General features: G+C 37.8%; 4 protein-coding genes across 4 annotated transcripts; 3 read left to right on the top strand and 1 right to left on the bottom strand.

Annotated features, from left to right (window-relative positions):
• The first annotated feature begins 3,900 nt into the window (after window positions 1–3,900).
• Window positions 3,901–5,103, top strand: LOC140239333 (ubiquitin thioesterase OTU1-like). Its single transcript, XM_072319216.1, has one exon. The coding sequence runs from the start codon at window positions 3,926–3,928 to the stop codon at window positions 4,880–4,882; it is 957 nt and encodes a 318-aa protein (XP_072175317.1). The 5' UTR covers window positions 3,901–3,925; the 3' UTR covers window positions 4,883–5,103.
• Window positions 5,104–17,739: 12,636 nt separating this feature from the next.
• On the bottom strand, window positions 17,740–50,144 carry LOC140238016 (uncharacterized). Its single transcript, XM_072317947.1, has 10 exons — window positions 50,038–50,144; window positions 42,387–42,542; window positions 41,854–41,933; window positions 27,533–27,765; window positions 26,865–27,078; window positions 26,396–26,465; window positions 25,027–25,140; window positions 23,785–23,853; window positions 22,107–22,205; window positions 17,740–18,721 (listed from the first exon to the last, which is right to left on the bottom strand). The coding sequence occupies exons 1-10, from the start codon at window positions 50,122–50,124 to the stop codon at window positions 18,593–18,595; spliced, it is 1,251 nt and encodes a 416-aa protein (XP_072174048.1). The 5' UTR covers window positions 50,125–50,144; the 3' UTR covers window positions 17,740–18,592.
• Window positions 50,145–56,472: 6,328 nt separating this feature from the next.
• Window positions 56,473–78,715, top strand: LOC140239346 (uncharacterized). Its single transcript, XM_072319225.1, has 13 exons — window positions 56,473–56,600; window positions 62,667–62,863; window positions 66,235–66,567; window positions 66,990–67,060; window positions 70,951–71,095; window positions 71,815–71,880; window positions 72,691–72,833; window positions 73,344–73,440; window positions 74,385–74,518; window positions 75,322–75,449; window positions 76,068–76,166; window positions 76,870–76,972; window positions 78,113–78,715. The coding sequence occupies exons 2-12, from the start codon at window positions 62,722–62,724 to the stop codon at window positions 76,952–76,954; spliced, it is 1,443 nt and encodes a 480-aa protein (XP_072175326.1). The 5' UTR covers window positions 56,473–56,600; window positions 62,667–62,721; the 3' UTR covers window positions 76,955–76,972; window positions 78,113–78,715.
• Window positions 64,047–64,808, top strand: LOC140246111 (putative deoxyribonuclease TATDN2). The gene has a single exon (XM_072325554.1). The coding sequence runs from the start codon at window positions 64,047–64,049 to the stop codon at window positions 64,806–64,808; it is 762 nt and encodes a 253-aa protein (XP_072181655.1).
• Window positions 78,716–144,179: the final 65,464 nt, after the last annotated feature.

Raw genomic sequence — 144,179 nt, forward strand, 5'->3', positions numbered from 1 at the left:
TTACATTAATCCTACAGCTTACTCACATCTGACCCATATCAATAGCACATGTGCATCAGTATGTGTGATGTACATTTAGGTGGTTGTTTATGTGAATAGAAAAAAAAGAAAGAAATGTGTGAAACATGCACGAACAAAAATATACAAACAAACATTCATGCAAGAATACATGTATACATAAAAATATGTATCTATGTTTATGTATGTGAATTTATCTACCTATCTCTCAATCTATCAATCAATTTATCTATCAATATATCAATCTATCTGTCTATCATCTATCTATCTATCTATCTATCTATATATATATATATATATATATATATATATATATATATATATATATATATATATTTATCTATCTATCTATTTATCTATCTATTTATCTATCTATCTATCTATCTATCTATCTATCTATCTATCTATCTATCTATCTATCTATCCATCCATCCATTAGTCTATCTTAATATGCATATAGGTGCATGGCATTGTCAAACCTTATAGGAAAATAAAAGGTAGTGGTCTATCCAGAGAACACATATTTATTCATGTTTGTCATGGTGACTGATGCAGATACAAGATGGTTTGATTTTAAAGTAGTAGAGAAAAGTTAACTGGGAATAATGAAAGCTATAAAATGATGTAGGTATGATAATGACATTCTGCAATGTATGGATGTTGTGCAGTAACAGGATATTTATCATTAATGATACAGGAATCAAAAATATCTAATTTCCGTGGAAAGTAAACAGGTTCTACATGTTCAATGAACTATTACGTGTCATGCGGAATCCATTCCTCCTCCTCCTCCTCCTTCTAGATCCTCCTCGCATATTGGCGTCACCTCCTCATCCTCTTCAATGATTTTTCTTTGAACTTCTCATCGTTCTTCTTCTTCTCCTACTCGCTTTCTTTATCTACTCCTCCTCCTCCTCTACTGGTTTCTTTCCTTTTCCCCTCCTCTTCATCTTCCTCTCCTCTTCTTTCTTTTTCTACTCCTCCTTTTCCCTGCCTCCTCATTCCGACGAGACGTCAACGTAACATGATAATTTCACTAGACCTACCGTCTGATCCAAAGACTAAGCAGTAAACAAAGCGACAGAACCAAGAAAAAGTGTATTGACCCTTAGATCTAAGCACAATAGAAAAGTAAAGCAGAAGACTGACAACGGCTACAAAGTAGACCTACTCCCTAGGACCGGATCCTTGCGGTAAATTACGAGGTAAGAGAAACGTGACTGATTCGCCTCCGTGTACATATAGAAGTCATTTTTATTCCCTCAAACAGAATATCTTTTTGTTGCGAGTGAAAAGTCAATCGAGTGATTCGGGGAAAACAGGAGCAGGAATGACTGCTGATTAGTCCCATATGTGGAAATTTGTGTTGGTACCGTTAGGGCGTTATACATTCATGGATGACGTTAGTAAAATAGAATCTTCCGGATCTAGACTTAAAAAAGAAAGGATTCCAGAAATATGAATAAGTTGTTGATAGCACAATACGTAAAAAGCAGGGTAAAAGCAGTTGTAAATGGGAGTAGCTGTCAACTGTACAGTCTTACAGAACCACGAAAGACATGATGATTTAAAAAAAAAAAAAAAAGTTTAAATTACCGGTTTACCAACTGCAACGCATACGCATGAGGGTCATAATATGTCAATATAGCCAGACTAGATCTAGAAATCTGGATCTAACGTTAGACAGAAAAAAATCTGTCTGGAGGAGTTTTTTTACTTTTTTTTTTTTTTTACTTTTAGTTACGGCTCTGCTTCGTTGACAGTCGGAAGCAAATGTTGTAAACATCACTGTAGAGGGACTCTTAACCACTGTCCCTATCGGCTATGGAGGATTGAGTGAGGTAATTTACCATCTAATTCATAGTCCTACGTGTAGATATGCAAATTTGAACTTATGTAGTAAAATCAACATCTCATTAATACAATGCGCTCACAGCTGTTTGAAATATCCTAGATTTGAGTGAAATTTCCATCTAGATTTGAGTGAAATTTTCATGGAAAAAGATGCAACTACTAGTCCAACGATACAGTCATAGCAGCTCTTCAAACTGTTAGCCAATCACATGTGATGTATGTGCAACAGGAATCTAATGGTTCCTCGGCCAATTAGAGCACATCTTATTTACGTACATACAATGGCAACTTACAGCTAGTGAATGGCGATGTTGTGATATCGCCAATATGGAAACAAATTATTGCAATCTAATCTAATACTGAGAGTATTTCGATTGCACAATGTGGGAAAGTTACCCAAAATATTGCAGCATATTACCTACCAATATGTCCTGTCATGTCAAACTTGTTTGAAGGTGAAAAGGCTGTATGAAATGAGGGTTAAGCAACATTTGATCCACACATGACAGCGGGCAGAGCACCCCTACAGGAGCCAGGAGGACAGGCTTCGGTCTGCATTTGAGGGGATTCGTCCTACTCTCTGTGCAATCTTATATACAATCACTCAGAAATATGCTTGCATACACGGAGAGTCAGTTTTTAACATTCTTTGGCTCCAAATAGGCAGTACAGTTGTATATACTTATTTAATGTTGAGCAATATATTGTTATGTTAATAATTTTGTTATAGTAAGAATGTAATAAGATGGTTGCTGGTTGGGTTAATTTCTTTCCGTTTTGGGTGGGGGTATTTATCACTTTCAGTGACAGTTTTAATTTTTGATGAAATTTATGGTTTATTGTTTGGTTATGATAGATACGTAGGCCCACCATGTTATTATTGCTTGTTTGACTAGTAAGCGTGTAATTGTCAGTGTATAGTTATTGTGTGACTGTATGTAGGGGACTCGGTGGAAGAATTGTACTTGTCCACATACAGTGTGTTGTATTTGATGTATATATGTGACCCGCTACAACAAAATGGTCCTAAAGTCGCGCACGGTCGAAGCCGTGAAAATCGAGTTTGAAGTTAGAGCATCAAAATTGGTAAAAACTTACGATTTTCTGAATTTGACATATTATTAGAGGCTGACATGTCTTCTATCATCTATCGAAATTTTGAAGCAAAATGATGAAAGGAAAGACCAAAAAATAGCGTTTTCCTGGGCCATGTTTTTTTGGCGTTTCAACGAAGCAGAAACTGGTTCGAACATTTGGATTGAGCGCCACACATAGACTCCGCCCCTAACAACGACCAGAGTGATCTCATTGGTCAGTTTGCTGCTTGCCGCTAACCGAAGCGTGAAGCTCGCACACTGCCCAGTCGACTGGTGCGTGCGGGCGGGTTGCGCTATGCATAGCCGCTTCTCCTGACATCCTGGTCACTGATTGGTCGGTGAGGAGACCGCCGACGCTGTGTTTGAATGAGCATTTCGGGGGTTGCTAGGGCTTACCTTCTATTGTCCGGAGGTGAATACCGACTTGCGTGTCTCTTGATTGTGATTGCGTCGCAAGGAGAACTTTTAGGGATCTTTTCTCGAAACAGTGATTTCCCAGACGTCTTGACATGCTCTCTTTTAAACATCGATATCTCCGCAGCTGATTATTTTTATAAGACGTGTTATATATCAATTTAAAGCAGAAAGATTAGGGAATTATGTCATGCAATTTTCAAATAATCGACCTCGCCCGACTTTAGGATCATTTTGTTGTAGCGGGTCACATATGTCTTTGTTTTGTCAACTGTAATGTTTGTTTTGCAGGGCCCCCAATAAGAACAGTACCTGCCTACTGATGGGGCTACCCTGTTGAAAAAAGACTGAATAAATAAATAGATAAACAAACTCTATTTATTTTTTCAATGCGCACACTATTTCACAATAGGAAATTGGCACTAAATGCACGGCACTTAAGTTTCATGATGAGTAGGTAGTAGTGACTTCACAAATGCATCAACACTTTTTCTTTAATCTTCAGGATTAATCACAAAGAGAAATCAGGCAGAGCACTTAAGATGAGTTCCCAGTCAATGGCAGTCATGATCAAATCCAGGAATGGACGGAAGAAGCTGGAAGGACTTACGACGGAATCCACGGTCAGCCATCTACTGAACAAGATCTTTGAGTTCACCAGGATACCTGGAAAGTCACAGAAGCTCCTGCACGGGTACCCTCCAAAGCCCTTGGACACTTCCGACGAATCCCTCAAGCTCTCGTCGCTCCCATTTAAGTCGGGAGACATGGTCATTGTGGAGGAAGACTCCACTAAAAAGGAAGCGCTGCCTGCCGGTAGCGACAGCGACAAGAATCGATCAGATAGAATTACAAGTGGGGGTGGGGAACTGAAGAGCAAGCCCCCAAAAGGCATTCTTACTCGTCGAGTTGTGCCTGCCGACAATTCTTGCCTCTTCGTCAGCATAGCGTTGCTGATGGAAGGAGGACACACAGAACGGTCACGAGCGCTGGAACTGCGGAATCTTATCGTGAACGTGGTGAGCAGCAACCCAGAGTTCTACAATGAGGCCTTTCTGGGCAAACCCAACCTAGAATACTGCCAGTGGATCAAAAACTCCGACTCCTGGGGCGGGGCCATTGAGATTTCCATCCTGAGTGAATTCTATGAGACAGAGATGGCCGTCGTCGACACACAGAGCGTGCGCGTGGATAAGTTTGGGGAGAATCGTGGGTACCGACACCGTGTCTATCTCATCTATGATAATGTGCACTACGATCCCCTCGTCCGCGAGCTGGGGGATGATGGGAAGGAAGTGGAGACCGTGTTTCTGGCAGATGATGACGAGGTCCTGTCACAGGCCTTGGAGCTGGCCTCAGAGGCGCAACGCAGCCGGCAGTATACCGACCTCACCGGCTTCACATTACGTTGCCTTGTGTGCAATGACGGACTGCGCGGCCAGAGACAGGCTCAACAGCACGCCATGGCCACTGGACACACAAACTTTGCTGAGTACTAATCTCAACTCGTGACAGGAGTGGTGTGGTCAGCATTCAGTTGCCTTTGTTTGCCATGTTATATATCATCACAACATTTACGTGTGTGCTATTTATATTGTTCAGGGATTTGATTTTTTTTTTTTTTTAATCAACGAACCGAAGCCGTGCATGCTGACAAATTTTAATGATCAAACCTGATGTGTGTATCCAAGCAAATCTTTCCAGTAGAATTCTACGTAAGCTGATCATTTTATATTGTACTGTAATGACTGGTGATTTATAGGACAAGTGAAAAACAGCATTTTACTCAGTCTACATTTGTTCAAGGAAGCGTCTTCTTTGAACTTGTGTTTCTGTCTATTTTCTTTCTTTTTTCATAGGATATCGTTGTATTCATTAATATGCCAAGCATACATGTACATTCACGACAACAACTTTAAGTTTGCGCGCTTATGTGAACTCATTCTAAAGGCACATTATTATCAGTGTTTAGTAAATAAGGTATCTATCTCTACTGAATTTCTTTGAACTTTGCTTTGTAGAGAAATAACATTCTAGAAAGCCCCAGAACCAAAACTTGAGCAAGAGCAAGATGGCTGTAGTTGATAGTCTGCTAACAGTAGACATCAAATCCACACCATTATGGTCTCTCAACATTTCTTATAACACACTGCCATACTCACAGTTGTCTGCCAAGCTTTAGATCTTTCCTGATATTTAGCTCTAGACATAGATGAATAAAAGAGATTATTCAGAGAGGTAAAGATGTGCTGTAACATATTTTTTCCTGTTTCCTCTCCCCCCCCCCCCCCCACCTTTTGTTTTAAATGCCAAAGACATTATGGAACACACAAAAAAGAAAAAAATCTGCTTTCAAAAGCATAATCATTTGAAAATAGTTTCTGTTTTCTTCTTCACTTCTTTTGGTGAATTTAATTTCACTGTACTGTATGGTTCATGTTGGGTTTTGGCCAGCTTAACTAAAGCATCATAAATCAGTTCTACTGGCTTTTGTGGAGCACACAAATTCAACATCGGAATTGGCTAAAGTACAGGAAACTTGGCCCCTGATCAAATCGTGAATTTTGTTCGTTTTACCACAAGCATTAGACATAATTATTGGGACCATGTTCCCTTCCTTGGCTTTGTACTCCTTAGTGGATCCAAAGGTTGCCATCATGATTATTTGAACTTCACAAAAAGGAAAAAAATGAATGCAGAGATTATCTCCTTTCTGTCCAATTTCTTGATACACTTCTGCTTTTGTAAAAAGTCATAACTTAGTAATCTTAAGGACACAGTAGATCACATCCTCAGTCCATGCTATGACATTCAGAAAGCACTTTATTCTGTTCTGCAAAGTGCTTGTGCTGCATATGGTTGTAGATGTGTAAATGCTCGCTATATTTTTGTCTCTCAGTACATAACAATTTCTTTAGTCTGACAAGGTTAATACGGTATATTGTGTTGCGTAACAGCATGAATGTACTGTCAGTAGGACCGGCGTAATTTCCACTTCATCTTTATGAGGTGTAACTCATGAAATTTCAGCAGTGACCAATCAGTACTTGAAATATTTAAGAAAGGCATGATTGTCGCTTCCTTTAGACCTCGCAAAAGATTACGGAGATAGAAGATAGATATCAGATACTGACACCTCAGAATAAACCTTAATGTTTAAGAAAAGAAAAATTACCGTAATGATCTTGTGTTTGCAGTTGTTAAATTGTTGCTTGTCTGGTTTTTCTTTGTTTTGTTTTGTTTTTTGTTTTAAGCCAGCTCGCACGTAATCATGCTTGGCAGCATTATTGTTCTATTTTGCTTGGGTGCCTCCCCACTTTTGAATAGCAGGTTGCATTAATTTCTTATTTGCATGCCAATCTGTCAATAGTTCATTGCCTATCATTACACTTTGTAGTTTGCTATTAACAGATTTCACATGTGTATTTACATGTATGTATATTAGAGTTTATATCAGGAAATACTGTACTGTCATGAGGTGTTGTAGACACACTTTTATTAATTCAAATTTTGTGATTCAAGGGTTGTAGAAGTCAGCATTTATTGCTCTGAATCTTTTGTCTATGCAAAAATATGAATTTTCTGCCAGTAGGTATTGCTGTGTTAGCAAACTATCAAAAGGCCAATAATGTGATGCGTGTGTGGTAGTGACTTCAGACCTTTTCTAAAGGCACACATACCAGGTACACACACACAAAATGGCTAGAGTGTGAATTTGTCACAACTCAGCAATGTTATTACATCGGATGCATGAATCACATTGAAATTGCGTCAACATTTTTGAAACCTTTTTTTCTTTATTATTAATCGTTATTATTATCCATATAACATGACCTGCTTCTACTTAAAAAATACCAGAAGAAATGTGATGATGAATACATACATCTTTGATAACTTACATGAGCACATGAATGTGTATAATATGTAGGTACGTTCATATATATTAATAGCAAATATAAAATGTGCTTGCATACACATAAGAAGATGTCTTTGATATTTCCTTCAAAGAAGAAATAAACTGCTGTCTCTAATTGTATCCTTTGTTTAGTATATATGTAAAATTTTGGTTTGTTTCTAGATTTAAAGTCAAAACATAGTTCTGGTACGCCTGCAGAAGTTGTCAAATTTCATTCCCAAATGTACACGTATGCCTGAGAAATCTGTGGAATAACGCTGTAATAACGATATTTGTTAGGTTACGACGAAAATGCGAAATATTAACCAAAAATGTTTGCATCTCAGAACTTACCCGATCGGGGTCAGGCTAACTCGGACTCTAGGACAACTCGACCTCACTTTGACGGCGAGGCTGAGTTGTCTCTCTGAATTGTACAGTGTTGTACTATTTGTATACAATGGGAGCGCTTCGCGTTCTGGCTTGTTGCAGTTATGGGCCGTGTTGATACAACGCGCGCATCAAAAACCTCTTTGGCGCGCCTACAAAATGAACATGCACCTATGTATAAAATATGGTGATCACGAACTGCGTATAAATTGCCTGAAATAGGGCCGCGTTGTCTCTGTGACCGAGTTAACTCGGATCCTTCTGGGATAAAAGTCGGTATACCGACTTTTATTTTTAATCTCAAAATACTCCAAAACAACTCTCATCCCGGCAAATCGCTTCAGCCAGGTAAGTTTCTTGGTAGCCTCCTTCGATATATTGCAAGCAAATATGAAATGGTGCAAGACGGGTTCTCATGCCCTTACCAGAACTTTGTTTTCACTTTAAGAAAAGAAAAGAAAGGAATGAAAACACTGCAAGTATGGATGCCTGTTTATGCAGTTTAGACCTTTTGTTCCTCGCTTATGCCACCACAGCAATACTCTGTAATGTGTACACTATATGAGTGTGTGTGGGAGTCAATTGAATACTTCATGGGGAAATTCAGGTTGTTTGTGTTTCGTCCCCAAAATGATGTATGATATCCATCATGAACATTCTACAAAGAGACTTGCATGCATATGATACTGTCAACAAAACTGTGATGTATATGTTAAGAATTATTGATGCATGCAATCACATAATTGTGGTATGTTTTTTTGCACTTTGAAATACAGCTGTAGATATGAAAATACAGAAATATAAGCAACTGTAGCAAAAATTAAAGTTGTTTTTTAATCTAATTTATGCATGGTGAAAAAGAGAGATTATATCAGTGTGATATTTATTTTATATTAACAGCAGGTTAAAACAGCTGCTTTGGTTGACAATTCAATCTCAGATCTCATTTGAAAATGTTCCAAATGAATCTATCAATGCCTGCAAAATAATGCCCCATCATTTTTACAGGAATTGTTTGTTTGTTGTATGCTCTGATTACAAATTTGTGATCAAAGGAGAAATCTACTGACTGTACTTCAATGCCCTGTGTTGTGCAGAAACCTCTATGGGCATGGATGACTTACAGAGCCCTCTCTCTAAGTCACCCCATGCCTGTGGAATTCCCATTCCATCATTTGAATGTGACAAACTTAACTGAACACTTCAATCACATCTGAGATCTTTCCCTATGGAGTTCACTTACTTTAATTCAGACTAACCTATCCCAGGTGTAGACTCTACCTGTTATTTTTTATGCCTCCGCCACGAAGTGTGCCGGAGGCATTATGTTTTCGGGTTGTCCGTCCGTCCGTCCTTCCGTCCGTCCGTAATGAATTTTGTGGACAAGGTAACTATCGAAACCTGTTGAGGTATCCTAATGAAACTTGGCATGTATGTGTATTAGGGGGTGAAGTTGTGCCTATCAACTTTTGGGTGCACATGCTCAAGGTCAAAGGTCAAAAGGTCAAGGTCAAATATATAAAATTTCACTATTTCCACCATATCTAGTGAATGCCTGAAGATATTTTCTTGAAACTTAGTGTATACATGTATTACCCAATTAAGATTCTCTGGTGAAAGTTTGGGTCATGAGGTCAAAGGTCAAAGGTCAAAAGGTCAGGGTCAAATACATAAAATTTTACTATTTCCACCATATCTATTGAATGCCTGAAGAGATTTTCTTGAAACTTAGTGTATACATGTATACCCAATTAAGATTCTCTGGTGAAAGTTTGGGTCATGAGGTCAAAGGTCAAAGGTCAAAAGGTCAGGGTCAAATACGTAAAATGTCACTGTTTCCACCATTTATCTATTGAATGCCTGAAGAGATTTTCTTGAAACTTAGTGTATACATGTATTACCCAATTAAGATTCTCTGGTGAAAGTTTGAGTCATGAGGTCAAAGGTCAAAAGGTAAAGTAAAAAATATTAAAACTTCTTTTTTTTCTCCGTACCTTGGAAAATTGTTCAAGGTATCTTCATGGAACATAGTATATACATGTACTGACTGGAAGTGATTATCTAGAGAATGTAGGGTTCATGGGGTCAAAGGTCAGGGGTCAAAGGTCAAGTGCAAGACTTCAAAATTTTACTATTACCCTCATATTTATGCAATGCCAGCAGGGTTATTTTTTTACACTTGGTGTATGCGTGTGTAACCTAATAGAAATTCTCTGGAAAGTTTTTTTTTTTTCTCTCTCTTTTTGCCTCAAAGGTCAAAAGGTCAAAGATCAAGTGAAAGTGCTGAACTAACTTTTTCCTCCATATCTCGGAAGTGGCTCAAGTTACCTTGAAACTTAGTACATATTATGCATGTTCTACCTGAAAATAATTATCTTATGAATTTTAGGGTCAAGGGCCAGATGAAAATGGTAACAATTTACTATTCAATTCAGAAATTGCACTTTTTCTCCACACCTGTACCTTGAAAATTTTTACTCAATGCCTAAATGTATGAATGGGTCAAAGTCAAATTAAAGTCCTTAAATCCCTAGATACATGCTCTCCTATTCATCCAATTAAACCTACGTCAAGGAAGGTGAACATTCAACACATTTGTGACAAACTTGTCATTCCAATATTTTACCAATTTTGTGAAAATGTAATCACACAGTGTCCACATGTACTATCTAGACCTATTGGGAAAATCATGCATTATGGCGGAGGCATACCAGTCGCCAAAGCGACATTTCTAGTTCTTTTTTGTCTTTAATTCTCAAGTGCAAAGGAATGCTACAACCGTGTTTCATACTCTACGAGAATTATCATCACTAGTACAATAGTATACAGGTACTTTCACATGCATACAAAACAATAGGTCAAACTGTAACATACATTTTATATGAACAAACACACATACACATACCACCAAGTCTACCGGTAATATGTGCTATTTCCTGTTGCTTCAGAGGTTTTTTGTGCATTCAGAAAGCATTGGCCAATGGATAGATATCTGTGCAGGGAGTGAGCCCTCCCTAGTCTATGTTATGCACCGTCCGGTCATGTATGTTTTTTGGGGGTTTTTATGCCTCCGCCACGAAGTGGTGCCGGAGGCATTATGTTTTCGGGTTGTCCGTCCGTCCGTACGTACGTCCGTACGTACGTCCGTACGTCCGTACGTCCGTACGTCCGTACGTCCGTACGTCCGTCCGCTTTCGTTTACGCGATAACTTGAGTAATATTTACTGGAATTTTACCAAACTTGGTCCAAGTATGAAGTATGATGGGGCAACGATTTGATAAGATTTTGGGTGAAATCGGCTAAAGGTCAAAGGTCAAAGGTCAAGGTCAAATCATGAAATTGTATCCGTTTACGCGATAACTCAAGACTGTATGGAGCAAATTTCACCAAACTTTGTTGGAGGATGATGTATGATGGGACAATTACTTGATTAGTTTTTCAGTGAAATCGGACAGAGGTCAAAGGTCAAAGATCAAGGTCAAATCCTAAAATTTATCTGTTTATGTGATAACTCAAAACTGGATGAAGCTGCTTTCACCAAACTTGGTCCAAGGATGATGTATGATGGGACAATTAGTTGAGTAGATTCTAGTGACATTGACAAGAGGTCAAAGGTCAAAAGGTCAAGGTCAAATGCTAAAAATGTTCCTATTTCCCCCATATCTATGCAATGCCCGCATTTATTTTCTTGAAACTTAGTGTAGACATGTACTACTGCGTAAGGATTATCCAGAGAGAGTTTCATGTCATAAGGTCAAAGGTCAAAAGGTCAAAGGTTAGGTGAAAATGTTGCAATATCACTTTTCTCGCAAATGGTTCAATGTATCTTCATGGAACATGGTACATATGCATGTACTGACTGGCAGGAATTATCTAGGGAATTTAGGGGTCATGGGTCAATAGTCAGGGGTTCAAAGGTCAAGGTCAACTCCTCAAAATGTTACTACTGTATTTCCCTCATACATGTATACTAGTATAATGCAATGATTGCATTATTAGTTTTAAAAGTGTTTAATATATGTACATGTATTACTTGATGGAGATTCTCTTGGAAATTTCCAGCCAGAAGGTCAAAGGTTAAGGGTCAAAGGTCAGGTTTAAATGAAAAAAAAATATTTTGTACTGTAATTACACTCTTTCTTCATACCTTGAAAATTATACTCAATGCATAAACTTATAATAAGGTCGGTCAGAAGTCAAGTAAAAATTTTCAATTCCCCAAATATGTGTACCTGCACTCTTTAATAGACAATTATAGCAAACCCAGTTCATGGAAAGTGAACATTCAAGATATTTCTGACAAACCTGTTATTTCGATATTTTGCCAGTTATGTGAAACTGTCATCACACATTGTCAAGACATTGTACTATACACCTATTGGGAGAATCATGCATTATGGCGGAGGCATCAGTCGCCGTAGCGACATTTCTAGTTTTCAGTTTATGTCAGTGAAATTTAAAAGAAAAACTTTTACAAAATCACATAGAATATCAAGAGGCGTATACACTCTATTCAGCCCATCTTGGCACGATATCATTTCTTGGACATGTGATTTCCATTACATAAATAACTGAAATGAGAATAACTATGTTGTATAGATAAACAAAACTGTCCATTTCCCCATTTCCCCTTGTAATCTTCGGTTCCTGTATGAGAACATGTTGGAAAACAAAACGGCTAATACGTAGAGGAGTAATAATGATAATGAATAAATAAATAAAAACTACCGGAAGTGGCATTAACATTTTGCTGTCCTAAGTGTGATCAATTTACAGGTTTAATTAATTTATGCACAATTTTGATGTTTTCATCACCGAACAGATTTTTGCAGATAAAAATGTTCTCATTTGTGTTCATGTTCTTTGTGTCATTTTTCTGTAATGCATCGCAATTGGTCATTTCTTGTCATTGAGATGTGTAGATAGTGCAATCTAATTTGAAATTTATGCAAAATGAGCATTTCCGAGATCTGTAGTACCTACGTGTGCAGTACCAGTGTCCAGTGTTCTTACAAGTACTGTATTCTGATATGCATTGTGCCAGTTGCTAACTTGGAATGTAATAAAAACTGCATGGACTGTTTTATTAGCAATAATAAAATGAATGTGTAAAAATATTCTGTGGTTGTTTCATATCAAACAAACACAAAATTTGCTGTGAAATTGATATCTTTATTCCACACATTTCAAAATAAATTGTAGAAACGGCATGGTGGGACTGCCGACTTTTTTTGCCATGGAAAACAATCAGTGTGGAATTTAGCAAACTAGTAAAGGTTAAGAGTCTCGGTAGAGTGACCATGTCAGATCTATTTTCTCTAGAACTGATGAGACGCATATACAATTGTAGTGATGAGTGTGTTACTATGTGTGGTGTTTGGGTAGTGTGTGTAACTGGTGCAAGGGTTTGTCGATGGCACGCATGATGTGTCTTATGTGTAGTGATCCGGCAAATTTATCAGTTGTGCATTGCATGCCACATAGTTAACATTTCTCAACGTACGTCAAACCCTTTGTAGCCTCTCGGCTCCTCACAATTTTATTTTTCAGAATTTGTATTTCCACTCATTTTAAAGACTTTCTGCAGGAAAATATGAAAATAAATAGGGTTTGTCTGAAAAATTACAATGACTTTTTTTTTGGGGGGGGGGGTTAAATGAGTATATTACAATGTACTCATTTAAACCAACAAATGAAAAATCAATAAAGAGATTAATACATAAAATGCATCAATTTGTTGTTCACCCTGTACATCAATTCAGCAGAGTTTTCGACCAAGCAGTATCCAATCATGCAGACTACGGTTCAATTATTTTAACTGAAGTCAACTCAAATTATTCAGTTTTATTTTCTTGTAGGGATATCCATCCTCAAGTCTAAAGAAACCTAAGTTTTTGGACAAAACTAACTACGCACAGCGGGAAAGTAACAACAAGATACATGTAACAGAGTTCCAGATTCTTCAGTGCACAAAGACTGTGACTTTTTTATTTTGTCCTTCATGACACTTGCAATACATACAATGTAGTTGTGATAAGCAAATACAGCTGTAGTTACACACAATAAAAAAAAAAAAGAAGTTATTTCCAAGATTGAACTAGAGTCTTTTCTGTTTTGATATATCATAAGGGGGCACACATGAAGTAGAGAAAAGGGCAAGGTATGTACATGAATCAGCATTTCATAATTCCTATACAAAATTCCTATACATCAACATTTCATGACTGACATAAACATAAAGGACTAACAACAATTATACAAAGTGAGGTACAGTACAACAAATCTATATAGCACTGAGCAATGCATTTATATGAAAAGAAAAAAGTGGGAAAACCATTATTTTAGTCAGCGATTTCCTTTTTCTTGTCATATGAAGAACAGGCATACAAGAAACTGTACACTTCCACAAACAGGAAAAATATCTATGCCTATTTTGCAAGGTCAATAGTTTTTACAACAGAACATAAAAATAGCATGAACACAGCACAGTCTGGTGTTTTTATGTTTCTAAGGGAACTCCCTCTTTTTCATGGAAGTTTAACAACTGTAAACCAATTTGCAGTAAACGCATAACACTTCACGGATAACCAAATTATTATCTAAACCTTATGCAGATACTGAGGAAAAGCAGCTTCCTTTCAGAACATAATCAAGTACAGTGTATGTACAAGTACTAGCTGTACAAAAGCAAAACAATGCACAACCTATCCATAAAAATAGAATCTTTCAAAGCTACTCAACAAAAAGGACGGCATGATGGTTTAAATCAAAGCAAATACACAGTTTCAGCAGGACAGGACTGAAGTAACATTGCTATGACATAATTGGCACCACACTGGACATTATCAATCCAAACAAATCTATTCAACATATGCTTTATAACGATAGTAAATGTAAACAATGTTTACAACAGTGCATAAAATAAAAACAGTTTTTAATTTGAAGTGCTGGGATGTGCTCAATTTACCATGATATTATGACCATCTATCGGAAATGAAATAGATGGGTTGCAAGACTGTGCTGCATAATGATTATTTGCAGTATGTAGAGAGAAAAGAAATATTTTCATAGTGAAAAGGAAAATTCTCTCCAGCAAATGTGCATTGTGTGTTTAAAAAACAAAAACAAAATTGCACATAAAAGCAAAGCACAATCATAAAATATTTTGCAACTTCAAAAAGGCACTCAATTTGGTGTCATTTCTTCTTCACAAGAAACCCTCTCCCATTCCCAGCCTAGATCAATTTCTAAGATCACCTCAGCACATTTTGCCTTGGGAAGAAAGACAAGACAAAACAAAACAAAACAAAACAAAAAATTGGTATCAAACTATTTTGTGCATCAAGTTTGCTGGAACATTTGGCAAATGGGGGATTTGACTCTTGATACAATATGCAAATTTCTGTGTCAACAACAGCTCTGAAATATCCAGCCCTTTAGACTTTTCAAGAATGATCCACCAAATCTGGACATCACATAAAATTTGAAAACTGAACTGTGGATGAAGAAGAAGAAGAAGGAGAAGGAGGAGGAGGAGGAGGAGGAGGAGGAGGAGGAGGAGGAGGAGAGAGAAGAGAAGAAGAAGAAGAAGAAGAAGAAGAAGAAGAAGAAGAAGAAGAAGAAGAAGAAGAAGAAGAGAAGAAGAAGAAGGAGGAGGAGGAGGAGGAGGAGGAGGAGGAGGAGGAGGAGGAGGAGAGGAGGAGGAGGAGAGGAGGAGAGAAAGAAGAAGAAGGAGGGAGGAGGAGGAGAAGAAGAAGAAGAAGAAAAGGAGGAGGAGGGAGGAGGAGAGAAGAAGAAGAAGAAGGAGAAGGAAGAAGAAGAAGAAGAAGAAGAAGAAGAAGAAGGAAAAAGAAGAAGGAGGAGAAGGAGGAGGAGGAGGAGGAGGAGGAGGAGGAGGAGGAGGAGGAGGAGGAGGAGAAGAAGAAGAAGAAGGAGGGAGAAGAAGAAGAAGAAGAGAAGAAGGAGGAGGAGGAGGAGAAGAAGAAGAAGAAGAGAAGAAGAAGAAGAAGAAGAAGAGAAAAGAAGAAGAAGAAAAGGAGGAGGAAAAAGAGAAAGAAAAAACTCACATGGTAATGACTAACAGCAAACTCTAGAGATCATAATAAATAAATACATCGATGAATGTGAATCACTAGTGAATTCAAAAACATTGTTTGATGTCAGCAAAGGCTAAAATTGAAAACGATATTGAAATATAGATATATCACTCTTTGAAAATGGAAGACAAAGTGTTATCAGTGGATTTTGTGCTTTTAGAAGTTGACCTATGAGAGTATAAGCCAGTTCGGGTTCACTTTGCGCATGAGCAGAAACAAGGTCATTCGGACCAACAGGCATGTTGGTTTTTAAATTTACTGGGATAAGCATCTGTCATGTAATGATTATTCATGTAATCCTTACAAATGCCGCTTGCCCAGCACATCCACCTGACAGCAAAAGTGGTATTTGGCAATATCCATAGAAAGAGATTGTCAATACATCCAATGCAAAATAATGAAATGGATGCTTTCTCAAGCTTGAATTGACAGATCATTCTGCTCATCTGGTCTACGCAAGTTTATTCTTTGTTTGAATGGGATTGATGAATCCCATGAATTATTACGTAAAGCTTATGCATTATGTCACTCTGAAAACGAGTGAAGTGCCCCTAACCAACTGAGAAAAAAGAAAGGTCATTTGTACCAATGTGCCCATGAGCTAACTCCGAACTGGCTTATTGTATGATGCACACTGCAATATTATTTTCAGAATAAGAGTAGATGATTCCTAATACTGATGAAGTTGTGGAAATAGCCAGCACATGTGAAATATGAACACATATCGAACACAGATTATAAATAAACAGGTTTTTTTTTTATTTTTTATCCATATGTACATATAATAAGGCAATAATAGCAAGTGCTACATTGTATAACATCTGCATTTTATAAAGGACGCACAATGGTCTTCCTTCAACACACTCACATATAATCCATCCAAAATGTCATAAAGTAGCCAATGTAAGCCACATCTCAGACTGTAACAAAAAGCTTGCATGTGAGTCAAATGATTCAAATTCTTGGAATTATGTCAAGAACAATTGACAGCATTCTATAATGCTCTTTTCATTAAGGGAATTTCTCCTGAAAGAGCATAAATGAGACAAAAATAAATAACACAGCCTCTAGAAATATAGTTTAGTTTTTTGCAAAAAAGAATTTGCTAGTACATAACTGCTCCAGATTGTATTTGATCATGAAAAAAAAAAACTATGCATGTGTACACACAGCTGCATAGAAACGACAGATATTTTGTGATGTCTGATTAAAAGTGAATCACATGGAACATAATGTCAAGCAAATTAACCCATATCGGGCCAACTACAAATGTACGGGATATTCCATAGTTCGTTCAAACGCCACAGGGGCCACATAAGGAATATCCCGTAGGAAATGAGCTGGCATACAGTGTATAAACGACATCATTCCAAAGTTCTTTCACCTTCTAACCTTTGACAACATAACCCAGAATGCTTTGCTACACTGTCTGCGATAATTAAAGAATTTTTTGTCAGTGGAACGCCATCAAAATCGTAAAAATCATCGGAAAAAATGTGTGTTTACATGGAATAATGCGAATAACCACGAACGTCAGTGGGTACTATGTACAGCTGTACGGAGTGCTCGATTTTGGATTTTCTGCAGCAATTTTTGAGGAGGTTTGGACACTTGCAGGGCGATGATTCGACTGTGATAATAGTCCCACATGTACATCCACATGTATGTACAATAATTGTAAAATTCAGTCGAACCTGAAAAGCTGTAGCTGTATCGTGACGAGTTTTGCTTCAACACACTATAGAATGCAAACATTATACTATCGATTTCCCGTGCACTCGCAATGGCTTCATCATCATAAATATAAACATAAACCTGCAATTATTGTATCAATGGTCATGATATTTATATGTCCTGAGAGCTGACCCTCTGATCATTTCATTTCCGGTACTGGATGTGTTAAATTATAACATTTGCTATTTTTAATCCATGAAAGAAAGCAAACAAACAAATTGATTTCGTAATTGATTTTGGATGACTGTACTTCACTTCTGCTGAGTGCTATGACTGCACTGTGCATTGAACGGCAGCATGTCATATATCATTTAAAAGGGAATTTTATCCTTTTTCAAATGATATATAACTTGTCTATGTTTTGTTTACTGTTTGCTAATGAACAGCGATTGTTTGGCGAGTTGTCTGCCTGTCGGTGTGTGTATGCAAACGGTGCTGGGTCACTGCGGTGTTTGTTTACACAAGTGTGTTGGCTCGATATGGGTTAACACTTGATAACCAAAGGCTCCCTAATTCTTCATATCACCAAAGCATCTAAAAGATTCTTGAACTCACAATATCAGTGCATCTAACCAAGGGATGCCAACCTTGTAAACAATATTGTAGTGTTGTGAGGGCTGAAATGGCATATTTTTGGTGGAAAAGAATTTATTTCTACCCTTCCTGCAATACAGACATTATGTGTAGTATTAAATACAATTTGGGGAAAACATTATTATCCATGAAACTTGCAGTATTTTTGGCAATAAAAAACAACAACAAGCACTTATTAAAAACTGCAAAAAAGTAACAGTTGGCATCAGTCTGCTAACCTGACTTTCCTGAAATGCCTATTTTGATTATCATCTTAGGTGTATTACTGATACTCTGGTGAACACATTCAAATTGGTTCTCAACATCAAGAAAGTGGCAAATTTGATAAACTGTAGACAGCGATGTACATTAATCTTGATCTCCTTGTTACGGACATTCTCACATCGCTAACTTCCACGCAAGGGTTACTCTACATGTACAAGCATGTGCCTTAACACAGCAGAGACTGAACGGATACACAGCTGCACGGTAACAGACGAATCATCCACCCCTCTCCCTCTCATACCGCCCTCAGTGGGTTGTCAGATGACCAGCTCTCGACGGGAATGTTCCTAGGTTTGTCCTCATTGGGTTTGATTGGGTGGCTGCGATATCTTGTGCTGGCCGTCAATGTGGACTCTGGATGGACCTGGATCAATTTTTTTTTTTTTTTTTTTTTTTTTTTTTAAGGATAATGCAAACAAACAAAACAAAACAAAACAAAAACATAATGAGAACTTTTCACAGCTTGCAGCAATAGTTAATTCCAACAGGGAGAAAAGTGATTCCCACATCTTTTTTTTCTATTTATTCATTTATTCTATTTTTTTTTTTTTTTACTGAGGCTATGTGGAACCTTTATGGTAGACATTACATTTTATGTGATAATCTCTTTAATCTGCCATAAATGATTTATTATCAAATTAACACAAAATTTACATATTGCAATATTGTCTGGATGAGCAATGTGATAGTAAACTTACAAAAAATTGCTAGAAAATAGCATATCAGGAAATATGTAACTGGGAGATAATTGATATCTAATAATACCTACCTACCAGTAATCAAACTAAACTAACAGGTTGATAATTTACTGATGCAAATGTGTGATCTTGTGAAAAAAAAAAAAAAAAAAAAGATCTCACTGAAATTATGAATGAAATCTTGCGATAATTAGCTAACACATATTACACACTTACGTGTAATATGCTCAGTATTCAATCCTAACATAACACGAGCCAACTTACAGACACAATGAAACATAAACAACCACATTTTCAACTACACAAAAGTGAAAATGCAAATGAAACTATTAGCACATCACATTACGGGGGAAAAAAATGTTCTGTTTTCTTTTGGAAGAGGGACATTGTTTTTGTTTTCCTTTTTTGTTTTTCCTTTTTTTTTGGGGGGGGGGAGGGACATGGTAGTGAGAGATTTAATGAGACAATGTAGATTGTGAATGTCATGTCAGCACAAGCTTCTCACTTTTAGATTAACATAAACAAAACAAAAAAGCATATATTCTGTAAAATAAGCAAGCAAAATCAATGACGGAACATAGAATGCACACCCCAACAATATAAATAAAGGTGATATTACAGATCTCAAATATATAATGGGATGCCATATATGATTGATATGGTGTAAAACAAACAAAAATTAAAAATCTTTACACTGCCATGACTTATAACTCATACAGTCGATGCTGAAATTTTCTGGAAGGGGTGCGGTCACAAGTTTCTTCAATGGATGGACCTTGTGTGCATGTATCTGTTTTTCTTTTATTGCTACATTACTTTTTAGACGGTTTACTTGATTTTCACACGACTCATCTAAGTGCTGACTAAATATTGCAGTTTTTCCCATCCCGACACCCAAAAATAGATATGTGCATCAATATCTATACCGGTATATATATGTGGTGCAAAATATCAACACAGCTACCCACAATGTCAGAATAATTTGTTGCCTCAGGCACAAAATCAACATTTGTTCTTTCAAGACATCAAAATGCATACTCACTCAAGAGTTCTTGATTCTGTCATATTTATATGTCAAATATCACATTTACCCCCTGACAAAGTGCACCCAATGATAAAAAAAAAATAAAGTAAGAATGTCAACAATGGTGATGGATATAATGACAAATGAAAAACTAAAAGTAGGAAATCTCCTTTAGTAATCCAAAAGCAAATAGAAGTTGATGTAATATGATGATAACAAATAAAATAATATTTGTTCCACCAAATTTGATAAATACACATTGTGTCCAGCCCTTCCTTCCAAAATGGTTCTAAATATCACACCCCTGATTGACAGTGACATATCTGAATTATGAAAATACAAAACATTTGTGATAAGCTTTGTCTATAGATGGATGTTTAAGCAAAGTATTCTGTAAAGTCTGGAATATACCTACGCTATTCACTGCAAAAAGCATCCCTTCAAAGAAATAGATACAGAAAAAAAAAAATGAAGTTTACAAAAGACACACAATATTTTCTGATAGGTAAAGCCAAATAGTTCTTTCAGAAAAAAAGCCTGGAAAATATTTTATCAACATGTCTTCTTAGGTTTCTTCTCTTTTTATGAGCATTAAATAATGCTTAATTTAAGCATGATCTGCTTAAATATGACTAAGGCAATAAACTACTTTGAGATCAAATTCCAAAGGCAAATAAAAAGAAATGCCTTACCATTCTAATATTGCATGCTATAACATTCAACCTCTTGGCATCTAATGTCACCGTTTGTCTTGAAATATTTCTGTAATTTGTCAAAACTTCGCCATCCCAACAAATTTAAGTGCAGGCAATTTAAAAACGGCATAAGTTTGTCATAAAACTAGTTTCTATGAGTAAACCTCTACTTGGGTTAATGGGTACAGACAAGATTGGACGTCAACCTGAGAAGTGAGTCAGAAATGGATACAGTGCACTCCCGTTATAACGAACACGGTTATAACGAAGTTCCGGTTACAACGAAGTCAAAATTCAGGTCACAACATTATCCGCTCTATGTATTTCTATTGTTTATTTGTTCGGTTATAACAAAATTTTGATATAACGAAAGAAAACTGCCGGTCCCGAGGACTTCGTTGTAAAGAAAGTCCACTGTAGTTGGAAAATACAGTATGTAGACATTACTCTGTGTAATCAGACAACATATTGCAGCTGCAAGGAAAATACAGAACACACATTCAAAGCAAGCAATTCTAATCGCCATGCAGTTGACTAGTGTGCCTCAACTTCTCTCACAATCGCTGTACATGCTATGTTTGTCTACATGGGCGTCCATCTAAATTCTTATAAAGTTGATTCATCCCGACCACAAATCAAGGAATGACCTTTAACCATTTCTGCATGGAAAGAAATCTTTTCCAATTCATTTGATTTCTAAATACCAAACAACACTACAACTGGATTTAATTCATGACTTCAGATTTGATGGATTGTTCTGGCACATAAAGTGATGAAACTCTCAGTTCAAAAGGTGTTTTTTGATTGAGTATTCAGAAGGGTGAGAACTCTCACTGCACACTAAACAGACTTCTCAGGCTCACAAAGGCATTCCTGTATAATTAGTAATGTGGGATTCTACATCTCATTAAACTGAACAAAGAGTTTAAAAAAAGAGCAGCTTGCTTTTCTATGTTAATTAGCATTGGTCTAGAGGAGAATACAATCTAGACATCACCAAACAGGAACAAAGAAAGCAACAGCAGTACAATCATGCATGCACAATTACAGATTCACTACATCTAGTGTTACTACAAATAAGAGTAAAAGTATGTGTATTCATTAATCAAGACATACGCCTAACACTAACATACAAAACAAAACAACACTGACACGGCTGTTGAGACTAAAGGAGAAAGGCTGAGTGTAAGAGCTGTCAGTAAATGATTGAAATATTGTGACCAGTAAATTCATTGCAGAAACAATCTACAATGAATCTTCAGCATCTCCTCTGATAGCAAAGGAGTTACATTTTGTTTGTTTTACTTTAAAAACATTTTAATGATAATTCACCCTGCTAACTCTGGTGTGGTGGTCGATTTCTTTCACCATCTTCTTTTGCATTATCCAGTCAGACGCTTGCCTCGTCATGGATGATGATAGCTTGCGGTGCTGAAAAAAAAAATACAAAAGTCATACTCTGTTACATGAATAGCTTGATAAACATGCTGGTATGCTTGCAGTAAAGGGTGCTTCTTCTCACTGTGTGTGACTGTTTTGGTATACTGCAAAAGCTGTTATTTTTGTGTACATATATTTTCACGAATGAGGAGGTCAGAGACATTTTCGTGATATGTTGTTTTTCATGATTTCACATGAAGACTTTCGTAGGTGCACCAATGTCTGTTTGTTCATGCTCCAATTTTAATGTATTGTATTAAGGTTTGTTGATAAGGAGGGATTCTTGCAACATTATACATACCAGCAAGCACATAGCCAGCCAGCCATGGCCATAGCTTTACCCCAGCTAGAGAAATAGGCCGCAAAATGAGCATGTTGATATCTATGTGCTGCAAAATTATTGCGATTAAGATCAGGGGACAATATTTTTGTGTGTGGTTGAATTCACAGCCCAGCAGTGATTCATGAAATTCACTAAAATCAAACCCTCACAAAAATAAAGAAAATGAAAACAGTGAAAAAAAAAAAAGAACTAGAGTGTGCTTGCGTGTACTGCATCTAAACCCACATTCAACAGGGAAAAACAAGTACAACTGTAAGTTAATCCATCCATTATTCCCAATGGATATGCTATATTTAGCCATATCTTTACTGCAAACAATGTTAAAGAAATATTCTGCTGGTAGATATCTACTATAGCACACAGTACAGCACCTTGCAGGTATGTTTGTCATCATTGTGTCTTTACAGTATAGACTTCAAATTTTACTAAGAGAAAAAACAGAAAAGCAGTCATGTGGCAGTCATGATTTGTTCTATTACTACATATACCACAAATGAAACTCTAAATTCAAAACAGTATTCAAAATGTCACCCCCAAAACACATTGCAAATTTGTATTCTTGGTCCCAATTACACATACTTACATGTAGATGAATTAATCTAAGAGGCATGAGTTTTAGAAGACACACCCTCAATGATTTATCAGAATTTTCAATGAAAAATTGTTATTCAATCACCTAGCACTGCAAGCTACATGTGCAAGGAATAGAATTGCACATTTCATGCTTTCAATGTATCATGGCGTGTTGCACTCTATCCATCGATTTGTGAGTGATGGTGCGTTTGAGCAAAATACATTGTATGTGAAGTTTGCTAGGCATTTACTGGGTCGGGCATGCCAACGTGGAACACAAAGGACCGAATTCACGAAGGTGGTACAAATGAAACCATGGTTTAAACCATGGACAAAAACCATGGAATGCCAAGTGTCGCATGAGATATTTAGTATTTCGTCGATGAAATGATTATTTTGTAAAGAAATGACAACATTTTGTAACTAAATGAATATTTCGTCCACAAAATGATAATTTCGTTAACGAAACAGTCATTTTGTCAACGAAATGACCAATTTCGTAACGAAATATTCCGTTTGACACTCGGCGCTCCATGGTTTTTGTCCATGGTTTAGACCATGGTTTCGTTTGTACCACCTTCGTGAATTTGGGCCAAAGAGTTAATTATAAGCATAAAACACATGTGAAATCTCTTTGGTGAATTATCTGTTTACCTCATCTTGTTCCTTCCTTAATCTTCTCCTCAATTCCTCTCGCTGGCTAGAACAGGTTGCAACGTGATTCTGAAATGGAACCGGTGCAATGACCATCAGTGACATACAGGGACATATGACATTTTTGTCCTGATATATTCAAGTCGTCAGAGTGTTTGTAGTGGCCACTGCTGCTATCTTTCTTTAAGAGGCAGTGGTGACCAGCATACCCCATTAAAATTGTGACAACTGCAAAGTTCTTATTCTAAAGGTCTCACCAACATTATTATGAGACATTAAAGGCAAAACATAGTTCTGGTATGCCTGCAAAATTGTCAAATTTTGCTCCAAAATGTACACGTATGCCTAAGAAATGTATGGAATAACTCTGTAATAACAAGATATTCGTTGGGTAACAACCAAAATGCAAAATATTAACCAAAAATGTTCGCATCTCAGAACTTACCCGATCAGGGTCAGGCTATTAAACTCGGACTAGGGGACAACTCAGCCTCACTTTGATGGCGGGGCTAAGTTGTCCCTCTGGATTGTACAGTGTTGTACTATGGGAGCGCTTCGCGTTCTGGCTGGTCGCAGTTATGGGCCAAGTTGATACAACGCGCGCATCAAAGAACCTCTTTGGCGTGCCTGCAAAATGAATGTGCGCCTTTGTAGAACGTGGCAATCACGAACTGCATATAAATTGTCTGAAATAGGGCCGAGTTGTCCCTGAGACCGAGTCAACCTGGATCCTTCTGGAATAAAAGTCGGTATACCGACTTTTATTTTTTATCTCAAAATACTCCAATACAACTCATCATCCCGGCATATCACGTCAGCCAGGTAAGTTTCCCGCTAGACTCTTTTGATATATTGCAAGCAAATATGAAATAGCGCAAGACTGATTCTCAAACCATTACCAGAACTATGTTTTCACTTTAACATGCCCTCTGACTCACACACACACACACAAACACATTATTTCCAACCTGACTCTACTCCTTAACTAAGCATAAAATCAGCTGTTCATAAACATAAGGCAAGCACATATAGCAGACTGCGTTTCTCTCAATACAGCATAAAAGCTTTATGAAAATCATTTATGTTAACTGCACTCCAACATTTTTGTACATGACTACCATTTGATGACCAGAAGAAAACAGATAAATGATATATTTGAGGTGAAATGAAAGCATGTAAATGGCACCACTGACATCATACACTTGCACTTGTGAGGATAACAAGATGGTCTATTCAACTCACCTGAATTGTCTCGATATCTCTCTGAGATCGTTTGCTTTTGATCATGAGGTCTGCATTGTCCACTCGTAACCTCTCCACCTCTGCCTTCAGCCTCTTGTTCTCTTCAATGACACTCTGCAAATTCAGAAAAAGATAGTAATAATAAGGTCTTCTTTATCCAGGGTAGCCTCTTCAGTGTTGCCACTGCTCTACAAGCGAGCCCTGTCATTATTATTACCCTGCATTGCCAGGTACACAATTATACACCTGGGTCGAGAGGGACATGGTGGGCAAAAAGGTCTTGTCCAAGGACGCAGGCCTAAGCACTGGGTGGGAATCAGACTCAGGTCCTCCAACTGGGAGTCGATAGTCGTATCCACTATGCCACAGTGCCCTCAAGGATGATGCCCAACAAAAATAATTTCAACAGTTCTCCGGTGCTTTTAAAACATTGCCCCTTAACTCTTAACCCATTCCTCTCACAATTTTCTGAGAGCCCTCCAACGCTCCCAAACAAGATTCTTTATGCAGGTCAACATTGAACAGACAGGTTGCTAATCCAACTGTGTGAAAGCAGTCAAGCGGTACATGCATCTCCTTTCCATGGTCAACTACAGTGTACACGTGTCATCAAACAATGAAAATATTGATTGGGTGTGAGGTATGGAGTAGAGCGTACACTGATGGGCTAACAAACACTTTTGTTATCCACAAAAGAAGCACCTAAATGGGGTCAGTGAAGTCAGAATCTACTGCGCTCAGCCTTGATCACTATATTCATCTTCATGCAAGTTTTATAGCAAATCAAGCGCACTCTTGTACATTGGAAAAAGGGCAAATAATACTGTGATACATGCAGTTTTCATACAGAAAGAAAACAGACAGGCCTATTGATAGAAGAAACTTTAAAATCTTTCTGTCAAAGCCATATTATTTTTCTGGGCAGCATACTATTAAAGTCAAACACAAATAAACATGATTTAGGCCACAAATGCCTGCACTCTTGTCTACATTTTTACCAGGTCCCCATATCAGTTGATGCCACAGGAACCCGGTATATCAGGTTCCTGTAAGGAATGGGTTATCTGACCACTTGAAAGGTACTACTCTAACCTGTAGCAGGTCACAAATCTCTAGTAGAGAAATTATCACAGATTACATCTACAGAATAAGGACATTCCACTTTGTGAATATGTCAGGGCATTCCTAGCAATTTAACAGTTGATACTCTCTTAGAATCTTCTTTCAAGTCAAAAACAACATTATACACAAAATTTCAAATATCACAAAAATAACCGGAGCTGTTTAGGTCATCGTTGTCTTTGATTGTGAGGATGCAATCTTCAGCAATCACAGCAAGTGCACATGAAAGAAGTGCAACATGACTTACCAGATACAAAGGATCAACATTCTGTGGATTGATAGGCGCTGACTTTGCTCTCTTCACTGAAGTCTGGGGCCTATTTGGATCACAAAATAAAAATTGAAACAAAATGAGAAATAAAATGAAGGGTCACATGTTCAATTTCCGATAGGGGAATATGTGATTAATAGGATCACTTTTAACTTTCTTAGACAGGTAAAGGTTGTTCTAATTCAATATCTACACAGGAAAGGCTTCAGTCCTCTGAATGATATAATGATAATGATAATGATAAGACAAGAAAGGGGTGAACAACAACAACAAATCATCAATGATAGCAGAAATCATTGATGGATTTACATATTCCAAAATCCTTTTCATCATCAGTCACCAGAATCACAATCAGCTACAAACCAATGACGTGGTGGAATTCAACACATTATCATCCAAGCTATAGAAGTTCAAGTAATGAATGGTCAGCCTGAGGGATACTAACCTGCTACTGACCAGTACTGGACCCAGTCCTCCATCCTCACTGTCCCCTTCATTGCCCTCCTCTACCAGTGACATTCGTGCCTGCATCCTCTCCTTCTCAGCCCTCTCCCGTCGAAGGTTAGCCTCCTTCTCAGCCTCATACATGGCCTGAAACTTCTGGGCCCGCTCCTGTGTGCCATTCATTGCCACATGCAGCTCACTTATCCTCTTCTCAGCTGTGTGATGTGATTTTCAAGTGTTGGGTGAAAGATGAGAAATGCAATGAGCTCTACTTGAAAATGCTTACAGGAGTTTCATGAACAGAAAATGCATTTTACAAGACTTGATGAATCAAGTATACCCAGTATGTAAATCATGGTAAGGCTTACATATAATGTACTACAACTCGATCATCTGCCACTTACTAGTACAATGATTTGCTGCTCTCACAGCTAAAATCAAGAATACCTGTAGGTCTATTGTCAGTTCAATCAAAACTGTTGCAAAAAACAGAGATTCTGCAGGGTCATCTTTTAGAGAATTTTCAAGGAAACTGAGTTTTCTCCAAAAGCAAGATTCTATCCGACAACCAGATAGCTGATTACAAAGACACTTTCCCCGACCACCTAAATTTTCCTCCCATGTGACCCTTGAACTTTGACACATCAGGTCACAAGACTGACCCCTCACCTTCCAGTGCCTTTCCCTCGAAGAGATCGAGGAGGTCCTTGATCTGCTTCTTGGTCTCCACCAGCTCCTCCTCCAGCTTGTCAGCCTGTCTGCCTGACTCCTTCAGGGTGGTCATGTGCTCCTTCAGCCGTGTCTCTAGCTCTGCCTTCTCCTCGTGGAGCGCCACGTTGTGGTTCAGCTGCGATCGCAGCTGGAACTCCAGTGTGGACTTCTGCTCCGACAGAGAGCTGGACCTGTGGCGGGGGAAAAGGTTGGTTTTTGACATTTAAGGGTCTACATGTACCTCACTCGAGGAGTCCTTCTCTACTACTGTCGGGGCTGATGAGTTGCCGTGACTTGGGAAAAACAAAACAAAACAAGCAAACCTTGTGTTCTCACCGCATAGGCGACTCCAGGGCGACTTTAGAGGCATCTCCAAATGAGCGGCACAGTATTCAAGAGATTCTTGTGATTGCATGAAATATCACCTGTTCATTATCCTCAAACAATAACAAAGTTTGTGTATGGAAACAATCATGGATCTAAGATAACAAACATTTTTTTTATAATCAAAGTTTAGGGTTCATTGTTTGAGTTTTGCTGAAACATGCCTTGACCATATAGACAATTACAATAGCTTAATGGTTTTTGGCATTTTGAGAATGAAAAGCTCTCATCTTAGCAATGGATTCTGTTCCAAGAACTTCTATTGAATTGACTCTTGTGGTAATGCCAAAATCTACTGTAGTTTTTCCTACCAAGTTTCTTTCATCTGGTCAGTGTATATGACAGAAAAGAATAAGAATCTGGTTGGTTCTTGCAAAGTCTGACAGAACAAGTATGAAATATTTCATTTGTTACCAAATCATTTCACTTTATAAGCAATCATATCGAGAAGGCAGAACAATACAAATATGCATTCTTATATTCAAATATGTTGTCAACACATATATGTCAGAATGCAGGCCGAGTTTCAGTGGCTCTTAAATGGGGAATGCATACCATGCCATAACTATGAATACAAGGAAATGGAAGAACAGATATAAAACTCATCTTGAAGGGCACTGGCTCACGTTTCCATCAGAAAATTAATTGTTGCCTTCATTGCTTGTGGAATGGCTTCCAAAGTTCTATCTAGTGCAATGTGGTTAATCTTGTCCAGAACATTATATAACCATATGGGCAGATGACAGGATTGCAAAAGGGGCATTTAAAAATTATAACACCAATTTCTTAGAATGCTTTACAAAAAAAGAATTCAAGCTAAAGCAACATTCTGTCAGCCTCTTGATAACTTACAGTGTATTGTCAGAGACACACATCATACACACACACACATGCACACATATATAATATACTGGTATATAATATATGTGCAATAAATTTTGTGCTGTCACCGTGACGTTTATGTGCACCAAATTCCATAGCAGTCAACCAGCACACTCTTTTGAGAGTGCTGGTAGTACGAGTTGTTTGTCAATGACAAAGACACGAACCCTGATGGGAGATAAACAAATGTCTGGCTGCATAAACCGTGCCTCCTTCACAGAGTGTCATGTTAGTCAGATCCACAACATTGTACACACAAAATAGTGGTCGTTTACAATCCATTTATTTGGTGCTAAATTTCTGTATCATTTCATTTTGTTTTGTTGCTATTTGAAGCAGCTAAGATGAAAAATCTCACATCAACAGATAGCCAAGCTAAATTAGGCCTGCGAAGTAAAATGAGATATTTTGGATAAAACTGAAGGTATGCAGAAGTCAATGTGCGAAGTAAAAGCTTGCTGAAAAGCTGAAATTCTTTCAGGTGTGAAGAGTTGTTTGTTGTGTGACCATAATCACATCACACAAAAAAAAAGAGATTATTGTGCATTTGTATATGAATATTTGAAGACCTGCTTTTCTGCTTTTCAGCTGAATTTTGCTCAAGGGAGTCGATTCTTGTCATCTGCAACCCCCACCCTGGCACTCTTTTGTCCACGTGCAAAAACCACTGGTGTGCACATGAGTAGAGCAGTGAAGAAAGGTACTGAAGTGCAAATGTGAGAACTAAAGTCATGCTACAGGCAAGTATAAAACCAGATGACTGTCGTGCACAATTATCAACAGCAGCTGTGAAAACATGATGTTCTGGTGCGTATTTGAAATGTAACATTGCAGAGGGGAATTATTCAGCTTGTATCAGTGCTGACAAACTTGGCAGCAATTAATTTCATTATTTATTTCTTTTTCCCAACATACATGTATTCAGTGTAGTAGTTTAAACAGATGTGGAAGCTGCTCCAACATATTAAGTTGAAATTAATGGATGATAAAACGAAGTTTAAAAAAAAAAATGGTTTACAATCAAACCTTGATGTTACTCATCAGGCAAACAGTGCTATTTTATTACATGTATCAGATGTAGGTGTGCTTGTTACTGGTTAGTGGTGAAACTGAAAAGGGGCAGATACTTGGTGTGGTGCTGCTTGTTACAGCAAGTGGCTCGATTAACCACAAAAACGAACAAATAAACAAACACAAAAAGGGAATTAGAATGAACAAACCAAAACTCTAGTATGAAAACAACAATACCTGCTTGTTTTTCTGACAACTTTCCTTTGAATGGCAGAATGGAGAGATTTAAGAGCAATTGATTATTATTGTAATTCTTCCATGCTTTTTTACCCTCTGACTGGCAGAAGCAAAAGTTTGAGGTCATATAATGGGCAACTGATCACGAATAAGTCATAAACTGTAGGCACTAAAGATGATGGTCTTGTGGAAAGAAACCTCTACACACTACAGTGAAGCTTCCTGTCTTTTATGAAATGCTCTAAATGATTTGGCCTTACAAACAGTACAACCTGTCAGTATCACATGCAGAGTTGATACTATTGAGCTTATTTCCTGCTCAACACATTGACAACATTTTCAGGTCACCCAAATCAAGGATTTTTGTTTCTTCTCTTTCTTTCTTTTTTTTTTGCATCAAATGAAATATGTGAGAATACAAAGTACTGTACCATCAATGATAAATAACCCTACTCCCTCCATCCCCCCCCCCAAAAAAAAAAGAAAAAGAAAGTGACCTCCTGAATTACACTGGCAATTGCATTAATTTCTATTATTAACAATAACAGATGGCTATAACCTCAGGGCGACCTCAATTCACATACTCAGTAATGGAATTTACTTACTTCACTGCACTCTCGGTATTAAAGGCATGTTTCCAGTTTGGAAAATCTGGGCTGCATGGTCCCAGTATGCAACCAAAGTCTGATATTATGTCATTATCGAGGTCGTTCACAATTATCAACATTTTCACAAGTGTACAAACCATACACTTTTCAAGACCCCCCCCCCCCCCATTAAAGTGTACGAAGAAAAATGTTGATTTTTTTTTTCCGCATTATTTTCACTGTGTTCAGTTCTTGCTTGGTCTGCCTTTTTTCAGTTTGTGTCCCTCCTCATCCTGGTGCTTCAGCAGTCAATACCGAGTGGGATATTTCTGGTCACACACTGGGTACCTATTTGTTGACGGGATTTTTGTGCACAATACACCCTCGCTTAACTGAAAGGAGGAATTTCGTGAGATTTACCGGGTCACTAGAATCTAGTTCTATCGTCCGCCATCTTTGACACTGTTTCCACGTGCTTATTTATGTTCTACTTCTCGCATTGTGGGCGCACGGGCATACTAGTGCACGTGAGCAAGACGAGAGGCCGTGATCAGACGGGATGGGCGCGAGAATATGGATCAACATTTTTCAAAATTGGAAAGCTTACGCCGGATGTTGACCCCCTCCCCCTAGTGTACGGTTTGTACACTTGTGAAAATGTTGATAATTGTGAACGGCCCCTTATACTGAAATGAAGACAGCTGAAAATAAAACTTTACTGTGCTGGCTACATAATAGCTAGCTTTTCTTTGCTTTTTTTTTTCTCTTTTATTGGATTTGAACATCATCTAACATGTAGTCGGCAACATTTGACAACTTCTGAAATTGAATCGTCACAGTGTTTAAAGGGATCGTATAGTTTTGGTTGAGACCTATAATTTCAAGTTTCTAACATTTTCGGTGAGATGATGAGAAACCTCTTATGAAATATGAAAGAGCATGTAATTCCAAGAGGAATTCAATGTTTATTTGATGAAAATTGGTTTTGAAATGGCCGACATATCCAAAACAGAGCGATTCTTCCAATAAAGTGTGGGACTCACCTTTTATTACATTTGATTTGTTTTACTTTGTTTTTGGATGTTTCAGTCATTCCAAACCCGATTTTCATCAAATAAACTTTGAATTCCTCTTAAAATGGTATGCTCTGTACTATTTCATAAGTGTTTTCTTGGTATCTCACAAAAAGTTAAAAGCCCAATTCTCATCTCCACCATTACTGTACCATCCCTTTAACAGTTTGCTTTTAATTCACACTGCACAATGTATGTAAGGAAATACAAAGCATGAAAGAGTTGGGAATCCCATTGTTTTGCTCATTAAAAAAACAAAACAATAAGGGACCACCGTGTTTACTGGTATGTACAATCTGCGTACAATACCTAAATTGTATTTTAGATCCATGGCTCTTTACTTTGCTTGGTATGGCCTTCCTTCTACTAAATGCATGGGTAAGATAGCATAAAATTACAGGTATACACAGTACATTATGTACATGTACGAAATGTCATGCATACAATTTATGCTGTGTCATAGATCTATATAAACTGCCACTGGAAATATACACAGTACATTTACTGTACATGCACTTGCAAATTTCTCATACACTAAGTAGAATTTTGCATTATGTAGGCATCTATGTACATAGTATGTAATTTGGGGTATCATGTAACAAAAACACAGTAATATGTGTCATGAATGGCCAGTTTTATACAAGTTTGCCGTGAATGCACAGGTGCGAGGAAATTTGTACTGTACAATGCAATATTATACAGGATAAAGGACAACCCTGTTGCTAATATGAACACATTTACTATGAAATTTTGTTACAGCATCTATGAAAAAAAAATTCAGGTTCAGTCATTATCTTTACATACTGTATATACAAGAATGTATCATTTTGTTTGACCATAATGAAATTTCAACATAATGAAAGAAAACTGCCAGTCCAGAGGACTTCGTTATAACAGCAGTTGCTTGGATTGCCTTTATAGAGGTGTAATATAACACCTGACAATCCCGCAGGAACTAAATTTTCCCAAAGAGATCATATTTTCTCAAACTGTGCAGTCCCATGGGAAAATATTGTCTTGAGGGGAAAGTATAGCAATCAAGTAAAGTCAATAAAAATAAGTATCCAGAGGCTGTCACATATTATATCAAAATGATAGAAAGGCAACATTTTTTTACATTATATGGTCTACAGAATACACATTATACTTTCATTCTCGTCCTGTCAGCTGTCAGTCAGATTCTGGAATTATATTACGTATTCAAATGTAACATTGCTACTCCCAATGCAACGATTTCAATCCTCACTGCATCAGTCAGGTGACTGCAATACTATAGTGCATTACGACTAATCACGGAGTAGAATTAATGTGGATCAATCAAACTTGATTTCAAACTGCCCGATGACCAGAGGGGGTGTGGATGGGAGGAAAATTTTCAATTTGCATATTTACTAGATTTAAGAAAAAATTGATTACACATTTGCTTCCTTTAAACATCTTATTTCAGAACACAACATACAGCATAATGTTCCATTTCAATGGGCCTCCATTATTTGGACGGCTCAAACAATTAAACGCATACATTGTACCAGCATTATTGCGCAAAAGATAATACATACATTGTACACACACGTACATCCCACTGTACCGGTACCTCTGATGAGTCCCGAGTATACTCGGGCAGGTGTCTATGGGAAATGTGTGTTGTAGCAAAATCAAACCATCATCAACGGGTTAAAAACACTGTTTGTCATCAAACTGTACAACTGTAGTGCCTCAATTCTAGAAATTGTCATGAACTGTCCTGACTCACCTGAGTGATGATAATATGGGAACATGAAACTGTGACACAGAGCTACCCCCTTTAAAACAAAGTCAGTACTCAAATATTTTTTTCTTTTTTTCATGAAAAAGTGTGAGCTACATAAAGTCAGAATTGTGCAGTCACCTTGAAATGACTCAGTCTTCGGGTCCTTCAAATTTCTAGACACTGTCTATAGTGCATGTGTACTGATAACATCTTTACACCATCCACTCACTCATGATACAGTACTTGATTTCTCATCACTGCGCTAATATTACATTAACCCGTTGAAGACCAGTGTAGTTCTGAGTGTACTCCAATAGGTTTCTATGGGAAATGCATGTTAATATAGCCAAATCAGCCTGTCCTCAATGGGTAATACAGTGTGACTCCACAGCAAACCAGGCGTGGAAGGCCCTGACTCACTACTCCAAGGCCAAAAACTCAATTTTTATTTAACATTGAGACTGACATTTACATGCACTCCTGTCTCCCCTAAGCTATGTGTCTAGTCTTGGTGTCTGGTGCAGTAAGGGCACTGCTTTTCCATCTCATGTCAGGAAAGGGTTTAGCCAAGAAATAAAACTAATATTTTCAGAGTTCATCATACTATTTCAGCAAGACCATGTTTCCTTTCTAATGATGACACACAAGGAACAAGGCAAGAGCAATTTCATCACCAGAAACCTCATTCCTGCTGCTACCTCTGCTCAGTCTTTTCACTAAGTTTTATTATTCATTGTTGGTATTCAATAAAATAGAGTTATCGAATCCTTTCTTTTAACTAAGCCTTTTGTTGTTTATACCATCTTGCTTACAGAATCTTCAAAAGCTTAGTTTCTAAGCTATTTTAATGTAGACCTAATTCCTAACGTTGCATCAACTTTTGAATGGAAGTGGAAAGTTCCAATATCAATGATCTCTCTAAAACTGGCATAGTTTGTATAACATTTCTGTCGACTTTGTGTAGGCCTAAAGTTAATGAATTAAGCTAACTGGTACTTCAAACTGGTATCTCTCAATCCTACAATGTGTGTGTAAGATATTGATATGCAGTGAAATTCAGAGGTAGAAATTCATGAGAACATAAAAATTCCTGTGACAGCAATTCCCCCTTGTACACTAAAGATCAACACTGACACCCCCTCTTTGGCGAGCCTCCCTTACCTCGATCAAGTTCAGTATTCTGGCAGTAGCAATTGGTGTCAGACTAGACATGTGTCTATGATTTCAAAACCAAAGAGGTTACAGTGAGGAACAGAACAGGGCCCCATTGCAAGAAAGTTGCAATCAATTGCAAATAATTGCTAATTTTGAAACAACCATTCTGATTGGCTCAGGGTCTGCCCTAGTAAGAAGACATGTATGCAACAATGATTTTGACTGGCCAGTGACAATCAGTTGCAAGTTGCGTTTAAACGCAAAGTTTCTAGCAAAGGGGCCCAGGACCTGGATATAATTTCAGATTCCTACAAGATTTAAAGGACTGCCTTGTACGCCTATTAAAGGAGTCAGATCCTTTGACTGCACCCTTATCAGAGTTGTAGGGATACCACTGGGGTCTCCCTTCAACACGGGGAAGAGCATCCCATAGTATGTCAGCATCTTATTAATATTCAATACATGGTGCAGATTTTTACATAACTCTTGAAATACAAGCTTCAAAATTTACAAACTTGCTAAGGATGTGCACTTCTGTTTCATTTGCTCACATAACTATACAAACGTGTAGGTGTCGTGCAACATTACCGGTATATTGAAACTCTTGCCCCATACACCCGGAATGAATGAGTTTCCAAATGTCAATATTGTTTTCGTATGCAATGTATGAGTTTCGTTACATCTTACAGTACCCCTCTCACACACCCCATATATACTTGTACATTGCAAACATATGTAGGCCTAAAAAAACACACAAGGCATCTATCCTATCCTATCCTATCCTATCCAGTTAGCCTTTTCTGCTGTACATTCGACCCTATTGATTTTGTCCATCCAAGAAAACCTTGTTGTCTCCCCAAACCACGTCATGCTCAATACAGATCAACGACATCTTTGCGAGAATTCTTTTCAAATCTACAGACTGGATATGCATCTTCTTTGATGAAAACTAGGGCACACCTATTGTTTGACTTTGGAAGCTTAATTTCCCCCAACTAAAATCAATACAGCCGAGAAATGGCTTAAGACTAGTGTATTGTAAATGCTCACAAACTGAGCAAAGCTCCCTGAAAACTAATCCCTGGTAAACACACACTCACACACACACACACACACACACACAAAAGAAAACCCAATAAAGTCCACAATGCAGAACTGAATGAATACAATGTATACAAAAACAAAATTTAAGCAAAATAGCACACAGAAAATTAACAATTCATCAACAATGCTTTAAATTCATGAGTTAACCCTAATGCTAGGTAATTGTATAGGCCCAAAACCACTATTTCGGCGCAATTGGTCAAAAATCATGTCGCTTATGTTCCTACTCACCTAGGAGAGATAAAAAGCATTTTCAAAATGCTCCAGTGATTTTATGTGATGCCAAGGGACATATAAACAAAAACTGAAATCATTTCGAAGGCGAGATTATACCAATAAGCCATTGGTGGAGGGTTAAGTTCGGCCAACAGGCTTAAAAGTGCATGTCGCCAACGATGATTCTTTATGTTTTCTCAACTTTGTGGGAAAATAGGAGCATAAAGAAGAAGCTTACTAACAGTTTCAGAAAAGTAGCTTAACGTTCTATGAAAACCTAATACAACTTTATAACTGTAACCATTCTTTAACAACAAAATACCTGATGGAAATGTGTCGCCAGATCTGCTGAAACATACGTTACCATCTTTGTACTGCAAGCTTGGTTATGCTATTACAGTGAGTACTACACAATTGCATTGTTTTTCTGACCAAAAGGGGTCTCGGTTTATGTTAAAAAATATTTTATCACTCAGGCTCAAGAGACATGCGACTGCTGATCTCGCAAATATAGATTTTAAAAAGGTAGATTTAAGAGAAGTAACATACGTTACCATCTTTGTAAAAAGTATGAAGGTGCATGGCTCTGAATGATTGTTCTATGATAGAGTTGAGACTAATGGAGTAGATTGTCCTCATACCCATGGGTGGCAAAAGATTCATTATTATGTTGCTAACTTATACGATTTAATCCACAAGTGTAACATACGTGATGTAACTTACGTTACCACCAAATAACAGAAAGCTTAATTACACCATTAATTACCATCTAAAATGACAATTCTCGAATCTGTACCATCGATTTGAAGTCATGGGATAGCTCAGCAACCTCTTTCACTGGCATCTTGAGCATTGGCAGTGCGAAAAATACCTTTACATGATGTGTTGAAAAATTGAGTAAGTATTTGATTGTTGGAAATGTGTTGTTGTTTTTCTTAGAATCATGCTTTACTTCTGTTTATTGTGTGTTTATTAAGTAAGTATTTCTACCGTAAAAATCCAGTTATTACTTTGTTGTACAGGTATATTCTTTTGAAATAAATCACTCAATTTATCAAGTAACGTATGTTTCAAATTTTGGTAACGTAAGTTTCAAGATGTTGTCATGTTAATTACAGACAATCCACGGAAAAGCCCACTTAATTTGAGACAATTTAATTGTTGGAGTTATGATGTTGATGAGTTTCTCCGTCAAAACATGTCAAATTCATTTACAGCAGTATGCTCTTTTTTGTTTGGAGGATGCAGTAAAAGGGGACATAATCATAGTATCTTTTTAAAAAATCGTTTGGTGGGCATTGATGTTCAACTTGGCTTGAATGATGTCATATTTCAAGTATAAACAATGAATTTAACATTGTTTGAAGAAAATTCAATAAATAGCTAACAAAATTAGAGATTACGCAGATTTCTACTTCAAAACTAGTGGATCAGATCCCTGCATTAATGTAGTAACGTACGTTTCTAGTTTTGGTAACGTAAGTTTCATCAATTCATGTCATTGAAAAAGGATATTTTAGAGAATGTGCCTGGATAAAAATAATATTTAATTGTTTTAGAACTATTGTTGAAGGAATTCTGTAGGGAAATACGTCTTTTCAATTATATTCATCATCGGTAATCATTAACCAATATGGTGACTTACTACCTGACTATTTTAACGGAGAAAATTAACTCAAATTTGTGTCGTAATATCGTTGATGATCTCAAAGTGAAGATAAACACATTTTGAATGAAGAAAAGGCAGCATAAATACAGTGCATCAAAGAAATGTAATTTCAACTGTTATTGTGTATAGCATCATAGATCAGGCCTACATGATAATATTATTAATAATAATAATAATGATAATTATAATAATGTATGTTTCAGTAAGTTATATGTTGAAGACATTAACATTTTTTTTTCTTCCTTCTCGTTGAAGTTAATACAGTTGCAATGGGGAAGAGCAGTGCTGAGATTCAAACCGCATATATAGGGAACATATAAGCTACAATCAGATTGGCGAAAAAGCATATCTCTAGGCAAAGATTCAAGAAAAACAAATGTACCCGTCGCATAGTTGACAAAGAAAAGAAGCAAAGTCTCACTTCATTTTTTTTTTACCCTACCACATCAGGGTAACAGGGTCCCCCGCCCCTCTGCCAGCAGTCAAAATATAAACAAAAAGAAATAAAAAGACAAAAATGAATCACGGAATGCCCCTCCCCTCAACAAACAAACATGAAATTGGGCTTGTACTGGCAGCATAGAATTGAGCTATAGCCCTTTTTTATATTTCTTCAATTTTCTTTTCTTTCTTTCTTTTCTTCTTTCTTGCTTGTCAGCCGATGAAACCCGGCAAAAGAAATGAAACTAACTAAACAAAAAAAATTTTAAAAAATGGCGCGGGAGCTTTTATTTTTCTGCCTGTCAGGTGATTAAACCTGGAAGTGGTCGACTTTTTCTAACTCTGACCCCATCCCCCACCCCATAAAAATCCTACTTACGGGCCTTCCTGTAATCATTATCAGTACCTTTGTTGTGCATGTGTAGCAACTTGTCCTTTCACTTTTCTTTTTAAAGATTCAAAACATTTTTCCAGGAGACAATTTCAAGATATACAGCAAGAATGATTAATGCAAGACTTGTTATTCTTGTTGTCCTTGTGGATTATGATGTTTTATGCATTTAACATAACGAGGACAATCGAGTTGTTAGACATCATTTTACTAATGACAATTTCATTCATCCTACCCAGTATTGTGCTAATGCAACTGTGTAATTTGACGTTATTTCATTGACCTCATTTGCCATAGCCAACTTCGAAAAGTGGTCATTTATTTAATTAACCAAGAACATTTCTTGGTTCTTTCTTTCCCTATCTCTTGTTTACCGAGTTCAGACATTTTAAATACAAGCAATACGGCGTTATTGTTCATTATGAAGCACTTTAACAGAGTAATCATCTCGTTTCTATCGTTTCTTGTTTCATACAAGTGTCAAAAATTGTGTGAATATTATTTTATTGCAACTGCTATTTTCAAACTGTTCCTGCATAGAGTAACTGTTGCGACAGCTGATTAGTCTGCAAAATTATAGATTCGAAACATATCTTTCAACAGCATGAAGATAACAAGTTACAAGATATCAATATAATAAAGATAACAAGCTACAAGACGTCAAGCATACGAAAACTTTCATTATGATAAAATAAAAGTGAAACCTACGTTACCCACCACTCGTTTTATATTACACGTACATCACGACAATATTTTCGTCCGTGAAGGCACGAAGCAGCATGTTCCCAACTCTTATCATTTCAATGCAATAAAATCATTAGTATGAAGCCAATTGTCTTCAAAATATCAACAGTTACGGATTGCTGTTCTACTGCAGAGTTTATACGCGGACATGTTATAAAGTCTTGCAGTTTGACGACTGTTTTAAGTGTAATTTTTGAAGATTATATCGCCATAATATTGCAACATCGTGTTATGATATACGTTCACTTAGAGTTGACGAGAAATTAATGTAAGAATATATACCAAAACCAAAAAGAAAATGTACCAAAAGGAGTTGCACATGTAGTAGTATTATCTTTGTAACATACGTTACATTAACGTGAAACATACGTTACGTGGAATCTAACGAATATGTTTTTGCGCACATAGTTTCACATGTTTCATCGATGATACTCAAGAATTGGCTGGCAATTTGGGACTAATAAACGTTGAAAATATTTTCTGAAGAAAGTCTTACGTCAAATTATCGAGAAAACAAATGAACATTACATGAAATAAGGTTTAACACAATAGGACATGCTGTGTTCTGCATAGCATACAGGTCATTGGCCATCCTTCCCATCTGCAGGTAGCATTTACAAACATGGCAGCCGATGGTATACTTCACATCTGACGCATAATTATTTCAATCATAGACTGTAGTCACCAATTTCAAAGCATTTGAAATAGAGTGACATTGGTAACGTATGTTACATGATGAAATTTACGCCCCATGAACGAAATTATCACACCACAAAAATAAAGCAAAATTATGTGTTCATATTTTTCAACTACAAACTTGAATATTTGTCTCATGGATTGGTATAAAAATGAAACATGTTCTAACAACTTTAATTTTCCCGTTTTGTGATTGTCCAATTGTGCCGAAATAGTGGTTTTGGGCCTATAACAATGTATGTACAGCACTGTCATATTGAGACTTACATTATAAGTCTTTGCTGGACATGATGGTGGTAAAACACGATAAGAATATCACCTAACACCACAATTTTCTTTTCATCCTTTTTCATGAAACTTTTAGCAGTCATGACAAATATACAGGTGTACATGAGAATTCGTTACCAGCTTAACCAGCAATTAAACTTGATGACAAGATATTATCACACCTCATAATAGTCCCTATAACAAAGAGACATGAATTTGCTTGAAATGACCTGCAGTACCCGGCGTTTCTTACAATCAGACATGTTACATGTATACTCATGACTATCTTTACTTCCATTATATTGAGATAGATCATATTCAACAATTTAGGAAGAGGTGACTGAATAAACATGTGAACTCAATCTAACACCAAGGAATTTTAGAGTTGCATGTCCACAAAGTGGACAGCAACACGATCATAATATGAATGAAGAAAGGCATGAGTCGTTCACTCCTCAAGTACCAGAATTGAGAATGTATCAACGAAAGATCACTTAAAACTCAATTCTTGGACGTATGGCATAATCAGGTGTAAAAATGTGCAGCTACAATGTATATAAAGCAACTTTGTAGAGCACTGCAACTGCAATATCAATACATTCATTATCAATACATTACGCTTACAGAAATCTGAGTGAACCTAACTAGACAAGGTGCGATCAGAGGTTTATATTTCTGTTAATACCAGAAATATGTAATGTAGGACCTGCTTTTCATCATAATCATCAAACTCAGAGTTGACGTAATCATTATGATGAAAATCAACATTCTCAGGCTGGTTGGTGTCATAAAGTATTATTAATACCTTATCATCCAAAATACCTGAAAAACATGGGCCCATGAAGACAGTAATTATTTGTCTACCAAAACCTTTTGGGCCACAAAAACTTTTCTACATACAAATTGCATCTGTAAAAGCAATAGGCCGAGAACAGGTAAACTACCCACTGAAAGGAATGTGAGTCCATTTTAATACAGAGTTCTTGTCTGCCTATTTCGCTAGCCAGGGAGCCAGGGCATTGAATCACACGGCACATCAAAATTTGGAGATAAGGGAATCATACTTTGCACCGCTAAAGAATTTCAGGGTCAATAGTCATTGTCATTCCAATTCACACATACCTGTACACAAACAGACTCTGAAAAATCAACTTCCGCAAAGTGACACAGAAACTGTTATTTCTTGTGTATGGACTACAAAAAAGTTTAGCTCTCACAATCCACATCGTGATGTGAAATATCAGTCGGTCTTAATTTTCTTCTTTTTTTTTCTTGGTACCCTCACAATCATTTTCCTTGCATAGTCTGTGTGAAATACAAGTGAGAAAAAAAAAAACTGTCCCACATTGCAACACAGTAGGGTGCTGGGGGTCACACTTGGGTCATTGTTTACGCATTCACAATTCAGAGATTTCAAGTGAATCGCTTGCAAACAAATGGTATTTTTTTCTTTCTTACCATGTGTGAACAATGACAAACAAAATCTAACTTTGCAAAGGCAATCCAAAAGCTGGTAACTCTTACATGTGAATGGGCATACTAAGTACTCTATTGCAACTGATTGACAGTTAGATGCTCCAACCACTGGACCATCTTGCTTATCAGTGAAAATATATTCAGCTGAAACTTCTCAAAAGTTGGTTTTGCCAGAAGGGTGTTTTTTGGTACTCACTGGCTTTCTGCTGTCCTCGTCTCCAGTTCTGTGACAGCCTGGCTCAAAGACTCACACTGCAACCGTATATTTTCCTCCAGCTATGGTGACATAAACAATAATAAAAAAAAAATAATAATAAGTACAGTGAAAATGAGCTGAAATGAACATGGAAAATCTTGTGTGGGCAAATATAAAAGTATGCATAAAAGGCCCTGCTAATTCTCCTACTTTGTAGAAGTTCAGCAGTATGCAACAGAGATATAAAATGTAAAATACACTTTAAATATCCACTCAATTCTATTTATAATGAGATATTAAGTATTTGCTATAAAAAGAATACAAAACTGATTGAACAGAAGAAAAAAAAAACGGTACAGCTGATGAAAAAGTGCAGGTTTGAGGGCATGTGATAACAGAAACTTCTGATATTAAATTTCATTTAACTTTTCAACTATAATTGTTGACTTGAGTATCTCTGACAAATTATTATTAAATAATTTTCGGTTTCATATTTTAACATTAGTTCAGAAGAGTGCATAACTACACTGCACCTTTTTGCTGACTGCTCTCGAGAGCTCCATGTTTTTCTTGAACCGCTCCTTGTCGACAGCAGATCCATTGCTCTCCACAATTTTCTCGGCCTCTTCAAGGTGCTTGAGGACTTCCTCGTTCCTTGTTAAGGTCAAGGAGAGCTGGAGCTGCACCCCCTGCAGAAAGCAGCGCATTATAAAATGGGCTTTAGAATCTCTGCAATCTGATTGGTCAATTGTCATGCATTGATTTATACTGATCCGCACTGAGCCATGCGTCCAGCAAAATCCAAACGCATGGCTCAAGTCTTGTATAGTGTTGTAGGTGTTCCGATCGCATAATGGGAAAAATGGTTGTACATTTGTATTTCATGAATTTACGGGCCCATTTTATAACACAAATGATGCACAGGCCTAATTTGTGGATCTGTGAGAATTGGATGCTCTCATTTAAAGGGACTGTACAGTACTGGTTGAGGAGAGGATTCAGGTTTATACAATGTAACATTTCTAAGTGAGATAATGAGAAACCTCTTATGAAATATGAAAGAGCATGTAATTTTAAGAAGAATTCAATGTTTATTTAATGAAAATTGGTTTTCAAATGGCTGAGATATCCAACAAAAAAAAAAGTGATAATAATAAAAGGCGACAGGCCACGTCTTTTATTAGGATCTCTTTTTTTTTTTCACCTTAAATTGTTTTTGGATATCTCGGTCATTTCAAAACCGATTTTCATCATATAAACTTTTGATTCCCCTTAGAATTGTATGCTCTTTGACATCTCATAGAGTGGTTTCTGAATATCTCGCAAAACATTAAAAGCTATTAAAATCCTCACCTCAACCAGAACTATACAGTCCCTTTAACTTTGGAACAGTCTAAAACCCACTCGCTGCGCTCGGGGTTTAAACAGTTCCAAAGTTAAACTTGCGCATCCAATTCTCAATGATCCACTCTGTCCTGTGCATATAATAGACCACAATTTGACATGATTTAAATTTGATGACACATTGAATTACTGTACGAGGTGGTATGAGAAACAATATCAGCAATGAGAATCTGCTAAACTGCTTCCCACATCAACACTGCAGAGGTACAATATGTGCATGTGCAGATGTTTTGTTATTGCACATGTTCAAATAGTACGATCACATTGCAAGTCTTCAACATACTGTAAAACAAGGTATATTCGCGGCATGAAAATTTCGCGAATTGGAGCCGATGACCTTTCTCGCGGCATGAATTTTTTTGCGAATTGCCACTGGCGTCCAATAAATATTGTGTAGGCAAGAACTTTCGTGTGCATTTTAATTTTGCGAATGTTGTCGCTCATGCATTTCGCGAAATTAAAAAGCACGCAAACATTCCTCGTTTTATAGGAATTGTGTACAAGGTACAGGTATGCACCAAACTGCAAAAACAGAAACACTTTGTACACTTTATTACATGTAGTTTTTAATGGCTATGCGCAAATGTGATTAAGTATGAAGAAAAAAATTAAGAAAGCTTGAAGGTATCACAGAAACTAAAGTCAAGAAACAAAATCAAAGAATTTGCTTCATTACATCTTGTACATATTTGTGCAATACAAAGCAGTAGGGTTGCCTACCTTGCCTTTTGATTTTATATTCAATGCTCTGACTCATAAAACGTACCAAGGACAGACTAACATTATACACATACATGAAATTTGCTGGTAATGTGTAGCCCTACATGCGAGTTTGAATGAGGGCCTATCATCATTGCTCGAGCGATTCATTGAATTCAAAGATTTATGGGGTGTTTTTTTTTTCTCTCTCTCTCTCTCCCTGCAGACAGCTGTAGGTAAACTTACAATACAAAAGTCTTAACTTGATTGGGCACACCTACACATATGGAAGGGAACTTTTTGTTTTTAAATCCCAGTGAGGAAGTAGTTGAATGTACGGTATTAAAGATTTCAAAGCAGCTCATTAGTCTGAGTTTGAGCAAAATTCTGAGTTTTGACTGCATGAATTTAAGCTATCCATTTGCTGTTTCCACTCTACAAAAATACCATATCTTATATCAAAATACCAGTCCTGTATGATTGTCAGATTCATATAAAATGATAATGATTTAACTGCCTTGATTTGTCTTGTGCTTCTTCATAGAGGATGTGTGTTATGAACATGATATCCTTGAATTATCTCTACAAGATTTCAGGCAAGATTTTTTTTTTTTTTTTTTTTTTTAACAAAGCATGGATACTAGCTGCATTTCACCCTGTGAAAAAAAAAAAAAAGAAGCAGCATATCATCACAGTCACATTGCCAAAATACATGTACCTACAATGTATGTCAAGGTGATCACAGCATGTCAAACATGACAAGGACTAGTAGGCATTTCATCAAGCCTTTTGTCGGATATTTTTCTCTGACATATTGTTATAAGCTATTGAAATCCTTGCATTTGATTAGCATAGAGCATTTTTTTTTATTGGGGGGGGGGAATCAGATAAAACACTTGATACAATGCCCTCCTGATGACATTCAACACTGTATAACTGCTATTTGTCCAATATTTGCTTTAAAATTCACAATCATGTTACTTTATATCTGATTGTTTATTTCTGTTTGGGCTTTCTTTCTGTTTGTTTGTTTTGTTTTGTTTTTTGTTGATGTTGGGTTTTGTTTTGTTTTTCAAAATAAATTTACCATAATTGGGAATAACTGGCATTCATACAGAAATATTTCTTGTCTGGTCAGTACAATTTACACTGATAGGCAATGCTTTCCATTTTTTTAGTTTGCCTAGTTTCTGGGCAAATTTGCTGTGACCAATCCTGCCAGATCAATGACAAATATTGTTCTTTGAATACTAGCATTTATTTCCTTTGTGTTTTATAAACAAAACAAAATAAAACAAAGAATACACAGATTTTCATTATATGAATCCCTGGCTAAGGAAACATACCTCAAGATTGTTTGTTTGTCTGTTTTACAAACAGTCCGATGCAAAGTTCTACAATTAAAAAATAGATTAAACAAGGAAAAGTAGAAATTACGCGGTGCGTAATGTATGTCCCCGCCGGAAGTAGCATTTAGTAGCAAAATGTACAATATAGGTAAAAAGATGAAGGTCAAAGGTCAAAGAAGTCAAAGGTCAAAATTCTATGTAGAAGTTTTGAAGCCCTCACCTGGTGCCATCACATAAAGCAAACGGAATCGAAATCGGGTTAGAAATGGCGAAGGAGTAGCATTTTGTAGCAAAATGTACAATACAGGTCAAAAATCAAGGTCAAAGGTCAAAGAAGTCAAAGGTCAAAATTCTGTGTAGAAGTTTTGAAGCCCTCACCTAGTGCCATCACTTAAAGCAAATGGAATTGAAATCGGGTTACAAATGGCGAAGGAGTAGCATTTTGTAGCAAAATGTACAATATAGGTCAAAAATCAAGGTCAAAGGTCAAAGAAGTCAAAGGTCAAAATTCTGTGTAGAAGTTTTGAAGCCCTCACCTAGTGCCATCACATAAAGCAAACGGAATCAAAATCGGGTTAGAAATAGCGAAGGAGTAGCATTTTGTAGGCAATGTACAATATAGGTCAAAAATCAAGGTCAAAGGTCAAAGAAGTCAAAGGTCAAAATTCTGTGTAGAAGTTTCGAAGCCCTCACCTAGTGCCATCATATAAAGCAAACGGAATCAAAAGCATGTTAGAAATGGCAAAGGAGTAGCATTTTGAAGCAAAATGTACAATATAGGTCAAAGGTCAAGGTCAAAGGTCACAACTGAAATTCTGTATAAAAGTTTCAAAGCTCCCATGTAGTGCTATCATATAAAGCAAACAGAATCAAAATCGGGTTAGAAATGGCGAAGGAGTAGCATTTTGAACATTTTGATCACACACGGACGCACGTACACACGGACGGACGGACGGACGGACACACGGACGGACGGATACACGGACACACACACGTACGGAGCCCGTTTCATAGTCCCCTGCTCGAACTCGTTCGGCGGGGACAAAAAAATGAAATGTGCACCATTTAATCTTCATCTACACATAGGACTAAATTACAATTCCTGAATACAATATAGTTCAAGGACACATCGGGTGGGAATTGGAGAGGTATCAAAATACAAAGGCTTGGAGGCATGCACACAGGCTGACCTACTGCATTTCAAGCAAACAATAGCACACCAAGGCAAGTGGCACTAGATGACACCTTTTCTGTAATGAATATTTGCTGACAACCGCATCACTGAAATTACTTCTGTCATGATGCTACACTCTGCGAGGTTGTTAACCGATATTTACGTGCAAGCACACAGGGTATCTTGGCAACCTTGCTAAATATTGGCATTTAATTTTCACACGCAGCTGATGTACAGTACCAAGCATGATACATGTGCCAAATGTACACAGAACTTAAATTTTGAATGCACTTTTGAAAAATGGTACACCATGTAGCTGCATGAAGGCAACATTCTCATTATTATTATCATTATTATCATTATTATTATTATTATCATTATTTATTCAGCATTCAAGAAGATATTCAGCTATCATTGAAGAAGCCAGCAAGAACCTATTCATTAAATGCTGAAATTGTTTCACAGAAATGTTGATTTTATGAGACTGAATGCATCCAAAAGGAATGAAATACTGCCTGTTGTAATCGTATGATACACTCCAGGGGCGGATTCAGGAATTCCATTAAGGGGAGACACCTTTTCAAAATTAAAGGGGGGGCGCAGGCGCCCTCACCCCATTTTTTTTTCTTTTTGTTTCTTTCGTTTAAACAAAAAATAAAGAGGGGGCGCGCACCTGGTGTACCCCCTCTGGATCTGCCACTACACACTGTGCACAATGCTATTTCTACTAGATCTAATGCACAACTGTTCGACATATTAATCTGGGTATACACTTTTGTACATGTCCATAGATTTTTCTTGTTAGATTGGAAAAAATACAGTGTTCCTCCTCATATGGTGCATTAAGAAAAAAACAAAACAAAACATGACATTAATTAACGCAAAGAATATTAACACTCACAGGGACTGTACATTTGTACAAGTGTATCAAGCCTACCAAGTCTCATACCCAAGGCATGACCTCATGCCTCAGGGGTCTTTCTCATGATTACACACCTGACAAGCTTTGACTCATGTACCTCAAAAGAACATGGATTTTCACTCATTCAGTCATATTTTGAGAAAATATTCTCAATCAGAATAAGCCCAAATTCAACTGCATTAAAATTAGACAATTTACAGTATAAAAATGTCAAAGCTTCTAATACCATTGCATACTTCCCCCCCCCCCCAGCTGCTGAGTCCCTTGTGTCAGAACAAATAGAAGAGATGTGAGTTGATAAAATCATCACTTCGTGTACTTTCACATGCAGTATACTATGTGGTAATGCCAAATATTGGTAAAAGAGATCTCTAGATGAACCTTTAAAATACCACTGTCATGTGTGTCATTTAATGCAACACATGAATGGAATACTGTACACATATGCAATACTGTACCGGTACTGTAGATGTACAAATGGGCAATTCCATGAGATGGGTGTCATGGGGTGAAAAACTAAATTGTGAAGTTGAAACTTGTCACCTATCTTATTTTGTTCAAAATACTACTGAGCATGTGGAACAGCCATTTTTTCCATTAATATACCTCCAGAATGGCAGATATTACACTTTAATATTGTATGTGCCACACATTGTACAACCTTATGACAGTGGGAAAGGGATGAAAGAGTGCCAATATTGGTTTATTTTATGGACAAAATATCTATGGAGGTTAAATACATCAAAAACATTTAGTTTCCAGCTAATTCTCATGGTCAGTTACAAATATGTGGTAGTGATTATGAGCTACAAATTTGTAATAGTAACGTGTAACATCAGTAACAATGACTTTGCTATTGCTGTCAAATATTTCCAATGTTCTCAAAATTTTTACCCCTTTGTGTACCACAATATACAATGTAAGTTATTAAAATCATACAACAGTTGTTTGAAATACTACCCAGTATGAGGACACTTTTTTTAATAAAGGCATGTTGGCTTTTTATGTCGTCCCAAAAATATATAATGTAACGAAAGTATTTTGTCTTTATTTCCTATATGGATGTGGTTAGTACAGTTCTATTAATATTGCATGGTAGACTAAAGGACTTGTGCATCTGTTGTAGAACAGAGTCTGTCAAACCTTCCAGTATAAAAAATATGACGATTACAATATGCAGAGACGCCTAAAATGTGTAACGTGAATAACATGGAATTGCCCAAATATATTGATATACGATATCATTTTGAAAGTTCAGACAGGCAGTACATCTCATGGTTGGCACAACTGGCACTCCAGAGGTGGCAACAGAAAAATGTAGAAAATTGTGTAGAAGCCCTGGCCCCCCCCCCCCCTTTTTTTTTTCTCGCTTACTTGCTTGTCAGGTGATGAAACTGGAAGTGGTACCATAAACATAAGTGAATAGGGCCTATAATTTCTTTTTATTACTATTTTTTTTCCTTGTCAGCCGCTTAATCCAGAAATATATATAGATTTTCTTTTTTGCATGCTTGCTTTTGCTCATTTTCATACTTGCCAACATTTTCATTTGAGAAAGCAGTAGAATCCAGGATGCCTATGCGAGCAGCGCTAGCTTGAATGCTAATAAAATCTTTTAAAAGCGGTAGTCTACTGCCAAATGCGGTAGAGTTGGCAAGTATGCATTTTGACTCGATCAAACTACAGTAGTTTTAGTTTTTTGTTTTTTTAATTGTTCAGAGGAAGATTTCCCTTCAAATGAAATAACTTCATGCATGCCAGGCATAATGTTCTCTGAAGAGTAAAAAATGTCACCTTAACCTTTAAAAAAAAAAAAAAAGAGAAAAGGTTAAATGCAGTTCAAGATGATCCGATTTGATCATGAATTCATTCATTTTGCTAGTGATCTCTATAATTCCCCATTCTAAGCAAATTAATATTGGTATAAATTACCAACTGCGATGAATGAACTTACACTTGTATGCAGACTTGGTTTTCATAAATGTAGATGTAATTTTCTAAATCACAAACCATAGGCCTATAATGTTCAGGGTAAGTTGGTCTTCCTGTCACAAGTGATTGTGGCTACAATTGTATAGCCTACCACTACCAGGCAATACTCAAAAGTTTGAGTAACCACATCTGCCATACACAAAGTGTATAGGCCTGTCAATTTAATAACATTTAGACAATCAATCACTATTGCGTATTAAAGTCAATTTGACACTTTTTACTGTTTCCTGGTCCAGTATTGGGGCATTAATCAGGCGCAAGACAAAAAACTCAAGGACCTGAGCCCAAGTACCAAGCCATATAATCATAGCTCTCATCTCCGGAGAATTCCGTACGCGTGTACAGCGAGGGCTTCACCAACAGCTCAGCGAGAGCGCGAGCGTTGGTTGTTGTCATGGGATCACACTGCCCTTGCCACGTACAAGAGGCTATCACCGTTCGCCGATACAACAGCGAAAACCCGAACACCAGCGCATGTTAGTGGAGTTTGGCCAACTTTCGAAACCAAAACAACATATCCAGACATACTTAACACCAGCACTGCCTTCATAACAAAGATGTGGATAGTACTCAAAAATGTTCCTATAGCTTATGCTTTGGCTGATAGATAGGAAAATTAGGAAAGTAATGAATTAAAGACGTACCTGTAACTTTTCGCAGACGTCTGTCACATCACTCGCCATTCTTCGCGTGGGAAAATCAAATATGAGTGTGTATGTGTGTGTGCGCATAAACAGCGTGTAGCCTGCACGCACCATACCACTCATAGGAGATGCGATGGAGATACGAAGAGCACTTCTAACCACAGGACCACTTTGCGGCATCAACATAGAACAGGTGGCGCGCGAACTGATACGAACTTTTCAAGAAAAGAGATTGCTCAGTGTACTAGTATTGTAATAGGCCCTGCACCTGTTCGCATGATCTCGTCAGAAGAGCCGATTATTATGTAAAGTTTGCAGTTAAAAATCAATTCCATGGTTAAAAAAAATTATATTATCATTACTGACAACTGCTCTTTTTACAGTAGGCCCTACCTATACAGCTTGTGAGTTGTGACACACAAAATAAGTACATACTGTAATGCTGTTTTCTTTTCCTTTCTTTTCTTTCAAGATGAGATGATGATAATTTTGATGACATTATGTAGCGAGAGATTGATGTTGAAAAGTAATTAGGATGGTGATGACTATAATGATAATGATGACGATAGCGGTGGTAATGATCATAATTGTTGATTATTTTCCATAACTTTATGTTACGTGAGTTATAACATTCGTTTGGAGAGGCACTGAAATATTCATCGCCTCCCACTTCGTTGAAGTCTGTATCGTACATATATGTTCAGTTCAGTTGCCATTTCTCCTCAGCTGCACCTATATGGATTTAGGCAGCTTGCATTTTCTCATCATATCCACAGATTTCTTACATCTGTCAATAAATTCTTTTATACACCACTGTTGTTTTGTACTGAATTGCACCGTCGAGATATTCCCAATTAAATGTGGTAGGATCATTGCCATCATTTCAGTGAGAAACTGATAGCAAAGACAACGGTGAATAGACATGCTATTTATAAGGCCCGAAAAAGAAAAAGAACCAACGGTTTATTTAACAAATACTGACCAAAAAAAAAAACCAACAACAACAACAATTCAAAAGAAGTGGTAATGCATGTCGCCGTTAGGAGTGCAGTGTTCCTTGCTATTGAATTTTAAAAGGGATTAGAAATAGCCGCTAAAATGCGAACAAGAGTGACTTGAAGTGGATACTCCTAAAGAGTAAAAACTTGCCCTTCAGGGTTGAGACAAGAGTAAGGAGAAAAAGAAAAAAAAATATAACTAAAAAACATGGATCAGCATTCCAAACATAACATGGGAACTTTAATCTCAGTTACCTGATTACAGGGTGGAAAAGGAAAACAGACAAACTGGGTCAAGAAAGGAACGCTGGAGCACCGTAAAATGAATGATAATTGAATTAAATTGAATTGAACTGAAATTTTGCTCTGCGTGGGAAAAAAACGGTCAACATTACTGTGGCACTGGAACAGTAAAATGCAGAAATTATACATATATAGGATAATGCCGATTAATAGGTTATAACAATATCAAGAGCTTTTTTATGCAGTATGTACTAAAAGATCAAGTTGTGAACAACCCCGCACAAGAAAACACAAACAAACAGCTGTGGCTACACCTTTATACAGGTGACTGGGTCCCGGGACTGGACTTACGTCTGAATTGCATTTATTTATAAAAACGCCCATCGGCTGAAAGCAGTGCATGATGGCATGATGACATTTTGTCTAATAATGGAAATCTGAATTCTTATCCGAAAAGCAAGAGACAAAGATTGTTATTATGAAGACTTTCATTGCAAAATAGTTAACTCCACTTTTATCAATTTTAGATCTTTGCTATATTTGTTATGCAACAGGTGAGGCATCATTGGAAATGTTTATTTTGCTCTATCATGTGGACTTACTTTAAAATGCTTAAATATGGTCTTTAACCTGTTTTGCGATAAAAACTTCATAATGAACCTACTGAGAAATGAATACTAATAAATTTGAAAATATTGCGTTGCATTTTGGTCTCGCTTATGGTATTCAAACAGAATATGGATGGAAGAAAGATTTGCGGTGACACCATGTGTATGTAGTCCTTAACCGGATTCTTGTTTGGCAGAAGAGCCTAGAAAGAGGAGAAACGAAGAGGGAAGCGACATACGGGATTTGTGAGGAGGGCAAAAAGTGAAGAGTGGGAGACAGTTGAATGTTGGAGTATCATCTCTCTCCCTTCTTTCCACATATTCTCATCTATCCTCTACTTATCCCTCCTTCGAGGGATTATTCGTCCTTCCTCCATTGATTCGCATTCCATAGCCACTCTGTTCGCCGACTTCGTTCTCCTCTTGGTTTCATGAATCTTCACTGCTCTCCCCTATCTCCATGATACTCCAACATTCAACTCCTTCCTCTTCCTCTTCCCTTCTATTTCATCTTTCCCCTTCTAACGATGTCCGAACATCTTACTTGATTTTCACACTATTCTTCCTTACCACTCTCTGTGTTCCTTTCTCTACTGTCTCCACTAGTGCAACTTCAACTTCTAGCCCACTACTGTCTCCCACTCTTCACTTTTTGCCATCCTCACAACCCCCATATGTCGCTTCCCTCTTCGTTTCTCCTCTTTCTAGGCTCTTCTGCCAAACAACGATCCGGTTAAGGACTACATACACATGGTGTCACCGCAAATCTTTCTTCCTAATTAACTTCACCATGCAAACCATCAAGCAACGCAGAATATGGATGTGAGTGTATATTCATGCTAGATATGTTTTTGGTGGATTAATGTTGTAAAAGGAGTGTGCACTGTACGTGACAAAAAATTGAAAGTTTTACTGTTAGCTTTACTGAACATTAGCAACGGCAAGGAAGAAGGAGAAACTTCGATTTGCCCGCCCTTTTTTTTTTTTTCATGTGTTACAATATTTCTCATTAATATCATCATTATCATTATCATGCTGGTCGAAAAAAAAAAATGCGATATGAATATTATTTATATGGAGGAAAAGTGTAAGTAGAATGTTAAATATTAAGGATTGCAATGTCTATGCTTTTGTGGGAAAAAAAAAACAAGATAGCTGTAGAAATGGCGATGGTGGTAAAGATACCAAAGTTAAGTAGCAAAGAAAAACAAACATACCAAAAATTACCGTCTGACCATAGCAATTCTCGTACCAATATCTCACTGGGTTTGGCGGAGGTACAGTTGAATGAACGAGGTGTAAAAGAATGTCTCCACCTCACTGGTTGCAATTTTTTTTTTTTTTTTTTTTTTTTTTTTTTAACCTAAGTTCGACGTTCGATCGGATTAGCTGCAATAATCGACGCATGCAGTGATAAAGGAAAAGCGCCATCTAGTGTTATACTCTTTATACTCCCTTATGAAAAGTTGTTCGTGAATATCGGAGGCATGTTGATCCAGATTTTATTTTTGCTTGTAAATAAATAATTGCTAGAAATCAGGGACCATGAAAGACTTTTTTTTTAAAATGCGTGAAAATGAGTGAATTTTTGGAGGGGTGTCCTGAGACAATGCCTGTTTTGAATGTTAGGTAGAATTTTCTGGAAACCTTTTTTTTTTTGGTTTTTTTTTTTTGGCTATATTGTTCCAGTAAGTTTCTGTTTCAGTAAGTTTTATTTCTCCAGTACTGCATGTTGTATGAAAGAAATCAATGACAAAATAGAAAAAAATATACATATACACAAGAGTGCCGTTAAGAAATCTTATGTGAATGAAACTATGCATATTAATTGTATCTTAAAAGTATCAATTAAGTGGCTATAGCTCCAGCCAGGGATGGATCCTGAGCAACTTCCGTAAAGGGGAGACGCCTTTGCAAAATTAAAGGGGGCGCACGCACCCCCACAATTTTTTCTTTTTATTTCTTTTGTTTTAACAAAAAATAAAAAATAAAGAGGGGGCGTGAGCCCTGTGCGCCCCCTCTGGATCCGCCACTGCTATGCAGCCCCCTAAATGCTTTTTAATTGAGTATGCTTTCAACAACCACTACTCTCCTTCTGTTTCAATATCAGGAGAATATCCGGAAGGTGGCAATTTGCGCACACCCGTGTACGATAAATTGTAGCTTGTAAATTAATTCGTGCAGGCCTGAAACTGGAACCATAATTGGTGATGTTCTTTATTTCGAAGGTTCGTTAATCCGAAAATGAAAATTTGATAAGGTTTGTTATTCCGAAGGTTTGTTGACCCGAAAATGAAACGAGGTTCGTTAGTCCGAATTACACACTATCAGAAAATGAAGAATGGCTCATTAATCTGAGGAGTTGAGGCGTTATTCCAAAGGTTCGTTATTCCGAAGGTTCGTAATGCCGAATATTAAAAAAGGTATACTTCATTCCGAAGGTTCAGTAACCCGAAAATGAACTGTTCTTCAAATTAACAAACAGATCATAATATATCCGAAATAATATCATTATCTACATTAATTTCAGAGTTTCCCATGAATTCGCATGAACATCTTCATGAAGTGTAGGATTGTCTTGAGAGAATGTGATCTTCCATAATGACAGGATCAGAGTGGCGGATGGGGGGGGGGGGGTCCCTTTATTTTTGTGAAAACAATAGAAATAAAAATAAAAATGGAGGGGCGCGTGCGTGCGCCTCCTTTAATTTTGTAAAGGCACCCCCCCCCCCCCCTTACGGAATTCCTGGATCCGTCCCTGCAGGATATGGACGTGGGCATGTAACATGGCAAACTATTTAGTCAAAGCGCAAATAGAGATGATTATGCACGGACTTGATTGCATGGTGAACATGAATATAGGATGAACGAAGTTTGATCAAGACTGCACTGTAAGACATTGGAATATTACACTTTTATTATGAATGAGAATGAATGGGGTTTCCTATTCCCATCAAAAGCCAGGAAGTGCATTACATTACATTACGAATGGATATACCACTCGATGTTAATTCTGCTTCCAGTTGTTCAAGCACAGACTTAAAACACATAATTGCATCCTATATCATGTTAATTGATGAAATATGACCTTTGATTAATGGTCAATATTAATTATTATCACTCGTATCCTGTACTATTTGTGCACTTCTGTGGCCAATTGACTTGCCATAGCCCCAAACTGCGTGCTCTGTCTTTTGAACATCTAATTGTTTCTTCACAACTCCATTTAGTGGAGTCACTTCTGTAATTTATCATGATACAAACCGTCTCTATAATGACACCGCCATGCACTTATTTTGCCTTTATTACCAGGTATAGGCATGCCTATATTTTCGATGCAGCCATGCGTGAATAACTTGATACTGCGCAATCACGATTCTATAACCGTCACCATCTGACCTTAACTTAATGTCGGGAATATTTATTATATTGCTGGTTTATTCATTTAACATGAAATGAAATTTCTCCCAATGATTAACCGTAATCAAGAACAAAGGTCAACCCCGGCCGTCCAGAAATAGGCCTATGTGTAAAAGTGTAAATCAGAGCTACATAGGCCTATACCGAGGTTAACGTGTTTGACACCTAATACCCCCCATGAAAGCTGATCTTGAATATAGGGGCTATCTTTTTTCTGCTTAATTCCGACAAATAAAACTGATTTATCCAGTTATGGTAGGCCTACCGGGCTATACTATGGTATAATCTTCAAGTACAGTTCTTAATAAATAGATATGTCGGATTAGTGTCCAAACACTTCAACCCAGTCCATGGCCGGCGGAACCGTGGGGGCCGTGGCGGCCGTGGGGGCTCGGGCCCCCACACTTTTTGTGCACCATACAAAGGAATACATAAGGTGTCACGAGTTTGGGCCCCCACACTTTTTTTTTTAACCCGGAAGTGAAAATAAATAGAAATAGATAGAGATCTTGAAGTGTAAGGTTATGTTTTTCCACTGAAGACCTTTCCTGAAAAACCTCGGAAATGGAAGGGGAGAGATGAGCTGAGGACCTTTTTTTTTTTTTTTTTTTTTGCTTGTCAGCTGAAGAAACCCGGAAATGGAAGGGGACAGATGAGCTGAGGACGTTTTTTTTTTTTTTTTTTTTTCCTTGTTAGCTCATGAAACCCGGAAGTGGGCCCCCACTTTTGAAAACGCTCCGCCGGCCCTGCATTCGAGTATGCCCTAGGCCTTTTTTGTTTTTTGTTTTTTTCCCTCGTTAATAATCTTCGCCCAATTTCTATTCGTGCATCTCGTGTCCTTGTCGTTCTTTAACAAGAGGGATTGCAATATGATGGCAATATAGGTTTCTAGGCCTACTAGAGTTATAATGGCTGGTGATAACTATGCAAATAGGCATGAATCAATTGTTTTCTCTAGCTATACAATAGAAAGATCCAGTTTGACACATACTTTAAAAAAATACTTCAAAAAAAGTGAGAGCGCCGCGCAAAGGCTCCATTTTGTACTAGTACCTAGTACTCAGTATTCCCTATCATCTTTGGGAGAGACCGTACGGGTACGCCTTGTGGGAAGGCTAAACGTGAGCCGCCATTTCTGAACCGAAATTCAATACACATACCGATAATGCACTGCTGTAGTGCGATAAAGGAGCAGCAAGTCCAGAGGCATTTTGACTGGACATTGAGTGCTAACAGATCTTGATACGAGCAAAATAATACGACGTAACTGGGTTCAAAGGTAGCAGGCAGTCAGGTAATGGCATAAATCGAACACGTTACTATTCTGCAATCAAAAGACGCCTTGCCTTGCATATTCGTTCATTATTATTTTGATCAGAGTGCCAGCGTAAACGTTCTGCTAGTGATGGGGAGCAGTGCATGCAGCCGCATCCGACATGGGCCGCCCGCAGGTGTGGGCGTGAAGTCGAGTGCCGTTTCGTTGCTGCGACAGAATGCAGTCACTGCTGCATAGCTGCACTACGCTCTTCTCTTACTTTGGACCATTTGGACTAGCGAGTTGGAGAGTCAAGTCTTACGTTACAATACACGTAGTGCGAATGTCAGTGTTGCTATTACACTAGATCTAGATATCTACTATCATTATTGAATTGCCTTGGCTTGGATTGGGTATGGTAGCCCTACTACATATCGACCACCCTTATTGAAACCGACCGCGTATAATTCGCGCACTGAACACTTAGTACGCACTTCTCTGCGCGCAAAGCACATAAAAATGGATTGGCTTTGAATGTAGATTAGGATGGTGTGGGAAAATGCGATAATTCACTGTTCATTAATGGTTTTAATCAAGGACAAAATTTCGAATGAATATTTTCACCGAATCGTAATGACAGCACAATGTAATGTCTATGGAAGTTTCTAAAAGGCTTCTAAAAAGCTTCGTACAACACGGTGTTCAATACAACTCGGTTTACGTGCATTGTCAATGCAAAATCAGCGGTCGATCCTAAAAACGCGATTTACCGCGGGGAGCTGAAACGAGGCCACGCAAGTTCGTCGGCGATATTTTTGCACTGAAACTTCGAATCGAAAAGGGAACAACGGCATTTGATAGAGCTGGATTTTCTCAATCACGTAGGTCTAGTTTTTTACGTGAATTTCAGTGTTAAATATTCTTATCATGCAAATAAACATTAGGCGGTCGATTAGTAGTAGGTCCAACCCTACACCTGTAGGCTGTATGGTAGGGGTCCAACCCACCGACCGGGTCCATAACGACCGGCCGCGCATTATAATGGCATTGCGCGTACAGAAAGAAAATGTACGCATGGGACTACGCGCAACGGTGGTCGATTCTTCACTGGGCTACGCTACCGAGTAAAATGTGGCGAAAACAACTAAGTATTCCCTCTAAATTACCGAAATTTAGCAAAATCGAATAAGGTTTATCGTGTAACTACATATAACTTGGCCTACCTTTGCTGACTCGTTGTTAGATGTAGAGGCGTATCCTTCCGTAATAAATTTGACGATTTTGACCGCAAAATTGTCACCGTCGCTTGTACGATCGTGCACAGTACGTTACACATACACATGACATAAACATTTTGTCGCCCGCTTGCGCTACGACCGTACGAGTTGATGCAGAAACGAGAAATGAATACCGTGAAAAAACAAACCGACTCATCTAATTTATTTCAATTACGATGAAAAGTTTCCTAATGAAAATCAAGTCAAATTCATCAAACAGTCCTTCAAAAGTAATATCGAAGGATTCAAAATATATTCAAATATTATTGGGGAAAAAATTACGACTAGAAAAAAACAGCAGCTTGTCGAAAAAACGCGTTTAAGTACGCTTTATACGTATTGTCAATAGAGGGCGGGGTGGTTGGTCGATATGAGCCGGGCAACTGAGTGCGGAAAAAATGACACCCCACGCGTTCGAAGCCGCCATCTAGAGCGCGTACCTCAGATCGCATTTTCAGTGCGCGCTTGTGAATCCGGAGTATTTTCTCCACACGTGAGTAAAATTTCAGGCAAATTGTGAGATTTTTCACGTTTCTATTGATAGAAAAACGTTAGGTGTCCGATATTATGGACACCCAACCATACTTCTGTATCAGTTGATCTAGGACCCTACTTCTTTTTGACTGTCTGAAGAATATTCTAGTGACTAGATCTAGTGTTGTGTCTACAATTAACAAAGAAATTACAGCTGTCCAATCCACCCATCAGTCGAGTCAGCAGTCGGTGTCATGTCATGATCTTTTACGTTACCGTGCAAGTAAGCCCCCCCCCCCCCCCCCCTTCATGAGTGAGATAAGTATAAGAATTAAGATTAGATTCCAGGTCTATTCACTCAATGTGTGCTCTTAATGGTATCTTGATGGAAACATTCCCTGGCATTGCACAAAACTAGCAGAATCCCAGAAGTCTTCAACACCGTCTTCAGTGTCGAGCAAGTCTGCAAATGAGATCAGGGGTGTATCCAGGATTTTTCTGGAGGGGTTGTAATCATAATTTCTTGGACCTTTTTGCAATGAAAGATAGTATTACGGGGGGAGGGGGGAAGAGTATGTTCAATTATGGAAAAGACTGAAGTTGGGGAGCAGATGAGCAGGATGAGGGTGTGGGCCCACACGAAGGATATTTTTATGCCTCCGCCAACGAAGTGGCCAGAGGCATTATGTTTTCGGGTCGTCCGTACGTCCGTCCCGTTTTGTTTTTGTCAATATCTCAAGAACCGTGAGGTGGTTTTGCATCAAACTTGGTATGAAGGTATATCCTGGGGGGATGATACTTTGTTTGGATTTTAGGGTCATGGGGTCAAAGGTCAAAGGTCACAGGTTATTTTGTGAAAAAAAAAGGTTGAAATTTCATGTTTTTCTCCATAATTATCTAGCAAATGGTTCAAGGTGTCTTCATGGAACTTAGTATATATGCATGTACCAATGGGCAGTGATTATCTAGGGAAGTTGGGGGTCATGGGTCAAAGGTCAAGGTCAACTCCTCAAAATATCACTGCTTTCCTTATATTTATGCAATGCCTGAAGGATTTTTTTTTTTTTTAACTTGATGTATGCATGTATAACCCAATATATTCTGTGGGAAGTTTCTTGCCAAAAGGTCAAAGGTCAAGTTAAAGTGCTAAATTGCACTTCTTCCTCCATATCTCAAAAGTAACTCAAGGTATTATCATGAAACTTACATATTTATGCATGTTCTACCTAACAGTGATTCTCATTGGAACTGTGAGGTCAAAGATCAAAGGCCAGGTTTAGATAATACTATTTTACCATTTGATACTGAAATTATACTTTTTCTCAATACCTTGAAAATTACTCAATGCATAAACTTATAAAAGGGTTAGCCCGACCAGACGCTGTTAATACGCTACACGAATACAGCGTCTGACCAACGAGCGGGCACCTACAAAGTGGGGAACCACAACACAACTACAAAACTTATGAAAATTCATACGTTCTTTATAAACAATGTACACGTTACCAAACGTTACTCACCTTAAGTGCATGCTTGTATTACAGAAGGTTCGTAAGTCCATTGAGAGCCCTCGTGATAAGTCCGTGGAACCAAAAAATGATACTTTCTGGCGGATTCCCTAACACCGTCAGGGTTCATCGTTGCAGAATTCAAAATGGCGCCTTGATCTCTGCGGAAATCTTTTGCTTGCGTGCGATGCGCTGCTTGAGTGTTGGTGTAGCAGCACGGTCGACAGCGCGACCTTTTGAAAGGGCATTCAGATCATGTGACCTCACGGATATTGGAAATGGCCTGGCGTGAAAGACGATGTACCGTTCGTGAACCGTTCACACATGCTGCATATAACCATCATTTTAGGTAAGTTATTAAATCTAAATTTCAATATTCATAGCATAGATATGAAGTCTCATTATCATTTTATTCGTCAGATGAGTTTGAAGTGACAAAAAAATGATCTAAAGTATCAAAATTCAATCCGATCGCATGCGATCGTTGGACCCTCTTCGTGTTTGGAGCTTCGTTGGTACAGCCCTGTCGCGCTACGTATGTACAGCGGCGACTGGGCTGTGTATAGTTATAAAAGGGTCAAAAGCCAAGTAAAAATCATCAGTTCCCCCAAATACCTGCGCGCTGACATTTTAATCATTCATCCAATTAAACCTAGTTCTAGGAAAGTGAACATTCAGCACATTTGTGGCAAACCTGTCATTTTAATATTTTGTCAATTGTGTGAAACTTTCATCACACATTTTCAAGACATTGTACTATAAACCTATTAGGAGAACCATGCATTATGGCGGAGGCATACACCAGTCGCCGTAGCAACATTTCTAGTTCATTTTTAGAACTGAAATTCAACAATCTGGTGCACTTTTTGGAAGGAAATATTAGGAAAAATCGTTAATCAAAAAGCAAGAAATATAGATATTCAAGGATAATCAGAATGGCTAAATTGAGGGGTCTGTCACCATTTTTTTTTTAAAATCTGCGTGGACGTGCGTCTTCACTGTGTGCTAAGTCAGGGGAGATGGACACAAGGGGAGGGTGTGGGAGGGAGTGTCCCCCTCCCACACAGGGAGCTTTTGCATTTTTAGAACTGGAATTTAACGATCTGATGCATACTTTAAGGTTTAACATTCAATCAAAAAGTAAGAAATTTTTTTATTTATAAGAACGATGTGAAGGGCTAAATTGTGGTGTCTGACACATTTTTCTTTACACCGCATCTGCTTCCTTTCACTGTGTACTATCAAAGTCTATGGAGATGGACTGAAGGGGGAGGGTGTGTGAGGGGGAATCTTCCTCCCACATGAGAAAATTTTTTGAATTTTGATAACTGAAATTGAACAATCCAGTGTACACTTGTGGTGGAATATGTTTCGTGAAAATTCATTATCAATCAAAAAGTTAGAAAACTGAATGTTCAAGAACAATGTAAATGTCATCTTTTTAGTCACCTCGTTTTCGCATGTGTGTCTGCACTTCTTCAGTGAAGATAGACCAAATTGGGGGGGGGGTGGAAAGGGGTAATTCTCTCCCACATTAGAGCTCTTTCGTATATTTAGGACTGAAATTGAATTATCTGGTGCACATTTTGATGGAATATTTGTATAATTGTCAATCAAAAAGGTAGAAACTTCATGGAATGTTCAAGACTAATCTATATGGTATCTTTCACCTCTTTTTCTGTGTCTGCGTCTTCACTGTGTACCAAGTCTGTGGAGATGGACAGACCGGGGGGATGGTGTTATTCCCCCACCCCCCTTCCACATGAGGGAGCTTTTACATATCATTTATACTTGAATTCAACTATCTGCTGCACGCTTTCTGGGGGAATATTAAGAATATTATTATTTTTCGATAAAAAAGGTGAAAACAAATATTCAGCATGTATGAGAGTGTCTGAATTGTGTTTTTTTCCCAGTCACTGTATACGGAGGTGGAAAGGGCGGGGAGGGGATGGGAGGGGTCCCTCTCTCACACGAGGGAGTTTCTGCTTTTTTTTTTACAATTGTAATTAAACGGTCTGGTGCACACTTTTGGTGGAATTTTGAGAAACATTTCAATAAAAAAAAGGTAAGAAGATGAATATTGAGGGACAATCTGAATGGCTAAAACATGGAATCTGTCATCTTTTTTTTTTTCCATATGTGTGCCTTTGTAGTCTATGGAGGTACATAGGGCTAGAACTCACTGACAGTAACGAAGCTGTAAGGTAGCCTATGTAAGTTCTAACAGTACTAAAGTACTGACCTGACTGGCGTGGGATACAGATCAACTGCTTGTGACATGTTTAGGTTTGTGTTGCTGTTCATCACAAAGTAGGCCAAAAGGCGGCGCGCGCAAACAATAATCATGTGTTGCTCCGGCAAACAACTGGCACAGGGCGAAGCGCGAGTAACTTTCAGCCAGTTGTGTTGAGATGTTGGGAGACACGAAAATCGATCGCAATGTGGCTTGAAGCGGACGGCAGACTCAGTATCAGAATGGCTGGAATTGGATTAGAATTACGTCACGCAATTGGCGAAGGTTTTTGGACTCTTTGTTAGTACCTGGTCAATGTTTGTTTGTTTGTTTGTTTTGTTTTTTCATTTAGGTCATTGTGGAAAGGCCCTCAGAAAAAAAATAAGTATTTTGCAAAAATGTGGACCTTCTGAATTTTTTTGGGTTTTTTTTTTTTTTTTTGGGGGGGGGGGGGGTCGTACGACCCTCACGACCCCCCTTGTATACACTCATGGAGATGATAGCATAGACACTAAATAATTGCTCTTCAGCATGGTGATGAATTATGTGATATTTCAGGTATCAAGGCAGACTAATTGATATCATGTTTTGAATGACCGTCTTGTTCCAGGTGACATCTTCTTTTGGATTCTCCAGCAACAGACTTATTCAGCATCTTCAACATCATGTATGATGCCAGTGGCCCCAATCAGCCATACTGGTCCACCTTTCTTGTTGGGGTTTCAGCTGGTGCTGTTACGGCAGCATCTGTAGCCCTGCTCTGGCACCACAGGCAAAGTCTTGCATCGAGACTACGTGGCCAACATGGTGAGATATCAATTCAAATCAATTCAATTCATTTATTTCCACAGGGTAAATAAAAAACAAGCACAAACGTTACAATGTGCACAACATACATTATGCAAGATGCATTAAATATATAAAACGTGGGAGAATCAAGATTAGGCCATAATGGCCTTTAAAAGGCTGTTAATTAAACATGGTACAATTATTAATAACGATCAAATAATAAAACATTACAGAATACATTGAACTATACAGATGACAAGAACATTACGATAAACGAGTGATTAGGCAAGTAATATATCTAACTCATTCATGTGGGTGTCAAGCGAGATTACAGAATCAAAAGAAACTGTTTATACTTCCTTTTAAAGGACCAAAGACTAGTGGTACATTTACATGTTTGGTAAATTCAGTCCAAAAAAGAGGGCCAGCATACCTTACGTCTAGAAGCATTGTATTTCTAAAATGAAATATATAGAACTTATTGTTGCATAACGCAACATCGATATATTCGCTGTGCGGTATATAGTACTGCCTGGCTCAAACCGGCAACTATGCTGCATGGTACAAAACCAATGTGCAAATTAACACACACGCACACACAAATACATACGCACCCCCGCACGCACATCGCACCGTAACTACACAAGCCCAGCATGGGCAACCCGTCCCCCGTTGAGGGCTATCTGCGGGCTACAGTATATAAGGGAGGGAGACAGACAGAGAGACCAGAGACAGAACCAGAACAGAGGGCAGAGAACACGCAACTGGTACCGGCATCCACATTCGCTGATGTCGGCAGCAGTTTACCAGAAGCGTTGTAAGTGCTGCCAATTTCCATTATCCGTGAGGCGCAATAATCACAGCAGCTTTAAGCGTCCCGCGCAACAAATGGCGCTGCGAGCAGCCGCTTAACACCGCGACTGTCCTCCCTCACTGGCGCCCTCTGGCATTTCTGTGGGCCAGGTTGTCCACACAACAGAGGGCGGCTGTCGCGGAGGTAACCGCTGAGCCAGGCCCACAAGCACCGGCTCCCTTACCTGCCGAGGCAGTCGAGGAGGCAGAGACAGCAGTGCCTGGTACTTCAACACCGGCACCTGCCACAACCGCGCCTCGGGGAACCCCCTAGAACTAAACGGGTGGTCGGGTTCGATATGCATTACCATCCTGATCGGCTCCAGTCGGTGGCCAACCAGCTGGGGACATGACCCCTGACAGTGGACCCAACCACCCATTTCCAATCACGGGGGCGGTCCTGAACTTCTGCAATCCAGAGTGGTTCCCCCACCTGGATTTTGAAAATGACCTCATGAGGTCGACGAGGCGTGGACCCCATTTTGAGGTGGTAGTAGGGATCCATCCCAAAAAGGCAGCAATCTACATGCCAGCCCAGTGGGGTGGATTCCTCAGGCTTCTCTGCAACCCCCGAGTGTCCGCCATTAGTGAGGTCGGTTTTGACTTCTCGGTGCCAAAAAATCTCTGGCACCCTCAGGAGGAGTTGTTTAACCGCATCCTTTCAATGGGGACCTTGGGGCGTATCCTCGTCATGCACCTTCGAGGTGCCGCAGCAGACCCGTGTGGCAGCACGGTAAACCGGCTGGCCATCCGGCTCCTAAAAAAGAAGTGTCTTGCTCACCAGCGAATTCATCTACACTACTTTAGTGTGGATGCCGGTATGGTTCGGGCCTGGGTAGCTGCCTTCCCTCACTGCTATTTCGGGGTCTCGGGGCTGATTCAGTCCTTTAACCGAGACCAACTCCAAGCAGTGAGGAAAATCCCCCTTACCCGGCTGCTGCTAGAGACCGACTCCTTGTATCTCCGTATATCAAGCTGCATGCGGAGTGTCAGTACAACACTCCTGTGTATCTGGGGGATGTGGGGCCAGCACCCAGCCAGGGTTCGGGGGATGGCTCTGCCTGATGTCACGCAGGTCACCTATGCAAACGCTGTCCGTTTGTATGCTTAGGGGCCCGCTGTCCCCCAAGGTGTATATAGTGTATATATTAGTGGATGGGGTATTTTGGTAATTTTTAGTTGTTTTCCTGAAAGTCTGTTTGTTTTTTGTTTTGAGATTGGCAAATGGCCCGAATGGTTTGTCTTGCTAATTTAAGGATATTTACCAATCTATAGGGCCGGGGGAGTGTTGCATAACGCAACATTACTTTGAAGTGTACTGTATACAACTCTAGTATTGTTTTCAATGAAACAGTTGTCTAGAATTTTGGCAAGATATTGTTGATGTAGGAATATGCAAATGTACAGGTAATAAATTTGTTAATTTCATATACTGATAACAAATTTAGTTTTTTAAACAAGGGCTCTGTGTGGGTTTCGGGCTGAGAATGGGTAATAATTCTTATTGCACGTTTTTATAAAATATAAATACTCGTGGTTACAAAGAGATTTAGCACAGTTCCCACAGATGATATTGCAATACATAAAACATACATTTCCCATTAATAAAGATCTCAGACATCACTGCAAATTGCAAGGTCAAGCAGTCAACAGCATCCTCATATGTCTGTCATCAGTGGCAAATGAGGTAATGCCAACTTGTGACCATTACAGATCTGTAGAAACAGAAACTTCAGATTGATGTCAATTGGTGTGAGAGATCTAAATAATAAGGGTGTAATTCTGTCTTCATATTTTTTTTTCACATCTAGCATCCATGTTTTCTACAAAATAAAGTATGATTAACTTGAATGGAAGAGAGATCTATATTTACAGGATGCTACAAATGGCTGCAAGCTTTTGTGTCAATAAAGATGCACGGTGAAGCAAATATTACCAATTATCTATTGTGCACTCAGCGCTATGACTTCTTGATTAACTAGAGAAGCACTCTGAGAGCGCAGACCTCCGCCAAGCAGCTCATTTCCACCAGTGATCTTGTTCTTCTATAAAGATTAGTGATTTCCACCCATATGTGTATGCATGCTCAAAGTCGCCCGATTTCCCAATATCGAAGCCTTTTTTTACATCATCAACTTCCAGCTGCGCGGCACGCCTCACCTTAGCAGAAACTAGAGCACACACTTTAGTGCGTGTATGAAAACCGCAAAAAATGCGCAGCTTGAACTCCTAAGTTCATTGACACTACCTGCAAAAATATCAAAAATCCATCATAAAATCCACAAAAATTCCTGGATCAATACCAAAATGTAATCATCTGTTACTTGTGTCATTCTCAACCTTTCCTATAAGTTTCATCCAAATCTGTTCACAACTTTTTGAGTTATTTTGCACACAGACAAACCAATGCTGATGAAAACATAACCTCCTCCCTTGGCGGAGGTATCTATCTGAAAGTGAGTAGAGGAAGAATGTGAAGAAGATAAAAAGAAAGACAGGCTTACAATGACAGTGTGCTGTTCTCTGTATCTTCGCAGAAGTCCAGGGAGACGTAGAGCGTCAACATCCAGTGCCCCTCCCCTCTTCCAACACCCTCATGACAGACCGCCTGGCCGAGACGAACATCACTGCCCTGAGCACTCAGCGCTCGGTCGGCCTCGGTGACACCCAGCATGCACTGCTCGTCACTGATATGTCCGTCACGGCCGAAGTCGCAGTCGGGGAGGTGGGCGGAGCTGGAGGAGAAGTGGGAGGGGGAGGAGGTGGGGCTGGAGTGTCCAGTGAAGCGGGAGATCAGATAGACAGGCACGAGAGCAATCAAAGCTTACTCAATCTCCTCTTCAATATCGCAGAAGACCAAGCAAAGAAAGGTAAAAGAATTATCTTCAGTGCTATTATTTTGTAACAAAACAAATAAGATTATCTAAATACATGCTATATATTCTATCTTTTTTTTTCAGTGTGCTTGGATACACCCACAATAAATAACAAACTAAAACACTTCCAAACCAAGATTCAGTCTACAACATCATCCGTCAAATATTAAGTAAAGTACTAATATGATTAGGACATGGAACTTATCTTGCCGATAACAAATGATCATGGTACAGTGTTGTAGAATACTCAACAGAGATAAATCTTCGAACAGTTTAAAAGTAATTTTGCAAGGGGTTGCCTACTTGTATTGTATGGTAGTAGGAGGATTGATACAAACATTGGCTCCTGTAGAAGAAATGATTGTATTGTCAGTTTACCCAATTTAGTTATGAGAATTGTGTTTCCACATAAACAGAGGGCTATATTCACCGTGGGATCACGTGCAATAGATGCCAGGCAAGCCCGATATGTGGAATCAGATACAAGGTATGTACAATGATCCAGAAGAAGGGATGGGAGGGGGTTGAAAGTACTAATATTCATTGCAAATGTGTAGATATGGTACAATTTTGTAAGTTGATGCAGCCAGATTGCTTTAGATATTCAGTGATCATATCTGTTGAGAAGCGTACATGCAAGGGACCAAGACGAGTACTAGCGACCTATTCTGGTGTCAAGAAAACTTCAGCTTAGTGGACTGGTATTGAGCGTAGCCAAAAGTGTGATTATCCATGTTCTAGAAGACCAAGAAACTTCATTTCTACTCATAGGATGTGAAATCCGCATGCTGGTATTGTAATGCATTTTGACAAATTTAACATGAATTGTTATTCAGCACATCTCAAATCTGACTCATTGATTTCACCCGAGCCACAATATTTTCAAAGATGAATGCAGATTTTTCTTACTGCAGACTGCAGTAGTTTAATAGGCTGATTTTTCTTTTTGTAATACAGTAAACCTCGCATAAGTCGACATCGCATAAGTCGACAACTCGCTTAAGTCGACACGATAAAAAAGTCCCGATTTTTGCCTTTGTTATTCCTTGAAAATTTCTTCGTCTTAGTCGACATTTATAAGTCGACAACTCGCGTAAGTCGACCTGATTTTTGAGTGCCAACTGAGCTGAAATACGTGTTAATTCCCTCGTTTAAGTCGACATATTTTTTTTGCTCAAAATCTTATCGCCATTCTCTGAAAAAGAATTGTTTTCCTGCTCCGATTCGCAGCATTTCTACTCGATATCTCGCTAGTGTACGGCGCGGTACCATTCGCGCCATGCGTCCATTGTCTTGTACATGTACGTCAGAATAAAGAGACTCATTTACATTGGAGAGTTACATGTAGTACCCAAAGCAGTTCACTTTCCCCCTTTTCTCCTTCTCGTTATTCTCAAAACGCACAAATTTTGTACACCTATAGGTCCTAGTACTCGAAGAATCATTATCAGAACATGAAATAGGTGTTTCCGTTTATTTGGATATTCTAACGTTAATTATTCCGAAGCGGTATTAGAAACCTGGGCCTGTTTTTAGAAAATTAATTAAAATGCAACTACATGTAATTAAATGCAACTAAAAATCAAATGCAGGTGTATCAAATCACGAGCAACTTTGCACATAAACGCAAGTGCGTTGCTGAAAAGGCTTGCGTTTGTTATTATGAAACCAGAAAATAGTTGTACGAACCTGAAACTCAATTGTGTTTAAACGCAACTCTAAAAATCAAATGAAGTCTGTCAAATCACACACAACGCTGTATTCAAACGCAAGAGCGTTGCAAAGAAGACTTGCGGTTTTCGTAAGAAACTATAGAAACTGCGTTTAAAAGCATCTCTTAACATCTACGGAGGTGCGTTATTGTTGAAAAGTCTTGCATTATTTTATATCTCGTGCACAAAATTAAAAATTAAACGGAACTCTGTATATGAGTATCTACAAGTATGTATGCACATCTGCAAAAGGTCATGGTTACTTTCTCATTGATTTCTCATTGATCATGTGGAAGTTGAAAAAGAGTGCAGTCCGTAGATCCAATATAGATATTGCGTGAGACCATGAAACATATATTAGTAATCTATGACTTTTAGTTCAGTCAGGATCTTTCCTTTCCATTATATTTTGCAATGAAAAGAAATGTACAGTTTTAGGTATTGTAGCATTTTCTAAAGAGATTTTCTGGTCGAACGGAGTTCAGATGAGGTCAAGGGGGGGGGGGCGTGTAGGGAGAGATCACTCACACAAATACCTCTTTCTACTGTGGTCGTATCTGCGGTAGATATGAAAATGCTGGAGGCAGTTATTAATTCAACAGCAGTGGTGTTGGGCACCATGATTCATGATCTGCAGTGCAGTGATACGTTACAGCCAATACCAGTGTAACAGAGAAGACTTGCAGTTTTTGTACGAAACTGTAAGAAACTGCGTTTAAACGCATCTCTAAACATCTACGTAAGTGCGGTATTGTTGAAAAGACTTGCAGTATTTTTTTTTCGTACGCAAAATTAAAAGATTAAATGCAACCCCGAAAATCAAGTGCAAGTCCATCAAATCACACGGAACGCTGAAATGACTTGCGTTTGATAATCATCCGAAACTAGAAAATGTAAGAAACTTAAACTCACTTGCGTTTAAACGCAATTCTAAAAATGAAGTAATGCAAGTCCATCAAATCACAAGCAATGTGGTATTTAAAACTCAAGAGCGTTGCAGAAAAGACTTGCGGTTTTTGTATGAAACTAGAAACTGCGTTTACACGCATAAAAATCTATACGGAAGTGTGTTATTGTTGAAAAGACTTGCATTAATTTTTATTTCGTAACGGAACTTTCGCCGTGACCGAACTTAGTCTGCACTAGCAGGGGAAAGACATCGCAACATTTACACGTTTCAAACTACCGAAACGCATGCTGCTTCACGAAATGTCAATGAAAAGATAGTAGCAAATTATTGTTACAGTTCGCTATGCCGAAGGTTTAAATCTCAGTCCAAAGTTAAATTAGTCTGACGATGGAAAGAGATTTGTTTTTACGAAGGTTAGTAATCCCAAAAGATGGTGTTTTCGGATTAACAAACTTTTCTTCTTCTTTTTATTTCAGTCTGGCCCGCACCGTACTGAGCGGTAATGTTGCGAATCGGAGCGCGAGAACAATTCATTGGCAATAGAAAGCAAAACAAATATGGTGACTTACGGAAGGCAACGCTCTTTAGTTTTAAATACAACATTGCTTGTGAGTTGATGGACTTGCATTACTTGATTTTTAGAATTGCGTTTAAACGCAAGTGAGTTGAAATAGGATGTGTGATTTTCCTTCCTTCCGGCACTGAAAAATTATCTCAACAGAATCCGAATTTACACGCATATCTTCGCAGCAACGCATTTGAATTTAAATCACAAAGCCGCATGCAATTTGGGGAATATGCGTTTGATTTTTCAAATCAAATTTAAAACGTACAGTGTCTAGAAACGGGCCCAGGTTTCCGATCCCGCTCTCTCAAAATCTCTCTAGAGATTTGGGAATTGTGCGTTGTCATTACTAATCCGTGCGAGATTTATGCACGAACTAAAACATAGGCCTAATTGTTGCTAATGTCAGTAGGTATGTTTTGGCGGCAAAAGGAGTAAGATTTGGGTAGCGATCCGCATCGGGATCTTACTCTGTATAGGGGAAATCAGTTTTTATTTATAAGTCGACAAAATGTCGACTTACGCGTAAGTCGACTTTCGCGTAAGTCGACGTGTTTTTCTCAGTTCCGATTATGTCGACTTACGCGAGGTTGACTGTAGTTGTCATCATCTAGTTTGAGTAAATTCAAATGTCGACTTACGCGTAAGTCGACTTTCGCGTAAGTCGACGTGTTTTTCTCAGTTCCGATTATGTCGACTTACGCGAGGTTGACTGTAGTTGTCATCATCTAGTTTGAGCTTTACATTATTTATCATTCTCAGGATTTCATGTGGTTCTTGCATTATGAAATTTATGTCAAAGGTTTGCTGTAACAAGTGGAGGATGAATTACAATGCAAGATGAATGACACATCTCAACTTCTTTAGAAAAAACACTTCCCCCCGTCGATGAGTGGAATGAGTCGGTTCTTTGGTTGATCAAGTAGCTACAGTTAAACCAATTAAATGTCAAATATAACATTTGAATGACTTATTTATGGCTGATTGATTGTTTGTTTGTTTCTCTTTTTTTTTTTTCAAGACAAACCCCTCCCTTGTAGATTTATGAATAGATGATGTCCATTTTGTGGCCTCATGACTCTAAAGTCATGATGAAGAAACAGAAAATGTATGACAGCTGTTTGTTTTGAACATATTCACATTATGAGAGAGTCTTTGAGGTAAGTTGGCCTTCTCTTGTCACCTTCCAGTGTGCCAACTGTGTCGATTTCGACATTTGCGAGCGATGTGAGCCACACGACCGACACAACAGAACGCACGCTTTCATCAAGATCAAGATACCCATTCCTCCTCTTGCAAACCCAAGGACGGTCCTCTTCAAGCCATTCTACCCAGGTTAGTCACAGTATAGGGTATTGGGGGACAGTCACATGATAGAATTGGCTTGCCACAGTTATCATGGTGGCTTCCCCGGTGATGGCTTAAAGTTTTATGATGGAGGGGAAACAATATTATGGATTTCCAGTGAATTCATTCAGACTTCCCCAAAATTCCAAGTGTTATTTTTGATACAAAAGTGGAACATATTATCAAGTGACACAGGGTTTGCTTTCATTTTTTTTTTTTAACTCTTGAGAGACACTACCGTGAGATATCATACATGATTTTGGGAGACATTATTCTTTAAACATGCAGACTTTTGTGACGTTTGCAAAAGGGATAGACGACCTAAACTTATGACAATATTTGTGAACACCATATTTGCATTTTGTAGAATATGATGAGTGCTGCTTGTTTGCAAGCCACTTTGACACCATTTCATTAGTAAACAGACATAATTGAATTATTATTATTGTTATTATTATTATTATTATTATTACAGGTTAGGTAAAAAGAAGGTTTGTATGTCACAATGTCATGAAAAAAGGACAGGTGTTAAAAGTTGCTAAATATGGATGTTTTGAATGCAATTATTCAATGAAATTCTGTGCAATTTATACAAAATATTTTCAGCTCCAAATGAACTATATGTAGTTTCTCATGCCTTTCCAAAATCATTCCATCCCCAATTACTTACCCCATGTGAAGATCTCAAATCGATTTCTATTTGACAGGCAAAGAAAGAGTTATCAGGCGTCTGACGTGGGATGAGATCAACAAATTGAAGTCAATATCACACTGTAAGTAAATTTAGTACTGACCCTGTGTGCTCTGAGCTTTACGTAAATGCTTATTGAGAACAACAATATGTGATGCATTGTTGTATGTATCATATAGCCACGTAGAGCTACGATGCAATGAATGTAGAAGAGACCGCAAAGAATAGATTCATATGTCTGTGAAGTTTGTAAAGAATGCAGTGAATTTCACACTCAAAATTCGATGCACATACCAACCCTAAGGGCAAGGGGTGCACCATCTTACCCTTACTATGCTTTATTTGACACAGCCCATGTTTTGTTTTCAGCCCACCTATATTTGAGAAGAATCTATGTTAAAGGGAACGTATAGTTTTGGTTGAGACCTAACCTCAGGTTTCTAGTATTTTTGGTGTGATAATGAGAAACCTCTCATGAAATATGAACGAGCATGTAATTCCAAGGGGGATTGAACATTTATTTGATGAAAATTGGTCTTAAAATGGCTGAGATATCCAAAACAGAGCTTTCTTAAAAAAAGATGGGACCCACCTTTTATTAGGATTGTTTTACTTTGTTTTTGGATGTCTCATTGATTCCAAAACTGATTTTCATCTGCCAGACTTATTCCTTTTACAATGGTATGCTCTGTACTATTTCGTAATTGGTTTCTTGGTATCTCAGTTTTCATCTACACCAATACTATACAATCCCTTTAAAACTTTCATCAATTGTTGGTGGTTAGAATCGTAGTGGTTCAGAGTTGGTACCAAAAGAGTTCTATCGCAAAGCTTTTAAGAACCAATGTACGCATTCAAGAATGATTTCCTTTTTGTCCCATATCTGTCGCAGTTGACCAGTACGAAATAGAGGCCTTGCACGAACAGTACCGAGTGTTGTGCAACAAGGAGCAGGGTATCACCAGAGAGATCTACGACCAATGCCTGGGGCCACTGGGGCTTGAGAAGAGCCTGCTGCTAGAGAGACTGTTCAAGGTAGTGTTTGTTCTCTTTTTCTGAACCATGAAGTAGAGTAATCATAGCACGACATGACTGGAAAGATTGTGAATGCAGCAACTCTACAACTCTAAGTTTGTTCAAAGCCATAGTAATGAAGAAATTGTGAGATCTTAAAATTAAAGCTTTTTTTTTGGTTTTGTTTTCAATGTATGTTTTTCGAGTGCATTTGTGTAGTTTTGTGGTTTTTATGCGTTCACATTGGGGACATCTTGATCTTTACATTTTTTGTTTGTTTCATTTTTATCACTACAAAGATGTCACAGATATATTGTAGAGTTTTTAGGAACAGTGTGTAACTTCTTTTAAATCATATTGATGTATTTGTGAGTTCTTGTCATTTTTTTTAACATCTTTTAAGTAATTTCTTTATTCATGATATATGTTTGTATTCTCTTTTATGCATGTGTATCTACCAGTATTTCCTTTCTTCAATCATTTTTCCATTTGATATGTTTTAATCCTATTTAACCATTTTGTTCACCTCAGTTCTATGATGCCAACGGTGATGGCTACATAGATTTTGCTGAGTTTGCCTGTGGGCTGTCAACTCTCGTGAAAGGTTCATTTGGGGAGAAAGTGAAATGTGAGTATCACGTGCAGGTATGCACCAATCTGACTTGCTGTGTTTTTTGGTAACAAACAGGCTCATTTTTCAAGGTGTCAAATAAGGAAACTCAAGTTAAGGAAAAGAGCAGGTAAAGGTGACATTAAAAAATATTAGTGGTATGCCCAGTTGTTATCCACTAAACCAGACAGTGTCCTGCAGATTCTTTCATTATGTTGTATTTACATTATTCATCTGCAGGAAAGATTGGAATGGCACCATGCCATACATGAAATTGAAAAAGACATGAATTCCTGCAGTGGGAATTATTTTTCCGTAAGTGAAGTTCTACTGATGTGATCCCACTGAAACCCCCCCCCCCCCCCAAAAAAAACAACCAACCAAACAAACAAACAAACAAAAAACAAAAATAAACAAAAACAAAACAAAACAAAGACAAAAACACACAAACAAAAACCCAAACAAACAAACAAACAATCAAACAAATAAACAATATTTTTTTAACACAATGGTTAATCTGTGATGTAGTGATGTTGACTTCTTCAAATACCCAACGATGATTCATTTTGCTATTGAAGTTGCTTTGATTCTGAAATTGAATGTGTGAGACTTTTGTTGTTGTTGTTGTTGTTGCTTTGTTTGAATCATGGATTGACGCTTTCACTCATTTTCAAAGCAATATGATTAAACCAGACAAATGGACCCAAATTAAAATCAGCAGCAATGTCACAGTGTGTTCTGATCTCAATGTTCTTCTCTCAACCTTGCTCATTGCAGTCGAGATTGCTAATAGCCACTGGTGTCACAGTGACCACCACAATTAGTCTGTAAGTTTGTTTGTTTGTTTTTTGATAGAAGAACAATGAAAACAGCAACATAACAGCTTAACAGAAGTGAGATTCACTGTGTTGTGTTTTTATCATGTGTGTTTGTTTGTTTGGATATTTATTTTCCAACTATAGATGCCTTTGAGGGTTACGACCTTGAGGGAGTAGGAAGCATCAGTCGAGACAACCTGAGGCAGATGTTCAAGGCCTACTTCTGTGTCACCATCGAGCTGGTCAGGGATGTCGTTAAGGCCTGCGAAGAGGAGATGGTAAGATACCGGTATTATCTTCCATTTAAACATACAAAGCTTCGGTTGTGAGACCAGAATTTTACGAGATACTTTCAAGAATTGATTGTGTTCTGAATACTGATTCCATACTTCATATCATCCACTTTATTTTCTCTTTAACAAGGATAAATGCCCAATGTGAAATGAAGAGGTGGCCTTTCCTCAAAGTGGAGAGTGAAGTTGTACGACTCATTTTTAGTCCACCATAGAACTTGAGATAGAGAAGGTTGATACAGGAAAGTGGCACAAAAGATCATCCTTTCGTGACTCAAAAGATTTGTTCAAACTGGTCTATGTGAAAATGTGATGCAATGTGTATGAAAATCGTTGGTTCAGAAAGATAAGAGCATCAACCCCATCTACCCCAGAGGGTTAGTAGAGCCTTAATGCCCTTATCTTTCTCAACCGATAAAATACTTTTGAAGTAGTCATATTCATTTAAAGACTCGGTAGCATGGGAATTCATGGATGGGTGGTGGTGGTGATTTGTTTGCTACCCACCTGGGTACATTTGAAAACCACAAGTAGCACTGGTCAGCAATTCTGTGCATCGAAGTGTATGCTCATTGGTAACATTCACCTCCAATGAAGATTCTTCTACGGTGTGTGTACTTAACATAGAGATCAGTGATGAAGATGTACACAATTCATTACAGGGATTCCCTATTGTATCCAAACCAGGCCAGCCTTCCTACTGTATGGTGCCCCCATGCTACTGGGTCTTATAGAGCATATCAGAGAGTTTTTGTTGTATTTTAACCTGACTGGATTTCTCTCGGTAGATGGCAAATTTTGATGATAACCAAGGGCGTCCAGTCTCCTCACTCTTTAGTGCACCAATCCCATCAGACACTGGGGCACCACTTACCAGCAATGGGAAGATCCCCTTCCCCGTTAACCCAGGCAGCAAGTATGTCGTTTTATAGTCCTTATGGTCACTTCTTATGTTTTGTATTGCTTGTTTTCTTCTCATGGGGAAAAGGAAAAGGTGACTGGTTATCCCACGCAAAGTGATTACCTGTCACTGTTTTCATTTGTCAAGCTACTTATGAATGACTGGAAATCCATATTTCTTCCTACAAAAGATACATATCCAGTCTAGTGCTGGCATTAGGTAGAAAATAACAACAACAACAATAACATACATTTCTATCTAGAGATTTATCCTTATGAAAGATAATGGTTTTGCCCATAAACAGATTAAAACTAAAGTGTACGATGAAATTACATACCATGAATTAATTGTATCATACCAGTTGCTGCTGGGAAGTTGATGAACAAAAAAAAAAAACCAAACAAACAAACAAATGTGGAGGTTTGAGATGCTTTCTTCTTGACACCTATTGTGTTATCATTCATTAGATAGAGATCAGAAATCTTTAATATCTAGGATTATCAGAGTAGAATGTTTCTCACATTGAAATGAGTCTTCATCGAATACCAGTTTGTCTCCCATCACCCCCCCCCCCCCCCCTGATGTTTCTTCCAGTATACCTTCAACTCGTCTTCATATTTCCATTCCCCACAGGGAAGACATGTGGCCTGTCATGGAGGCTATGTCACAGGATGCTATTGAGGAGATGGTGGACAATGTCTTTAAGATGGCCAGTATTGGCCCAGACCAAAGGTACGACTAGTTGCAACCACATCAACAACCACATCAACAACCACAGCCGCAACCACAACTACAACCACAACCATAACAACCACAACCACCACCACTGCCTCCACCAATTCACCAATAAAAGCAACATATCAATTGGTCATGTCAGCCAAAGAGATGTGTTGTGCAGGATCTTTTCTTTGATAGTAATTATTTACTAATGATTTATCAGCATGTTTTATATTTCGAATGGTAGTGAGTAAAGAGATTGTCTCCCTCTGTTAGTACAAATGATTCATTTTGCACACTGTTTCTTCCATGTCTAGAAAATGATTGTAAATGTCGTTAGTTTATGACCCAAGGGATGGACATCGTTTGGGGAGCTCTATCTTCTGAATTGTAATTTATTTCATTAAATGCTTGTTTTCTCTCGGTCTGTACGACCCATGAGAGAAACATACGGAATATTCTCATCCAATGTTGCATTTACTGAAAAGTATGTATCTTATCAAAGAAATGTTCTCTCATTGATATTACCGTTGTTATTCAGTGATTGCCTGATGGCATCTGTGGGATTCTAAAAAGTAGATTTTTCCAGAGTTGCAATTTACACGATTTTACTTCCTTTATCACAACATCCTCACTCTCTTTTTTTTTTCCTTCTTGATTTCCGTCATCTTTCTGTCCATCCTTCTATCTTGCACTGTGTCTCTTTCATGAATACCAGAATCAGCTTTGATCAATTCAAGGATCTAGCCATCATGGACAGCAGTCTTGTGGCATGGTTTGATTCCTTGGGTCCCATCTTCTAGATGGCAAGAACAAAAAAAGTAAGTACTCAAGTCAAGCAAGGCTGATCTGCCTCTTCCGACTACGCAAGGATTAATCAGTTATTAGTGTTGTGTTTATCGTGCATTAATGTCCCTTTCTTAGGCAAGTTTAAATGCTACTCTGTTATTGACATTTCCAATGATTAAAAAAACAAACAAACCAACAACAAACAACAACAACAACAACACAAATTATGAGCAGTGTTGTTGAATGTAGAGTTACTTCATTTGTTAAAACTTGCATGCCTGTCCTGCTTTACTGTTCAACTAACCTCATTTGTCTTCAAACATCTCGCCATTTAATTTTCACTCAGTGTACCGTACGTAAGCACGTACTGTTCAGTTTCTCGCTCTTGCCCTGATGTATTTCTTCTGCCTTCCAGAATGTAAATTGAATGTCTTAGTCAAAATACTATATTAGAAAGGAACAGAAATGGAATAGATTCTTATTTTATAACCTGTCTTATAAGGATGCGTGAGGCATCGCTATCTCTTGAAGAATTTCTTCTTGTAACGATGTAATTCTTCAACAGTGAATTAAGGGCAGTAGGTTAATGGAAAAATTGCTAAAATTAACTTTTAAGTATAAAATTATGCCATCTAATGAGACTGCATTTGCTATTTATGATGATAGAACAATTTTAAAAATGACTGAGAGTAGAGCAAGACTGAATGTGTCAGTCTTTAGTTTGTTTTGTTTCGATAAATGTAGACTGTAATCTTGCTCAAGAGGATATCAGAATGATTTAGGTGCTATTTCTGCAATTAGCTGTCATTTTTCGTTACTTTATGGGAAGTACAATTTTATGATGTGCAAATCACGAATGAAAAAAAAAAGTTTTTTGACCAAAAAAAATGTATGAACTAAAAGATAAGATAAAGATAAATATGAGTGTAATTGAATTTCTTACTTAAAAAGAATTTTTAACAATCATGTTATTGTATATTCTGTGGCGTTAACAGAAAAAAATTGTATCTACCCAGAAAGAGATCAATAATCACTGTAAAATAGAAAATCCCTCCTCCTGTTAAGTGTTTCTGTAAGACATCTAAAATTAGATTATAACATTTTGTCCCTAACAATGAAACTCACATGCTTCTTGTTTTTAACTTTATTTTCATTTTTATTTATTTTGACAGCCTCACCTACCTACATCACTACATTGCTTCATCGTCAGTGTTTCAGTCTGATTTCTGTTCCAATCATCCTATCTTAACGGAGTTGGTATATCACATGATTTTAAAGTTTTCAGTTCAAAGTAAGAAAGGGGAAGGGAAGTTACCCCTTAGGTTTATTAAGCTTAATTAAAGCAGTGAGATAAAAGATACAAGTCACAGATATCTAAACCAATAACAGAGAATATCAACAGAGCTACAAATGTGTTAAATGATAGTAAATAATTGAGTACACCATCCTGTAGACCAGATATAGGTCTAGTAGTCATCTTGATGGCTGATCTTACGTCATCAAAATAATTCCTGCATTGTCCCCATTTGTCAGATTTTGCTTGGGTATAAATATCTTCTATTTTATTATATTTTTTTCACTACTATGACCAAAGTTCCAATTCTTGAAGGGTAGTGACTCCCCATATGTAACTATCTTGATCCATAGGGTATACATACAATATTTGCAAGTAAGATTTCATTGTTAATGCATTTAGTGGTATCTCTTTGGCAAACATTGCTTTTGAATTTGCACTCATAAAATACAATGAATATGAATGAAATTAGAGACACAGATGATATGTTCACTTTTGCCAGCACTGTTTTATGAACGAGTAAAGACGCTAGTAATATTCATATCATTGGTAAATAATTACCTTTTGCCATTATTGCAATCATAATTGAACTGTGGAATCATGGAATTCATGAAATGCATCTCTGAAATGCCGGCTCAGTGTCCACTATCTTTTGCCATATTTTTGAGACAGTATTGAAGCTTTATATGACAGTTCTGCATGGGAAGACAGAAATTAGTACTTGCAAGTTGTTTGTGTGTGTGTGGGTGTGTGTGTGTATCCAGAACTGCCATGAAAATTCTAATGTTGAAGCTTGTGTGCAAAGTGTAACCTGATGTTATGAAATTGTCCATCAAATATAAAGAAATGCATGCATATGTAAAATGGAAAATGCACAATGATTTTAGAGCAACATGTGTTGAATTATGATTTGTAGAGGCTGTTTGTCCTATTCATTGAAAATATTACAAGTGTACCCCAGACCCATCCAATATACAATGTATTTGACTGAAATCCTTACACATGTACTGAATATGCCATCATAATTATTTTGTATTTTTATTATTTTTTGATAGTTTAAATCTGAAATGAACCATGAAGTATATTTCTTTGTGAACGATGGGTGCGTATATCAACTCTTTTTCTCAACAGAAACAGGTCTTCCAAACGGCTTTCAAGGAATTTTTACGAGTTGATAAACGCAAAGCTGTTTTGATTATGGGGTTCAGAAAGCCTTTTCGAAAGCCGCAAATTTGTGCTTTCAGAAACAGGTTTCCGAAACAGGTTTCCAGAAACCTGTTTCTAGAAGCCCTTTGAAGCAAGATAAATGCAAAGCTGTTTTGAAACGGCTTTGTACTGCAGTTACAGTATATGACCCCTTCTCCTCTAGAGTCAAATTGCGCAATGCAGCTGCGAAGTGACAAGGCCAGTTTTCGTGTTCGCGATGAGTTGATAACGCAACTATTTTGGAAGCCGTTTCTAAAAGGCTTTGGAAAGAGCTTTGGAAAGGGTTTTTGAAAGCTGTTTCAAACAGGGGAAAGATGATAAATGCAGCCTTAGACTGCCAGAATGCCAAAGGGGGAAAAAAAAAATGACCTCATGCAAAGATTCCTTCGCAGCACTGGATTTGAAAGTGCATGGATGGTTGATGGAAGAGTAAGAGATCAGATGTAAAAGTAACCATATTGCTCTCAACAGATTTTCATTCTAATATGCACTGCTTGTGTGTTGTCAATCAGTACTTAAGCTTCATCTGAGAAGGGAAATGTAAGTGATCAAATTAAGAGTACATCATGAAAGATTTCTGTGTTACATATTCAAGTCACGTTTGCAAACAAATATATTGAAAGTGATGATAATCTGCAAGATTATCTGCAAGAAATCTGCAAGAAGATCTGCAAAAAATGCTATTTGCATTTAATGTCACTGATTTGTATACTCTTTCTAAACCTTTGGAATAACTCCAGAAATGTTCGGATTAACGCACCCCTTTTCATTTTAGGAGAAACGAACCTCTATAGGTATAGGGAATTCGTGTGTTTCGGATTAACAAACCTTCGGAGTAACGAACCTGCGGAATAACGAACCTTCTGAATAACGAACAGCACCCGGGACTTTGAGGTTAATCCCTACACGTTGCAAGCTATATAATAATCCATGTCTTTCCCGTAAATGTGCGCAGTGGCTTCGCGCATTCCCTTCTGTATAGATCCCTGTTGGGTTCGCGCTTTCCTGAAATAAATATTCCGGATGAAAATAGCTTGCATTTGTGAAGCTGATTGTATTGCGCAAGCTTTAAGAAGAAGGAAGTGTGACAGAAAGGCGAATATCCTGTCATAACAATGTCCTCACGACAATGCAGACAAGTTGCAAAAGATGTCAGGAAGTTCATTTTCGCGTCCAAACTTTGGTCTCGATCAAAAGCTGAAAGCGGAAATCTTCACCTCTTCCGAAGGAGCGGAAACGTCACGAAGTGTTTAGAAAGAAAGTGAACGGAATCTATCAAGAACATGCGCAGCGAGGTTGGTTGCCGACTAAATGCGGATTTACTAGAATTGCGTCTTGGCCGTGTCCTAGTGAATGCCAGGTTTGAACCAGCTTCATGCCAATAAGATACAAGAAGTCGAAGAAGGGAGGCAAGGATCCCATCCCGCAGCTGCCCATCAGCTCTTCCTCCGATGTTGAAACGGTGAACGTCATTATTCCCCAGGGCCCACGGACAAAGTCAAAGCCGAAGATCGTAGATTCTTTGTCCGCATTTTCCACACGGAAATCTATTAGAGGAACTTATACCCATTCGATTACAGTTTTTACAGGGATTATGAAAATGATAATCCGCTCCATATAAAATCTCTCCGTTTTTAGCATTTTGTAAACTTTATCAATGCAATATACATAATTATCTATTAGTCCGGGAGCCAGCGGGGGTCAGCCTAGCTGAAAAGGTTACCAATTTTTATGTATATAGCAATTTAGTACATATGCCCCTAAGTATGGAAATGCACGTCTGGCTGGTCATCGGTGGTGGGTGTGGCCAGGAGGGCCAAAGAAGGACCCCTCAAAATTAGGCTAGCCTAGCTGGAAAAGTAACCCCATGAAAACAACTGGAACTTGTTCGTTACACTTACAGGACAAATGAATGACCATTGCCAGACGTTTTAAGTGGTGGGGGTAGCCGCCAGACGCTCTTAAAGACCCAACTCTAGCTAGGCTAGCCTAGCTGAAAAAGTAACCCCATGAAAACCACTGGAACTTGTTCGTTACACTTACAGGATAAATGAATGACCATTGCCAGACGTTTTAAGTGGTGGGGGGTAGCCGCCAGACGCCCTTAAAGACCCAAATTTTTCCAGCTAGGCTAGCCTAGCTGAAAAAGTAACCTAATGAAACCCACTGGAACTTGTTTGTTACACTTACAGGATAAATGAATGACCATTGCCAGACGTTTTAAGTGGTGGGGGGTAGCCGCCAGACGCCCTTAAAGACCCAAATTTTTCCAGCTAGGCTAGCCTAGCTGAAAAAGTAACCTAATGAAACCCACTAGAACTTGATTGTTACACTTACAGGATAAATGAATGACCATTGCCAGACGTTTTTAAGTGGTGGGGGGGGGGGGGGTAGCCGCCAGACGCCCTTGAAGACCCAACTTTTTCCAGCTAGGCTAGCCTAGCTGAAAAAAAAAATAACCTAATGAAACCCACTGGAACTTGTTATTTACACTTACAGGATATATGGCCGTTGTCAGACGTTTTAAGAAGTGGGGGGAGGGGGTAGCCACCAGATGCCCTCAAAGACCCAATTTACCAGCTAGACTATAGCCCTGGCTGGAAAAGTAACCTCCTGAAACCCACTGGAACTTGTTCTATGTTTGTATCTCACCTGATAAACACTGTCGACATAGTATTCTGGTGTTTTTTCAATAACTTTCCACACTTTTGACCTATGACCACCAAATTCACTCCACAGATCATCTAATGATTGCTGTCAAGTGTTAGTATTGGTGAAGTCCGACTACGTCAACAGTCAAAAAGTCAATGAACTACACCATTTGAAAATCTCTGTAATCACAAAGTCGATACGTGGACGAGACATCACTTCGCTTTTGCCTTGTTAGATATGAATATGTTATGAATATTTGTAAGCTTCCGTTTCTAATTCATACAGCACTAGCATACATGTCTGAGAATAGCGGTAAAGAAGATTAGAGTCTTTGGCAACAAGTGCAAAATTAAATTCTGTGCCTTATTTGCTGAACAAACGTCGTAGGAGGACAACGACCTGTTAGGCAATATGGCGGACCAATAGCTCTATATTATTAGTGTTATAGAATAAATGACAATGATGTAGTTCTGAAGCATACTTTTCATTAGATACTTTTGCAATGACTCAATGTATAATTTTAATCGAACTAAATTATATCCATGACTTGCTCATGAATTACGGCAGAACGATTCGGTGAGGAAAGTTTTCTGTCATGTCATTACCGAAGAAGTGAACGTGTCAATATTTTGCTATGTGTTCCACAATTATTTCTGAAATGGTTAAATGTATTTTCCTAAAACATTTTTGTTTTATATATACCTACGTTGCATCCAAATGCCTATTCGTTGAAAAAATGCGGGCCATGTATTCAAAGGTCAAAGATCATATTAGGTTAATGGAAGTAGGGTATACAACATTTCACTAAGTTGTTGTTGTTGTTGTTGTTGTTGTTGTTTTGTTTTGTTTTTTTTTTTTTGGGGGGGGGCATGATTCAAAGTGTCCTAAAACCTTGTATAATACATGTATTTAGTTTTGTAGTCACGACTCCTGCTATGTATGATAATTGTTATTTGTTCAATAACTTTTTTTTTTTAATGACCTCTTTGTTATAAGACCTCATTTATAAGTGCTACAATGTACCAAGACACAGGTGTGGTGTATTTGCCATGTTTTATATGGCTTGCAAGTGTATGCATCGTAAGAATGTTTTACAGGTTTATTCCCAGCACACTACCCTCGGCTTTCTCTTCTTAAAACTATTTGATCAGGTGGTTTTATAAAGTTATGCACAAGTCTGTAATTGACATGTGTTCTGGCTATACTGCATCCAAGGGCAGTACTGCTATTGATAAATGTTACAAATAAAATTTGTTATATTACATGATTATGTGGGCATGAAATATGTTGATATATAGAGTGTGATATAAGCTTCACCACAATGCTCTCCCATTTACCTGTCTGTACACCCCTGAAATGGCTCTCATCAGCCTTAATGGTTGAATTTGGGAACATAGGGCCCTCCTTGTTCATTCCGGTGGAAACTGATTTGTGGTAGATCAGTCAGGACTTTTTAACTCCTGAAGCTGATAATATTCTGGTGCTGAGCACATGTACTGATATATCTGAAGGAATCTATCTATTATCGTCACTGGGGCGACAAGACCCTCGTATCTACAAAATGTCAAGTGTTCAAGAGAGGAAAAAAACTTGGCAGTCAAAGCACTGTATCAAATGGGATAGCCTGTCATTTGATATGCCCTGGTGGCTTCATTTTGGGGATGAAACAGCTAGGATTTGGACAGGACATCACTTAACTTATTATCTGACTATTAATCCAAAAAAGTCATTTTCACCAAAATTTCAGATACGAGGTCTTGTCACCCCAGCGACGATATCTTTCTGTTCAAATATATATCTTTAAATACTGTAAAAATTGATATTTTTGAGCCAGTAATTTTTCGTGCTCAGCTAGGCAAAATGAGTTACAGAAATCAAGACATCAACTACACATACTGCAACATATGGCAAGCAAATATATTTGTGTGCTTTTATTTTCGTGCTAGTTTCTGGTTGTGTGAAATGGATGAAAATTTCTACATTTACAGTAAGTGAATATATATATATGTATGTATGTATCTATTGTATATGTATATGTATATGTATATATATATATATATATATATATATTTATATAACATAGCATGTCTGTCTGTTTCTTTTTTTTCTCCCTTTATATGTAAAACACACATACACACACACACACACACACACACACACACACACACACATACAAACAAACAAGAATATACATACATTTGAAGACAGTACATATTGACCTGCCCGATAACGTCCTGACTTAATTTCCCATAAACAGATTAGGATGGCAGGCAATTGACATACCCCCATATTAAGATCTGGCACATCTCAATAATTACAATTAATGCAGCATTGCCAATCAGCTGTACTTTTATTAGGGGGTCAATAGTACATGTACATATGGAAGGATGCTGTGCTTAGATTCTGTGGATCCCCATCCTCCTACAGTGTATACCAAGGGCTGTAAACTAGAGGAGGCCAAGTTTCTGCCTTGGGTTGAAGTGGTTGTGTGATCGTCCTACTGTGAAATTGGCTGTCTTTCCTCTGTGTTGTTTAAAAAAAAAAAAATTAGTAGTGCACTCCAAATGGTTAATGTCGTGGGGTATTATGTAATTGGAAGAAAAGAGTACATGGTGATATTGGTCTATTGCCAATAAAACATGTGCACTGACAAAACATAGATGTTTAAATTCAATATAGCTTTTCCACCCAAGTATTTCTGTGTATAGGATGCTTTGTATCCAAAAATAGAACACAAAACAACCAAAAGACAAAGAACAACCCAAAACACACACACACACACACACACACACACACACAATACCAAACAACAAAAAATGATATCATGGAGATGCCACATGGATAGATGAAACATTGAGCAATTGAGCAATTGTGAAATTTTACTTCCCTTGAGCTTTCAAGATACATTTTGATGTGTGTTTATGTTTAAAAACAAAACAAAACAACAGAAACTGGGGTAGAAACAAAGCACAATCTATGAGTATAATTTCTTTTTTCCATCTGCAAAATCATGTCACATGAACTCTTTGTTCCTCCCAATTATATGTGCGCATATGGTTTGTACGTTTAAGTGTGAGGGGAGGGGATGTGAGTCATTATAATAGATCTCATACATTTGTTTGTTAAATGATTAGACAAGAGGATGTACTAAGAGAAAGCTGCCTCAGTTTGAATTTGACATTTTAAGATTTTTATGCCTCTGCCAACGAAGTGGCCGGAGGCATTATGTTTTCGGGTCGTCCGTCCGTCCGTACGTCCGTCCCGTTTTGTTTTTGTTGATATCTGAAGAACCGTGTGGTGGTTTTACATCAAAGTTGGTATGAGGGTATATCCTGGGGGGATAATACTTTGTTTGGATTTTAGGGTCAGGGGGTCAAAGGTCAAAGATCACAGGTTATTTTGTGAAAAAAAAAAAACTTTTGGTACAGTATTTTACATACTATGAGACATGAACGTTTAACTTGGTGTGAGGGTAGAGTATGACAAGACAAATATTCACTGGTATTTTGGGGTCAAAGCTCAAATGTCACAAAGGTCCTTACGATATAACAAAAATAACATATTTTTATAATATTACAGACGTTAGACCCATAAACTTCAGTTTAAAGATAATAAAAAGTTTTTGTACCTCAAAAGTTTCCCTGAATTTCCGTGTTTTAGGTTAAAGTACCTTTCATATAACTAACACTGTGAGACTTACTCGCCCCAAAGTGCTCTCATTTCCTAGTAATCATGCAATTAACTGCGACCAGCAGCCCCATACGCATAGCGACCAGCAGCCCCATACGCATAGGGTAATGGGGCTTCGCATTGTAGCATTCAGGATCATGACAGATTTAGTATTGCTGGTAAATATCAACTTAAAATCCTAAAAATTCTTCAATTTGAAGACTTACCAATGAAGTTGAAGTCTTGAAAACAGGTTTCGGGTAACGTTTGGTTCTGCCAATAGTCCCTTTCTGTTCGAATTGATGACTGAATGTGACTCTGTCGAGAGGACCTTGGGAGAGCTACATACACTGATTACTACGGCCAGCGCATACGCACACATCACATGCGAACAAATTTCAAATCCATGAACGGATAAGATGTTTGTGTGCGCATGCGCTGGCCGTCAATTCAGTGTAGCTCTCCCAAGGTCTTCTCGACCGAGTCACATTCAGTCATCAATTCGAAAAGAAAGGGACTATTGGCAAAACCAAATGTTGCCCGAAGCCTGTTTTCAATACTTCAACTTAGCTGGTAAGTCTTCAAATCGAAGAAATTTTTGGATTTTAAGTTGATATTTACCCGCGATACTAAATCTGTCATGATCCTGTAAGCTACAATGCGAAGCCCCATTACGCTATGCGTATGGGGCTGCTGGTCGCAGTTAGCTACACAGTATGCGTATGGGGTTGCACGCTGCTGGTCGCAGTTATCATGCAATAATGGTTTTGTACAATACGTGTACTACCTCGCCGCCGTATGGCAGCGGCTCTGGTACGAACCATTATTGCATGATTACTAAGACATGAGAGCACTTTGGGGCGAGTAAGTCTCACAGTGTTAGTTATATGAAAGATACTTTAACCTGAAACACAAACTAAGACAAGGAATTTCAGGGAAACTTTTGAGGTAATGCCAAAACTTTATATTATCTTTAAAGCCACTGATTTAACATTGTGTTTGATCAATTTAAAAAATTCTAAAACTGAGCTGCCTGACCAGTCTAATTATGTTCAGATGGATGACAAAACAAACAAAAATGCAAAAATAATGAAAGTAACACATTAACTATGAAGATATCTATGATAATTGCATTTATTCTCGGTCCGAGAATAATTCTAGCACAGTGGTCTATGGAGGTGATTTCAAAGTGATTATCTTATGAATTTTAGGGTCAAAGGCCAGATGAAAATGGTAACAATTTACTATTCAATACAGAAATTGCACTTTTTCTCCATACCGGTACCTTGATAATTACTCAATGCATAAATGTATGAGTGGGTCAAAGTCAAGTTAAAGTCCTTAAATCCCCAAATACATGCTCTCCTATTCATCCAATTAAATCTAGGTCAAGGAAGGTGAACATTCAACACATTTGTAACAAACTTGTCATTTTAATATTTTGCCAATTTTGTGAAAATGTAATCACACATTGTCCACATGTACTATCTAGACCTATTAGGAGAATCATGCATTATGGCGGAGGCATACCAGTCGCCATAGCGACATTTCTAGTTTTTTCTTACATGCTATTGTCCCCTGAAAATTTTGTGTCTCAACCAGCAAGATTTATTTCACACGCGCTTTCACAAGTTCTTCTTTTGTATGCATTGTCATTGCATTTTTCTTAATGATTCAATTCAATTCAATTTATTTCATTTTTAATTGTCCAATAAGAAAAAAAAAAAAAAACATTACAGGAAATTCAGTGATTAGAAGTCTCAGTCGTGTTTGGCAACAGCAAAGTTGAATTTATCGTTGATATCATATTATATGTTTATGCCGTACTGGCAATGGGAACTTTGAGCAGTTTGATGAGTAACCTATGCTTCAAATGATTTGTTTAATTGTAAGGATGGGGATGGGACTGGAGGACTAAAATTCAACATAATGAAATGTATTGTGATAATGACATTCATGTTGCTTACTTTTGCATTTGATCCAAAGCACTGATTTGTTTGTACTGTTAAGTTTCAGAAGCAAAGCAGGGCTTCCATGTAGATTATAGGTTCCCTTTGCAGATTGTGTCAACAAGCCAAAAATTGAGGAATGACAGAAATTGGGAAGGGAAAAAAGCAGAAATAGAAGAGCAGATAGGCACCAATAGCTGCATGTGAAGCAAACATGGCAGTGTGAATGAATAAGAAGTGAGAGGGTATATCAAGCCTATGAGGGAAAGTGGAGAGCGAGCGGTTCGAGCGGAAAGTGAAAGTGATCGGACCGGGAGAGGAAGTGAGGGACTTGGTCTGAATTGGAGAAACTTAGTCTGAATTGGAGGGATGGAGGGTGGGGGGGGGGGGTAGGGGGCAGAGGAGGGGGCTGGTTCAGAGAATGAGGAACTTGGAAGAGTTTCATAGAGCACTAACTCTGCTGAACAAAGAACAAAGGCAACATTTCCTATTCACTTACCTGTACTTCTTCAGAGGACCCGCGACAAGATAAGTTTCTGAAGTGGCCTGTTCTGATGTAGTGTGCTATTGTTCATGTCAAAATCACCACAAACAAAACAAAGACCAAAATACAACAAAAACAAAACAAGTGAAACATTAAGGAGTGAATCAAATTTGGTGGTGCAGAAAAAAAAAAAAGTTGAGAAGTATAGGGGTAAAGGAGCATCTGAGTTAGCGAGGGAGGTCAGCGGAAGCAGAGGGGCAGACAGTGGAAGTGCTTGGATACAGAGAGGAAATTAAAGACTGGCTCTTTTTGAGAATAAAGGGGGCATGATGGGGGGGGGGGGGGGGGAGGGGAAAAGAGTGCGACTCCAATTTCCCAATGGTTATTCTTAGACTTTAGTTGTGGCTAAACTTTAAAACGAATGTGCATTCTGTTTCTTGCTCTAAAGCATTCTGTATTAACAGAATAGCACCGATAGATGTCTTGCACAGTCTAGGTAATTCAAGTACAATTTTTTCCCCCCTGAGAATGAGTTTTTTCACCGTAGTATCTTAACAATATGTCAGTATTATCTGTTGTGTGTAAACATCAGATATTGAAATTTAGTCAGTGAAGAATGACAACAGAATTCGGGAAAGTTGGTGAGGAGGTCAAAACGTTTGTGTCAATGCACTGTTTCGGCAAAAAAAAAAAAATAAGAGAAATAAGGTGGGGGGCAAAAGTTCAGGGGTGGGTGGGTAATCATCCGGTCTTTAATTAATCGGATTTGCTGACTCTCAGGAGAATCTTCGTCGTCGATTGGAGGAATTGCGCTCAATTTGCCGCTCGCTTATTGGGGATGAAGCCCGAGACACCAGTGAGGACAACAATATTGTCAGAGGGAATTGGGCGGAGAAAGGTCAGGGGGTGTGACCGAGATGGATGGGGGGAGAGGGGTGGGAAACGGGAGGAGATGGCTTAAAGGGGAGCATCAAGCAGAGACGCATATCATCTACAACTCGGTGAGGATGGTGAAATATGACCACAGGAGTCATTTTCTCACTGGAATGCAACCATAGGGTATGGTTTGCCCTTTCCTGAGAGGTGTGAAACAGAGAATAAGGAAAAAGGAAATCTGGGAATATGAAGAATGAGAAAGACACACTATGTTATTTTAAAACACAGTTCACATAAGCTCACACAAACATATATCACTGGTTGAATATTTTGGGTCTGTCGTGGTACTTGTCATATTCTGCACCGACACCAATTTAAGATGAGCAGGACTTAGAATTCAACTCGAAACAAATTTCAAGATTGAAGGAGGCCTCCAACAATCCTGTTGAAAGAAACAAAACAAAACAAAACAAAACAAAACAAAACAAAACATAATATTACAGTGGTTGCTCCTATCGGCTGCTGTTCATAGGAGAAACATGAGACAGCCAAAATTGCCTCCTGAAGTTTGACGAAAAAATTGTGGACACGTCCATATGTGCTTCAAAAAATTATTGCAACTGTGTTTGAGAGGGGAAATGCAATTCTGTCTGTGCCATTGTCAGTATGTGTGTGTGTGGTTTTTTTTAGACGCCCTGAAGCGCAGGGTGTCCCAATAAACACAATCCAAGTAAGTGGATTATCTGTCTTCCTACGCGCGCATAAGAGTTGTTGGTGTGTTCTGAGTAGTGAGTGGCTTCCAGGCATGATTTGGGTTAAGTGTAGCCAAACCGTTGGAGTGTATCAACTGTCTCTCTTTTTCAGAAGATATATTTTTTGCTCTTGCATATGTAGTGCTTGTGGCTTGTTTATCTTGTGGTGTAATGTTTGGATTTGAATGATTGAGTCCCGGTTTGTCTGTTCCATCCACTCTCGTGTCGAAACGTTGATGCAACCTGCTTCAATCTCCTGCAATTTCCACCGACTGTAACTGTTGGAACTGTTACTAGCAATACAAAGAATGGTTGCAACTGTATGTTTTCATATCTGAAGACAGTGGTGAATATTAGCATCTTTCTAATAGATGCTGCATTTCTTGATAGAGTATGTGAACATTTTGATATATTTTGTGAGTCCAAAGTAAATCGCTTCTGCAGTGTGAAAGAATATGAGAGACTTTTTAGAGAGAGATTTTCCTTGTGTGTATGGATATCTTCTGATTCTGTGGTCTTATCACTGAGTTGGACTCGTGCTTGTAAGTTCTATCTTTGCGGTTTATAGGTGTTGTATGGATGCTTGTCATGAAATGAACAAATGCATCAGGATGAAATGCTGGACAAGAATTGAATGAACATACATCTGTTCTAAGAATCTGAAGAAATGGGGGGAAAAAAGGATGGTAACAGATATTTCAACAGCTCCTTTCAGAGTAGACGGCAAAGACGGCTAGATTTCAGACATGGTATTTTTAGCAGGTGATCTGTATGAAATGCTTGTAGCTGGGAACCATTTAAAAGCAATATTTCACCATGTCTGTCATCTTGGACCACTTTAGCTATTAAGCCGTCTCCCTGCCTGGGATCGCACTCTTCGGAAAAGGGCAACAGTTGTTGCGATGTGATGAAACACATAGGAAACACAAGAGTGGGCCGGGTTTGATTTATCAAAATCAAACTGCCAAGGAATGGTTCAGGAACTGCTTCAGATATTTCCTTGTGATATCAAAAAGATTTAAATAGATACATTTTTCTCCTGCCATTTAGCAATGTGAAAGCAGGTGCCCCGACAGTACATTTAGCTAATAACAAGTTAGTTTTTTTTCCTGTAATACAGGCAAAAATGAAAACTATAGACATACAAACTTTATGTATTAAAGATCACTAGCTATTGGAGATATTAGGAAGAAGTTAAGAATAAACAACTGTAAGCTTGGATGTGTGTATTTCTGTATAATGTAACTACATGAATGATATCTCTATACAGTGGTGAGGCATCAGTATCTGAGGAGATGGTTTAAAGCTTAGTATAGCTCTCAGTTGCAAATCATGAAAGGAATATTTGCCCAAATTCATATAAAGTTGTAAGTCGTGCAAATGGTTTAACACATTAAGCAAGATTCCTGCCCCAACAATTCACCAAAAGCTTGCCTTATGTAGCATCAGTTGATTAAATGATGTTGGGCATATTTGATAATGGTTGAAATAGGAAGAAAAAATCAGAATGTCAAACTTAATCACTTGGGCTCTCCATGGTAAATTTTCTGTTGTGTTATTATTTATTCATATATGTAAATATTTGTTTTTGTACCATAAAACTTCCTTTTTTGTTTTCTCCCTGTCTCTTGAATAATACCTTTGAAACAGCATTTTCTGTGTGTGGTATGGCTGGCTCAAACCTGTTCAAACACAATCCTTCTGATTAAACTTTAAGAAGAGAGAGTGATGGTATGACAATCTGTTGTCTTTAATTGTTTCCTGCACTTACAACCAATGGAAAGAAAACAGGATTTTTTCAGAAATATCATTGCAATCTGTCCATGAAAATGAGGAGAGAAATAAAACAGAAATGGATATATTGCCATTTTCTGCTCTGTGGTTTTGTATGTCTTGTTGCAACCTGATCTGTCATTTTCGATGCTGAAACAATATCATACTTTGTGCGATTTGTCTGCGTGCATGACATCTGATGCGTATATAGACTAAGAATACCCAGCGTCAGATGAAGAAAATCCGAAATATGGGTCAAGCTTCTCATGTGTGCTAACGTTGAAGCGTAGTAAGTATCGCACACGAAAAATAAATTGTCATCCCGGGCTACATCCTGTAAGACAATCTGCGACGCCATAACGGAGCTAATGATATGCATCGGGTTACACTCGCAGAGAAATGAGAACTGTCCAGCGCATCAGGAAAAAAAAAAGAAAGGAAAGGAATAGTATTTGAAGACTGATACCTGTCTGGCATTTTTCCTTGTGTCTGTCTTATTTTTTTCATTTCCCATTTAGTTGCAGTCCATATGGATAATGGCTTCACTGTTTTTGTATTGTATGTTGTGTATGCTGGATGAAATTTATCACAAGTTGCTATATAAATGGGAAACATTTATAGTGTAAATTCTGCATTTTGGGGCTTCACAGTAACAACCATAAAATTATAGTGATGTGCAACATTCAGAAGTATGAAGTTATGTACAAAATAACTGTCTTCTGCAAAATTCAAAATATGCACATTTTAGTTACAATTAGCCCAGCATGAAACGGATATATTGTGTAAAAGGGTACATTTCTATGAAACTTGATTGTTTTGTTGCTTTGATAAGGTATTGTGTTCCCTGTTTTACATCTCACTGCTATGCTTGACTCAAGAAATGGGAAACACTCCGCAAGGTCCTTCAATATTTGAAATTGTGTTTCCTATATGTCCTCAAGACAATTTAAACCCACTCCCTCTCCACCCTCTTTTTCGATTGGGTTCATCAGTTTGTGTCGCGCTACGTAAAGGTCAAGAAAAGCATCACCTTTTTGGGGGGATCAATATTTCATCGTCCTCATCCGGGGAAATAAATCTGTCTATCTCTTCTCCCCTACACTCTGTGCCGACAGGTTGTTCACTCCTTGCACCACCAGGGCCCCGTTTTATCAAAAGATAAAATCGATTTTAAATTTCCTTACCACACAGTCTGCCATAGACTTACAGTTGAAATCAACTTTATAATTGATTTTAACTCTTCATAAAACAGGGCCCAGGAAATGTACACAGTAGGGTGGCTGCAAATATGAAAGCTGTGTGAACAAAGTTAAAAGGTATGAGGATTAAATTGCCATGACATTGTCGGTGTTAACTCTTCACCCCCCCCCCCAAAAAAAAAAGAATATATCACTCAACCTCCTGCGACCTACAAGGAATGAAACTGTATACAAGTTGTGAATATGTGTGTGTGTGTGTGTGTGTGTGTGTGTGTGTGTGTGTGTGTGTGTGTGTATGTGTGTGTGTGTGTTTATAGATGACTTCAATATATGGGATATATATTTGTATATAATGCAGTCTGTTTTCGTATGATGTCTTAACTCTTTTGGTTCTGTGAACATTTTTGATTCTTGTGATATGAAATTGAACGAAATTCGAATAAAGAATTATCAAAAAAAATATTGTAATGTTTTAGTTCAAGCAACAAGGGATACATTTTCAAGGCAGGCATATACCTGTTATCCAATCTACTCTCCAATTCAGCAGCGTGTGAAATGTCTTGATATAGGATCATTGCTAATCAGAGTCAACTGAGTATAGATATATAAGTAAAATGGCATATATTCAGGTGTGATGTTCCCTTTTAATATCAATTTCTTGGCATTTGTTGATGTAACTCAAAATGGAGCACCCTCTGTAATCAAACTTTCATGGCAAGATCATTAGCTGGAGCTAAAAGATGATGGTAACAAAAGGTTAAGCTCTCACCAGGGGGAATAGGAGTGATGGTTTTCAGTAGAGGAATTGATATATGAGATTTGGTTAACAATTGAAGACCACAAAAAATCTCTTCCCATCTCTCTCTCTCTCTCTTCCCATTCCGTATCCCATCTCTCCCCTCTCTCTCTTCTTTTATATTTTCTCTCTCTCTCTTTCCATGTCTTTTAATAGGAAGTGACAGTTGTCCCCAAAGTGGGCAATCTCAAGAAATGGAATATCATTCAATTTTCCCTTCAGTTCACTTCAGGGGAGATGAATGCAATTATCCAGCACCCTTCATTTCCCTCGTTCCCGCTGCAAAAAAAGGACAGAGATTGTTTTATTATTGTTTTTTCCCCCCATTTGAAATGTCTAAGTCCTCCTGTCAAATCATTCCCCAGGCTTCTCACATCAATACCGTTAAAATAATATCGCTAAAATAATATTTTTTTATCAATCTGAAAACTTTATGCAGAAATAAAAATGAGATAGAGAGAGGGAAGAGTGAGAGTGAAAGGAAAACATAAATAGGATATTAGAGGGAGAGAAAGAGATAGACAAAAAGAGGGCTGGATAGAAATCAAGAAAAATATGTATATATGGTAAAAGCAAAGAGAAAAGGATGGAGGGAGGGAGACGAAGGAGGAGGAGAAGGAGGAGGAGGAAGAGGAGGAGGAGGAGAAGGAGGAGGAGGAGAAGGAGAAGAAGGAGGAGGAGAAGGAGGAGAAGGAGGAGGAGGAAGAGGAGGAGGAGGAGGAGAAGGAGGAGAAGGAGAAGAAAGAGAAGGAGGAGGAGAAGGAGGAGGAGAGAGAGGAGGAGGAAGAATAGAAGGAAGAGGATGAGGAAGAAGAGGAGAGAGAGGAGAGAGCAACCAATTACTGTAAAAGTGGATATTTTCGCGCGACTAATTTTTCGTGCTTGGCCGGACGAGAAGAGTTTTGCATGTTTTTAGTTCCGTGGAATCAAGACACCAAGTACAGGAACATATGGCAAGCAAAAATATTTGTGTGCTCTTATTTTCGCGCTAGTTTCTGGTTGTGCGAAATGCGCGAAAATTTCGACACCGCGAAAATTTCCACTTTTACAGTATATGAATTTCATATTAGAAAAAGTGAAAACGAGACAACAAATGATGAGTATTATTCAGAGTAAGATATATAAAGACTGGGAGAATGTGAGATATAGGAAAGCAAGAAATACTGATAGCGAGAATAGAGAAATACCTTTACATGTCAAGTCAAAGTGTGTATTCCATTGGAGAAAATGGTGCACGGTTTTGAGGACAGAAGAAAAAAATGATCCTAGAATCAAGGAGAATCCGTCTTCCTGAGATGGATTAATTTTTGTTTTGTCTCACTCCACTCATCCCTGCCTGTACACCAACAACTAACTCGCTGATTTCCTGGGGAATCTCACCGCACCTTAACAGCTCCATGCGGAAGGAGGGACGACGATGCAGTATGATGAATGCTAAGTCGTTGGGCTGCACCGTATCGATTTGTGCAGGTGTATGCTGCTGTATATGGAGCTCTGTGACCATGGGCTGTCTTCAGGGGGGGGGGGGGGGGAAGGGGAGAATTGAGGTTTTTTTCTTTTCTTTTCTTTTTTTGGCTGTTGCTGAAAAATAAGCCTTCCCATTTCCTTCCCAGCTGAGTTTGGAAGTTGTGTGCCCTCTGGTGGTGCTTTATTGCACAGTTTTGTATAGCTGGTATTTCCTTTCCCATCCTGGAACACACAACTGGAGTTTTATCTTTCGTACTTCATTTGCCTGTCAGGAATCCTCGAGAGATATTTCAACTACAGTATCATACGAGCTACCTCGTATCATCACTGACCACATGCAGATGATGCATGGAAATTCCTGTGCATCACAGGTATCAATGACTTGCAGAAATGAGTAAATGCACTGCATGATGTTTAACCCTTTGAAACCTGGAGATTTTATGCAGTGTAAGTTGTGCACCGAAAGAGACAAGCAACTATTTTGCCATTTATGTGAGCTAGCACAAATGAGATTCCTTTTCCTTCCACCAGATGATATTTGTTTGCTAATTGAATTCACTCTAAAGATTAGAAATTGACAGATACTGAGGTACCTATTCGGAGTTGGTTTTGACCTTTCATTTGTTAACAAAGCAAACAGCAAATAAATAGACTCTCGGTGAAGATGTAACTGTGGCTGCTGAATAGTAAACATATCTTGACAGCATTTGAAAACATGCAGTGACAGCCTACACAACAAAATTTCTGTTTTGTGTGGGATGCATAGAAGAAAAAGAGTGGCACTTCTTATTACTTTGTAAGCTAACCTTAGTAAGCTAAACTTAAAGGGGAATGAAATCCAAATATATATATTGGATTAAGTGAATGCAGAAAATTTAAACAACGTATCAATGAAGTTTGAGGAAACTCAAATAATCCTTTCAAAAGTTCTGACTTTTAAAAGTTTGATGCCAAAATCACTGGGGAAGACAACTACAACAATTTGTTTTGTCACAACTGGGCAGTCATTAAACCGTAGACAGACTGGTTTTGCTACAACACTCATTTCCCATAGACACCAACCCGACTCGTCCTCAACGGCTTAAGGAAATATAAAGAAAGTTTCATATTTTATGAAAATTACACATTCCACCTGTTACTGACATATATTGAGGGTAATATTATTCCCACTGCCTTCTGAGGGATATTAGCCAAGTGTTCTTTCATTGTTCTAGAGAAGTGAAAATATGTTGAATTCTCATATTTTCTTCATATTGTCCATGTGACATCCCGAAACTTTCAAATCATATCTTTTGGATGGATTGTCTGATTTTCCTCAAACTCCACTTATGTGTTCCACTAATATTTTTGCATTCATTCAATCCACATATATATCTGGGTTTCATTCCCCTTTAAGAGCAATTGAACACAGAACAAGTAATGTCATATTGTGTACACGACCACCAACCCCTGCCCATGCAAATAGCAATGAGCTTTAACACTGACAGGAATGGGGTCATTGTTTTTTGAAAAGGGACTTACGTTTTGCTTTATTTTCTCCAACCTCATTTAAGCTGGAGGGTGAACTGCAGGTAAGACACATTCAAGACAGAGGTAGTATGTTCCTTTCTTAATATTATCAAATGTCATCTTGTGCCTGCAACTCTGCAAAACTAATGCTGCTGTCTAGGAAATGAGATACACATACATGCAGAAATGTTTCCGATGTTACTACGTGCTTCTTTTTCCACTTACTTTCACTCTCTTGTAGCTGTGTTGATTTTAGTTTCCAGTAACATCATCCTGCTTTTTCGTGTGGGTCATTTCACCCACGTGGCGTCCGCGGGCTTGTGTAGGAGGCTAATTTTTCCGTTTCTTGTTTTTTTCTTTTTTGTACCCAATTTCTCTTTCTCTCTTATTTCCTTCTTCGTCACATCAATACAGTTCACCTTAAAGTTTCCCAGGCTATAACTCTATTAACAGTCTCAGTCCTGATGACAAATGACATAAAGCAAGAATACTGTTGTGCAGTAGCCATTAAAAAGGTGAAGAGAAAATTGACAATATCAATTCCATGCAGTCCTGCGTGCTAAAGTCAATGTGTAGTCTGACAAACTATGACAGTGCCTAGATTGACTGGAGGATAATGCGTGGTAGAGAAAACACTGAATCTAAGAGTGTAGCTTTGGAGAGATTTTGATCAAACTTGGGACTTAAGTGTTTAAAATACTTTCTAGTCCTACAGCATAAGTAGTGTCACTTCACCTTTCACTATCTCTTAGCTGAACTGCATTGATTTTAGTTTCCAGTAACATCTTGCTTTTCTTGTGGGCCATTTTGCTCACGTGATGTCCACAGGGCGGTGAGTTGGCTCAGTCGGTAGCGCGTCTGCCTCATGATCCCAAGGGCCCGGGTTCGAACCCGAGTCTGGACTGAGCAATGTTGTGTGTAAGCATACCGTCCCCTCTAGCAAGAGGCAAAACACTCTGTCCCTTGGATAGGACATAAAATGGAGGTCCTGTGTATGAGAGAGTAACAACTCATGCACGTAAAAGATCCGGCTTCATTCATTCATCACAAAGAGCAGGGTGTTTAACCCGATGAAGTGGTCCCACCTCACATACAGCTGGACCCCGTGGAAGACCAGCTTAAAGTAGCTGAATATGGGCTATCCAGCCATCTTCTCAGATGGAAATAAACAAATGAACAAACAAACAAACAAACAGTGTTTGTGTAGGAAGCTCAATCTTCCATTCTTCTTTCTTTCTTTTTATGCCGAAGTTCCCCGTTGTCTCCTGTTTTCTTCTTGGTCACATTGATACAGTCATTTCATTTCATTTCATTTCATTCAGTTAACAGTTTCCCTGGCTGTTACTCTATCACTAATCTTGGTGTTCTTAAAAGGAAATTTATCGCTAATACCTTTGTCAGTGTGCAAATCAAGGCATACAATCTGTAATTCTAAGTATCTGGCGTTAAATACAAAATTTTGCCTGAAGCTTCCTTTTCTTAAGTGTGTCATCTCTTCAACTTCCTGTCCTTGTCTGTTGTTTACAAAAAAAAAAAAAAAGTCTTCACCATCTACACCAAGAAAAATGAATTTTTTAAGATCAATAATTACATTCAAGGATAAACCTAGTGAAACTTGCATACTGATATATTAACCCATTGAGGACAGGCTGATTTTGCTACAACACGCATTTCCCATAGACCCCTGCCCAAGTATACTCGGGACTCGTCCTTAACGGGTTAAAGTGAAAGTCACAGCTGTGAAAAACATTCAAATAATTTGTCTACAGGAATCAATAACTCTAAAAAATGAAAACAAATGTCATATGAGATGTAAATTAGTTCAAGAGAAGTTTGTTTTTTTTTCAGTTCAATACAGTACTAAAAATTTGTCATAGCTATATTGAATAGAATATATATCTTATATTAACCATATATTGTAACCCAGGCAATGAATTTAATCCATCTACAATTTCCCTTTTTTTTTATAAGTTCATATTTTTTCTTATAAATGTCACATGAAACATTGAATTATGAAATGTCTCAGAATAATCTTTTCCTGTGTCTATCTTACATCTCTTTGTCAGCAATTTGTGACTTAAAAAAAAAAGATTCTCCTCTCACTCCATATATATTTCCCTTTATATCTTTCTCTTCCATATTGTCTCTCCATCTCCCATCCCACACTGTCTCTCTCTTAATTTCTGTCCATCTCCCATTTTCCCACAGCTTCATTGATTTTCTTTCCTTTACTTCATTTGCAGGATTGGTGCAAATTGAATTACATCCTGCCCCCCCCCCTCCAATGAATGCGCTAAGGTTCTGAAACATATTGCGCAAGGAAAATTGTATCCGTGGTCAGAACAGAGAGAATATAAAAGTGTAAGAAGACATGATGGCCAGGTTGATGAAAAGATGATTTCATTAAATCTACTTGTGCCATGGTGTAAAGCCCCTGTGTCCTACATTATTCTGATACTGTGACGTACATGTACTTGCACCTTTATAAACATGCTCTTTTCAAAGCTATGTAACTTTTTATAGAAATGTTTATGCTAGACGTGCAGTGAGCAAATTTGTAGAGAAAATCCTTAACTTTGATCTCGTGTAAAACTTAGGGCAAAATTATGAATATTTTTCCTGCAAATGGCCTGCAGATATGTAATTTTCAATGTCTGCGAGGCATGACTTTTGCAGACATGTGCACAACAATGACAGAAAAAAAAATTGAATTTATTTGAAAAACTCCCCATGGAACAACCTATTCAATCACTATGCAATGCAAACTGTCTGTGTATAGGAAATAATGTAATTGCAAGTGAAGCATTCATTGTACTGTGGCCTTTGGTGATTTATTGATCGGTTTGGGCGGGTTTGTTCGTTTGAGCACAATATGCGAACTTGGCACGCTCTAGAGAAGTACTCTGAGAGCGCTGACCTCCAACAGCTTATTTCCATCGCTGATCTTGTTCTTCCATAGAAATCTGTGATTCCCACCCTTATGTATGCATGCTGAAAGTCGCCCGATTTCCCAATATAGAAGTCTTTCGTTACGTCATAAACTTCCAGCTGCGTGGTGCGCCTTGTCCTAGCAGAAATTAGAGTATGCACTTAAGTGCGCATATGTAAAACTAAAGAAATAGGCCTGCGCAGCTTGAACTCCCAAGTTCATTGACCCTACCTGCCAATATATATATATATATATATATATATATATATATATATATATATATATATATATATATATATATATATGTATATATATATATATATGTAATCCTTCATAAAATCCATGAAACTTCCTGGATCACTACCAAAATTTAATCGTCTGTTCCTTGTGTCATTCTCAACCTTTCATGTAAGTTTTATCCAAATCCGTTTACAACTGTATGAGTTATTTTGCACACAGACAAACTAACCAACTAACCAAAAACAAACCAAAGCCGATGAAAACACCCTCTTCCTTTGGTGGCGGTAATGATTCTGTACAACATATATATTATATATTAAGACACACACACACCATAAAACCATGGTATATATATTTTGTCTTTTAAAAATGGTGAATTTTGTAATCTGACTGGTCTTCAACCATGGAATATTTCCCATATTTTGTGAACAAGGTCATTGCCTACATTGTGTTTTGTGTTTTGCATTGTTTGTGTTGTTCATTTGTGTGCCTCTCAACTGTGTGCACTTGAACTGTTCCAATTTACTACTAGCTAGCAGCATGGCAGAAGAAAGCACAAACAGTGGGTAAACCAAAGTTTCTGAAATATGAATTAGGGGCCTATGTTTTCATTGAAAATGTACTAATGAGATTACACTAAAGGATAAAATTGTTACTCCTTGCTTGATTTTATGAAATATGGGAAATATCTATGGTGTGGTGCCATATTCTATTTGGCCTTCTGCCTCATGGAGTATATGGCACCAGACCTTAGATGTACATATTCCCTTATTCCGTGAACAAGCAGGGGGTAACTTATAATACCATGGACATAGAGGTATGATTTAAAGGGACGGAATAGCATTGGTTGAGGTGAGGATTCAGCTGTTACTGTTTTGTGAGATATTTAGAGACCACTCTATGAAATGTTAAAGAGCATACAATTCTAAGGGAAATTGGAAGTTTATTTGATGAAAGCGGTTTTGAAATCACTGAGATATCCAAAAACAAGGTTAAAAAAACAGTGATCCTAATAAAAGTGTCGGCCTGTCACATTTTATTAGGATCACTCTGTTTGGATATCACAGCCATTTCAAGACCAATTTTCATCAAGTAAACTTTGAATTTCTGTAAGAATTACAAGTGTACATGTTCTTTCATATTTTACAAGAGGTTTCTCATTATCTCACAAACGCACGCACACACACACACACACACACACACACACACACACAAGTTGGAAATCTGTAGCCCCCATCTAAACCAAAACTGTACCATCCCTTTAAAGATTAATATATGAACTAGAGAAGCACTCTGAGAGCGCAGACCTCCGCCAAGCATGCAGCTCATTTCCATCACTGATCTTGTTCTTCCATAGAGATATCAGTGATTTCCACCCATACGTACTTATAGCATTGTGTGCTGAAAGTCGCCCGATTTCCCAATGTAGAAGCCTTTGCTATGTCATAAACCCTCAGCTGCACGGCGCACCTCACCCTAGCAGAAACTATAGAGCACACACTTTAGTGCGCGCATGCAAACCTCAAATATGCGCAGCCTGAACTCCCAAGTTCATTGACGCTACCTGCCAGAATATAAAAAATCCTTCATAAATTCCCCCAAAATTCTCGGATCACTACCAAAAGTTAATCGTTTGTTACTTGTTGCATTCTCAACCTTTCCTGCAAGTTTCATCCCAATCCGTTAACCCGTTGAGGACAAGTCCCGGAAAATGAAATTTGTCGGAAATTTGTCGGAAAATGAAATAAAATTTGTCGGAAAATGAAATAAAACATTGAATTGAATTGAATTGAATACTCGGGCAGGTGTCTATGGGAAATGCATTTGTAGGAAAATCAGTCCGTCCTCAACGGGTTAACTACTTTTTGAGTTATTTTGCACACGGACAAACTAACAAACACACAAACCCACGGTAACGAAAACATAACCTCCTCCCTTGGCAGAGGTAATAAAAGATGAGATAGAGAGAGAGTGAGAGGAGAGGCAGATGATGGTTGATATGTTATTGTTTTGTTTTGCTTTTTTCTTCTTGGGACTTTGCTGGTATCGAGTTTCTGCAGTAAAAAAGAAAATATCTCCAGATTTGTCGGAGAAAATCATTTGATCCTGCACCTGTGCATCATAGCATTTAGACTTGTCCAGTCTGACAGCAACAACCAATATTTTCTTGCACTGTTGATATTATATCATGAACAAAACAAAACAAAACAGTATCATCATTGTGATGCAAGTTACTTTGTTCTGCTGAAGTCTTTTCTTGCACAAATGTATTGCTTTGTTATTGTTTTTTTTTGTGTTCGATGAGCAGTATTTTTGTATTGTCTTGTCTGCAATGTTATTCTGAATGTACACCTGTGTGTGTGTGTATGTGTGTGTGTATGTATGTATGCATGTAGACGTACATATTAGTATGCTTTAGCAATTTCTTCATAATTCAACTATGATGTTTTGCCTTCATTTTTATTCTTCCCTCTTGAATATTGAGGTTCATTATTCTGATCTATTACAATTCAAATGATCTAAACTCTATGAAATATGATATGATACTATACATTAGATAAAACTATTTTGCAATGACATATTTCTTGGTATAGATATATTGGAGGCATGTCTTACCTGTCAAATGCAACCACGGACCTTCCACATGAAATTCTGAGTATGGTATTACTCCAGTATTACTTCAGATGAACCTTTTGTTTTAACTCGCATTGGCAAACATCATTCGTGGCCATATGGCACAATGCTTATTATACATTTAAGTACATTTCTTGCATATAAAATTTCATCACCCATACATAAGCTTGTCAGGCAGAACAGTTGATGACAAACAGCAAAAATAGTGTTGTGCAGTCACCATAAAAAGGTGAAGAGAGAATCGGCAATATCAGTTCTGTGCAGGCCTGTGTGCTAAGTCAGTGTGTGGTCTGACAAACCATGACAGTGCCTACATCATCTGGAAGATTTACTTAGTAGAGAAAACACAAGCTGGAGCAAAAAGAATAGATCTGAAGATATGCAAAGTGAAGTTGAGACATGTTTTCTATTTCTTCTGCATATGAACTGTCATAAATATGTGTCATGAATATGTTTTCAAGCATCCTCTAAATCAAAAGGCAAAACAGGACATGCTCTGAATCTTTTAATGTTTTCATATCTTCTCTGGATAGGCAGCAGCCAAATTTTAACTACAGGTAGAAGTATGGCTTCCTATGTTACCATGTGCACAGTGATGATGGGTGCTATGAATTAGGCATTCTGCCAAAGACATTGCTGTAGGGACAGCTGGGACTTGAACCCACAACCTTATGATGATAGAGTAGAGTGCTCTTACCACACGATCACGACACCTCATTGGTCATTACGCGTTACTGTCATCCATCTTTGTCACTGGACGAATGCCCCAAACAGTCATCACGTATGTGATGGTCATTAAGACCCTTTCCCCGTCGCTTCCGAGGCGGTTTCACACTTAGCCGAGCATTCGTCCTGAACTGCCACTTCATCATGATACACGTATGACTCAAGACTTTGCATGCATGATTGTATAGTTTGGGATGCCAAATCTTGTTTCTGAATCGGACAAGTTTGAACATCCACATTTTTTCTACAAATACACTTACCACTTTCTTCTTCCAGTCTGTATCATCATATCGTTCAAAAGGCTCCAAATTCCTCTCTCTCTTTCTTATTTTTTTTTGTACTTATATATTTATGTTATTACTATATAAGTGTGCATAAATGCATTTGCTAGCATGTCACGCATACTGTATATATATATATATATATGTATATAAATGTGTGTGTGTGTATGTGTGTATGTTTATACATTTGCCATAGAAGTACAAATTTTGTATGTTAGCTTATCCTTGGGTGTTTAAAACATTTATTTACAAACTCAAACACCTGTACATTCACGCTCATTCAGGTATGCAAATGAACATTCACACACTCACACAGACACATGGACACACAGACACAGACACACACACACACACATATGCACACAAACATGCACAATAACATAATGACACCAATAGCTGGCTTGCTGTACTGCATACACATGTGCGTGTATGACCAGCACAATTGATACCACTGCCCTCAATGAGAGATTGAACACCCAAAGCTTGCCGTGTGTATTGATTATTGGCTAATTACACACTTCCATCCAAAGAGATGCATAGGAGTAGAAATTAAGGACAGGGAGATACAGAGAGAGAGAGAGAGTATATATATATATATATATATATATATAAGGTAGAAGATGTAAACATAAGGAGATAGACATGCAGAGTACTGTATAACCTGTTATTTTCGCATACAGATATTTTTGCTCATGGGGAGGTCACAGATATTTTTGTGAGATGCTGTTTTTGTGATTTGACACTAAGGCTTATTGTAAGTGCACTATTAGCCTAGCGTATGGCGACATTTTGGTGTTTTTTTTAAGATGAATTTGCGGTCCAGCAGTGATTCGCGAAATTCACGAAAATTAAACCCTTTTGAAAATATCAGCTTATACAGTATGTAGGAGGAGAGTGAAAGTCATGGTAAAAGACAGGACGAGGAAAGAGAAATGGGGTTGAAATAGAAAGATTGATAGAAATAGACTTCAAATAAAGTGTAACACAGATGGAGAGTTAAAGGGACATTCCAGATGATTTATATAATTTCACATCATGTAGTAGCTTGTACATAAATTGATAGTTCCATATATAGATTTATGGTATTTATTACGGTCCATAAGCTGAGGAACCAATACTCTGAAAAACCCCAAAACACAGTAAACTGAACAAGGATGATGACATAGGAGGGTCGCAATTCATATTCCAGAAATCCAGCAATGTCATTCCATTACAATACCGCTTGGTTGACAAGTTCACTCGTGTAGAATTTGTTTATGCTTTCCCCTCTTGTTCAGCTTCCTTGAACACTGAATCATGCATTCTTAAATGAATCTGCTATGTCATCATCCTTGTTCATTGTGCTTTATTATGAATTTAACTTGTTGAGGACAGGCTGATTTTGCTATAATACACATTTCCCATTTTTTCTCGGGACTAGTCTTAAACAGGTTGAAAACGTTCTTATTCCGCATTCCAACTATTATCAAATCTGAAATTCTGTGACAAGTATTACCAATTTTTAGTTCTTCAAATGTAAAAGTTTGAAAACCATCCAGAGGCCTCCTTTAATGGGAGTGTTTGTGTGAGAGAGGAAGAGAGAAATAAAAGGGGTTGATGGAGTAGAACAGAAGAATACCAAAAACTCTGACCATCGGCAGTGAAGAGGAATACACTTTGGCTGCGAGTGCCGACTCTCTGAATTTCAGACAATGTGTACGGGACGGGCGGAACAGTTATGGATCAATACAGGGAATGTGCCTGTGTAATCCAACTTACACATGCATGCAGGCATAATGGCATCCACTGATGAACCCATCACCTCTTATACAAATACTGATCTCACGCACGTTGGAGCGGGTTGAAAGTTAGTCCAGCGAAATTGATCAACTTTGACAGGGGCGAAGGGTGCCGGAAGACATGGTATTTACTGGGTCATTTATGGAAATCCAACATTGCAGCCCGGGGGCTGAATTGCGTTTGTCCTTAAACTAGTGAAGAAAGAGAGAAATGTATTGACGGTGGCATATCTGGGTAATGTATAAATAAATGATGGCTGATCTGATTTTAAAGGAACTTACGAACTGGTCTTTGGTGTGAAACATGGTATAAAATATAAGTCTTAAGAGGATGTTCTCATAGTATCTGTTAAGAAGTGTAAGGACAATAAAAAGATAATGTAAATGTAGACCATGCAAAACTCAAGACGGCATTTTGATAGAAACCATGGTGAACAGAAAAGAGGGAGATAAAAGAGGAGAGAGAGAGAGAGATGGAAACCTGAGCATGTGTGTGAGATGGAGAGAGAGAGAGACAGAAAATAGAACATGTAAAGAAAAATGATACCAGAGACTAGAGAGAGGGAGAGAGAAAATTGCAAGAGAGGGAGAGAAAAGGAGAAGAGGAAAAGAGAGAGATGGAGTGAAGCTGATACCGGTGTTATCTTCGGTAGGATGCATTTTTCATCACATTGGTCCCCATCCCGCATCCCGCAAGTGGCGTCGTATTAGTGTACAACCCCAATCTCTCTCTCGCTCTCTCTCTCTCTCCCTCACTCGCTGGTACACTCTCTCCCTCTCATATCCCTGTCTTCCAGTTCTATGTTGTGTTTTTTTTTTCCTCCCTCTCTCCTCTTTTCGGTTCGGGAGCAGCATCACCCGCTGCCTCTGCCGCCGCCGTCCCCTGAAAAAGCAATTTTTCAATAATGCGGCGAGCGCTGGGGCTGAACACGGCATTAGCGTGCCAGTAGCTGGAGTGGTGTGAGTTCGGTCACATGCTGGATCATACTAATACCACTGCCTGTACACTCCAGACCTGCTGGAAAATTGCGGTGCTCTTGCCTTACTTGGATGATTGTATTACCTGGATATCTATAACACATTTTCGGATTAATACAAGCCCGAAGCCAACGTCTTGCCGACCTGAAGTGAGTATGAATGCTGCTTTGCCCTTCTTGAAACTTGACTGTAAACGAAACAAGCATTTGATGCTCTTTTTCAGTTAGTTTGAAGTGCTCTGCGCATAGTATTTAGATAAATACAGGTTAAATGTGCAGCAATTTTACACACCTTGTAATTTACCACATGATATGGTAAAAGACTTGCATTTCTTTTGATATTTCTTATTCCTATGTGTTTAAAACACTCATATAATAGTGAGTTTAGGTATGCCTATGTATGATACATACACTTATAGATATAACATTGCTTGTACTAGAGAGACAGATGAATTATTGCTTGCTCTGTGCATGTTTGAGTAGTGTTTAGTTCAACTGTTTTGTTTTCATAAGTTAAAGAAACTCCCTTGTGAAAGAAGACAACTGGAGCTTCAGACTGTAAGAGTGATTTGCCAACAGTGGTGTCGGGTTTAGATTCACTCCATTCACAAGTAGAACCTTGATGTGTGTGTGAGAGAGAAGAGAGAGAAAGAGAAGAAAGAGGGAGAGATGTACCTCTTTATGGCCATAGGAAGGAGCAGTCACTTGGAAACATTCATTGATAAATTTGATAATGCTTACTCCTGTTCGGAGGATTTGGAGTTGATCGGGTCATGTGTGTCTGCATGTGTTTGCTTGTGTGTGCGTGTGCATATGTGTTTCATGTATTGATGTACTTGTGTATACCGAGGTCCAGCTCAGAGAGAACAGGTCTTCCTGTACGAGCAATGATCGAAACCTATGGTGTCCACAATAACTACACAACAAATATAATAGTCCAGATTTTTTCCCCATTTTTTTTTTCTTTCCTAGGTACAATGTATTTGCATATAAGATTTGCGTAATATGACCAAGAGTGAATTCTCATTCTATGAAAGTATTTGAAATGTCTTTCTACCAGAGTGGGCACATTACATGAATAGAAATGAAATAGGAGTGAAATGTGTGCAGTACACTGATACATGTAAATAATGGATGAACAGGATCTAATTCCCTATCCTCCATGCTAATAGACATACTCATGTTCATTTGATCTACTGCATGTGTGCATGCATACATTTCTCGTACTTGTAGTAGATGCATTTGTGTGTAATACATACGGTATGGAACCAGATAATGAATGACCTAACTGCCAGCCATTCACATATCACTGTAAAAGATGTTAAAACTGTCTGTAATGACTGGAAATATCCAGTCATATTATACCTGTGTTATTACTTTTTGTTCTCATTTGGAATAGCGCGCCAGCGCAATTAAGAATTGATGGGACCAAGCATGATGCTCTTGTTATTTTAATGTATGGTATTTCCATCCAGGACATTATCAGAAATAGCAAAGGTCATATCTCAAATTGAACTGTGATGAAACTTGGATTCAGCATACAGAGGCAAGCTGTCACTTCTTGTGCTTTCTAATGTGAGTTATGACATTTGAAATTTGCCCTGAACACTGTAAGTCCTTGACTTGGAATAGAAAAAATGGTCAAAATGCAGCCAATTTCATTTTGTCTATGATAGAAAGAGATTGATTATATATGTATATATATATATATTTTTTTTTTTTTTCCAACAGAAACTGACACATTGTTTCTTGGACCTACTATATCAGTATGATTTTGTGGTCACTGTTTAAGGAAAATTTGAGGTTAATTTTAAACAATATCAAAGGTAGGTATGAAACAACAACTGAAAAGGACTTTATAGTCAATGGGAAAGTCCTCGTACAGTTTGAAGCAGCTTTACTCTGATTTTGGCACTACCTTGTATGACCATTGCAGCCAGCAACCTGTTTATGTTTATCCCATGCATGTAATGGTGTGTGGATGAGGCAAGTCACCCATGATTCAACAACAGTGCATTCACTTCCTCGTACCCAAAGATGTTGATGTAATGCGGAGTCAGATAGTGAGGAACAGAAAAAAAGAGAGAAAGGATATGTTTGTATGTGTGTTTGTATGTGAGAGAGAGGAGAAAGAGAGAGAAAAAGGAACGCAGTAGATAGAGTGAGAGATATAAGAGATGGGAGTACACAGAAAGTAAAATGAAGGGGAAAATAGAGGGACTGAAATAGAATATTAACCCTTTATGTTACCATAAGTCAAATGTGCACAAAGTTCACACACAAGCCTGTAGACTGGAAATTGGTTTGGTACACAGAGGGTTAGAGAGAAATATACATCCTTGTGTGGATGTATATATCCTTGTGTGTATATTTTGTATTCACGACAAAATTCTATTAGCCCACCTTCCATTTATGTATTTATGCCATACTGTTGCGTCATCATCTATACCTCCACACCGACTTAAATCCTTACAATCTCAGTCGTTGTTCTCTCAATGTCCTTACTTGCAGTAGGTTATAGTTGCAACATGTGACCTTTCTGTATTTTATTCTGTATTTTATTTAGTAACACTTATTTGATTTGATCTTTGTTCGTTTTAATCGGATCCCCCAGTTATAGTATGGTCTAAAAAAAATATCTGTACTTATGTTTCCCCTAATCTGATTTTATCACGGGACCTGCGGCTCTATACAAGCTTGCTTTTACACAGGCCCCATCATATTTTTCGCATTATGATCTCAGTTAACTCGCATGTATACAGACCTTGTGTATACCAAGACAAAGTTTTGAACATTCCGGTGAAGTTCTATTTTGAATTATGTTCTGTATAAATTTCGTATCAATTTACTTTATATTGTGATATATGTGAGAAATACAAAAATAAATTGAAATGAAATGAAATATATAGGGAGAGACAGATATAGAGAGATAGGTAGATATTGAGAGAGAATAGATGAATATAAAGGAAGTAAGAAAGACTGGGAAATAATGTAGAACAAGGAGAAAACGTGCATTAAAAGCATGAGTAACAGGGAGACATAGAGAAACAGAAGTGATATGAACAACACAGGAAATATATGTGAGAGATAATGTAATAATATTTTTATATAGCACAGTTCTACTCAGAGATGTTGACAGTAGAGTGGAGAAAAAAAAAACAGAGAGTGAGAAAAATAGTAAGAGAGAGAATTAGAGAGAGAAAAAAAAGAAGTGTGAACTGACAGCTAGTGGCTGAGAGCCATTGGATTACGATATGCCCGGTGATCTACCTCAAAGCCAATCTAGCCACGCACCAAATTTGATTTGTGTCGGTGCATGTAGGTGTATGTGTGTGTGTGTTTGTGTGTGTGTATACGTGGGCTTGTATGTGTCTGTCTTGTCCATGCCATGATCTAGTCTGGCCTGGCCGAGGTATGAGGGTGAGCTATCAACGGCCTGAGCAGACCGGACACCACTCAGGATATGAAGCCAATGACGATACTACACAGGGTTGGGCTTTTTTTTTTTTATGCTCTCCATAGCTTTCCCTATATGAATGTGTCCTTGGGAGGTAATATATTAAAGTGAGGCAACTTTCTCATCACACTCTCACTCTAAAGCAGGGCAGGACATATTTATTACTAGGAAATTTGTTCTCTATAAGCAATTGCCCCCATTAGTAGACCGTCCTAGTTTTCTGCACAATTCCTCTTTTTTTTTTAATCTTCAACCATGAGAATTGTATGTCAGGAATGTTAACTGTCAAAACTTAAAGGTTGTACTGCTTGGTCATCCAGTAAGGGTGTTTAAGATTCTGCAGATAAAAGTTTATTTTCCATTGTTAGAGGATGGTTGATGTAGTGCAGTCATGCACTCTTTTCCCCATGGAAAGCTTACTCAGACACGTTAACAACATGTGCTGTTGATACTTGTATGAACGATTAAAAGGAGAAGAGTACAATTCCTAGAGTAATGCTCTGATGTTGTAGGGTTCTGTCTTCTAACGTAATTTAGTCCTCCAGCTCCCATATATTCCTTGGGAACTCTATTTTTTGTTCAGACTTGGTGGGTGACATGAAAATGACCCAGTGGCACACTATATCACTCTCTTGCATTGGTCCATAGCAACAAACAAACAAACAAACATACATACAAAACAACTAAACGAATAGCTCCCCCCAAAAAAAACAACAACAAACAAACAAACAAACAAACAAACACCAACCAACAACAACAAGCAGATAAACAAGTAAAACACCCCAAAACAATGCCACCTGCCATTCAAGCAACTGTGTGATACATACAATGTAAACATACTATTGCCAGTTGTAAGATAAGGAGGCATTGTGTAAAAAAAAACAACAACCGAGAATGCTCCAAGGGTAGAGTTGACATATACTATGAAAATGATCATGCCGACACAGAACATAAAAACAGGAATGGCTGGATATCCAGGGGAATCGTGCTTTTTACCTTTCGATGGTGCTACGGTTGAAAGTAAATGCATGATTCAGATAGTAATACAGCTATCGCAGGTGGTGTGTCCCTAGCTAACCGTGAAGTTTCTCAGCCATGTTTTTATCTTCCACAAGGATCTCCCCAAGTGGGTTGTGAAGATGGTGCACATTTCAGCCATTTTGTTTTTCCCCAGGGCAGTTTCACATTATGTTTGTGTGTGCGTGTAGGTAATTCCAGGCCCGGAAAGGGAATGCTGCAATGGGTTTCCTAGATGCCGCGCACATCTTAATATCCGCACCACGGGAACCATTTCTACCACAGTGCATACCCTTATATACCGGCCTGTTTCCTGATATACGAGCAAACATGGCCAACGACTATTAGATCTGCCGGCTGCATTGGGGAATATTTGCTCAGTATTATAGTTACGGAGCACAAGAGGCTAGCGGTTATATGGTTGTATTTGACAATGTGAGTCCCATTACTCTAGCCGTGCCGTGAGAAAGTGGACATTAAATCATGGGCTGGAATATGTAGCATTGACGCCATTTACAGCTCTGTTGTTTGCTGTTCTATACAGTATGTTGTACATAGGATTTGGGTTGAATTATTCAGTGTTTGACCAAAATAGAAAAGAAAAAGAAAAGTGGAATATCCCATTCATCTTGTACTCAGCTCTTGTATTCTAGGGATCTTCAATTAGTGCACATATTTCCAGAATCATTGTAGGTTGGTGGTTAATGCTGCACCTTGAATGCATATTGTAATATGCACTTTGACGCCATGGCAAGGTGCGTAAATGACTGTTGTGTTTTCCAACCAGGGATGAATGCTGTCTTGTTAGTTCAGGGCACCACTTGGCCGGGCGGAAAAAGTGTCACTGGTGAATTCCTGGCGGCATTAGTCACCCTGAATCCATTTTATCGCCTGGACGTCCCAGCGTCATGAATAAAAGAAGCGGAAACTGCCCTCTATTCCTTCTGCCCGTGGTATTTCTCGGGCGACGTGAGGACAGTGCCTACTGGTGCTTGTGCCGTTTATCTCACAACTTATTCTCAGAAGCTCTTCACACACATTGTACTTCTCATGAATCTTGCATGAGAAAAAAAGAAACAAAAGCAATAAATGGACCCTGAACAATACCAATAAAGTGTTTTCATACATCGAGTACTTGTTTTCTCTGCTTGAAATTTATTACCCACTTGAACGCAGTTTATGAATCTAAATTGGTCAACAAGAATGCAGTGTGCATGGACAATATACTTTTGATTCTGAACGAGAGAAAGGCTAGCAGGTAGAGATCAAAATGAAAACAACAAAAACAACAACAGCAAATAAAGACAGACAGCAATGTGAATGTTGGAGGTGAGATATTGGCTGACAGAATAACAGAAAGAAAAAGGAAGTTACAGAAAGGAAAATCTATGAACGAAAACCGTATAAATAGAGATGAGAAAGTTGTAATGCGAGATAGAGAAATAAAAAGGGAAATAGATGAATAGGACTGAGGTGAAAGGTCATTAGATAGACTGCCAAAGAAGTAGACGAATATACGGAAGAAGAAAAGGGAGATGGATTGAATTAGGAAAAAGGTTAGACAGTAAAAGATAGGCTGGAAAGAATGATAGATAGTTAGATTGATGGATGAATGGAAAAGAAGACATCAATGATGCAGAGAAATAGAAGTACACAGCAAGTTTAAAAGAACAAACAACCAAAACTATTTCCCCGACAGGAGCCCCCTCAGTCTCCCGAGCTCCCCTTCACGGAAGAAGCGATAGTGCTGCCAAGCGAAGCGATAAAGCCAACCGATAAAGACATGATCATTGCAGAGCTATTCATCAAGGTTGTCAGTGAGGAAGGGAAAATCCTTAAAGGATGATTGTCCTTTTGCTGAATGAGCTCACTTTCTCGGAAAAAGATGTTCATTTCAGTGCTGTTTTCTCACTCCGCAGTTTGTGGTGAAACCAATGGCATATTTCAGATCACTGTTAACATGTTAATGTAAATGCAGTGTGGAAATAACAGGCTTTGAAGCTAGACAAAGGTATGGAATTACCTTGCAAATTGGCCATGGCATTGCTGTCATACCCGTTTCTTATTTTGGCAAAGCGAATTTAGAATTGTTAATGTGATGTGAAGTGCGAAATTAACAAGCATGTAGCAAAATAAAAGTATGGTGATTATCTTTCAAATTGGCTGTAGCATTGGTGTGGTAGCTGTGACTTTATTCTTGCCACACGTTTTCATGCAATCATGATGAATTATACTGTCCACATTGCATGGTTGTTCCCTGTCAGTGACAGAATGCTGTGCTGTGTAACACAGTGGAGTTGAGCTTTATTGCAGAAACTCTTTGTTTTTAATTGATTGCAAAGTTTATAGGTGAAGATAATTATTGAAGTGCTCCTTCTGCTGTTGATAAGATATTGGAGCACACTATAGGTGAAGTCATACAGATCATTTTTGGGGGGCCTATTTAGCTATTCTACAATGTACACACACAGAAGCCAGAACAATTATGATATTTCTTCCGTGAGAGAGTGAAGTCAATTTACCCAAGGAAAAAAAAGAAAAGAGACTGATTTCACCAAACCATCACATAACAGAGCTGCCGACCAGTATTTTCCATATGGAGTATATTTTTTTTAAAATCCTAGATAAGAACCTATGTTTTTGAAGTAAAATGTATGTTTTTCTTGAAATTTGATTTAGCATTTAAATGATGTGTGTACTGTAAAACACGATATATTCGCGGCATGAAAATTTTGCGATTTGGAGCCGACAGCCTTTCTCGAAGCATGAAATTTTTGCGTATTGCCGCTGGCATCCAGTGCATATTGTGTAGGCAAGAACTTTTGCGTGCATTTTAATTTCACAAATGTTGACACTCATGAAATTCGCAAAATTAAAATGCATCCTCGTTCTACTGTTCTTTTCATTTTTTTTTTTTACCAAAAGATGATTTTTGTCTTCAGAATATGTTTTTAATTGTGCCTCAATTTTTTTTTCATATGCAGAAGTTGATAGCAGCTGTGACATGGGTTGCAATTGATAATATCTATTTTAGCAAAAAACACCCAGTATGAGTATCAGCTATGCTGTTTTGTCCTTCAGTGGCATGATGATGTTTTATGTTTTGTAAAGTCTGAACAGTAGGAAAAGTCAAAGAATAAAAAACCGTCCTTTAAGCTCAGCACTGTGGACGGAGCTGGATTTCAGGGCTTGGAAATGAGAAGATCAGATTTTAACGAGCCAGTGTGAATTTGGCTGCTCGCTGAAGAGGCAATTAGGGCAGGTGAAAATCACCGCAGATCACGCCTGACCAGATACTGGAATACAGGTCCCACACCTTTGTCATGTACTTTATCCCCATACCAGCAATATACCGATTGGGCAAATGGCGACAGTGAAATGTTAAATTTCTGGCTGTTATATGCAATAAAAAATGAGAGAGAGCATGGGACAAAGATGGAAAGGCAGATATAAGATGAATAAAATTTGATTTGAGCTTACTTCTCACGAGATGGCATAAACATTGAGCACTTTTGCCTAGAGAGGGACCAAACATGAAATTTGAGTAGGTAAACAAAGGAAATTGCACATCAGACACTTTAAGGCTAGAGCATCAAATGAGATTGTTCACTAAAAGCCTGGTTTAGAAGACAAAAGGAACTGTAAAAGCCTAACAAAACAAACAAACAAAAACTTTTCTCGAAGGGCATTGGAGCATATCAAATCAGTCTTGTAATGATGCAAGTAAGTCTTGTGATGATTGCATTTAAGTCATGATTATGTGGCATACTGTCATAAATGTCTGTTACTATTCATAGCATTTCATGAAGTTCATGAGGTTTTTAAAAAAATATTTTATGCATTGAAAGGAAAATGTTAAATGATTTTTTTTTTCTGTGAATTGGACTAAAACATACAAGTATAAAGCAAGGCACAACATGAATTCAAGAACCTGCAAATAATTATTATGTTTTTGTGCCACTCAGCATGAAAACATTAAGTTTACAGTATAAGAAGTTTGGGGGGGGGATGGTTGGCTACACAAAAGCAAGCTTGTTTGATAATACTGTATATGCCATATATTTAGTCCATCTATTTTTCTTTTTTCAAATAGGGACTTTCCGACAATATCACAAGTGGTTCAATTTGTGATCATGGAGTACCTTAATGAATGGAGAAATGTATGTGTGCATGTTGCAGTCATGTTGAGATGTGAGTTAATGATTTTTTTGTGCTGTTAAATTTGTGAATAGCACCTGACTCCCAAAACTTGTGAAGATAAAAACCTCACAAAATGTATGGCATATACAGTATGTACTATTACAGTAGCCATATTTCCAATATACGTACACAGTTGTACCTAAGGAAGAGGTATGTCTGCGGGAAAGACATCCCTGTTCAAGAAAAGTACTATTTTTGGTAAACATCCATCGGCAAGACGTGCATCCCGAGGAAAAAAACGGCTCAGGAAGGAGCTGGGGGAGGTCTGAGATGCAGATAAGTGGATGTGTGCGACCGCTCGGCTCGGGATTTATTGCTCTGGGAGCGAGACCAAGACGGAATCGCCACTTCCTCCTTGATGAGGCTTTAGTTACCGGTAGGATTGGAGGAAACATGTCGTTGGAAGAACTTAGGGGGACGGTTTAAGTGGGTTGGAGGCCACAGTCCTCATTGATCTCAGAAATTTAAGAAGGTCGTAAAGAGAGTTACAGATGGACTTCACCTTGAGTTTCATTTGCAGAAAGATCCGAGAATCGTGAATTCACTGAAGCCTAAATTCCCTGTCATAGAGGTCATCTCTTTGCAGCGGAAGGTTGTTGCTCTTATGTAAAGTGGTAGATAATTGTGAGCATTACCCAAACAGAGCTATGCCTGACATTCTTCTGATATTTTTCCCGTATGTGATACATTTATGGTGAATTATGACAGGGATGATGTCATTTGACTTTGATTAATCGTTACAGTTATTTGTTTTATTTAGGCCATGATGGTAGGATTACATTCATCTCTTTACACATTTCCTTACCCTTCACATATTTCAGCACATTTTCTCAGAAGTTATTTTGATTTAACCCGTTGAGGACGGGCTGGTTTTGCCAAATAGACCCTTGCCCGAGCATACTCGGGACTCATCGTCATCGGGTTAAGCTATAGATTTGACTTGAATAGATTTAAGTCTTTGGACAAAACAAATAAAAAAAACCCCAAATAAAAACAAAACAAATAAAGATTTGGGCAAGCTAAAAGAAACATTAATGCAAAGCTCTGTTGTGAGAATTTGATCATATTGGTTTCAAAGAATCCAAACAGCTTCAACAGTGTAAGATCTGTAGAAAAATACTACAAGACAAAAATGTTCAAAAGCAAAATGAAATAACAGACTTTTCTTCTTAGACCAAAACCTATCCAAAACTAACATATTTGTTGGCAATTTTTGATTCACTTGAAGGGGTACAGGACACTTTCCTGTGTTTGTAATTGATTTCTTGACATAGTCCATCTTGTTCAAAAGGGAATAAGTGTAATCAGTCATTCAGTCCAAGAATTTTTATCATAATTGGGTTAAGAACAGAATTGCACTTAGAACAAGAAGTCATAAACTGAATGCAGAGCACATGGGGAGGTGACCACTGATTAACCCATTGAGGATGGGCTGATTTTCCTACAACACACATTTCCCATAGACACCTGCCTGAGTATACGGGGGGGGGGGGGGGGGGGGGGGGGGACAAGTCTTCACCGGGTAAAGCTCAAGTATTTCAAAGAATTCAGCCTTCCGATGTCAGCATGAGATATGGAGGGGGATTTGGCTGCATCCCGTGTGCACTTCTACCATGAAATGGTATTTGCATGTCATGTGTGAGTCATCCATTAATGTCCCCGATCCCGTCAAGAGCACGTGGGCTGGTTCCACATCACTTGGGGGGGATTCCCGGTGCCGCATTACTCAACGTTGCCACACGCAAGGAAAGGATCCCTTCTTTGAATTTGATGTCAGCCATTGCGTTTTTTCCCCCCCCCCCCTCCACTCATGTCGCCGGGCCCCCTCAGAATGATTGAGCATCTTTGTAAGGTCTTCAAAGTATGCTACTGTTGTTGTTGTTGTTTTTTAATTGTGTCTTGATGTCAGCGTCATGGTAACCAAACTTCTATAAGGAGGGTGGCTGTGAGCCATAGCTTAACCCGTTGAGGACGGACTGATTTTGCTATAACACACATTTCCCATAGACGCTTGCCCGAGTATACTCGGGACTCATCCTCAACGGGTTAGGCATTTCATTTCATTTTCTGTGAATAGGAAACAGAGGACTAGAAAGTAGACTACATAGGACAGGAGACAAATGAGATGAGGGAACATGAGTACAAGCAGATTTGACATGAATGTTCCAGCTTTATCTGATAGTCTCTAGGATAGAGTCTTCCTTCTATCCGCAAGATATGTTCTACAGTATATTAACTGAGGCATTTTAGATTTATATTCATACAGTGTTTTCATTGATATCATCCACCTCCTTCATTTTGCTTTAAAAAAAAAAGATCATACTTTCTGAGGGTTCGTGTATGGCAGGAAAAATTGATGAGACAAATGACAAATGTGAATATTGATACAGTTGAGAGCATTGATACATACTGGTTGCTGATCATTCCCACTGTCTTATTCTCCCATAACCTTTTAATCTTGAATGCTATTTTTGAACCTGGCTTCAGAATTTGGTTGCGTGTATAGGGCCTCCTGAACGAGCATTTGATCAATGCTTGCGAATTATGTGCTAATGAAAGGGGGTTCTTCACAATGCGGATAACATAGCATGTGTGCGGTGATGTATGCAGTATACATTGCAGGGCATCTGAATGTGTGTAAATGAATGTGTGCATGTGTACATGCATTTGCTCATAGGTGTGAGTTTCTGTGTGTGTGTGTGTGTGTGTGTGTGTTTGTGTATATGTGTATCTATGTATGCACATCTGCAAAAGATCATGGTTACTTTCTGATTGATCATGTGGAAGTTGAAAAAGAGTGCAGTCCGTAGATCCAATATAGATATTGCATGAGATCATGAAATATATATCAGTTATCTATGACTTTTAGCTCAGTCAGGATCTTTCCTTTCCATTATATTTTGCAATGAAAAGAAATGTACAGTTTTAGGTATTGTAGCATTTTCTAAAGAGATTTTCTGGTCGAACGGAGTTCAGATGAGGTCAAGGGGGGGGGGGCGTGTAGGGAGAGATCACTCACACAAAGACCTCTTTTTACTGTGTTCGTATCTGCGGTAGATATGAAAATGCTGGAGGCAGTTATTAATTCAACAGCAGTGGTGTTGGGCACCATGATTCATGATCTGCAGTGCAGTGATACGTTACAGCTAATACCAGTGTGATTTCCTCCGATGCTGCCGCAAAGTCTCCTCCTCCAATTGCGTCAGAGATGATATGCCAGGGCGCTTCAAATTGAGATCATGTCAGAAAACATCTAATCTATAAAGTCTTTCTCATTTTCACGATTTTAGGGTTTTTTTGTCCTCTGGTACATCCTCTCATATAGTGGATTGGGGTATGAGCATCGAAAATGCACCAAGAAAATATGTGTTATAACCCAAGGTGTGGTAATGCTTAGACATCAAAATTTTAATGTGTTGCATTAACTTTATAATGTCCACATGTGTTGGATTTATGAATAACTTGTGTGTGTGTGTGTGTGTGTGTGTGAGTCTATTTGAAAAAAAAGAAAAGTTGAGAAACTTTCCTAAAAACAGGTTCATGTTAATGACAAGCTTACATTTCTCCCTAATTATGAACAGGCTAAATGCATAGCAGTCTTTGTCAATGTATAAGTAAAGATTGTAGGGGAGTTGATAAGAATGTATCAAGTGAACACCCCTCCCTCTGAAAGAGAGAGAAAATGAAAATTTGTGCTCTAAAACTCATATCTGAAATTTACAAGTTATTTTGATTCAAAGAGCATATCTCTGAATAAAATTATAGGTAAAAATTATATATATATATATGTATATATACATATATGTATATATATATATATATATACATATATATATATATATATATATATATATATACAATATATATATATATATATATATATATATATATATATATATATATATATATTATATGTATATATAGATGTAGATACATACATGTATATAATTTTTTTTTTTTTTCATGAAACAAACATGAGGGTTGTCAAGTTATCAAGTGGGACTCATTGCATCAGTCAACTTTACAACCCTTTGATGATTAATGTATTTCTGGATTTAATCCCAGTTGCTTTTTCTTGTACTACTTGATGTACTTTGTTACCACATCATTTGATTCAGTGTATCAATTTCTTTATCATTTCTTAAATATATATATATTTCTCCATTGTATGTGATGACAAAGTTACTGAGTGAAATTAAATAGAAATATATTTACAGTCAAACCTGTCTATAGCGGCCACCCAAGGGAGACAGAAAAAGTGGCCGTTACAGACAGGTGGCCGCTATAGACAGGTAATCCAACTTTGTGCGCATTGCTTTCATGTACATGTATCATCATTGTATCCTTACATGTACATGTATGTGTTTATGTATGCACACACCGTGTGTTTCATACATTTAACCATGCCGGTGTGTATGAAATTATTGCACAGTAGTATGTGTATTGTCGTGAAGAAAGCTTAACACTAGTGCATTATTATGACTTAATGAGGGATGAATGCAGCGGTGACGATCACTGAACATTTCCCGAACAGCTACGAAGCAGAAAAACACATTGAATTATTGGCTCGGCTACGGCTCCATTGGGTTTTTCGCTGCTATAGACAGGTTAAAATATAACGTGGGAAACAAATTTTTTGGCCGCTGGCCGCGTTAGACAGGTGGTCGCTATACGCAGGGTCTTGAACAGGGCTTTTTTCTTGGGGGGATTTTTCAATGGCAGCTATAGACAGGTTGTTGCTATAGACAGGTGGCCACTAAGGCAGGTTTGACTGTATCTTTGTTTATAGCATGATTTCACTTTCATTTCATTTATTCACTTTAATTAAAAAAAATAGAAATATATAAAACAGATCATGCTGGAAAAAATAACAATCGAAAAAAAGCAACAATACACATATCCCATATACTGTGTGTCAAAATGTGGTATAATCACAATATAATCAGCTGTTTTTAAATGCAACATAGCTGACATGCCCTTCTGTATTTGGATTTAGTACAACTGTATGCTAACAATGTTGTACCAGTGTTCAGTGGAGTGTAGTGAGGCCTTGGGGGTGTCTTTCATGCGTCACGGCACCGCTGTCGGGAAATGGATTGGAAACTCTGCATTTGTCCCAAGCAAACATGGAGATTACCACCCTTTTTCAACGTCCCGAAAATGTGTGACTTTGAGATAATGCATGGACGCATCCCGACTGCTTGGGAGCAAGGAGTGAGGGGTACATGCAGGGTGGAAGACATGGTGGGGAGGGGGAGGATAATAGAGCTGGCCCCTTCCCTTCCCCTGAAATGGGTCCTGATAACCTGCATCTATATTTATTGTTGTGGAAATGATCACAAGCCTTCCACATATCACTCTCTAGTAGATGCAATAAACTGTTTATTGACCTTTCTCTTGTTTCATCTCCCTCTATCTTGCTTCTTTTTTTTGGGGGGGGGGGGGGGATGAGGGGATATTGGATGTCATTTATTATAAGTATATTCCTCATAATGCATGAATGGCATCACATCATCAGATTTTACAGCTGGTATCCAGGAAAAGGACAAATGCTTAATAAACCTGATGTATCCTCAAACAAAATAGTGTTACCAGCAATAATGTCATAATTTAGTCCAGAAAGCACAAAGGGAAAATGCAATCAAGGCAATTCTAAATTCTAATGAAAAATATGTCACTAGTGGGCATTATCTCATCTTAAAGTGATGGTATAGCATTGGTTCAGGTGAGGATTCAGCCTTTAACTTTTTGCAAGATACTTTAGAAACCACTTTATGAAATGTTAAAGAGCATACAATTCTAAGAGGAATTCACAATTTATTTGGTGAAAATTGGTTTTGTAATGGCTGAGATATCCAAAAACAAAGACAAACAAGGTGATTTTCATAAAAAAGTGGGTCCCACCTTTCATTAGGATTGCTTTGTTTTGGATATCTCAGCCATTTCAAAACTAATTTTCATTAAATAAGCTTTGAAATTCTCTCAGAATTATGTGCTCTTTCATGAGAGGTTTCTCATGATCTCAAAACAAAAATCATCATTAAAACATGGTGGAAACCTGTTGCCCCATCTCAACCGAAACTGTACCATCCCTTTAACCCGTTGAGGACGAGTCCCGAGTATACTCGGGCAGGTGTCTATGGGAAATGTGTGTTGTAGCAAAATCAGTCCGTCCTCAACGGGTTAACTGAAATATGCAAAGAAAATTAAAAGACACAAAACCTTTACTGCATGTACATGCCAAAGATACATACCACAAACTTTCAATGTTTTATTTCAAAGAGCTTCTAAATCTTTCCTCATATGTGACCCTGCACCTCAAAACAAACAAAAAGTCGCCAGATATGAATTTTTAGTTAAGACCGTATTCTGAAAGAGCAGACTTTAAAGGGTGTGTACAGTTCTGGTCGAGGTGAAGATTTAGCTTTTAACGTTTCGTGAGATATTCAGAAACCACTCTATGAGATGTCAAAGAGCATGCGGTTCTAAGGGGTATCAAAAGTTTATTCGATGAAAATTGGTTTTGAAAGGGCCGAGATATCCAAAAACAAGGTGAAACAAAGAGATACTGATAAAGTTGGGGCATGTCGCCTTTTATTATTAGCACTTTTTGGGATATCTCAGCCATTTGAAAACCAATTTTCATCAAATAAACGTTGAATCCTTCTTAGAATTACATGCTCTTTCATATTTCATAGGAGGCTTTTCATTATCTCACTTAGGAATGTTGAAAACACGAATCCCTACCTCAAACAGTACTGTACAGTCCCTAATGATGTATAACTCAAATCAAATGGACTCTCCTAACCTATCTAAATATTGGAAAGAAAGCACAAACTCAGGAAAAGTGTGAACTGAGAAAAGAGGCTCTGAAGTACAGTGTCTATTCAAGCACTTAATCTTTACCAAACCGTGCTGGCTGTGCGATGAATGGGACAAAAAACAGGAAGTAAACCACCAGAGTGACAGCAATGAAGGGATTATCAGATTAAACTGAAATTAAGCATGCCTCATTAACACATTCTGTCCGTAATCAATGCCAACTTTCAAAGCAGTAGCACTATCCTTTCAAAAGTTATTAGAGTTGAAAGTGAAGAGTGTGGACAAGGTTTTTCAGAAATGAAAAAGGGATTCTAAAGACACACCTAATCACACTATTCTACCAAAAAATGTTCGAGATAAACTGCTAAAAAAACACACTCTCCTGCCCGTTTTATGATACCAAATTTTAGCATAATGTAAAAGAAGACCCGCTCTTTCAGAAAATATGAAAAAGTCAAGTTCGGCTAGGTTGACCCATTTCACTTATTTTCAGTCCTCACGCAAAATCAGTGTGTGCGACTTTATGTTCGTTTTGAGGTGCACGGTCACATATAAGAGAAGTCACATGTGTTTTTGTAGATGCTTTTTGAAGCTTTTTGTTCTTGGATGGCAGATAAGGTTAGAAATAAATAGCTTGCCATATCAAAACAAGAACTTTGGCACTCTTAACTACATCTCTTAATAGCTTGATTGAATTCTCATCCAGCATCAGACTTAAATTTGGAGTATTTGTAAGCCCATCCAAACACTAACTTTCTGATTCAAAAATCTTCTGGTTTATTCCTTTTCTTTAAGATTTTCTTGTGTGTATTTTTTTTCTCTTCCCCCCCCCCCCCTGCATAGCTAGAGTGTCCTCAAAGTTGAATGCTCCGTTGAACCTTAATTTCCTTTGGCTGCTAGTTTGTGCACAATTGTGTATGCTTGAGGTCTTTCCATTGGCCGGTTAGTGTGCTTGGCTGCTCCTGGTCGATTGAGGATGTCATAGTATTTTTTTGTCTTGTTTTATTCCTCTTTGTTTTCACCACTTAATGTGCTGTTACCTTTCTGTGCCTCTAGGTCATTACTGAGTTGGATGTTCGGTCGTGACACTTTCTTATTCTTTCCTCTCTTTTTTCCCTACATTGTAGTCTCTGCCACATTTTTATTTCAGTGCCTTCTTCTGCTTTGTTCTTTTGCTTCCTTTCCATTTACCTATGTTTGCTTCATGTAATTCTCCAGCTATCATAGTAATAATAATATCGATAATATTGATGATAACAATAATCACTGTAATGAAAGTAAGTATGATGGTGATGGTAAAGATGATAATGAAAATAGTAGTAATGATATTGATTATTATTATGACAATGATGATAACATATCTAATTATTATCTAATAATTATTGAGATTCAAATGTGCTACTAATAAACAATAAGGATGTACCGAGAAGAATTGTGTCATGTTGACATACCTTTTATTCTGATGATAAAAGATGAAAATAATACCTTGAATAAAACAAAAATCAAGTCTTAGCTGTGTTCATTTAATTGCCAGGGCAGTTGTATTATCTGTGCGTTTCTTGCACACCTGAATTATGTAAAATAAAAGCTGAACGTGGCAGAATTCCTTTGTGAAGTTTTCCCAGACAGAGATAGACCTGTAAAAAGAATACAGGACCTTCAAGTTTGAGATTTATTACCATTCAAGGTAATGAGGAGATATTAAGCGTGGTCAGACCGGCAAAAGATCGAGAAGTTTAAGATCGCGAAGTTTGGGCCATTCACACGCGTGCAAGAAAGAGTGCGCCGTCCGATGGCTAGTGATTGTGATGTAACAATGCACATCTGAACATGACAATGGCCTCGCGCTTCGGAGACAACGCCCGCAAACAGATCGAGAAGTTTCGCGAGAAGTTTCGGAGGAAGTCTGCGGTCACACTGGCAAAACTTTGAGATCTTAAAGATCGTAATCTTAAACTTCACGATCTTTTGCCAGTCTGACCGCGCATAATGATGTTTAACATTTAAGATGCCAACAATTTAATGTCAAATGTATATAGGTTACCAACATAACACAAATACCATCTATGGATTTTTCTTTTTTATTAAACTCTGAGCTGTCCAAGATATAAAGTGAGAATAAAAATGACACATGTATGCAAAAAACTATCAGGGTTCAAGAAAACTGATGACATCCCCATTTATGCTGTCATATTTGATAGATTTGTAACTTCAGCATATTTAACGTCTAGCAAATTTAAACTCTTATCTCAAATCTGATGTCTTTCTGTTGAACTTTGAGCATGACCTGCTTAATCCTTGCACCAGTTTGAGTTGTACTTGGTGTGATTGTAGAAGGCCGCTTCAACACAAACACCTGACTCCTCGACAACAGCATGTGTACACGAAATGTGTGATGTAGAGGGAGGGAAAAGGAGAACTTCTCCCTTTTCCCCTTTCATTTTCGGTGCCGACATTCGCATCTTTTGCAGGATGTTTGCCGCGAGCAGCTGGCGTGGAATTGTTTGAAGTGGAGTGCTGTGTTGATGAGTGTGGACTGCTTCCATTAATGGTGAAAGTCCTCATTTGGATCAATATCTATTAAAGGTTAAAAAGAAGTCTACTTCAGTTGAAATTGCATGATAATGAAAAAAAAAAAGCAAGGACAATCAAACAAACCAGGAAAACCTTAATTCAAATTGGAAAGATGATGAAAAAAAAAACATGGAATTGGGATGAAACAAACATTGCTATTGGTCTTTGTCATGCATTAATGGATTGCCTTTTTCTATCAAATTCTGCTGTTAAAAGCTGGCTTTACATGGAATTTCCTTTTATGGCCTGTTTCTACAGTATCTCAAACAAAGATAACATGTAGTGGATGGTATTTGTAGTGTATCAAATTTATCTTAGAATAGAAAAACATGAAAAACAGAAAAAGCTGATGAGAATTTGTGGTAATTACATATTGATTCCGGATCTTCGGGAGTTATCATGGAGCAGGGAAAAGAGATGTCTAAGTATCACATTGCACTCTTGCATTGAGAGTAAGAATATGATCTTGTCATGGGTTACCTATTAAATAAATTGCAGTCCAAACCAGCACTGCATGACTCAAGATTTATCTCATTACTATTGTAAGACCTTGCTGCTGTCACATTTTCTTCCTTCAACTCTTCACCCATAACTGATGCCCCATGCCACTGTCACTATTCCATAATTATACATTTTGTAAATGTGATGCTCTGAATAAGGATATGTCATTAGTGAGAAGATTTTGGTGCATTTTGGATAATTTCAATTTGCCCATGCACCGACGCTACTCAGAAATTAGAGCCACAACTCCCAAAGAAATGGTTGTTTGTCTCGTAGCTATGACCCCTAGAACACGAACGAAACAGAAAAAGAATGAAAGGACATGTTGTTTTTCATACCTGTCAAATCGAATGTGTCCCACAACGTGACAGGAATTAGCCCGTCTTGGCACCCACTACATGAAAAATTCATGCTCGGGCTTTTGTACATTGTAAGTTGTAGAAGGCAGCTATGAAGGACCCGAGAAATGAGAGAAAATCACAAACGGATGTCCAATTACTCTCACATGTATTTAGTCAGTACACCAGTGTGTGACATATGTCAAAAGGAGTGGTTAAATGGATGAGTTTTCTTTGATTAATCAGCAAGGGAAAACTCTTTCAAAGGATTTTCTTTTTCATTGTGAATTAAATCTTTGACATAAAGGCAACATTTAAATATGGATAGACCTGACCAAGTTGTGAAGAAAAGTTTTGACCATTTGAATCTTTGCTTCCACCATTTCATTGAAACCCAGTTGTTACACAGAGTATGAGCCTGTGTACAGGTGTATCATGAAATACACAAAAATCACCTGGGTTGATTTTCTAGTAAGCCTAGAAAATGAATTTTGGGTTAACCTCAACTGATTGTTGGTTCATAGCGTTCTTTCTGTCTTCAAAGTTTTAAGGCAAGAATCCAATGGAGGTAATGTTTTTGATAGTTTTTTATGGATCTACTTTCTTTTTCTGTGTCAAGTGGTCTTTTCCATTTCTTTCTGTGAGGTGTATGAATATGAGAATGAAAACCCTGCAGGCACTTTAAAATAACCAATAGTAGCCTCTATACTTTTACATGATCATATAAAATAGAATGTTGTCAATAAGAGTACCTAGTCTGAGATTAGTCCTATAATCCAATCATAGCAGTTACCATAGAGATTTTAATCACCTTTTGTAGCCCTCAATATTAAAGAGGTTATTCAGTGTGCTTGAACAGACCCTTCCCCACATAGCCCCCTTTTATCCACAGTAATATTCGTAGATCCTATGTAAATTTTTCCATATCTTTTGGCAAACGTCCATTCTGATTAGTTATAACTGATTTTAAAGCTAAGAATATCCTTTTTCAGAATTTGACCTCAACTAATAAAAGTGTCATCCGGGTTTCGTGAGGCAGGATTATTAAAAAAAAACCCAAAATTTTTATGCATTTCCGTAAATTTCCAGAAGGCTCCCTGAAAAATTAGGTGATCTCTTAACAAGAGATTCCTGATTTGTGAATCATTTTTTCCCGTTGAGATGCATGGAGCACATAATTATCTTACTGATTGCTCTTTGGCACATTGCTAATTTTGATAAATTATTGTTGGCAGCTTCATACCATGTACCAGCATTTTACAGTACAGTAAACCTCATTTGTGGCTCTACACACAACATGGTCAAATGTGTTTTTTTTTTGTTTTTTTTTTGACTTTGCATCCTTGGGGTATTGTCTGCTTTTGCATTTGTGTCAGAGATGATGGTGATGTTAAGTGTGCAAAACTCATTACGTGGGTGGTGTCATGATTGTTCTACCATGGAAGCAATTTCTGTCATGCATGTTGACTTGCTGCTTCTCAAAAGGTAATGAAATACCATCCAGTTGATACTTTTTTTATGACTTTTCACCGTAATGTTGTTCAAGTTCCGTGACGTTCATCAAAATCACTGTTGTGTTGGAGTAAAATTCTACCCTCGATGACAATGAGCTCTGAAAATTGATAGAGTGTGCATTATTTATTATCTCCATGTTCGCTTTTAAAGGTAAAAGTGACACATGTTTGCATTTCATACGGACAAGTGAACCTCTCAGTTAGTGATTGGATTTATATAATCACATGATAGTTATTTATGATGATGATTTGCACCAATCCATTGCAGAGTGTCGAAAGCGCAGTAGACAAAGAATAAATGAAGGAACATAAGCATAGGCACAATCACTTTAGAAAAGTAAACCTATTTGTATTGAAGTGATTAAGGTTAAATATTAAAGGAGTCTGATGATTTACATTTCTTTATCTTGGACTATTTGTGTGTTCTGCCGTTTGCTGAAAATTTATGGGAGAACATCAGCATGAGGCAAGGTGTCTGAGTATAGACAGCCTACAATATGATTATCTGTAGGCTTTTTGGTGATACTGCAAAAACCTTTCTACCACTGAATATTCAAGTTGAAGTTCTGCGTAGCTTTTAAAGCACTTGGACTGATGTGTCAAGATGTAAGAGTTAAGATGTAGTTTGCTGTAGGGAACATGCAGAATTTTCTGAATGGTATTTCAGGAGACTATCTATTCCCTGACCTCAAATGCAGGACTTGTACTGTCCCCTAATACCACTTCAAACCCTTCTTGGATGGATAATTCTGTTTTTTGGTATCCTACACTAGTCATCATCTCTGTAATATTCCCTCCTCCATGATTTGCGAGAATTCGTCTACTGTTTGAGTGGGTTGTGCACGGATCGGGATCTTAACCTCGGTAGGGAGCGGGGCTCTGCCGCAGGAGAACTGTAGGGCAGGCAGCTGTGCGGTTTTGGAGCCTGAATAATTCATCGCATTTCCAGACCAAAGCGGATTTCAGAAAAAGTGCAACGGAAAGTTGCCTCATGACAATCCAGGCTGTGGTATGCGTAGGTGTATGTGTATGTTTGAGTGAGAGGATGTTGTGAATGACTAGGAATGAATGACTCAGAATTGTGTTACTGCCACTTGAGTGTGCTACCAACCTCCTGCCTGAGGAGGGACCTTTATAACAATACAGTGTCTGTACATTTTTATGGCAAAATTATTTGAGGAGCAGGTGAAATGATTTATTAACTCCTATGTATGTTCTCAATGATTTCCCCCCCCTCCCAATTTTTATAAATTTTTCTCAGATCTCCTGCTTTTGATTCAGTGACCAGATAACCATTTAAATCTTATTTCACCAATCTCTGTCAAGTATTTTCAGATATCCTGCTTTTGTTTCATTGACTCAAATAAAATCAGTCCCTGGTAACATTCATGATTAATCTTCTAACAGATTTCCTGGAAAATCAGAAAGAAATTACATGTATATGTGCACGTCACAACTGTATAATTGCCCCCAAGTTTTTCATTAAAACAGGGAATAAAATTGCCTGATTTAGTGATGAAGCTCATCAGGGTTTAAGTAGGAAGATTTCCCTCTCGATCATGTTATTATCTGCCAGTTTTTAACAAATGATGGTTCAAAATTTTGCAGCAATCCTCCCCAAAATACAGTGTGGGACATGTTTCTCTTGGTTGTTAATGTGCTAGTAGCATAATTTATTTGATTAAATGGATAGCACGAAAATTATGTCTGTTCAGTCAGCTCAATCTATCGTCGGTGAATAATGGATAACTTTTTGTTGTTGTTGTTTTTTTTTGTGATGGTGGACGTCCAGTCTACGGTTCATGGTTGTATGAGCCAACCATATATGCTGAAAGTGCATTTTCGTGTCATGCTATATTTGACCATGATAGATTACTGTCAAAAACAATATTTTCACGGCATGAACTTGTCACGAGTGGCCTCTAACATTCAATGCGTATAGTGTGGACAAGAACTTTCACATGCATTTTAATTTCGCGAATCGTGGCTCTCGCAAAATTCGTGAAATAAGATTGCACGCGAATATTCCTTGCTTTACAGTAAGTCATTTCAATCAAACAGAATGACAGAGGTATGGAATTTGAAAGTTTCACATATTTACACAAAACAGTAATAGGAACCACATATGCAAATGAGATGATCCCATGACCCCGTCTTCCGTTGACACAGATACCAATCCTATCAAATATTACTGCTTTTTTTTTTCCCATAATGAATTGAAAATGAACACTTGCATCCTTCGCATCATTATCATTGTTGTATTGCAGTTCCAGACAGTAATTTTCAATTTCAATTTCAGTTTCAATTTGTTCTCATATTTTTGGGTAAAAAATACATTAAATATAGCACGATGAAAATAATGCATGTTATCCAGCGACGAAGCATAGTAAATTGTTGCAGACATACATGTAGAATATGGTGGTTAATATAAGAAAGTTTGAATCTTAGACTAAATGCTAAAGAAATATGATGAAACCTACTCAGAAGCAAGCTTGTAAAAATTAAGATGAAGAGTACGGGTACAACAAATGACCAAAACATGGGGAAAATGAGAAAAAAAAAAATCTCAGGGATATCGCAAATTCTTCTCTAATACAGGTTTAGAAGTTGGATAAGCCACATGCTGCAAGCGGATGAACAGTTTTTATTATGGCATCATTTACAATATAATACTGTATAGTGATAATGATATAGTTTAGACAATTAGACAAATACACATTTAGTGACCTCTAGTTTGTTAAAAGTTTAAGTTGCTATTAAGTTAATGACCTGAAACTTATCTTAACATTCGGCTATATCAACGCCAGATACCCAGAGTTGACCGTATTAAAGTGAAATTCTGTATGAAAATGATTAATTTCATGTCATGCTGATACTTTTCTAGTTAATTTACCTCTTAGTTAACAGTTTTATGTGACATTACTGATACCCCACTTATGTGATTGTGTCTGAAGCAGTTCTGCTACAAAATGATTATTTTGTTGGCACCAGGATGTTAAGTCAATCAGAGGGTCTACATATAGTCTCTTCTTTTTCTCTCACAATAAAATGTACATTGCCACATACAGCATTGAGAAAGTAATGTTATTTAATCGTGATGGCATACATTTTATAATACTGTATTCATTTCCCCTGGTCTACCAAAGGCATGTACCAATCTCAAAGGTAGCACTGCATTGTTTTCACTCGACTTCAATACAATTGTTGTATTGCGAGACCGAACGGGTGTTTTCTCAGCACTATTTCGGTAATTGCATCTAAAGTTAGCCAGTAAAGATTGAGTGAAATTGTTTTTCAGAGTTGAAGTAGAAAACATAATAAGTGTTTTTCACAAAACTAGATACACCTGCCAGCCTTGATTAAACCTTGTAGGCAGTAGAGCTTGGATTAGAATTTCTGAGACTTGTTTATCATCGCAGTTAGTATCATTGGTGGGGGAAGGCGTATGATTAAAGGGAATAAATTCAACAGGTGGAGTAGATAGCCCATCCCACAATTACAGATCAGTTTCACTTTAAATTGATTTGAGACAAATTTTTCCTGTGTCAGAGGCTCACTATTCTGGCTCAAACTCTTAATATAGAATCCTGTTTAAATAACAATGGATCATTTACCTCGGGGAAAGCAGTATGACAGAGAATGCAGAGAAATCAAGAGAGAAGAGAGAGAGAGAGAGAGGGAGAGAGAGAGGGAGAGAGTGAAGGAGGGAGAGGAAAAAAAAAAGAGATGCCAAAGGCAATATAAAGAAAAAGACACAGACTGAAAAAGAAAGATGTGGATGGAACCTGCCTGTCTCATCTTGAATCTCTCATTCAGATCTCCTTCGGCACTCACTGGGTTGGGAAGATAACTTGGAGTCTATGTCTCCGTGGCAACCTAACACTGTTGTCTTCTTCAGTGACAACTCCTTCCCGTTGAACGGCCTCACATCCAGTGCTTGTTATCATGCAAGCTTAGATGTTTATAAAGTTCTGCAGAGCTGTTATTCATAGTTCCATTAAAAGATGTTTAAAACTTACAAATTATTCCTGTTCCAAATTGATTTTTCAACAGTGATTTTGATGCCCTCTTAACAATCGGGTTACTTTTTTACCCAGAGAAAATGCTAAAGATGTAGTTTTATCTTGTGTAAACAAATTTTTTATGCATTAATAAATTTCGGATAACATTTGTTATGTTTGTAGATTATGCCATCATGCCAAGCAGCCCGAGAATACATCGGACTAGTCTTCAACAAGTTAAAGCAGCAAACTGGTGTCAAATTGGGTTTTTCCTGCCTGGGCATTTTAATTTTCTCTTGTTTGCTCGGTTTAAGATTGGACAACACTGATCATTTTCAGCTCTACTGAATACAGAAGATGAGGCAATAATGTCAGTTCTGATGAAAAAGGGCTTGCCGTGTGTATGACGCATTTACTGTTAATCTTGGCAATTTCACACTAGCCAGTTGAGAGTTTTGTAAGTCAAGTTGAGAGGGGGGGAGGAAAATCTTCCGGAAACAGCGAAGCCCTGGCCAAGATGGGGCACCTGTGGATCGTACCGCGACGACCCCACACTTGACACCTCTCCAATGAGTGGGTGGCTGTGCCTCTCTATGTGCCATTATATCCTGTCTGAGCGTAAATGTATAGATGCGGCAGTGTGTCGCAAACGTGATGCAGTGGTGTCTACCTCCCGCTTTCCTCTCTCTTTTTCTCTTTATGATTGATATTGATACTTGCTGGATTGTCAGCTTGAGTTTTATCCCGGTCACGAAAGTTAAACCACATCTGCCACCGGCAAGGGGGTGCGCTTCTGGATTATTTACGGCCAGCTAATGACATCATGTTGTCGAAAGCCACGTGTCACACTCTGCTGGCCTTATCTTGTTTCCTTTCTCTCAGCCAGGGACATACTCATGATGATAATGTGGCCTTTTCAAAGTATAAAAGTCTTCTTCTTTTTTTTTAAAGGCAAATCCAGGATCGCAAGAACATTACATCCAGAAACAGTAATGTAACTCTCAGTAGACTCAGATACTGATATATATCAAAGAAAATCTTTCTTTTTCTGATTGTAAAGCAATACAAAATTAAAACAAAGATCAACACTGCCAAAGACCCATTGATATTTATCAGTCTGCTGTATCATAATCAGAGATTTTCATTTGAATTGTGTTCTATTTGTGAGTAACCTGACATTAACTTTGTGGTCAATTTGTGTATCTTTGTTTTTCTTGTATATCTGCACAAAACAAACAAACAAACAGACAAACAAACATCTTGTTATTGATCTGGTCAAAAAAATTGGATGAAAAGACTACTATAGCTTGTGATGTCACAGGAGTACAAAGATATAAAGAAAGAATAAAGAAAATTCAACATATTTCCATTTTTCTCCCATAACAAAAGAACACTCAACTTCTCTCTTTCAGAAGTCAGGGGGAATAATATTGCCCTTAACATACGTCAGTAGCAAGTCGAAGAACTCTGCCCTTTATTCAAAAAGTAACGTTTTGTGAAATTCTCTTTTTATTTTCCTTATATAGTTGGACGCATGTGACATCATACACTGTAGTAGTCTTCTCTTCCAGCAGTGACTGCGCAGATACGTAAAATATTCATAACTTTTGAACGGATTGTCCAATTTTCTCTCAATCCTTATGGATATGAAGGTGGACTTGTCCTTTAATTTATTCATACATGTAAGTAAATGGTGGTGGCATGTGGTGCAACAAAACATCCACTTCTAGTTCAGACTTTAAGTAGGGAACTTTAAACTCCATTGATGTTCTGCCTTTTTACCACCTCTATCTATCCTCATCCTCCCCTCTCTCACAAACTCTCTAGTTGTGAGACATAATCTTATTTCTTCTCAAACTACTGCCATGCACATACGATGTTCCAACCATCCATCCGTTGCCGGAGGGTAATAAATTTCACGAGGGCGATGCGGAGGATCCTGACATATATCGTCCCGTGCTAAAATCTGAAATCCAATTTTGGCCGAATTGCCTGACGAGGGCAGTAGCCTGTCATCACGGGACCACGCTAATCGCATGACGATCCAAAAAGGGTGGACAGTATAATCATCCACAGCTCATGAGATGGCCCTTTCCTTCTCCAAGATTAAACGGGAAAGAAAAAGAGAAGCTTGATCTTCTGATGTGGTGAACAACATTTTCGTCTCTCTCTCTCTCTCTCTTTTGTATATCAATGTGATGCAGCCTTTGTATGTTGTTGTTTTTTTTTTTTTTGGGGGGGGGGGGTAGGGAGCTTTTTTCTCAATTTGCCATCATTCAGTTCAATTTTATTTTATTTCATTTTTCGACAAGAACATAGAGACATCACTTTTTTTTGTAACAGAAAATCATTCTGCCCTTAAACTGAAATTAACCATTAGAATCTGATAAAACACCTGTATTTTTAGAGAAAAATGCATTTCAGATGTATGTCTTTCAGTTGAAGGGAATTATTTGCTATTTTTGTTTGCCAAAGAGAAGGTCTTTATCACCCCACAGGCATAGGCCCTATGCATGATACATTGTACGTTTACCCATCTTTACGTATAGGACATTCAGATCTACGTGAAAGATGTTTGGTGTAGGTTTTGCTTCTTTATTTTCATTTGGTTGGGGGTTTGGGTACTTTGATCTTCATTTCTCCCCTAACTCATCATGACAAATGTCTCCTTAAGTATCGCACAAGTACAGAAAATTTGTCATGACAGCTTCTCCTGCTGCTGCAACTGCTTGGACTTTAATATTGGGTTGCGAGATCGAAGATCATGACATATTTAGAGAGCACTCAAACTCGAGAGGCATCCGTGATATGTTGGCGCCAGGCTGGACAGTGGGCTGTTACTAATCTCCTTGCACTGCGCAACACTTTCATATTGACTCTGCCACAGTACAAGCTAGTGTATGGCTTGTCTTTGTTGTTGCAAATTGCCTGCCATTAGTGCCATTCACACTGACAAAAAAGCAGGCTTTTGATCGCAATCCAAATTCCCTATCTTTTTTTTTTTTGTCCATTCAGACAGTCAGAAATATTGTGGTTACCGATTGCAATGATTTGTCAGTCAAACTGTGCATGCCTGAAATCTCCTGAAATGGTGACCCTTGCCCATGTGTTTGTGCACTGTCGTGATGTTTACTTTGAATGAGAAGATAAAAAAGTCTTCAGATTTTTTGCTCCATCCTTCACATGCTTTGGTGTGGTGGGAATTATCATGCTATTTCTCAATTTATCACAGTAATTCTAGAATAATTGCAAGATTTGTTGGGATTTGGGTCTTATTTCTAATTACACTGTTTAAGGAGAATATCATGTCCATTGCACACAAGGCAAATATCTTGAGATTTAGATCGCAATGTAAACCCCGAGATTTTTGTCCCACAATTTGTGTCAGTGTGAATCCCACTTTCGTTTCCACATTGTCTTCCCATCAGATTGCCAAGAGAGATTTCTTCAAGATCTTCAAGAACCTATTAGTCTCTGTTTGAGTGGGTGTTTGCCGAAGGTGATTTGACAATTGCTGAAGATGAGCAAAAATCTTCTAATCATTGTGAAGATGCGCAGGGATATTGTAGTGTGATCATCATTGAGCAATGGAGGACTAAATGACTTTAGAGAATTCCCAATATTTCATTCAAAATGAAGTTACAAATGTATTCTTTTAAGGCATTGCATTCTAGGACAATAACCCAGATTTTTCTTTTTCATATAATCATGTTTTTTTTTGTCTCAATCCAAAATGCCCCCCTAAAAAATGCAAATGAAACGACAATGTGTGTTTCTCCATATCTTCACCTCCTAAACTCAATGTAGTGTTTCACTGAGGTTATAAATTGTAAGAAATATTCATTCTTAAATCAAGTCACTTTTCATACGATAATTGGTTAATCATTGACTGAGTTGTCTTATCATTGATTGACTTGGTGTGTTTTTTTAAGGGCTTTCTTTTGTTTTCAAAATTTAGTTAATCATGCTTATTATATGCAATTTCCAGAATGAATGTAGGTATATTTCCTTTCAGTCTTCAGTGTGTGTTGTAGTGTTTTACTGCGCATGAGTATGTTTTTTTTTTTTTTTTCAATCCAGAATTTTTCAAGTATGAAAGTGGAATAGGGCTAGCCCAGGAAGGTGAGAAGTATAAGTTTGTTTGTTTGTTTTTTTAATTCAAGCTTCATTTCATCCATAAGACTTAATCATATGTTTGATGCAGATGCATGACACTTCAAGAACAGGTGCATATGTGACCCTGCACCTCAAAGCGAACAAAAATTCGCCAGACATGAATTTTTAGTTAAGACCATATTCTGAAAGAGCAGACTTTAAGCTTTAAAATGATGTATAATTCAAATCAAATGGACTCTCCTAACCTATCTAAATATCGGAAAGAAAGCACAAACTCAGGAAAAGTGTGAACTGAGAAAAGAGGCTCTGAAGTACAATGTCTATTCAAGTGCTTAATCTTTACCAAACCGTGCTTGCTATGCGATGAATAGGACAAAAAACAGGACGTAAACCACCAGAGTAACAACAATGAAGGGATTATGAGATTAAACTGAAATTAAGCATGCCTCATTAACACATTCTGTCCATAATTAATGCCAGCTTTCAAAGCAGTAGCACTATCCTTTTAAAAGTTATTAGAGTTGAAAGTGAAGAGAGCGGACAAGGTTTTTCAGAAATGAAAAAGGGATTCTAAAGACACAACTAATCACACTATTCTACCAAAAATGTTCGAGATAAACTGCTAAAAAACACACTTTCCTGCCCGTTTTATGATACCAAATTTTAGCATAATGTAAAAGAAGATCCACCCTTTCAGAAAATACGAAAAAGTCAAGTTCGGCTAGGTTGACCCATGTCACTTATTTTCAGTCCTCACGCAAACTCAGTGTGTGCGACTTTATGTTCGTTTTGAGGTGCGCGGTCACATATATAAGATTGTGGATGAGTATATATTCACTCAAACAAAAATTCATACTAAAAAGATAGATAGAGAGATGGAGGGGAAAAGAAAAAGATACAACAAAGAGAGTGAGAGAGAAAGAGGTAGAGAGCAAAAAAGAGAGAGAGAGCATTGACTCTTCATGTGGTGATGGATTTTACACTTCTTTGGCAAGATCTTGCTTCGTTGGTTCTGACAGTTGAGAAAGATAAATGAAAGTGAAGACTTTTTTTTTTGGAAAATTATTCACACTTCTGTAGTTTACTCTTGACTTTAGGGGATTTTGAAGAGATTTTGAGGTGAAAAAAATGTAGTGTCTGAAATTTGCAGCATTTGGATCCAGGGCTGTGAATGCATTGAGCCTTTTTTCGTTTATTTGTTGGTGTTGTTGTTGGGTTTTTTTTTTTTGGGGGGGGGGGTTGGTTTTATTTTTTCTTAAAGCAAAAGGAATCAAATTACTTTGAGCATCAATGCTGACAATAAAAGGCAAGCCTTGTGAAATCGCACTGTAGTAGAATTGATTTTTGCCTCCAGAAATATGTTGTAGCAAATGAATGGATGAGCAATACATGTATAATGGATGCCTGTGATATAGGCTACTGGTGTTGGATTCAGATATACATCGCAAACTTTCACAATTCTTTTTTTCAATATGTTTGGTGATATGCATTTTTTGAATGGTACACACATGCTCACAAATAAGGACATGAATACATAAATACATTATATAGAAATAAATTTGGTTTTTATTTGTTTACATTTCATTTCATGATATGTAGCAACACTTCTCCAAATTTGAAAGGGACCAATTGTCTCAAGTAATGCATTAATTGCATATTCAACAAAGTCCACTTTGAATGTTTCTAAGTAGAAAATAAAAAAAAATCCAGATGATAGATGAAACCACATGGTTTCTGAGTGTTCTTGGTGTCATTAGAGCAGAACATTGATTTTAATGTCACAAATGTTGCAATTGCTATGATTTTATCATTTCCAGCATTTTTGTTATCAGTCATCTGTCTAAAACCAGAGAGCCGATAGGAGCAAATTTTCTGTCAACATGAGAACAAAGTGATAATGACGATAATATTGTAATCATTTGTTTGTGATTTTTGCCACAGTATGAGGCATTACAGTCAGACATATCAGTCATTATGTATGTGTGTGTGTGTGTGTGTATGTGTGTGTATGTCTTTTTGTTGCTATTGAAAAGCTCAGTTGCTCATGGCACAAGAGTAAATGCTACTGTACATTTACATTTAGTGTTAAGCGAAGGTCTTGCTCTCACTCAATTCGGGCGGTCGCGGCGATGCAGCTCTAGGGAGTCTTTCATTTAAACAATTGGCTGGTGGCTTTAGAGTGCTTTAAATCCACATCACCATGGATGCCTGAATAGCAAGATAGGAAAAATGCAGACTGATTTATTTTCATATTCAAATTAACACATAAAATGCCTCTGAAATTAAGCTTATTACATTGAAATTTACATTTTTATCTTCGTTGGTTCATTGAAAAATATGTAATGTTTACTTCAAGAGCGTGTGTAATTGATGATTGGTAAATGGGATAAGTCCAATATATACAGCATAGAGTCATTTTGAATATTATTTTGTATTGATTTTAGTCCAAATAAAAAGGAATTTAGAATGATAAGAGGTAGTCGTAGAATATAACAATATTGAATTCTAAATGTTGCATCAAGCTGCAAATGAGTTTTACTGATGATCGCAAATGACAGAATGAGTGTGCATCACGAATGGAAAGTTGCAAGAAGACATCCATGCATTTAAGCGTTTGCATGTTTCATGGGCATAGTTGATGCTGCTCATCGCATTTTATCTTAGTTTAGAGCACTGCAAAGGAGCCGATCTTCAAGAATAATTAATGATCATCCGCAGCCGCTCCGAGAGAATGGCCAAAGTGTGCCATCGATCTCGAGTAATTGACCCCTTTAACCGTAAAATTGACAGGCAGCAATAATGAGGCGGATGCTGCGCATTGTGTATCAAGGGAATATTTCATTGTGTTCCAATGTTTGCCCTCTTCATCATGCAAAGAGGCATTGATTTTTTTCCTTTTATCGTGGCAGCTCATGTGTTTTTTTTTTTTCTGTTTCTCTTTTCTCTCCCTCCCTGACATTTTTGTGCATGATTAAGGTAAGAAGTAATTTCCTGCTTTGCTGAAATTAGAGAGTAGTTTAGAAGTAGGTGAGTCCACAGCTGAAAAATTGGCAGTATCGATATAGTGTTTTTAGGTACATATTGCTTGTGACTTATTGAGGGCAGCACAGCAGTCAATTTGATGGCTATCCAAAGATGTAACAGTATGTGTGTTTGTGGTTGGGTAGTATTATTTTATTTTATTATGTTTTTGGTACAATTGTTCTTGTATTTATCAGAGTTTAGAGTCTAGTTTGCTAAATATATTGGGATGCTGAATATGATTTTTTATTCTTTTTGTATGAGTTACTGTTTACCCCCTATAAATCCTTCAGTTCCATAATCTTCACAGCTAGATGGAAAGACCGAGTTCAGAGTATTCAGAGCATCATTCCTGTAAGCAATATCCAGTCTGTTAGAAAATGATATGAATGACTTCACATCCGAACATTTGTGCTTCCAGGATATAAATCTCATCTCCATTGGATCATAGCAATGATAACATCTCGCCATCTAATACTGATAGCACAACAACATTGATTGGCACTGACTTTTAATACATACCATCCAGTTACCGCAGAAGGGGGACAGAGTGCATGGACATACACCTTAATTGAAATAAAGTGGTTGTGACATTCCTTGATATGGTAAGCAAACAACAGACCATGATTGGCTATTTGCAGTCACATGCTTCCAGCTTTATGGGATTATGCCCCGAGTCAACAGAAACCCGAAGGACATAATATTATACTCAAATGCCACATCAAACAATGCAATGCATGACTTGCAAACAATTGTGAATAAGAAAATCTCTCTGAATGTTCTCTAGTTAACCCTTCCAGGACCGTGTTGTCAGAAGCCCATAGACATTGTACACAAGCAGGCGTCCATGTGAATATTAACAGTGTCAAAGCTGTAATTACAACCTCATGGTAGGTAGATACATGGCTTTTCTGACATCAGACATTTGGAATAAAACTTTCAGTGAACTACATTGTACGATGCCATCATTACTGCAAGGATATCTTGTCATTGTCAACTTTACACCACACTATTACTGGTTCACTTGTTTGATGTCATTTTCCATCTGGTAAAGGCGCTGGATTATACCCGTGTTAAAAGCTGCACTATTCGGGCTTACATGAGGCCCAGTTGTATGTACACATGCACTTGGGGCAGACCGATTCACAGGGTTATACACCCTGCTCTTTGCAATAAATGAATGAAGTGGGTTGCGACTCTCTCTTACATACGGGAACTCCATTTGATGTGTATATCTGAAAGACTAGAATGCCTCTACAAGAGGGGACAGTATGATTACATACAGCATTGCTCAGTAATACTCACTCGGGTTTGAACCTGTGCCCGAACCCGAGCCATTCAGGGGAAAGGCAGATACGGAATAACAAGTGAGCCACCTTACCACCCTGAACTTGTACTACATTACAACAGAAAGTGGTGGTGCAAGAGAGAAAGAGAGGGAGAGATAGATAGATAGATAGATAGATAGAGAGGGAAAGAAAGATAGATAGAGATGTGTGGGGGAGAGAGGGAAGAGGAAGCTGGAGGAAGAGGAGAAAGAGGAAAGAGTGAGAGAAGAGTGGAAGAAGGGAAGAGGTTGAGAATAGATAGGGAGGGAGAGGGGAGAGTTAAGATCAAGTGAGAGAAATTTTCAAAGACGGATGCAAATGAAGGACTCATGTTTTGACATATGATCCAGGACTGCCTCTCGTCCAGAATCAAAATAGAGTTTGTCAGAAATATAAGTTGGTAATAGAGAAGGAGAGAACGATAATTAGCTGAAAGAGGGAGCGGAGATGAGATGAGATTCGTAGAGTTTAGGAAATCAACCCCAGAGAGAGAGAGAGAGAGACCACATGGAGTGACGTTACTCATTTAGACCTCTAACTATCTCCTTGTAACATTTGATACATCACTCACATTATCTCTCTTTATATATATTTATCTCTCACTTTCTCTTTCTCTTTCGGTCTCTTTCTTTCTCCCCATCAATCTTTCCACACGCCAATATATTTCTCGACGTCGAGCTGTTGACAATTGTGTCTGTGGTTCAGAAAGCTTTCTTCTTGATGCTGGGAGCAAAAGGTAATCAGGGGAGAATGGAAGAAGGGGAAGTCAGACGTCATCGCAGCGGAAATGCAGATGAACTCATGTAATTGGGTATAGAGCAATAAATATTGGGTGTTGTTAACGAGCGGGCATGGGAGGAGAAGAGTCCAACCAGGCACTGAGTGCTCATCTGGTTTGCTTCTATCTCTAGCCCCAAGCTCGAAAATGCAAAACAAAACACACACACACATACACACACACAAGCAAATCATTTTGAAATATGCAATATTGTTTCAAGAGGTTATATCCTGTATGATTTATCATCAGCTGGCATCTACAATGTAGAAGACTGATTAGAGAAAAGTTCCATTTTTCCTAATTTAATTACAAGCTTTTCAACTTTACCATACCCACATTTAGACAAGCTTTAAGCTTATATGACTGACGTCTGTGTTGATGTATGTTTTCTAGTGTGTGAAATACAACACATGCTGCTTGTACTGGTGTCCCCCATGCATATATTACTACCCTTAATGGGTAAAGTAATGATTAGCCATTAATTTCATGCCATTTTGGTTTTATGAGAAACTTTAATTTGGGAATAGGTTAACCCAATTTTAGCATCAAAATGATGGGGAATGGATTTTTGAAAATGATATAAATCAATGTTCCCAAAGAATTGTTTAAATCTCAGCTCCTTGAATATTCTGTTGTTTGTTTTCAGTACAATGTGTAATTGAGATATTTGGACACAAGCCATCCCTGGTAGTCATCCATTAAATCATCAAGTGTTGATCGCATTCTTGATTTGTGATTTCATTGTAGATGTGCAATGTTTAATTGCTACATTTCTGAAAGACAAGGTGTTTTTCATCTAAATGAGGCATAAATTTCAGAGGTGTATAAAAGCTGGCATGCAAGGTTGGTCCTGACCCTTTAAATTCTGTTATGGTCAGGATCATTTCTTTAATTTTAAATTGTGATTTGTATATTTTCAGACAAACATTTATAACACAAAATAAAGCAATTTTAGAAGTTAGGAAAGGTATAAAGTCACGTACAGCCCATCAAAATTCAAAATGTTTAGTTTTGGTCAGTAGATAAATCTGAAAAACATGTATAAATGACATACATTTCAAATTTGCATCTAACTTTATAGTAGTGTGCAAAATAGGCTAACAATTAAAACAGTTATCTGAAAATGACATTCAACAAAATGGTAGATAAAAGTATGACTGAAAAATGTGCAGTTGTGGAAATAAAAAGATTTAAGAAAAATCTGAGCATTATGGGTGCATAAGAAAAAAATCCATATTTCATTTATTTTTTTAGATTAGGAAAGATATGAAGGTACAACTGAATGCTCTCACCGTGCATAAATGCAATTTACAGAAAGGTCAATGACAGTAATGCTGAATTACCGAACGAATATGGAGAAATTTCATGAGGCATATGATTTGATTTAGCTGCTCTATGATTTATATATGACATGATATGTCACTTTAATATATATGAAAGGGGGAGGGGGAGGGGGATGCACTTCAAGTCTCTGTGTGGGCATTCCTGCAACATGTGATGTAATTATGCTTAAGCAGTTTGCCCTTGGGGGCTGGCATGTATATTGACTTTCATATTTGATGAAGTATTCTCATCACTTACCCATCAAGATGGCAAGAATGGGGGGAGGGGTGGATGCGTCCAGACATCCATTTTTCCTTCAAGCTTTTTGTGATGTGATAGAGATAACATGTATCTGGAGAGTTACGCATAAGCGTGTCGTCTGTCTTTACTGATATTATCTACCTTAAAGGATCTTAAGTATCTGGAACAATTTGTGGTATTTTGCATCACTGAAATTTCACTTTGCTATAAGGTGTTGATATGGCTCTTTTGTTGTATCATATATTTTCTTTCTACGATAACTGATTGCTGATGTAGTTCTACTCCTATTCCCCCCCCAAAAAAAAAAAACAAACAACAACAACAACAACTTAGAATTCCTTTTTTTTTTTAATGGGGGGGGGGGGGTTATTTTCCATTAATATATCTTTAGTAGACTTGAAATCCTTGTCCATGGTCCAATTCTTGTTGTAAATGGAAAATAATGAAATGAAATGAGAAACAATTTCAAAGTTAATTGTTTCTTTCTCCAGACTCTAAGATTTCCAGTGGTAGAAATACATTTTCTCCTTTGGTCTTATTTCCAGTAGAAATTGGTGGGAAGGCTAACCTGCAGATAACTCATCCACTCTTTGGAAACCCACTCTAAAGTTTACTTGCAGTCACATGTGCAATAGAGAGAAAAACAATAACACCTGAACAACTTTTGCATTTCAGAATATTTTAACCTATTATTAAACTTGATATCATGCTTTGATTAAAAAAAAAATATTGTTTTTTTTTTTTTGGTAGCCACATTATCCTATTTTGCAGGTTTTGTTCAGTTTAATGTCCACAACTTTATCAGGATAAAATTGCAACAATGACAATGTGAAAGAAGAGACAGAGAATATGCGGTTATCTTAAATGGGCCACCATGACACCAAATAAGAGTTGGATCCTCCAAGGTATTCTGAGAGAACTAGTTTTTTTGACCACCAGCATTTAGCACCAGATTTCTTACTTGTAGCAACCTAGATCAACTGCCACATCAGCGGTTCATTTGAATTCTCAAATGTTTTTAGTAGGGGCAACACATTGACAATTTGGCAGAATTCCATAGTACCCAAGAGGCATGTAATATGATGAAAAGTTGCATATTTGTCTTAGATACTTTTGACACGTGGGATTGGTGATGCGGATGATACCTACAATTCTCAACCCCTGTAGGATTCAGGACTGCAGAATTTGAGTATAAAACAAAAAGAACGAAGGATCTCCATACTCCTTTCTCATTCCGCTTTCTCCAGACTTTATGCTTTTCCAAGGATATAAGATATACTCTACTCTATCACCAATAGTGCTCCACAGACAAGGTAAGAAAGCTGAACAGCAGATAACTTCAATTCCTCGGAAAACAAGCTCTGATGTTTAGATGCTGTCACTTGCGTTGAAGATCAATCATTTAGGAATGAATGATCGATTCAATATTCCCTGATAACTTGCTTCATGAGAAAATTAAAAAAAAAATCCTCAAATCCTTTGCATTTCAAGATGTTTTTGACCTTTGAAGTTTGGACATAAGCTAGTCAAGACATCTAATTTCAATATGATTAGACAGGATTCAATTCAATTCGATTTTATTGTCCGTTTCTGGAAATTTGTTTTGTTTGCATGCATACATGTTACATTTATACATACATCTACAAAGCACACGTATAACATAGATACATAGACATGATAGACAATACAATATCAATGTCATTGTCAAAAATACATAACATTAAAAGAAATATTAATCTGTACGAGTCAACATTGTGTTGGATGTGATGTGCATATAACATGTACGGGTGAGTAAGCATGTATCAAATTAATAATAACTATATAAGAGTTTTAAACAATACAAACGAATGCATGTTTATGTCTAGATAAATGATTGCATAGAAATCTTGAAGGTTATATACGTGCGTGCGTGTGCGTGTATGTGTGTGAACATACAAAAATGTGAGGTCTATGTATTTTTAACAAAAATGTAATTTCACACCACGGTCGTTATCATTCTTCTCCTGTATTGGATGGTCCATTTCAAACAATTTCTATCATTTTAGAATTCACTTTGGCTTACTCTTTGTGGGTTTTGAGCCATCGGTCACAAATGATATGATATGAGTATCTTACATTATATATTTCAATAGTTGTGTAAAGCAAATTCATGTATATATATTTGTATGATGTTTTTATTTGGTTATTTAGTTATATGGTTTACCTATTACACATTCAGCTTAAATAGCAAAGTTTTGTGTTTGTTTGTAGTGGTCTTTTTTTGTACTTGTCTCCCATAAATGAATCCAAGTCCATCCAATCAATCAATCAATCAATCAATCAATCAATCAATCAATCAATCAATCAATCAATCAATCAATCAATCAATCAATCAATCAATCAATCAATCAATCAATCAATCAATCAATTAATTTAAAATGATTTGCAAAGAGATTAAGATTTATTCATGTCATTATCTGTGATATTTATGTCCTAATGTGAATTAAGAAGGCTTTGATGGTATTGGAAACTGACTGTAGCAGAAATGGAGAGTGTTGTGTATGCTGACTACTAGTATATGGGCAACATTATTTCATTACTTGAAGAAGTTAGTCACATTTGTTGTGTCACAATTTACTGTCAAAATGACAATAACTTGCAGTTCAGGTGACAGATGAATCGACAAAAAGACATGTGGACTGTCACCACTATATTGTGACTTTGTTGTCAACAAAGTCACAAGCAGAAATGTGTGGAAATCCACTCCAGCGCCATATTTCAAATTCATGTTTTGACAAGCATGCACCCTCCATCTCCG

The sequence above is a fragment of the Diadema setosum genome, chromosome 2 (assembly GCF_964275005.1).
Source record: "Diadema setosum chromosome 2, eeDiaSeto1, whole genome shotgun sequence".
Lineage (NCBI taxonomy): Eukaryota > Metazoa > Echinodermata > Echinoidea > Diadematoida > Diadematidae > Diadema > Diadema setosum.

Coding starts and splice junctions, on each gene's coding strand:
- LOC140239333 (XM_072319216.1), top strand. CDS start 3,926: ATGAGTTCCCAGTCAATGGCAGTCATGATCAAATCCAGGAATGGACGG.
- LOC140238016 (XM_072317947.1), bottom strand. CDS start 50,124: ATGCGCACACACACATACACACTCATATTTGATTTTCCCACGCGAAGA. Junction 27,079..27,532: donor CGAGGGAAAGGCACTGGAAG/GTGAGGGGTCAG, acceptor CACATCACACAG/CTGAGAAGAGGATAAGTGAG. Junction 23,854..25,026: donor GAGATATCGAGACAATTCAG/GTGAGTTGAATA, acceptor GTTCCATTTCAG/AATCACGTTGCAACCTGTTC.
- LOC140239346 (XM_072319225.1), top strand. CDS start 62,722: ATGTATGATGCCAGTGGCCCCAATCAGCCATACTGGTCCACCTTTCTT. Junction 71,881..72,690: donor ATTGAAGTCAATATCACACT/GTAAGTAAATTT, acceptor TATCTGTCGCAG/TTGACCAGTACGAAATAGAG. Junction 73,441..74,384: donor ATTTGGGGAGAAAGTGAAAT/GTGAGTATCACG, acceptor TTCCAACTATAG/ATGCCTTTGAGGGTTACGAC.
- LOC140246111 (XM_072325554.1), top strand. CDS start 64,047: ATGACCCCTGACAGTGGACCCAACCACCCATTTCCAATCACGGGGGCG.